Source organism: Leiobunum rupestre, chromosome 4 (genome assembly GCF_980474605.1).
Source record: "Leiobunum rupestre chromosome 4, qqLeiRupe1.1.hap1, whole genome shotgun sequence".
In the NCBI taxonomy this organism is placed as follows: Eukaryota; Metazoa; Arthropoda; class Arachnida; order Opiliones; family Sclerosomatidae; genus Leiobunum; species Leiobunum rupestre.
Genome location: NC_143387.1, coordinates 1,148,191 through 1,292,369, shown reverse-complemented (window position 1 = coordinate 1,292,369; position 144,179 = coordinate 1,148,191). Strand labels below are relative to the sequence as shown.

At 34.8% G+C, this 144,179-nt stretch overlaps 1 protein-coding gene and 2 long non-coding RNA genes across 6 annotated transcripts; 2 read left to right on the top strand and 1 right to left on the bottom strand.

Moving 5' to 3' along the window:
* Nucleotides 1-24,555: 24,555 nt before the first annotated feature.
* On the bottom strand, nt 24,556-29,028 carry LOC149945855 (uncharacterized). Its single transcript, XR_016480627.1, has 5 exons — nt 28,977-29,028; nt 28,687-28,766; nt 25,061-25,220; nt 24,768-24,983; nt 24,556-24,694 (listed from the first exon to the last, which is right to left on the bottom strand). It is a non-coding gene; the product is annotated as an uncharacterized LOC149945855 (long non-coding RNA).
* A 2,501-nt stretch (nt 29,029-31,529) lies between these two features.
* Nucleotides 31,530-95,378, top strand: LOC149945853 (uncharacterized). Of its 4 annotated transcripts, XM_090172729.1 has the most exons (11): nt 31,530-31,549; nt 31,728-31,928; nt 34,309-34,429; nt 34,487-34,622; nt 47,754-47,850; nt 59,358-59,438; nt 60,028-60,066; nt 60,139-60,175; nt 91,691-94,351; nt 94,421-94,955; nt 95,076-95,378. In XM_090172729.1, the coding sequence occupies exons 3-10, from the start codon at nt 34,363-34,365 to the stop codon at nt 94,900-94,902; spliced, it is 3,600 nt and encodes a 1,199-aa protein (XP_090028855.1). In that variant the 5' UTR covers nt 31,530-31,549; nt 31,728-31,928; nt 34,309-34,362; the 3' UTR covers nt 94,903-94,955; nt 95,076-95,378. The 4 variants fall into 4 exon arrangements, with proteins under 4 accessions (XP_090028855.1, XP_090028853.1, XP_090028854.1 ...); XM_090172727.1 differs by having other exon boundaries at nt 91,691-94,955; XM_090172728.1 differs by lacking the exons at nt 31,530-31,549; nt 31,728-31,928 and adding an exon at nt 32,107-32,225 and having other exon boundaries at nt 91,691-94,955.
* LOC149945854 (uncharacterized) lies at nt 77,219-77,623 on the top strand. Its single transcript, XR_016480285.1, has 2 exons — nt 77,219-77,446; nt 77,505-77,623. It is a non-coding gene; the product is annotated as an uncharacterized LOC149945854 (long non-coding RNA).
* Nucleotides 95,379-144,179: the final 48,801 nt, after the last annotated feature.

Here is a 144,179-nt window from a genome sequence, read left to right as displayed (position 1 = left end):
TTTTACTAAAACCAAATTTAGCTTCGAGATTAAGCAAAAAGTATCCAACAACCTTTCTTAGTTCATGTAATTGGGAGTCTAGGTTGGGTACTTTATTTTCTATAGCATGTTCCAATATTTCCCCAAAACCAACATCCATAGAATCATCAGTAACGTCATTATTGGGACCTACATTCATTTCATCAACGAATTGCTCATTAAAATTGACATTATCATGTTCAACATAACTAAGTTCTTTGTGATGCTTTAAACATTTTTTTTTTAAACAGTTATAGGTTTTTGATAAATATGGACAATATTTACGTTTTAAAATGAAGAAAGGGTCATTCTTGTGTTGTTTAGTATAATGAAAACTCAAATCACTATCACTTCTTCCTGAATAGCTACAAGATTCGCAATCATATATAGACATATTGCGCTCTAAAAGTAAAATGGAAAAGATAATGTATTTAATTATGTCCCCTAGGAGGGGTTATACCATCACCGTGTCTGTGTCTGTCTGACCTGCGAACGCGTTCGCATTTTCCGTTCAAAGCTTAATCATTGCGTACGTAGTTTCTCGAAATCTCTGCTTTCGCAGTTGCTAGGGAACGAACTCGAAGGGTTGGCAAAACCACTGTGCGACGGTGAAAGTTAGCGGGTTAATTTGCGGTTTGGTTTAAATAAAAATAATACTTTGAGATTTTAGGTGATTCGTAGGAATTAGAGGGTGAGAAACTCGAAAACAACCGAATTTTATTTTTAAAAAATAGCTTCATTAAAAATTTAAAATTTTTGAAATTTATTAACGTATGAATTCATTGTCTACATATTCTCTTTCGGCTGCAGAAACTCTATAAAATGAGCTCCTGCACGAGTGTTTACGATATTTATGAGCATGTTGTCAGAATTTATAGCTTGGTGTACCGGTAAGAAAAGAACCACACCACCGGAGGCCTATCATCAGAATGCCCTACGCCAGCGTCCACAAGCCCGGACAGGTGAAAAACCAGCATGGGTAGCAGAACCCCACTACTGACGCAAGCTACTCAACCCAACAGAAGGTGCAACAATGGGATGACCTGCCCGCCATTTCGCACACAGCAGTGGGATAGAGAACGGATGCTCTAGAAACTCCGGCCGACACCCCACCTAGAAAGGCAGGGAGCCAAGCCCTTTGGAAAGAGCTCCTAAAGGGGAACGGCAGGCACACAGCAGCCCGCATAACCCGGCACAGCTAGGGCTCGGCATTATCCGTTAATTTTGCGGCTATTTGTGGTTAACCGCAAAATATTTTAGTTTTAACCGTATTTTTACCGTTATGCTTAGGGAATGGTTATTTTTTTTTTACAAATAATCTCATTACAATGTGATTAGAAAAAATAATCGTTAATCGTATAACGCTGTTTTTTTATTTTGATATTTACCGTTTGGTTTAGAGAACAGATAATTGTTTTAATAAATAATTTCATTACAAGTTTTTTGGCAAAGATAATCGTTAAAGATATCATGGGGTTTATTATCCAAATATTTACCGTTTTATTATAGAAAACAGATAATTGGTTGTATACATAATTTCATTAACATTTGATATGACAAAAATAATCGTTAAACACAGTGCGATTTTTTATTTTTATGTTTACCACTATGCTTATCGAACAGATAATTCTTTTTATAAATAATTTAAATTATATTTTAATTTAAAAAGATAATCGTAAAACATATAATGCGGGTTTTTATCTTTATGTTTACCGTTACGCTTATCGAACAGAATTTTTTAATAAATAATTGCGTTACAATTTGATTTGGAAAAAATAATCGTAAAACATATAACGCGGTATTTTATTTTTACGTTTACCGTTACGTTTATTGAACAGATAATTTGCTATATAAATAATTGCATTACAATTTTATTAGGGAATAATTATCAGAAAATATACAATTAAGTTCTTTTATCTCTAAAATAATTTATTTGAATCTACACAACTAAAATTACATTATAAAATACCGTATTGAAATGTCACAAGAAATTAGAGTTTTAAAAATGTACGAGACACGCGTAGTTAAGCGAAATAGCAGACCAGAATGCAAGGGCATATCCAGGATTTTATTTCAGGGAGGGGATCGTGAAATAAACAATTGAAGAGGATAAGAGTGCTGACGGAGGCTCTGCATTTTTTTTATTAACTATTCCCCCTGGTCATCAACATTTCGGGAGGATTTATCCCCCAAAACGACCCTTAAATTCGCCCTTGCCAGGATGGTACTTCAACTTAGAGGTGTCAACGAACCCATCCAGCTCGCGAGTGCTCGCAACTCGACACGGCTCAAGTGGATCGAGACGAGTCGAGCTAAAAATTAACAAGTCGAGTGTTGAGTCGAGCTAAAAATTATCGAACCGAGTTCTAGAGCTCGCTCGTTAATCAGAAGAAAACGAGCCGAGCCAAAGTCACATCGAGCAAGCAATGAGTTGAGCTAGTTTCTTGACGAGCGAATCGAGCTATGAGCTAAAAAACCGAGCGCGGAAACGAACCGAGTGCGCTCGCTTGAAAATTGTTACGAATCGAGTTTTTTTGCGAGCGGTACACGAGTTGGCTCGTTATTTAATAGCTCTAAAATTTACTTTGTAAGGTTAAAGGAAAGAATATTAGAACAATTATCTAGAAATGGGAATTAGGAAATTTTATTCCATATTATATTTGAGGCATTCAGAGCCGTTCTTTTCAAGGGTGCACTAGGTGTTTAATCAGCGATAGTCATGAATGGTAATAAGATTTTTGGGCCCACCAACAATTAAACTCCATTGAAATTTTTTTTAAATCGACCGTGTTTAGTTATATTTTGGCATTTTTCAAAGGTATGGTAATAGTTTTGTATGGACTTTCCAGGATCGTGGACCTACCCGCAATGCGGGTTCTCTCTTATAGCAACCCCACTGTTGGCGAAGAATGTATGAAATATTTTTTACAGTTGGCCTTAATTTTGAACCCAGATAATAAACAGTTTGAACAAATGTGCTTTCCGGAGGACTAAATTAAATTTGTTCATTTCATTAGTACAGCTAGGACCGGACTGGGTATGTAAAGGTGCAGTGGAATGCTACCTTATGCTTGTTTTCCACTAGTGCGCGCAACGACGCGTTTCTCAGCTCTGAGACGTACAAATGTTTTTACATTATGACGCACACTTGTGGAAACTAAGGTTAAGACGGAAATTGAGTGCCTAGTTTCGAACTAGTGCGTCAAATCTGCTTCTTGAGGCACGGGTTCATGGGCGATCGGGCCCTGAGTTTAGCGGCCTTATGATTGTGAACAAAATAAAGACCTCAAACGGACGTTTATCATAACTCGATTTACATAGCACTCGTTGCCTGCTAAAGGGAAACTACGTAAGTTTTCGGTTTATTCTGTCTTTATCTGAAAGGAGACTGACTGCATAGCACATGGGTCTTAAAGCTAGCGTACTTCCAGTTCTAGACCGAGTTAACCAAAAATTCATGTGGTCGGCCTTTAAAGCTGGTTAAAATATTTAAAATTTTTAATAGAATGATCGCATTGAAACAGATTCGATTAAAAAAAATCACTAGTTGAGTGTGAAGATTAAAATTTAGACATGGACAATTCTTTTTATTTTACTTATTTAAAAATTGCCGTTAAATGTCTAATTTGAATTTTAGGTGGGTTTTTACGTTGCTTCATTGCCTTAACGTCACGCGTTAACTGCCCTTTTACTCTGTTTGCATTTGGACTGATTTGAGTTCGAGCGTTGATGGCGGTTGTTATCCATCAGTTCACTTTGATATAATCCATATTCAGTAAAGTTCGATGATACATATAATTTCTACTTTATTTTTTTGTGCCAAAGTAAAAATTATAAATAGCATTCTTGAGTAGCCGGATAATGTAGATGACCACAAAACCCCCCAGCAGCTCATACTTCCGACACAGGTGTCACACGTATCACCGCTTATGGATCCAAAGAAGCAAAATTTCTTCCTGGTGCCGTAAAGGAACCATTTCTTTAAATGAATGGGTAAAAAAATCTCAAATAAATAAAACAAATATTTGTAAGCGCTATGGTCGATAGTATGCAATGAAAAGATAACTGGACAATGTTCAAGTGCTCAATAATTTTCAAAAACTCGCTCGATACAACGAGTGATACCCGAGTCGAACCGAGTCATTTAACTCGGAAACCGTTTCGAGCGAGTTATGTTTTGAGCGAACTTAAAACGAGTCGATTCTTAAATGATCCGAGCTAAACTTGAGTCGAGCCCGACTCAAATAGAGCTCGGCGAGCTAAAACGTCACCCGAGCCGAGTCAGTTTTAATCGAGCCAAAAATGAGCTGAGCGCATATCGAGTCGAGCCTTATCCGAGCCGAGTCATTTTCGAGTCAAGCTAGAAAACTCGACTCAGCTCGCTCATTGACACCTCTACTTCGACTACTGGGCCCAAGGGGGAAGACTACTGGGCCCAAGGGGGAAGACTACTGTCGCCATTGTCTACTTTAGCACTATTTCAAGCTGAACTCTTATTTTTGTGTTTTAACTTATAAAATTAATATTTACGTGTAGAACAGCCTCTTGTTTAGTGCTTAAAGTAATTTAGTTATTACGTTTTAATTCGGTCGCCCGGCACTAAACAAGTTGGGAAAGCGCCCAAACTGCCTTTTAGTTAGGACCTTATTCTCGTCAACTATTCATATTAGAATTATCAAAAAGGGAGTATAACCGTTAGCGGTATTTAGGGGAAAAATCTTTCATTTCCCTTGGCACGAAAAAGAAAATTTTTGGAAGAATGAATAGGATTTTTCTAACTAACTATTTCCGAATAAATGCTGTTAAAGTTGATTTTTAATATAAAGCTAAGGTAGCCTAGATGGAGATACTATATTTCAGAATATAGCACCTTTATAACTTAACTATTTACAAAATTACTGAGGTACATTTATTTTACTAGTTATTATGGTTTTGTTTAAAAATATAACTGTAAAATCAGTAGGGTTTTGAACTAAGACACCGATGTTTAACCAAGCAACTACCAAACTAGAAAGGTCATACTCCCTTTAAGCACTAGAGGAAGGTTCAGTCTATTAATAGCAATATAACTCGATTGTGTAATTGTTAAAACGTTCAGCTTGAATGAAAAAGAGTTCTCTACTGTAGTTTTCTCCCTTAACGTAATCTGCGAGCTATGGTGTAACTTTAAATTATCCCTTTGTTGTATGTCTTAGTTGAGACTAAAATGATCGAAACTACTGCCATTTTATGGTTTAATATATTAACGGAAGTTTTAACAAATTTTTTGTGCGACTTCCGTGAATTGTTACAGTTTTTTAAACGTATTTATATACTACTTTCCTCTTTCCACCAAAGTTTTAAACACATCATTGCAGATATGGTTTCTGCTTGTAGGCTTGCTCTTTTTGATGTTATGAGATCCGGTCCAGCAGAAAATATTCGTTCTGCAGGAACCGAAGTAGCTGGAATGGCGAGGTAATCCCTCGCCATTTTGGCAACTGATGGATAATTTGCTTCATTTGCCTGGAATATATGTTGCATTAGCTTAAATACATCAGATGAAATGGTTTTCTTCTCTAGTATGTCCAAGAGCAACAAGATAAAATAGAAACACTTATTTACAATAATATATAAATCAAAAACATATTTTCGCATACTAGCACGGTATAATTCAAAAGGGGCGCGTGACTCGCGCAAAGAACGTCCGTGGTCCCAAAGATAACTCTGACCCCGCGAAACCCGTTTTTATACCGTGCCCGCTCAGATGAATTTACCATTCTCTAGCCCCATTGGTTGGAGAGGAAAGTTCGCAAAGGTATATTCGCTTACTTTCCGTGGTGCAATAGTAACATCATCGGCGACTTCACCCGCTCTATAACCCTTCGGGTCAAAGGTCGCCGCCTTTCGGAGAACTTCGAAAGTGGACAATGCGAGCGAGAGTGAGTCATCTTGCCCTTCCCCAGCAGCGCTCTCCCAAAACGTCGAGAGGATTCTCTGAAGCAATGGGGAAAGCTGTCAGGGACAAAGCCTACATTTGCGAATGTATAAATGCGGGCTTTACAAAACCTAAAAAGAGATAGGAAAGTGCGCACACACTTCCCGCGCCCTAACATTCTAGAACATGCACAGTGGCGTAGCAATGATTAGATGTGCCCGTGGCAAATTTTTCTTTGGGGCACCTTATACATAGCTGAAAATATGGCTTTGATTTTGTTTGAAATATGTTTCGACCAAGGCACGACGTCTCCGCCCGATGAACCTTCTCGGGACCCAAGAATCCCGAGGCCCGAGGCATTTTCCGCCCAGGCCGCCCTATTACTACGCCACTTAACACGCAATAGAGACATAAAATGGGCCAATCGTTTCCCTTTTTTAGAGCTCGGCGGAACGGATAAATCAACAGCCAAAATTTCGATTAATCGTAAATATTATGGTTAACCGTTTATCCGTGGATATCCTCGTCTAAACAACGATATAACATGCAAAAAAAATTATATTTTCGGATAATTGTAGGTTATGGATAAAAATAAAATAAGCGATTAATGTACGAGCTACGCGGACGACTAAGGTAGCTGAATCAATAAAATCGTAACGAAATATCTATGCACCATAAGTGTTTGCATTGACTTGATGCCCTTGACAATTACGGTTTGTTGTTTACTGACCTTCCACCATTCAAGTACATTAGTTTTCGGTGGCTGCAGATCGTCTTTGAAAAATTTTAGAAGCTCGGAGCCTCGTGCCAACTTAGCCGGTCGCTTAGGATAAAAAGCGAATATTCCCTCGCTGTCTTCGACGGTAGAATTACTAGTCGCAGCCAATGAACTACTTTCATACAAAGTGTTAAAAACGTTCAAAATCATAGACTTTATCGATTTAATCATTGGTTTCCCATAGTGCTTTTGAATAAAGTCCATTTTTAAAGTTGGATCTAGAGCTATATAAATAATTATTTTTTTAGACTTCATTTTTAGGCCAATGGTGAATCTAGGTGGTAGTATAGACATACTAAAGCCTACAAGCAATTTTGTTCACCGAAGAAAGCTTAGATAATTAGGAGGCAAATAAAAACTAATGACTAATCTAAAAGTCAGAATTATTGATATATTATTCCTAATGTACCGCGTTATTGAGTAAGCGCAGCCTTGAAAATTTTAATATGCAAGATATACAATTGGGGGAGGAATTTCTCGAGTCTGGGGTCCCATTTTCCGTACCACGAAAAAAATCCTGGAATTGAAACCACTGGCGTAGACAAGGGAGGGGGGTTTCCGTGACCGGACCCCCCCTTGCACCTAACTTTGACTGTACTAAATTTCCAGCCCCCTTCTCGATCCCCCCTTGACGAATTTCTGGCTACGCCACTGATTGACACTGTTCAAGTCATCCGACATACAAAAGTTTCAACAATTATCTTGTATTATGCGAGCCCTTGAACCACAAATCCAAGGTTTTTATTTGAAATTTAGAATAAGACCATAGCTATTGTAAAATAGAGCTCGTTTGAACAGATAAATCAACCATCGAAATTGCAATTAATAGTAATGATGAAAATTTATAAAATATACGTACCAATCGCTATCCAAAAAGCCTCAATATTTGAAGCTTCTTGATAGCTCTTCAACTTTTCGCTCGCACTAGCGCAGGCGTCGTCAAAAACGGGGTCATTTGGACCCTTACTCAACTTATCGAGAAGCCAGTGATAAGCTGACATTACCATTGAAATAGTAGGATATTTTGCCGAGGAAATTAGATTAGTTGCAAGATCAAACTCCTATAAAAAGATATCGTTTAGAAATTTTATAGACTTTTGCAAGAATGCATGTTAAAAACCTTCAAAAGAGTCATTAGTCCTTGTCTGTCTGTATGATTGATTCTAAAGACTAATCACTTAAGCTATTAGTTGATCTCAACAGTGGTACAGTGTGCCGAGAAACCGAATTTGTGGATATATCATATCCCCCTATAGCATATAAACATTTAATTTTGTTTTGGTGAGAGGATTTCAAAAATTAAAGTCGATAGCGCCTTCTGGTGGCTACCTCACGTATAGGTTTCGTTACATGATCGCTCTTTTGATATATAACTTTCCAAAAATTGGGATTAAAAACGTCAGAAATTGGTCATTTCAACCAGCTTTAACCTCTTAAATATTTCAAAATTGCACAGTTAAAATTTCAGTAAGTTCGAAAGTTTCAGCACGGTATATCGTAAACAAAAATTAGAATTTATTTATTGAGTTGACGAATAAAGCAACTGAAAATCACGTGGTCATACATTAAAATTTTAGTTTAATTAATGAAACTAAAATTATGTTATTAATTCGAATGATTTAAAATACGGAGTTTTTTAATTTGTTAATTTGTAACTAAATGTTATGGGTAATATCAGTGATTTTAACTTGCTTTACTCGTCAATTCAATAATTAAATTCTATTAAATTTTCCACGGTGTACCGAGCTGTATCTTTTGAGCTGACCAACTAGCGCAGAATATTTCGGTGCAATTTAGCTGCCCAATTTTGAGATATTTAGGGATAAAGCTGACGCCAAATTTCTGATGTTTTCAATTCCAATTTTTGAAAAAAATATTAAAGCTCATTTAGAATCTAACTTCGTAGAATAATAAACTTATAAAAGGGGTGTAATATATTAAAATATCGAACAGGTAGCGCAACCTGTAGACAAAAAAAACCAGCTGATGTTGTCGTCTTCAAACTAACATTAACACGAGCGAACATTTTTGCAAAGCATTGTTGGCCAACATGAGTCGAAAACTGAGTTTCTACAAGTGAATGGAGAAAAACCTTTCAACAACTTGTTGAGAAACATTACGCGTTTGTTTACGAAGTTTTGAAGAATAACCGATTTTAAGACTGAGTCTTAACGTAAAAATTACAATCTAATAATTTTAGCATACATCGTTTTGATTAAATTAAATTAAAAATATTTTGACTCGCCTTTATTACTACAAATTCACGTTTTTTTTATAGCAGTAGGGGTAATTTATGAGAATATTATCAATAATTTTCTTTGTCGGTTAACGGGTGAAATCTTGGCAACATTTCGTGGATAGTGTGAACGAAAATCCAACGTTTCGTGTCAAAAACTATGTTCATCAACAAAGTTGGGCAAAAATGTTGGGTCGTGTGAATAGGCCTTAAGAAACTTAAAAAAGGACGAATGTGTACATACTATTGGTAAATAGTGGTCTCTTAGCACACTGCGAGTGGGTTTGAATATTGAAATAACCTTCTTTAAATATATGGCTCGCGCAAGCATTGCATATGTGGAGTTCCACCTGGTTTTTACATCGAGAACAACTTTAAGATCTTCTAGATTGAATGCAATGTTAAGTTCAGATAGTTTATTTTCCCGCTGAGTTGAAAGTCGGATTTTAGTTACTATAGTCCTGATCTGGAATAACCAAGCACATTTAACTTAAATAAATTTTAAAGGGAGTATGACTTCTTTAGTTTGGTAGGGTTCACTAAGTTAACTCTAAATCCGCACGAGGCGCTACGGTCAAATATTAGAGCTGTTCGACAGCTTAAGGTATAATATTTATGATTATACTATACAGCTTTTTTAAATGACGTACCTTTGCAACCGCATTACCAACGCTGCCATAAGTACACGTATATGTATCATCGTCAGTTCTTAGGTATTGATCATCTGTGTCATGTTTCGGTTGAGACTTTAGGTGTATCAATAATTCTTGCACCACCAAATTCAAAACGTGGGCAAAACAACGAATACGAGTTTGCGAACTGTACCGTGTTCCATTATCCCTACTTGTTTTTTCTAGCTCTTGACTAAATGTCTCGTTATTGGAGGCGTTGTCCATAGTTACAGCTAGAACCTAGAAAATTTTCGTAAAAAGTTAAAAACATTTACCTATCAAACTTATAGGTAACCTTTGAATCAAACTTTTGCACTAAAGACATAAAGACATCGCAAATATTTTTTCCAGTGTGACGTACTGGGAAATGAATGAAGCCCATCAACATGTTTTTAAGAGCCCAACTTTCGTCGATCCAGTGTCCAGAAACACCCAAAAATGGGATGCGATTAGTTGACGTCCACCCGTCAATAGTAAATGAAACATGACCGGGAACAGACTAAGCAATTTATGATTTTAATAACCATTATTGCCTAATACTAAAAGGACTGTTCACAAATTAGGTAAGGCAAAATAAAGATTTCTTGGAGCCCCCCCTCCTCGTTATAAATACTAGAATTATAATAAAACCATTACCCACGAAATTGTTAAATTTCTCTCAAAATTAAACCAAATTAATGGTTTTGCACTAAAAAATTAGTCATAACCGCTAAATCTCAGCTTCGTAACTAAGGCCCTTTTCCAAAATCTTTTCAGGTGACCTTTATCTTCGGGGACCGCCCGTTATTTTCGCCACTGCTAAATAGCAAATTTAAGTTTAATTAATTGACAAAATGAAATTCCTTTGTAAAAAGGTAATATGCATCGTAACATTTTAGTTCAAACTATACAATTAATTGGGCCACTTAATTGTATCCAACTATTTGCAAGCAAGAAAGTTGTATAGTGTGAACAGAAAAAGTAGTAACAATTGTTACAATTTTTTCCGTTGACACTATACAACTATACTATACCCAATTAATTGTATAATGTGAGCTAGGCTTTACACAATACCTCCCCCCATCCTTATCGCGTTTCGCCAATTGTGAACTCCCCAAAACAATTTCAACCTACCTTAAAAATGTCTAATACTTTTTGGGCTTCAGATTCGTAACAACTCAACAGGCTAGTTTTCAATACTTTAGCAGATTATGGAATGCTTTCGGCTATAGAAGAGCTGGTTGGATTCATAAACCGTAGAAGGTTTTTGAATTTAGGGTGTTCCACAACTGTGAATGGTTGGTCTGTTTCCGCCACCCATCGTCTTAAGCAATCGTTGGCCCGTTCTACGGCAGACATTCTTTGCTGTTTAAACAACGTTTTGTTATTTACGAATCTTTCTATTATACAGGGAATTTTTTGTTGGGACAAGATTTTTATTTTAAAACCGTTATAGCTGACATCTGATATTTCCATGGTGATTAGTATATCGGAGGACACTGTAGTGAAATTTCATCGAATTCTGAAAATGGTTTCATAGTTTTTAAAAAGTATTTTTAACTACTAGGTGCTAGATCAAATTTATCAATGAGAAAGTTGTAAAGCGTCCGATGTCAAAAACCGAAGACTATTGTTGGTTCGATGGAGAAAACAAAATATTTTTACTGAAAATCGTGACTTGAAAAAAAAACCCCCGATTTCAATACTAACTTTTAAGGAGCCATTAGTATACTTATTTAACCAAAGTTAATTCAAATGAAAATTAAAATTTTATTGTGAAAAGCCTCAATCTGGGCTTTCTTTAATCAAAATTTATTAATTTAAAAAGGTGATTAAATGAGCATTCGTTAATGAAGAAAGCATTGCGGATAAATTGGGGACCGTTGCCTACAAATAATTTTGGTTAAATAAATAAGTTAGAAATAACTAAGTCATTCCTAAATGTGCAATCAATAAAAACCGAAGTTTGTTTTAGCTTGAGCAACTTGTAAATTTTTCAAGCCTAGTTTTATCGTGAAAAGTTGAGTCTTCTTCAATCGAACCAACTTTCTCGTTGACAAACTTGAACTACTGTTGTTTTTGAAAATTATGAAAACATTTACAGAATTCTACGAAATTTCACTACAACTTCACCATAAACATTTCAGATGTCTAGTTAAATGTATAATAGTTTGAAGTAAATCGCTTGCTCTAACAAAAACCACTCGGTATACACCTTTGTTACTTGTTCACTTAACATATACCTTAGGGCTATTAATCATCTCTGGGTGTTTCTTTTCCAGGTGATATTTTAAATGGCTTGTTCCCTGATGTTTTGGGTTATTTTGAATTTTGTATTTTCCCCTACACGTACGATGCAATATGATTTATGGGCTTATCAATCGATATATTATTCCTTGTTTAATTTAGTAAATCGCAAAAATTAACATTTCTAGCTATGGCCGGAATTTTTAATTGGGCCGGTTTACCATCACAGCAGCATTTCCGTAATGTTTTTTTTGTTTCAAATAATTATAGTACTATAACAATAATCAGCTAAGCTAATACCCACGTCACCACCACAGGCCTAAGCCATTTTGCGACTTGTATAGCCTTATTAAAGGTGGCCGGGTTATAAAGGTCCTCGGTATCCTATTAGTATCCTCAAATTAACTTCAAAACCGGGTGACTTTGGAAATAATTTGCGACAATTAACTTTTAACAGTAATGAATTGCCAATGGGATCCTGATTTTGGGGGGGGGGGAGTTTTCTGCGTTGGTCAAGTCTAAAAATGGCCGCCATTTCTTCTATTTTCGTGTTTATGGGAATAACTACCACGGTTGATATAATTTTTATGATGTAGACCAAATTTGTAGATCACGTCATGCGGCAACGCCATCGAGCTGCAATAAATTTAAAACTACTATGGAATTAATAAAATAGTCTATTTTACAACAATTGCCCCGCAATGGCTCGGTATAGCACGTTCTTGATATATACCTTGCTTTTTAAAATGGAATGGTATGTAACATGTTATAGTACGACAGCGCTATCCAGCGGCGATATAATTATAATTCTTCAAAATTGATTAACACATTTTAAGAAATAATAATATTACTATAAAATTATGTATAAGACTATTTTTGAACAAGCGAGTCCTAGATGGAAAATTAAAATTTTTAATAGTAGTCCATAAATTAAAAGTCCATAAACAAAAGTAATCAAATTGCTAATTTTGGTACATATATTTCTGATAATTAACAATTTTGCAAAAAGTTTTACCAATTTAAAAAAACCTTTGATAAATAACCAAAAAGGTTAGTTATATATTTATGAGGTCATCGAATTCCGTTTCATAAATCGTATGCATTTAGAGAAGAAATACTACTACATTATCCCCATATTCCCCCCCTGGGCCTACCTTTAACTGTACTAAATATCCACCCTCCTTCTCGACCCAGTCACATACTTAGAACCCCCCTCCCCCCTTGACAACTTTCTGGCTACGCCACCGGTAAGAGATATTGGATGAATTGCTCTGCAATGTGCGGATAAAGTAGAGGTATTTATTGTCTATATGCATACAAAGACGAAATGGAATCCAATGATCTTAAATATATAACCAACCCTTCTTTAGTTTTTTTTTATTTGTTAATATTTAAACAAAAAAAATTGCGTAAAGATGTATCAGAAGTATATGAATAAAAGTTAGCAATTCGATAACTTTGATTCGTGTACTATTCAAAACTATACATTTTCATTTAGTGTTCGCTTGTTCATAAATTACTTAACTATATACATATTGATGTTTAATGAACATAATATGTGTAATATGTTTCTTAAAATGTGTTCATCAATTTTGCAGAATTATAATTATATCGCCGCTTGAGGGCGGCGATGTCGTACTATAACATATATCATTCGATTTTAAATTGTAAGATATACAACATTAGTCTACATCATGAACGTGCTATAACGAGTCATTGCAAAGCAATTGTTGAAAAATAGACTTATTAATTCCGTCGTCGTTTTAAATTTATTTCCGCTAGATGGCGTTGTCGCACTACGCCCCCACTATATACCATTCGATAGGAAATGCCGTGATCTACACCTTCGGTCTTACCATAAAAATGAGATCACCAACCGTTGTAAGAGTTATTCCCAAAAACACGAAAATAGACGAAATGGCGGTCATTTTTGGACATGATCATCTCATCCCCAAAACCAGGACACCCCATTGGAAACACATTCCCGTTGACAGTTGCTTGCCGCAAATTACTTCCGATACAAATGCTATTTTGACTGCACTATATCGATTCTGCGCTTATTAACATCGAATCTAATATAGCAATAGAATTCTATTGCTATTTGCTTCGTAGATTCGTAAATATCTAATCGACGCTATTCCCAGGCCGGCCCCGTAGTCTAATATACGCGAAAATAGCAAATACCCACCCTAAGTTTCCTGACCTTAGACACATTATGATTTATATTGCCATTGGCGAAGCACATATATAGCTAAAAACATTTACGTTGATAGAACAACTGTTGTACGGGTTTTTTTCAATCCTTACCCTCTATATTGATTGGAGAATCAATGCCACATTAGCCAAGCTTGGTCATAGTTGTAACAGTTTTTCTTAATTTTGAGCATTTTCTTTACATTGGGTATGGTGGTTATAGCCCAGTCAAATTAACATAAAATTGGGCAACTCAACGGTTTTGCGGTCTAGATGGGGAACATGTCTAAAACTTACCGCCATTTTGTCTATTTTAGGGTTTTTCGCGCGGTCACGGGTAAACGATACGAGATGTACAAACACTTTTAGTATAAGTATGGCCTACGATTTGGTGTATTGTAGGTCTATATACCCCTAGCGCCACCTTGTGTAGGTAGATGGCCGCCAATTTGTCTATTTTTGATTTTCTGGGTAAACGGTATGAGGTATTCTAAAAATAAAATGGGCAATTATCTGCCTATCAGTGTGGCGTATTTCATGTCTATATATCGCCAGCGCTACCTGGTGTGCATAGATAGACCCGAGGCCCATTATGCATTTTTAGGTTTTTTTAAATTTTGGAATGAAATGAATTAATTTAGAAATTCTGGCACTATTTTCGAAAATAAAGACCGCTTTGTAGAAGTTTCCCCTCTGCTTAGAATTCAGACTGTACACGTACAAACAATACGGCCTAAGCTACAACCTCTCCACGTAGATCAAGGTAAAAAAACAAGGAATATTGAGACATTGGTCGTCGAACAATACCCTCCCGGGCAAAAATTCGGTACCGTATTTTAGATTCATCTTCGACGTTTCTAGATGGGCTCACGCGTAAAGCTACTAAGTCGAAACTTTTAAAAGAACTGGATAAATTTGAGACGCTAACTAATAAATTTCCCCAGAATGCCGAAAACCTATTCGTAGTTGACAAAGGCCATTTATTGTACAAAGTCGTACGGCACCGGTCTTCAACCTACTCAAATATCATAGAACAGTACGTTCAACACCGGAAGTAAATCTGAAAGATCTTATCGAAGCTGGGAATCATATTCTAAACTTTACAGCGCCCAGTGGAGCAAACTAAGCCCAAACATGGTCAAAATTAATATCTCAAAAACCGTTTCCTGTACTAATTTAATATTTTTGTGACACTTAACACGTGTTGGGGGACAATTAAAAATGGTTGAAAAGCATCGATGTTATCACGTCTTCCAGGTCATTGAAAAATTATCTCGAGAATCGTTATATTAGAAAATTGTTTTTCATCGTATTTTATTTCTGAATAACTTTGGCCCGAATTCTAAGGAGCCTGGAGGAGAATAAAATTGCGCGGTGGTTTATAAACAAATGTTGTAAATTAAAATAAAATTCATACGCGCCATTTATTTTTTTGACTTTTGGCCAGGTTTGGGCTCAGTTTGCCCCACTGTGCGGCGAAAATGTACCAACCAAATCACTTAACCTAATGTACAGTCCGTTAAGAAAGTTTTTGCCCGTGGCATTTGTATGCTAATTAGATTTCACGCATACGTTTTGCCCTGAGTAAATACGATAATTTATGAATAGCAGGAAGCTACTGCGCACCATTATGACAGTCCCACCCTCCTTTGAGGGGGAATATATAACTCCACGTCTAAGCAAGTCATCATCCTAACGATTTTCGGTTCGCGGACGAACAAATTCAACCAGCATGAAAATGTTCAAAATAAAGCTCTTATGACCATGCGCGTTTCTATTTAAATTTTAGGAGCTCGCGCACCCAGCCTGGTCGAGAGCTTTTTTTCATCCTCAAAGGAGGATGTGACTGTCATAATGGTGCAAAGTAGCTTCCTCCTATTCATAAATTATCTTATTTACTCAGGCCAAAACGTATGCGTGAAATATAATTAGCTTTGAGTAAACCAAGTGAGAACTTTTAATAATAAAAAAGGGGAATTCCCCCTTTATGAGCTATCCCTTTACGGGGTGGATTTTCGAAGCTCCGTAACTTTGGAATCGGTTGGTTTAGAGGCCGATCTTTCCAATGGTGTTGGTCCCATTCCCGTATCTTTTCCAAGTGTTGGCCACATTGAAGTGTTTTGCCTATTTTGGGCCTATTTTCACCACTTTCGAACTTTTTGCATTGCGATGCAAAAAGTTATAAGTTACCCAGGAACAAAACCGTATTTTACACACGTCACTTCCTTGAAGAATAAATTTGGAAAAATCGAAACAAATCCCATGAACAAAAACAGACTGTACAGTCTTGGAAATAAATTTACTAACAATCTTTTGTAGGTCTGCTCACGTTTTATTCTATTCTGCTCCAAAATAGTGTTATTATTTTGAAAAATATTTTCATTCACATTTTTAATAACCCCTCAAAATTAGCGCATTAAATCCGTGGCAGTATTTTGAAAAGTAACGTGAAATGTCGGTCAAAAATTCGCTTAACATAGGAATACAGAATTAGCTTTCTCATTTAATTAAATTATTTGTATTATTATATGAAAATAAATTTTTATTACATTTAATCATGATTATTAGTATACATCATGTACCAAAGCTATCTTCCCCTCTAGTCGATGGAGTTTAGTTGTGGAAATAATATGCCGTCTAACATTACAATAGTGCCAACTTAAACAGTAATTTGAACCTCAAAAGTTGCAGAAATGGGCTCCACCGATTTCGAATTTCTTTTCAGAATACTACCACGGATAAATATATCTTGGTGCCAATTTTTAGGGGTCATTAATTGTTGGAGCGGAATAGAATATAAAGTGATGTATTGCGTATTAATGTAGCACTATAATAGGATCGAAGATAAAAAATAAAAGTGATCGGAAACTTTCTGCCGCGACTGTACAAAAAAATTGCTTCAAAAAACTTTTGAAAAGTTAATTTGAATTGCCTTCACTTCCTTCAACGTCAGAAGTTGCAAAACATATCAAAAGAGTGTACTACCAAGTTCAAGAATGGCTCGGGGACAATTTTGAGGCCGATTTATGGGATTCGAATCAAATTGGACAGATTTTAGAATTTTTTTTTTTTTCAATTCAAAAAAACTTAAATTTCCAAAAATTAAAACCATATCGTCCTCATATCCATCTAGTGGCGTAGCTATTGGGGAGCAGAGCAATGCAGACGAGCCGTGGGGGGGGGGGGGGGCATTCACAATTAGGACCCATAGTTTACATAGTTTTTTCTAAGCAGTAAATTCCAAAAAGGCCCATGGGGTCTAGTTGCTAGCGGGCTCAAAATTTGAAGCTACGTAATAGGTTCGTCTATGCACACCAGGTGGCGCTTGCGATGGATAGACATGGAATATGCCAAATGATAGGAAGAGTTGTTCGGTAGATAATTGCCCGTGTTAGTTTAGGGATATCTCACACCGTTTACCCAGAAAATAGAAAATATACAAATTGGCGGCCTTGATTTCATCTATGTACACAAGGTGACGCAATTGGTATAAAGACATTCAATACACCGAATCATAGAAAATCGCCTATCTCGTATCGTTTACCAGTGACTGCGAAAAAACCATAAATAGAGAAAATGGCCACCATTTCTAGACACGTTCCCCTATGCAGAAAATGGTAAACGTTTTTTTCCCAATGAGTTCCCCCAAAACCATTGAGAGTTGCTTATCGTAAATTATTTACGAGTCAAATGCTACTTCGACTCGACTGGGCTATTATTAAAACATGGTTAACGTAACATTTGGTTTTAGACGCATTAGTGCAAAGACCACAATTGGTATTTACTACAAAATAAAACACCAAGGCAACCATAATGCTTATTTATAAATAAACTTAATAAAATTAGATTTACATACGTTTCGCAATATCTGCAAATTGCCATTTGTTCGTTAATTTCAAAATGTTCCCACACATAGCTTCGGTAATTTTTTTTCTTATTGACATATTCCGATAAGTCACTTGTTCCCTCCGCCATGATAATTGTACGCAACCTTCCGAACGTATGGATAACTACGGTTAAAATGTTTGCTTTGCCGTAGTTTACTTTATAAGCTCGAAAACGGTGAATTAACTGCCTTAATCTTTTAAAATAACATAAAAAATAGCTAAACCGATTATGACTGATAAGAATTGTGTAAAAATCGTAATTAATATTTTACAAAGGACACGAAGATAAAGGCGATCAAATTATTTGAGTAGCGTAAAACACTATTAATTTCGTTAAAGTTTGTTAGGAAGGAAATTCGTTTTTTTCCGATAATTGAACGGTAATAGTTTTACAATTTTTTACTGCTAGCGTGGTAAACCGTAATACTTCGCCGGAACGGTCGGATAATTACGGTTAATTCGTTGACATTGCCCGTGTTTACTTTAAAAGCTCATCAACGGTGAATTATCTAATTTAATCCGTAAAAAAATATATAAAAGTTAGTTAAGCCGATTATGTCTGATAAGAACTGTTTTACATATGAAACTAATATTTTACACAAAACATGACACTAAAGACAATCAAATTATTTGACTAGGATTAAAAAACGTTTAACGGTTAACGTTTGTCAGGAAGTAGGTTCGTTTTTTCCCATAATTAAACAGTAATAGTTTTTCATATTTTTTTTTATTCAAACACAACTATAGTAGGAAATAAAAAAGGAAATATTCTTTATCGATTAAACTTTCATGGATAAAATTGGTAAGTTTATTTAAACCAATTTGCGGAATTATATAATTAATCACTCCACAATGGAGTGCGTTTAATAGTGGATAACCGTCACCGGATCGCCGAGCCCTAGGCACAGCTGGCACCGGAGATCCCGGTGGGAGTCCAAAAGGCTTTGAGATGGGTCCACCGTGCCCTCATACGGAGGCTCGCCGCCCCACAGCAGGCTACCCAATCCGCCGAGGCGACCAGTTTGCCTGACCCTCTCCGTTAGCCTGAACCGAAGTGCAGTATCCAGCCCAAACCTGACCGAAGTCGGAGGTGGAGATAGGACCATTTGATCAGAGCTAACATCTCCCAGTGCGCCACCGCCCTTATGGGTTACAAGAGCCGGACCCCGACCCCCCGGTAAAGCCACCAGTTATTGCACACTATAACCCATTTTGGGCCAGATATTTATGAGCAGAGAAAAGAAAAGAAAAAATTTAGGGGTGGTGGTCATTTACTGGAAAATGACCAATACTGTATCTTAAAAACGGATTGACCAATCGCCGTTAAAGTTTCAAAATCGTTTTAACTGACCCAAAATAACCCTTGAACCAAATTTAAAGGTTTTCGGAAAAGGTGGGGTTCAAAGGGTTGGTTGAACTGTCGCAGAATCACCCTAAAGAAGAATTAACCAAGCTTAAAGCTAGAGACAGGATGAGAGAGCGGAGGGCGGAATCTGAATTTCGGAAAAAGGAAAATGAAAGGAGAAAATTAAAAGCAGCTCAGAAAGTAGCGAATGCGTCTAACATCCCGAATAATAATTTAAGGGCAGATGAAAATGATGGTTGGTTGTCTGGTCATAGAACCGTGAGCAATCTTCATTGACATATTGTCAATGAAGAGTTCCGACAGATGGAAGCAAATGCTATGGCAGTGAACGGCCAGGATGAAATAATTCGTGATACCGTGTTGCAAGCTGATATGAAAAGGCAATGCTTGGAAGATTGCACAGGAGCTGAAAGTGTTTGCGAAAAAGTAGCGAAGGCTTTTAAGCGTTAGAATCCTGAATACGTTGAGGGGGAACGTGCTCGGAACCGACAAGCGAAGGCTGATAAGCGTCAGAATCCTGAATACCTTGAGACGGAACGTGCTCAAAACGGACAAGCAATGGCTTCTAAGCGTCAGGACTCCGAACACGTTGAGGCGGAACGTGTTCAAAGAAAACAAGCAATGGCTTCTAAGCGTCAGAGCATTACACATAAAAAGTATTATACAATAATATAATGTAAAATAGAGGTTAAACTGTTTCATGTCAACCTTAACGCTTAGCCGTATTTTTTTAGAAATAATATCATTCGGATTTTATTTAAATTGGAATAAATAAATGTTTATTGTATTGCAATCTTATTCCGGTAGAGGTTTACGTCTACATTTATTTAATAGTGAATAGTAAATAATTGTGTAAGTTAAGCTATTTTAGTTACATTGTAGACGTTAGTGTCAAATCTCGATTCTTAGATCATCGAAAAAGTTCATTTTATCGCTCTTTTAATGTTTTCGGAAACTCTTCCCCCAGTGGCGTTAACAGGTCCCTACAACCCCGCGGCGCAGGGGAGCGGAGTTATACATAACCCTTTTTAGTTGGTTTTATAGCCTCGCTTTTGTTATAAGGGAGCCCCAAAACATTTCGTGGTGGGGGGGGGGCGAATATTTTACTTACGGCACTGTTTTCGGGGATTCTTTACTATCTGGGACAACAAAAGTAGAACTGATGAAGGCACAGTTTTATTGTTTAATCTATACTCAGTAAAAAGAGTATTGGAACATTTTGATATTACTCAGGGTATACGAAGATACAATTATTATTTGTAAACGAAACTCATGAAGTTTTTTTATTATGTTTAAAAAAAATTCAACGGATTATTCTTGTGTTTTATTTTAATTCCACCGTCTAAGCGGGACCAGGGGTAAAAGTAGGGGATTTGGGTGGGGATATTTTCCTTGATTTTAGTAATAATAATATTATTTGTACTTCATTTTTAGCGTTTGAGCACGTAGAGCACGGGATGGACCTGCAATTTTTTAGCGTTTTTTAGAATTTAGGCCAAAGTAGATAAAAATTCTGAGATATCGTAGGTCCCGTTGGTATTTGGCCTACAAAATCGATTTCAACTCTGGTGCCTTATCGTTCTGGGGCTGGTTTTGTTTATAAAAAATAAATTCCCACAGTTTCGCATCATCTCTCGGCCTTTTGGCTAGGAGTAAATGTGGTATCTGTTACGCTCTCGAGCACATTGCACTCAGCGAAAAGTGCAGTACTCACTACGTAATGCTAACAGCGAATAGAGCCTTCTATTTAAATTAAGAATATAATAGTTTCTTAATGGACAGGTTATAGTGTCTTCTCGGGTAGGTTACCGTGTCTTGGGTAGAAAATTAACTTCATATCGGGTAAATATATCCTTACTTTTGAAAAATATTATAACGCGGCTCTAATTAACTGCACCTTTTCAAGGCTAAATAAGTATGAATTTATATCGATAAAATTTTATTCCCGGGAATTTCGGTAATATAAATAACAAGTCGCTATTAACTTTATTTATAAATAATGTTTAATCACATGCAGTTAGTCCGCATTCTCGATGACGAAAAAAAAATTAATTTCGTGGTTGCAGGAAAAGAAGTTATTTTTAGAGAATTTAATTTGTTCACGTGGTAAAGATACTGAACTTGAATACCGAAAAGAAGGCAATCCGCGTTGGCGTTGTCGTAAAAGAAGTGCAGACAATCCCAATCATCACTTCTCTGAATCAATTACGAAAAATACGGTATTTGAAGATACAAAATTTGGTATTGATCGTTTGGTGGAATTTTTTTTCTTCTTTGCTGTTGGGAAAACGGATTACACATTCTCGATCCGCGAGACTTCAACGAAAGAAACAACAACGTCTGAAAAAAACATTCGTCAATGGTTGGTATTTTGCCGTGAAATTTGTTTCGTTTCTTTGGACGACATGATGGAGAAGGAACATCAAATTGGCGGAGAAGGAATTGTGGTCGAAATCGATTAGACTTAAATTGGAAAAATGAAGTACCATAGAGGACGAAAGGTGGATGGCCAGTGGATCGTTGGCATGATTGAAATACAGACGGGGGAAGCTGAAAAAAAAACGCCGTGGAGGAAGTTTTACGATTGAGATTTGTCCTGACAATCACCGTGATCAAGAAACCTTATTAGCCATTATTAAGTCAAACCGGGTACAACGATAATGACTGACTGTTGGAGAGGTTACTTCAACCTAAAGGATCATGGATATAATCATCTAACCGTGAATCATGAGGAGGCTTTCGTCGACCCGAATACCTGGGCAAACACCCAGACAATTGAGTTTCAATGGCGTCCATTAAAAAAACATTTGCAGAGAAGGAGTGCGTTCCGATGAATTGGCCATGCATTTGTGTGAATATTTGTGGCGACGAGAAGCTTTAATAAGTGAAGAAGACGTTTTCTTCCATTTTCTTCAATGTGCGGCTAAAGTATACAATCCTAACAAACATGATAGTAACGATTACGTTTAAAATTAATATTTTAATTTCCTGGAACATTTCAAAGAATAAAACAATTGCAAATGAGAGCGTCGTTGTTTATTATGAAAACCTTAAAATAATACAGAGATTTTACCTTAACCTAACTTGGTTTCCCTCCTTTACCCGCCGAGTACGTTTACCCTGTGCGCAATTTTTCAGATGATGTTTTTAATAGAAATCATAAATTAAGAATTTTGCCTCTGTAAATAGCTTACTACGTAAACAAACCTGCCCGACAAAAAGCTACTCAATATTATAGGACGGTACGTAATACGGCAGAAACCTACCAGAAAGAAACTATATCAAACCCGAAAAGACGCTAAAGTAGGCTTAATATAAAGACAAGGCTCTGTTTGCTATTAGCATTACGTAGTGCAGCGGTTACCAAATTTATTTTGCTATGGAACCCCAAATTATCCACCTAATTCTGGTGGAACCCCAACTAATTTTTTTACTTATCTTAAAAGACTCTTGACACAAACAAAGATGGCCGCGCTGCGAATTCTCGGAACCCCTGTGTTCTTTCCACGGAACCCTAGGGTTCCGCGGAACACCTTTTGGGAACCGCTGACGTAGTGAATACTACACTTTTCGCTCAGTCGAGCAGCGATCATTGTGCTCGAGAGCGTGACAGATACCGCATATACTCTTAGCCAAAAGGCCGATAGACTATGCGAAACTCCGTGGGAATTCATTTTTATAAACACAACAAAACCAGCCACAGAACGATAAGGCACCAGAGTTGAAATCGATTTTGTAGGCCAAATACCAACGAGACCTACGATATCTCCCAATATTCATCTACTTTGGCCTTAAGTTCTAAAAAATGCTAAAAACATTGCACGTCCATCACGTGCTCTACGTGCTCAAAACGCTAAAAATAAAAAAATGAAGTAGAAATAATATAATTATTACTAAAATCAAGGAAATATATCCCCACCCAAATCCCCTACTTTTACCCCTGGTCCCACTTAGATGGTGGAATTAAAAAAACACAAGAAAAATCCGTTGAAAAAATTTTAAACGCTATAATAAAAAACTCCATTAGTTTCGTCTACAAATAATAATTGTATCTTCGTTTAGCCTGAGGAATATCAAAATGTATCCATACTCTTTTTACTTAGTATAGATTAAACAATAAAACTGTGTCTTCATCAGTTTTACTTTTGTTGTCCCAGATAGTAAAGAATAGCCCTGTTTTCTCCCGTCTTTTTTAAGCAAGTGAATGCGGTTCCTTCTCGTTTGCCCCCGTTTCAAATTTGCTTTAGCTACCATCGAGGGTTCGACTTTTGGCTTTGACGTTGCATTAAGGAAAAATTTGATTTTGAGGTGGCACGATTGATTTTTGTTATGGTAGTGCGAGTCGATTTGAAACTGTTGGTTAAGGCACTATAGCTAGTTTATATAGCTGCTGTTTTATTTAAGTGTATTTTTCTTACTGACATGTTTTTGGCTGTAAGGGAATTTAACATCTACAGACGGATTATGCTGGTCCCCGGTTAAGAGTTATCATAGGCTGAAGTGGCCGTGACGTTTGCCTATTGTAATTGGCTCCGGAAATTTTAAAGGGGAAAGATTTCCCTCCGCCAATTTTGTGCTATCCCTGACGCTATTCCGGGGGAAAGAACTTTTATCTTCAAGGCGCTCTCTGCAGTCGATCGCTTAAATAAAAAGTTTTAAAAATAAGCGCGATCGAGCGATAACCCTCAAAACTAAAGTGTCAAACGGAAGTTCCAGTAAAGTTCAAGGTAAACCCGAAATATCTCCCATTCTAGATTTATTAATAACAGATATTTATCAGATACATAATATTTTATTCGAAAAAAAAACAAATACACTAAAGTAAATATTTATTCAAAATACTCTATTATAACGCTAAATTCTGAAATAGCTTATGCTGTCGCCGCCCTTGCTTTGTTTGATGCATTTGATCAAAGAGAACGTTATAGACGAATTAGAAGATGCTTTTTTTGCTTCCCGGAAGAGAATTTCTTGCTCAGAATCGTATGAGAAAGGAAGATGTTCGCATATTGTGCAATGATTTAAGACACACTCTGAAAAAGAGTATATCGACCGAAATATGTATGTCTTTTCGGTTAAAGATGAGGAACTTATCGCACTATTATTTTATGGGTCAGGCTCTTTCCAAAGGGTCATAGCTAATAACTTTGAACACGTATCGAGCCAATCAACAGTAAGTCGTGCAATTGAAAGAGTGACAAATACCACAATAACTGTGAAGCGGGAACTTCGTTTCCCAAAAAGATAAAGAGGTTGCAGCACTAAAGATAAAACAAGGAAACCCATTATAAGCTTATGAACGAAACATTTATAAAAAAAATCAGATGCCATTTTTAAATAAATGCAAACTGCCAGGTGTGCTTGGAGCTGTCGATTGTACACCGTCAACATTGAAGCACCACCTAATGCCAACAAACATATGGATAGAAAAGGGAATTATTCCATAAACGTGCAATTGGTATTAACTTTCCATACTTGGAAAAATGGTGCATGGCATTTAATGTTGTTATTGTAAGATTTGTGATAATAGCGGAAACATTGCTCGATGGTCTGGAAGCACACATGACTCTTTCATATGGCGACATTAGGGCATTTTCCAGAAGTTCACTGAAGAGCAAATGCCTCGTGGCTGCTTACTTGGTGATAATGGTTTTGGCTTGCAACCATGGCTGGTTACACCTTTTTTAAATCCTGAAACGGATAAAGAGAAATAATTCAATAAAAGACACTGTAGAAGTAACAAAAGTAGTTGTACATATTTCACCAACCTCAACTAACACATTTATCACGCAGGGAGAAATGGCATTTTGAAGTCTAGGTCTGGTGGAAATTTATGTCACGAGCCTGATAAAGTGTGCCGTATTACATTCGCTTGTTGTTTATTGCATAATTTCTGTTTGGAAAGACAAGCTCCACATCCTTTTGCTCCTGGAAATTGAAATTTTTTAATAGTAATGTCATAAGTAACATAATTAACATAAGTATGACATTTCTAATTAGTTAATGTTATTTTTTGAAATTAAATATTTTAATAATTTTTTTAAATAATAATGTTTTATTGTTAGTAATCATAAATGGGGTTGTACAAGGGGGTGTGGTGCTAGTCTATATAACATGAATAAAAAAAATGAACAAAATTACTCTTGTAAAATTGAATGCACAACTGTGATAAAAGGTAAAAAGTAAATATAAAAGACATAAATTAAATTGACAAATTTTACCTAACAAAACACAAGATAATTAATATCAAGTCGATCCCTGATGCATAACATATAATTTTAATTTACGTTTAAATATGGCCTCATTAGTATTAATATCGATTGTATGTATAGCAGTATTAAACAATTTTATGCCATTATAGAGAATAGATGTTATTTTTTACTGGTTTTACAGCGGGGGCATTGTATAAGATCGTTAGCTCGGGTAGATTTTATTTTATTAGTTTGAATAGTTTTTTTTTATCGCCATGAAGTTCTTTATATGGGAACAGAATTGTGACATATTTAAAAAGTTGGGATATATTTAAGATTTTATTTTTTTTAAACAAACATGCTGTGTGCTCTAAATAATTAGCTTTATTGACTGATCTTATTAGCTTCTGAAGGGTTGTGATTCTGTCGATATTATATTTCGATGTATTGCCCCAAATACAGAATGCATAGTTAATTTTGAGTGGAACAATGCATAGTACAATTCTTTCAAAGAGTTGTGGCTTACAATATTCTTGATCTTATGTAAGATGCCACAAGTTTGTCGGAGTGATTTACGTACTGACTCAACATGGGCCTTCCAATTTAAATTAGAATCGAAGATTACCCCTAAGTATTTGTACGATTCTACTCTTTCCAGCTTATGGCTGCCAATACTGACATCGATATTAGTATTACTTGATTTATTAATATTATGATATATCATGTAGACTGTTTTGTTTAGATTGAGATCGAGGTTATTTTTTTTAACCAACAATTAATTTGGGCTAGAGCCTTATTTGTTTTCTCTATTAATTTATTTATGGATTTACCGCCAAAAAGTAGGAGCGTGTCGTCTGCGTAAAGGGTTATTCCTGTTTTTATTAAATCGGCAATATCGTTTACAAATAAATTAAATAACAATGGCGAAATTATAGAGCCCTGGGGAATACCGTTACTTAAAACTTGAAAATCGGATAAATTACCATTAACTTTAGTGCAGCATTTTCTATTTAATAGGTAGCTACTTCAGTGTTTCCACACGGGCGACTTTATTTTCCCCTTTTTTTGGAGCGGATAAATTAATTTTTCCCGTTTTCAAAAACCGTTTTCCCCGCTTAATTCTAAAGTATGTTAAAATCGCGTGCGCCTGCAGAAATTATTTTTTTCCCAAATGTGGACTAAATGATGACGATTTTCATTCCATATTTAAGTTTAAGGAGGTCATAAATAGTATATATAATGCCCTTATCGGTTCCTTTTTTCAGTTTTAATAGATTTTAAACTACTAAACAGCCGCTCTTTTACTGCATTAGAATAAGGCAAGCACAAAAAGAATCTCAGTAGTTTTGGAAGCTGAGTGATCACAGGTTCATTGTATTTTTTTCGAAAGTAGCCCAACTGGCAGCCATGCTTCGAAATGAATAAATGATATGGCAGGTAAGTTCATAACGGCAAGAATGTATTGAAGTTACTGGGAATATTTCAGCATAGCATTAACCCCTGGTACCATCCTCACAGCTTTTGTGGAGAAAGTTCGTCTGCACTTAAGGCGCATTCAAGGTCATACCATATAGCAAACTTGAATGTGAAAGCAGACGAATTTGCCCTACAAAGGCTGCGAAGATGGGAATCAGAATCCTTTAGTCCAATATTCTAAGTATGTACAATACATTCTTGGTAACGGCAAGGATACGGGATGGTGGGGTGGCGGAGTGGTTAGCACTTACGCCGCGCAGCAAGAGGAGCCGGGTTTGATCCCAGCTTGTGGCACTGGGTGAAAATGAAAACTCGGAACCACTCCTTCTGCGTTGAGTTTGCAAGTTCTCTCCCCACTGGTTTAAGGGTTTTTCCCTCTAGCTCTTCGGTTTCCCCTCCCATAAGAACTTGTGTAGGTTAATGGTAATAGTAAGTGTAGGGAGCTGTTGGCTCGCGTGGCATGAAAGGCTTGCTACCACCCTCCTACGCATTGTAACCCGGCTACCTGTTTAAAGGCATTATAAGTCGCTAGATGACTTGGGCCTAAGGTGGTGCCTTGGGTATTAGCCTAGCTGATTATTATTATTTATTATTATTTAACCAAGGATAGGATCCTTCGGGTAACGACCCAGCTGGGCCGTAGCAGACGATTCTAATTAGAAGAAGAGCTGATTCGAGTACGCAGTGAATCTAGCGAGTTCAGAAAAGGTATAGAAATAAGCATGCACTGTATAGATTTCTCTATCGTTAACTTTTCCCGCGAAATTTCCCGTTCTGAGTGATTTTCCCCGCTTTATTCCCTTTTTCCCGCTTTCGAATATTTTGCGGCGCTCTTAGTCAGTTTTCCCCGAAAACGGGATTTATTCCCGCAATGTGGAAACACTGACAGGGTGTCTGCATTTGATCGGCCCAGCCATTTTTCTCAAAAACTATATCTTTTAGAAATATGAAATTTTCAGTATGCACTCTCTCGGTGGAGTTTGTTCTTATTTGTGATTTTCAGAAAAATTGTGAAATTTTTCACGGTTTTAGAATTTGTAGTTTTTGAACGCTAGGTGATAGACGAAAAGATATTTTTTAATTTTATTATAGTATATTTTTAAATTATATTATAGTATATTTTTTAAAACTACTTTAAATTATATTTATTTTAACTATTTTGTAGAATATTTATTTTAACTATTCTATAATATTTATTGTAATTATTCTGTAAAATATTTATTTAAATTAAAATTTAATATTACCGTAAAATAAGTTACTCAAATAGAAGTTACTCAAAAAGAAGTTACTCATAATAATTCTAAAACAAGTTACTCTAAAAGAAATATTTCCAAAATAATTAAAATAAATAAACTATTATATAATTAAAAAAACAAGGAAAATATAATTTTTTCGATATTTACAATTTTTAATATTTATCGCATATAACACCGCGAAAAAGCGAAGAGGTACATCAGTTTAATATTTTTTTAACTAAAAACACGTACCATTATTATCTATTCTACTCGCAGTTTTCAATACGTACGAAGCTAAGCTACGCAATATCAGTATGTAAAGCGTAGACTTGAGCATGCTGAAACTACGGGTGAAAGATAACGTCAAGTCACGCCTGCCGCTAAAACGCGCGTCGCCATCGGGCGAGACGAGTATGGAGTGGTCGAGGAATTATCGGCTCGTCGGTAGAAGAGGGTGAAATTCGAGGTGAAATTACAATAAAAAATACTCACGAAGTTGAAACAAAACCAAGGCTCGTTAGCCCTAAATCTATCGTAGGATAAACGCAGTCAAACAGAACGTTTGTCAGAGTCTGTCAAATTATAATATAATACTTAGGTTCATTTACTATTAACAGAAAGATTACCTCTAAAGCTTGTTTTCCACTGGCGCGCGCAACGACGCGTTTTTCAGCTTTGAAACGTTCAAACGTTTTTACGCGCGTAAAGAAAATAACATTATGACGCGCGCTAGTGGAAAACAAGCTTTACGCAACAGCCCCGGCTGGCCACTGCTTAATAACCTCCTTCCAAAAGAGAGATTGAAAGACGGGTTTTCAGTTTTACTCTCCGCCGCCATTCGTAGAATGGAGTTCGGGAATAACCGCAGGCTGTCTTATATAGAAATCGGTTTTTGAATATTATTGGAATTGGACCCAGCCGCGGAGGGAGGAAATGGAATTGTGAATGCGCGAGTGAATTGTTGCAGGTGGTAAAGGAGGCGAGGGGGAATGACTTATTGTCGGAAGAGCGATAACAAGTCTGGCGCAGAGTTGCCAGTTATGCGGTTTTCTCGCCCGATTGGACTCTGCTTCAAAGCACTTTACGGAAACAAAAGGCTTGGGCGGGAGGTGGAATTTGGGATTGTTTTTGAGGTATCGACCATTTAGCGCCTGTCCAGCGGTCTTGGGAATAAATATGCCGTAATGGGCGTATCACAAATAACGTAACGCGACAGGGGGAGGGGGTAGCGTTACGTAAAGCTAAGTGGGGGGAGGGGTTTTCACTAAAATGTTACGTCAAAAATATTATTCTTAATATGGAAAATAATGTTTTTATTACTTTCAGAAACAGTCGCGCAACATCTACAGTTTCTGCTATTTTCTCACACTCAGGATGGATAGGTGTGTGATGATTAGTCTGGATTAAACGCGATATTTCTAAGAAATAAAATTGTCTCTATTTTATTTCAGATTGATTTTTTATTGTTAACAATATTTAGTTAAAAAAAGCACACAATTTACGTCCCTCATATCTGCTTACTTAATATTATAAATTATAAACAATGAAATTATATACCTGATCTTATTTGTATTTTTTCATTGGTTCAGTGCTATTATAATAAGGGTTGGTTGATATTGGTTATGTAATTTAGGATTAATTTTCATGTACAAGCCCTAGGCTTAATGCGCAGTTTATGGTATATAAATAAATTAATAAATAGAGGGGTCGTTAAATTGGTTACAGTTCGTAACGAGGGGGAGGGTGAGTTCAAACCAGCGTTGCCAGATTTTCTGATCGAATTATTGAATAAAGGGCAAAACATTATAATACAACAATATAAATTATGGTACCATTATAAAATAGTGTAAATTACTTTAATTTAAAGTGTTGGTTGCAATACATCCAGAAAACTTTTCTCGTGTGCCGTTTCTTTATGGGGAGTGGATGTAATCAGTATCGACCATAAAAATCGGGATAAATAACTAGAAAGAGTTGTGCTAAAACTCCCGAACTCTTGAAAATATTTACCTTTAACAGTGCTAAATGCACGAACTCGGTGTACAGATTGTCTGAGACTGTCTTACCCCTCGATTTAAACTAACTGAATTGTTTAACAACAACATATTTTAGTGCTGAAACATTTATTCTTACTCTTTTAAGGTATTAAGGTTTAACTGATTACATTAGCTTGACTGAAATCTAAACATTTTCTATTTTAGATTTTCCTTACAGTCAATTGAATATATAATCAGTTCTCAAAATGAAATATAAATATAATCTCTTGAAATATGAATTTGTTATTATGAAAGTTAAAGTAACTATATGATTTAGAATTAGAGGTTCTTTAATCTAAATTTTAAAGATATAAGTATAAAAAGTTTAAATTTCCTTCCTTCTTAAGTTTATTTTTCAAGTCTCAAAAATTTCAATTAGGCTAAAAGATATTAGACTTGTAAAATTATTTTGATATTGTCAAATGTAAATTGCTTCATGATTTTGAACTATTTTTTTAAATTTACAAACGAATGGAAAAAATTACTATTTCTTATAGTCAAATGAATTTTCTCAAGCCATAAACATATAGAAGTTTCATTTGATCAATGCGAAATTTATTAATTTTTCTTCCTTTAAGTTAGAATTTAAATAAACGTTGAGATTCGTCGAAGTTAACAAGAAGTGGGACTTCAAGCAACTCGTAAACAGAAGCGGTGAAATTCTGGAAATGATCGGACGCCGTTTAAGAATCGACAGTAACTATTAATTTAAAGATTTAAAAAAATATTATAGCCCTGTGACCAAAGATAATTTAGAAATATCTACCCAAGATTCGAATATAAAGAGCTATCCGATTGATGGATTTCTAATGAATCGATTACATAAATAACAAAATAAAATAGCTTTCTTTACTATAATATAGACAAATAAGAGCTAAAGTTAAATCTGTTTTTGGGAAAAGTGGAGGTTATATTGTAAATCGTTTCTTCTCGAAATCTGCTCCACCAATTGTGGACGCTTTGTAAAATGTGGTCCCTTCAAATTAAACTGTGCTGCACCGCAGCTTTTCGGAAACGGTAAATTAGCGTATAAATAAAATACGCTTCATTTTAGCAAATGAGAAAAGGCGGAACCGAAAAAGAAACGGACGTATCAACGTACATGGCTGCGCTAGCTGCAATATCGTTATCTGGAAAAGAAAATATTGAGATGAATTTGAGTCTATGCCAGGTTAGAGTTTTAATCAGAGAAATTATCTGGCGGAAATGCGTTTTTAAAAGAAGGAAGAGACGCATCATCAGGTGCTCCTTATCGAAAGTTATCAACACGTACGTACAGCTCATCTGAAGCAACAGTTGGAATCGAGAGATAGAGCGAGGTACATCTTAAAAGGAAAAAAATAACTTTTCTTTAACAGGAAACAACGATATTATTAGCATTTTCCAAAGCACGCTATTATTTTAATATTAGTTGTTGCCAATAACTAAAATCTAGAAGAGCCTTACCTATCAATATATATATTTAGCTCATCTAAGGTCTTCTAAAACATTTTATAGGTTTCATAAAAAGAAAGCTCTAATCAAGTACTTTTCCATCGATAAGATATCTAAGGTAAATGTACTTAGTTGGAGCCATTCTACGACGCTGTTACAAGAAGAACACAGAACGGCAATACAACACAATTCTTTGAAATTAGCTCAGTGGAAAGCGCGAGTCTTCGACAGTTGAATCTCTTTGAACGTTTCAGACTTTTACGTGTAAGTAACTGTTTAAGATATTTCATACTTCGACACCAACGGATAAGAAAAGTAGTAGACAGCCCTTAATAGCAGTCGCAATCTGTGCTGGCCGAGTTCACATAGGACGGAAAAATGGCAAATCGGAGTTTGTTACGTTATCAGCTTTTGCATCGCCATGTTTTCGGTCGAGTGTTACGCCCGCCACGCTTACGTCTTCTACGGCCCTGGACGAAAATGATTTAAGCGACCATTTCAATACGCAAATTTTAAAACTAATATGGCCAAGAAATACCAATTTAAAATAATTGAAATTAGGTGGGTATAATATTTATGTTTCTAAAATATTTTTTGTGAAGTTTAAAACCAAGCTGTGGTTCGGCTGTACTTAATTGAAAAGCGACGGTTCCGCCGGTAGTTCTGACGGATAGAGCACATTCTAACGGTTTTTTAGTAGAACCGGGATATGATTGAAAAAGTGATTGGACGCCACTAGAATAACGGTAACAAGAGGGGCCCCGCCGTTCCAAAAATAACTATTTAACATGAGCGGACATTGCAAAGTATGTAACGAACCTTAATAACAATAATCGAGTCAGTGCCATATTTTACGCACTTAAAAATGTTTCTGAAAGTTTTTTTCTAGAATGACCTCGAGTTTGTAAAAATAATTTGCCCAAAATTGATTATTTTTCTTTACTACTAGCTGGGGTACCCGGTATTTTCCGGTGAAATATGTCTATTTGTATTGTAAGCTATAATAAATCTTCTTATGGATATTTTAATTTAATACAACCAACTGGTTAATGACAATATAAATCAATTATACGTTTATTACTTAACAATTTACCTTTTATTACACCGCCTACTGTGTCTTAAGAAAATGGCTTTTAAAAACAATTGCAGTAATATAAGCTTTACTCATGTGTACAATTAAGAAACTCGTCCTTTTGAATTAGAACAAAGTGTAGTACTCGTATAACGTGGATGTACCTTATTATTAAATTAATTCAATTAATTAAATATTTATATTGAGAGGTAATTTAGATTAAGGCTAGTTTGACAAGCGAGTTGGAGCTTGTGTGGGTTTATCACCGAAATTAATGTATAAATACAATTGGTCCACTCTTAAAAAGATTGTGTAAAAACGTTTCGGTTAAAAAACAATTTACCCCAATTTAGAAAATTGTGTCCCATTTTGGCTAATTATCAGTAATTTGGATAGTTCTTTTTCACCCTTGCATTTTGGTCAGTATGGAAAGAACATGTCTAGCCCAGCTTGGATAAGTATAACCCAACAAATTTGAGTGACAAAAAATTGATCGTCTGCTACAGCTTCTTCCACTTTAAATTCTGTAACACCATTAGATAATTTATCCCTCTCAAACTTATAGGATTCCTTCTATTTCTTAACATTTTACGAAAACCCAAAGCCACTAGCTACTGTGGTAGCTAGCCAGATATCTTAGTCTACTTGACTGGTTAAATTTTTTCACTTTGACATTTCTTTGTGTTCATAATAATTGACAATATACTAATGTCTTGTTAAATATTCTGTTCTGGAAATAGTCTATTAGAATAACTAGCATATAATTCATCTTTTAGCCTATAACAACCTTATGGCTTGTCCTTAATATGTTCAAAGATAATTAACACTTAAAATTAATCCAATTTCAGTTTTAAATATTCTTTTGGCAAACTTAAGGTGAGTGTAAGCATACATGTAAAATATTGTTACATAAGTATGACTCTTCCTATTCTTTTCGTGCAAAAAATTTACTCAGAGCTATTCACAAGACAAACTACATTACGGGCTTCGTCGCTGTTTTGCGTCCGCTTACTCCCACGTCACACGTAGCCTCAGTTGACGTAACTCGTGACTAGCTCTCAGTAAAATGTTTCCCAAATTGACAAACTTTTGGAACAATATTATAGACTTATGGTGTAAGGTAGCGTAACAAGATAAGTGTAATAAAAATTGAGGCTAGGAATTGACATTTCTGGAAATTTGCAAAAATATCTCAGCCGTACCTCCGTTAAAAATGAAATTGAAATCACAAAATGCCGGGATATAACTCATTTGTGTGCATCTTCTGACTATAATGTTGGCTGAAAAAATATTACTTGTTCAAAATGAAAAAAAAAAAGATATTTAACTATTTTAACATTTAAGTATTAGGAATAAAAATTTGAACATTCTGGAACCAGATGTATCGCAGATGGATAATTCTGACCTACCGTGAAAGCTCAAAGATTCAGCCAATATTATTTTAAGGTGATATAGGCATCCTTACTTTTGGTCATTTAATTACTTCGTCCAACATTAATGCAGTGTTTTGAGGTTCAGAGCCTTTTGAAGATTTTTAAGCGGAAATGTAATTAAAGTTGTCTTTTTTGTTAGGTAAACACATTTTGAAAAGTTTTACATCTGCCTCTGCGTTCAGAATTGTTTGAAATGGATCCTTTTGTTGAAGGAAAACTTAAAGCATGGTCGTTGCTGGATTTTAAAGAAAACTTTATTGGTATTTTTCCTAAATCATTATCTAAAGTGATTTATACTACTAATTCATTCATTTCAGCAAATTGTATAGATGAAGAATCCTTCTCAATGCTTACACAGGATGCTGTTAAAGAGTTAATTCCCCCTTTGGGTCCACGGGTTAAGTTTTTGAATCTTTTTAAAATATACAAAGATGAACAAGAAGATTGTAATAGGTAGGCTAACAATTTTTGTTTTCAGTACTGATACATGTAGGTTAACGTATTGTGTTAAGTTACTTTGAAACATAGGTTACATATGCTTAAAGTGTCAAAAATAAATAGGGGAAGTCCACAAAACCTGGTTTATATTTTGCTCAACGGCATTGTAACCAGACTTTTTTAAATTTTTACTCCTTAAAACGTCATTAAAGTAAAAATCAATCTGAGCTAGTGCTATTAACGAAGGAGCGGAAGACAAAAAGCAATTACATTAGCCCTCAGTTAGTTTCGATGGTGAAGTTCCAGTATAAGAAGATATTAATATGGAAGTGGATAATGAAAATTTTAGCAATAAAGCCAGCGATATTTTAGACTCAGCTATACACTTTCGGAGTTACCGAAATGGTGCAAGATATTGTTGAATTTATTAATCGCAAAATTAATTCACAATTTAATCATGTTGATTTAGATAATTGGTTTTCTAAACTTGTTAAGAGAAAAAATGCATTTAAAGGTTTTGATAACCCCTACAAGCATAACCAATATCCTAAGGAACACCAATACCGTATTAAACCCAGAGAGAATGAAGTATGCAAACTGAATAAATCGGTCCTATGTCCTCTAACAGGAAATGACTTAAGAGACTTATTATCAACTGGTGCCGTTGCGGAGAACTTTAACTTAAGTCCTTGCAACTCCAGGGGATAATGATATTTGAGAAAATTATGTTAAGGAATGTTTAATTCCCCCCCCCCTCTCGCTAGAAAACGTTTCCGAGACCTTGCGACAATTCGCACAGTGGCCATTTCAGAAAGTTTGAAAATCAGCACACTCAAAATATTATGAAACAATTGAGGCTTTAGTAGTATTTTTCCACTCAATACCAACCATTTCTGCTTTTTATGACCCATCCTCAAAGCCGCATGACATCTAGATCCCTCCACCGCCAAAACGATGGTTGAGAGGTTAATTTGAGGGGGTTGATAACACCCTGGCCAGAATGGGGCTTACTGTCTCGCTAAGTGTGTAACCTTGAAAGATAATTTTTTGGTATTCTTTGGAAGGCAGCGCCGAGCGTCATAGAACTTTGATGCATATAATTAACCATAATTACTCATAAGTGTGCCAGAAAGAAATTTTTCTCAATGAGACTTTGTTGCAAAGATATGACATAATTGACGTTACTTCAAAGTCGATGACGGTTTAATCCGCATCAAAACTAGTTCTGGTTGGAAGGGAAGGAAGATAAAACCAGTTTTACGCGACATTAGTCTGTAGTTTCTTTGTTGGCTATGAAACAAGGTCTCATTTGAATTTTTAATACAGAGATGTTAAACAGAGGCAAACTTATGAGTTAATATCTTACATATGATTTTACGTACCTCGGTTATAAACCACAACTGTTATGTAAGGGAAGCCTATGAGCAATCGCGTGGAATGTATATTTACGGTTGCAATTATTTACAATATACAGGTGTCTACATTTGATCGACCCAGGCATTTTTCTCTAAAACTATACCTTCTTGAAATGTGAAATTTTCAGTATGTACCCTCTCGGTGGCGATCGTTGTTATTAGTGAATTTCAGAAAAATCGTGAAATGTTTGACGGTTTTAGAATTTGTAGTTTTCGAACGCTAAGTGGTAGGCCAAAGGTTTCAAAAAGTAAGTTTTAGACCATACTCGAAAACCTTTAATGCAGTTGGTATGGTCAAAATCGTACATTTTTCACTGAAATAAAAGGTCATGAAAAATAACAAGTTGGTACTAACCAAATGTTTTTAAGCCTCATGTTATTGTAATGATTGTCTGTGAAAAATTAAAATGTTTTGAGCCAAATCATTGTTTTACTTTTTAAATTAAGTGTTAGAAAAAGTTAAGTTTATAAGGACTGACTTCGAAGGAGACGGCAATATGAATCACAGTTTCCGCGGACCTGGACGTCATAACACTAAAATGGAAGACACAGTCATCGCCTTCTTTGTCGCTTACCCTCGAGCAGGTATAAGAATGGCATGCTCCGATTTGGACTTATTATGTCTGGAGTGTCCTTAATCAGCAGAAATCTCACACATTTCGTGCCATGCTCTACCAAGCACGTTAGGTGGGATTTTGGTAACTGGTTCAGCACCATGGCGGATGCTGACGAAGATTTCTTCCGTTTCATCCTGGCGTTCGACGAGTGTTGCTTTGGAACGGTCCATTTAACCGCCAGAATAACCATATGCGGAGGGATTTAAATCCGCACTGGGGATTTCCACATCACAATCAAGTACAATTCCATTTAAACGTCTGGGCAGGTCTACTAGGAGATCGCGTCATTGGGACATTTTTTATTCCGAATCGGTTTAACGGGGTGAGCTACTTGGCGCTTCTACGAAATGAAGAAGCGGACGCATTGGAAGATGTCCCTTTAGTCAACCTGTCACGCCTTTGGTTCTTGCATGATGGTACACCTCCACACCAGGAACGACATGTGGTGCAATTCCTTAACACCGAGTACCCTGAGCATTGGATTGGGAAGAATGGTCCAGTGCGATGACCTCGTAGGTCCTCAGATTTGACACAGCTGGACTTATACCTGTGGGGATTCGTCAAGGAGAAAGTATTCAAGACGCCAGTCACTAGCGAAGACGACTTGCACCAGAGAATCATTGCAGCGTTCCAACTCGTTACTCCAGATATGTTCCGTGGTTCGTTCCAGCATATGCTTCATCGCGTATGGATTTGTATAGCAACGGACTGTGGCATTATTGAACCGTATTTGTTAAAAAACTTTTGTAATTCCTTATTAAAGTAATTGTACTTGTTCTAACACTTAATTTGTAAAAGTAAAACAATGATTTGGTTCAAAACATGTTCATTTTTCACAGAGAATCATTACAATAACATGAGGCGTAAAAACATTTGGGTAGTACCATCTTGTTATTTTTCATGACCTATTATTTCAGTGACAAAATGTACGATTTTGACCATACAAACTCCATTAAAGGTTTTCTAGAAAGTATGGTTTTTGAGAAAAATGTGTGGGCTGATCAAATGAAGACACCCGGTATTCTTGAGTATTTAGTCGTGTTCTCGTTTGGCGCGGTTAGGAATTTTATTTTCAAAAACATGGCTGCCATCGACGCGATCGATTTCGGTAAAATAATTATGAAGGATGATTCTGAAATTGATTCTTGCACGTGCAAAAACACTTGTTCTACAAGGAATAATAACTGCCCGATCCGGAATCACGGCAAAAAAAATTGTTTCGAAGACGAATAAATTAAATTAGAATCGAAAGGCATAGAATTATCCGGGCCATAACTGTTTATCAAAGCAGTTGGAAGGTTGATTTAAGGGGAAGTAGTTGGGATCAATGAAGGAACAGATATTGAAAATGTTTTAGAATTGAAGAGTTATTTTTGGAATTATTTTAAAAAGCAAAATATATTTCTAAAATAATTTCCATCGATTTTCATCACCTTTTACATAATTTAAAACCCTTTCCTTAAATTTGAGCCTAGAAACTGTAAAAGTAAACTGATAAAATTTTAAATTGTAAAAGAGTACGCGTGTTTAGTTCAGAATTATGTATATTCTGATGGAAATATTTTAAAACAATTTTAAATGGGAATTTCTACGTCAAAAACGCGAAAAACGCGATTTTTCATTTATTAAAATTATCGCAAAAGGAAAATTTTAGATATCAAATGTGGAACCCTGTATAGACGTCTCTATGCAGCAGCCACAGCTATCGTAACTGGATTCTGCAGTTTTGTTTAAAACTACTACTCGCAAAATGTTATAACCTTAATTAATATGCTGTTTTATATGTTAAATTAAGATTCTGTATAAATACATAAGAAATTAAACGGTTAAAGGAGTTTCCAAGGTTCTATGTGAGCTAATTCTCTTAATGAATTTATAAAACAGACATGTACTAAATTCTACCTATCCAAGTCTCACTTATTATTTTAAACTTCTGGTTTAAAGTAGAATTATACATCAGTATTTAAATTTGGCATGCATCATGAAAAACTGAAGCTCCTCACAAGTCAAGTACGCGCTGGTTGTAAAAAATGGTGACATTAGAGTTACATTAAAATTGCCACGTTTCTTTCTAGAAAGGCCTGTTACCAATTTTAAAGTGACCAGAGGGTCTCTTGAAAGTCCCTGTAATAAAAGAAAATGAATGACTTATCTTTTCTAAGCTAAAGGACAAGACACATGGCTCTCCTTGCACTTGCAGGCTCTCTCTATAGTTAGAGAGTATCATCTGTTGAATGTGAAAATAGAGGCTATAGCTGTATCCAAATTTTTTGTTAACTTTAATAACATTCTTGATTAAATTGATTGGAAATCTCTTTTATTGATGACGTTTTTACTAGTTTAGTTTCTATAATGAGTTTCAGCAATTTAAAAGCTGTAATTTTACACGTAATCTTTTACAATTTAAAATTTTCTCATTTTACTGTTACAGTTTCAAGGCTCAAATTTAAGGAAAGGGTTTTATAATATATAAAAGGTGAGGAAAATTTTTTTAGATTATTTTTTGCTTTTTAAAATAATTCCAAAAAATAACTCTTCAATTCGAAATCATTTCCAATATCTGTGCCTACATAGGTCCCAACTACTTCCCCTTAAATCAACCTTCCAACTGCTTTGATAAAAGCCATTTTTTATTTAATAGCTGTCCCTTTGCTCTGCCTCACAGGGCATATTTTGCCTAAATTTTATAATAGAAAATTAATGCCATAAGTTAGACAATAAATAGGTTTTATTTTTTATAAAACAGATCAGTTCTTTGCTGTAGGATATTGTTCTATATTATTGAATGTAATTAATGGTATTTAAAATAGTCTTAAATATATTATAGGCCTACTGAACTTATCGTATAATTGCCTTTTTATTGTCCACTAGGGTTTAGATAACAAGCTATAGGTGTTTAACGGGCTCTAGTGAGCATGTTAAATACGCTAATTTTGCCAGACAACTAGTTAAAAAAAGTTATTGGAATCTGTTGATTAGTTGATGACCAATATCAGAGGAAACTGCTCTTGATTTCCCAGTGTTAGATTTTATTGTGCGAAACTTTTTTTTTACATCCTCATTAAAAGTGACCCAGCGTTAGATAATCTGGAATGGTCAATTGTAGAATTTCACCGATTGAATCCTTGGATTTTAATTCATCTGTTATTTTTGCATAAGGTCATTCATATTGAATTTATTAAATAGACAAAATTTTGACATTTACATTTGATATTTATAGTACTTTGGTATTTGAACTCAATGTGATTATGTAATATAAAAAATGAACAAGGGAAAACGTTACAGATCAGTTTCGTTATGTAATATTGACTAAAAATAGAGAATGATACCCTTGTAAGAATGCTTATATAATAATTACCATTTATGTAAAATAGTTTATTTTGATAACAATGATGCGGCGAAAAGCTTGTATAAATAATTTATCCATGATACAAGAAGGCCAGCGAAATATTTCTTAAACCCACATCTCTACTGATCGAGTGATTATCTTTCCCATAGCCCACGAGAGATGTCATACTAATTTTTATCGTTGAGGTGCCAATTTCAAAATTCTATACGGTAAAGCTCTTAATAATGGACAATAGTTAACAATGATTAAAATAATAATAATTGATACTATATAATTAACTTACTGGGAATTTTTGATACTGCAGCTCTTACCGTGTTACATTCATGCGTGCGTAGGCATAAATTTTAAAAGTGAAATAAAATAAGGCAAAATTAAAAAGATAAAAGAATCTTAATTAGACGTGATTTCTATTATATGTATATGGCGTTGTGTCATAAAGGGTTTCAACACATTTTCGAAATATTTTGTGAATAGGTGTAGGAGGACATTTGAAAGGACTTACTAAATAATATTAGAATAATAATTACTAGATTTCTTATTCACTAATATTTGGTCTAAGTTAATTGCCCAAATATCTAATTAAGTAACCATGGAACAAATTAATAAATGAACATACATTAGCGTTGATATTGATGGTAGGGGATTTTCACAATTAATAATTTCTGACAGAGCATATAAATTTCCAAATATTATGAAATCTTCATCGCTGTCATCTGTTAAATAATATTCGGTTAGATCATTGAACAAATTAACGATAAATTGTTCGAAGGTTAGATCTATTATGCTTTCCTAAACCATTTCCAAAACAAACATAACTGATGAACTATTATTTTCTTGAAAGGGTAGTCTTTTGTTCGTTTGTCCGCCCCGACCTTTAAACTTTTTAACGGGTTAACTGGTGTGAAATTCGTAGAAGGGGAGTTATTGTGAAAGAAAGGGAATTCGTAGAAGGAGCAGTTTAGTTGGTATTGTTAGTGTGTCAGAATTTATAGCCCGGTGTACCTAGTAACAGAGACCATACCACCGGAGGTCTATCATCATAGTGCCCTACGCCAGCGTCCCCCTAGCCCAGACCGGTGACAAATCCAGCATGGGTATCAGAACCCTAATACTGATGGTCGCACCTTTGACGCAAGCCACTCAACCCAGCAGAAGGTGCAGCAATGGGTGGACCAATCCCCACTTCGCACACAGCAGTGGGATTAAGAGTTTATGCTGTGGCAACTCCAGCCGACACCCTACCTATGAAGGTTAAGAGTCAAACCCTTTCGAGAGAGCTCCTAAAGGGGAACGAAATGTCGTTTAGGACCTTTTGCTTCGCGGTTACCTTTCTTACGTATAAATTCAATTTAATTAATGAAAACTAAAACCCCGGGCGAAGCCGGTTATTAAAGCTAGTATATTTATTAATCTTTAGCGTATCAACAACAAATGTAGTTTGCATTTATTAACATTATTTCTAAAGCAGTTGATTAGAGGGAATTTGAAATTAGTCCTCTTTCCACACACCTAGATCATTCTAAATCTCTCTTAAACTTGTGAGATGTGGACCCCTATGTTTGATGACATTGTGTGTTAAAATTGGGTTTAATCACGGAAATGTTGTACAACCCAGGCCAAATGCTCATACTCTTACTCAGCGTTAATGATGAAAATATACTATTTGGAAAAAAGATGTAAAAGTGAAAATAATGCAAATTGACGTTAATCAAACTATTTGTCAAATATCTCAAAAAGCTCTACAGTTTCTGAGTACTCCTAGGTGGAATAAAGTTTATTTGTTCTCCGAAACCCTATTTTAGAAATCACAGTGACAACACTCAATCACACCATAAATTGGTACCACAGTCAAATACTGAACTTGATATGCTTCAGGTAACCATGGATGAATTTAATACGGGTTAAAAAGGCTGCAATCCAGGATAGCGAATCTATTATTTTATTCGATGATATTTCCATCAGCCAATATGATTCAGCTGTTTACGACAAAGAGTGGTTTGTGGCATTTGTTGAAGATAAAAACAATGAAGAAAATGATAAATTAATACATTTCATGAAATATGTAAAAGAAAGTTGTGATTTTACGTGGCCAAACAAAATCTAAAAATGTCACGTGCTCTTGCAAAACAGTATTTGTACATTATCCAAACCCACCTCTATAGACTCAACTGGTTAATATAACTTACCAAAGAAAGATGTATAAATGTCCCAAAATAAATTATTAATATTTTAAAGAATTCGACAAATAAATTCATGATATAAAAATACAGCTGGTGCTTTTATTATTTTATTGCTTCCTTAATATTTTACTTTATAAATTCTATGGTTTAAGATAAATTTATTTTTTAAATTTAATGCGCGTTTTAAAATTGAAATTTTAATATTTAAATAAATTTATTAAAAGTGTTATCAGTTTAAAAAAGGCAAATTTGAAGTTTTTATTAATAATCTTATAAATTCTAAGGAATATAAAAATAACATTTTTCCAGCAATATCTCAGATTTAGTTTTTCTGGCTGCCAGGGGAAAACAAAACTAATACACGAAACGTTACTTAGTAAGATTAGATCTAGAGGTAATGAAAAATGGGTTTTATAATTTTTTTTAAAAGTTTCACCACATGACGTAATACCCATTAGAATCAGCCCCCGAAATGTGTGTGTGTGTTTTTTTTTTCAGGGGTCTTGATTAATATTCTGTAACAAAATCATTTTATAAAGTTTTGCTCTAAAAATCGGCTAATGTTCCTTAAATGACGAAAGAAACAGATTTACAAAATTTCATGAAAATCACAGGACCCATGGTGGCATGATTGGCTGAAACCACATGGAATGACCCAAGTGTTTGGTGCAGAAATACGTGCTTTTGTTTAATTTATCTCTAGTATAATCTTTACTAACTTCTTTCAACCATATTAACGATTTAAAACCCATTGAAGGTTTGGTTATTGGCTTTGGAACAGGTATTTTTGAAACACTAAACATATAAGGTTTGTCAGAACACCTAGAATCACTCTTACACGTTGGATATTCACAGTTCTTATTTCTCCTCAAGATGAATAACAGTTGATTTTATAATGTTTAATTTAAATTAATCTTTATTTCCGCGTTTTATTTGTATTATAAATACCATCTCTTAAATGCGCTAAAAACACCAGCAGACGATTTTAGTTTTGAAAATCCTCTTGTGGTGCCATCTTCTCAAGCGCCTCACTTCCGCCACCTTACGAGGGAAGAAACCAAACTCCCCCGAGTTTTGAACCAGTGATATATCCAGGAACGCAGTTCATAAATACAATCATGATACCGGCAACCCTTACGATCTCTTGAGCGGTAAGCGGTTCTGATGCTGATTTGCATATTGTACCTAAATATAAGTAACATTGTAAAATGTGATTATTACTAATGTTAAATTTGCTTATTATTCCAAAATTAACGTATATAAAATTTTATTTAGTATGTTTCACAAAAATTGTGCAATTAATATTTTTTAAACAGAAATCAATAACCATTCTCTGAGGTAAGAGTTTGGTAAATATATCAGCTAAGTTATTTTAAGTAGGGACGAACTCTAATTTAAATCAACCTTTCTCTAGTTTATCTGTTACAAAACGGTGTTTTACGTCGATATGTTAGGTGCTGGATCCAGCGATGCGGATTCGCAAGTAATTAATTTTTAAATAATTGGCACTTGAATCGCGATTCGCGCGCCGTGAATGGCACAAAAGTGAACGTTCCCGCTTTGCTAGGTGTGCTGCGGCCTTACGTGAAACAAGACCATCAATACTATTTGTTTCTTGATATTGTACTTCCAGAAAAGTTTAAAAAAAAGCCTCTTGTATTAATGTATGTGGTTTAATATTTAATAAAAAGTAGCTAGTTGCCAGTATTTACAATACAGTCTGGTTTATTTGTAATTGTCTGCCTTATTCATCCAAAATGTCAACAAGAATCTCCTTAACTAGTTGGCGTAGATAGATACCCCGACGTGCGTTACAAATTATACAACCGTGATTGATTTTATCCTTTTAAATACTTCAAGACTAATATTTTATTACTCCTACTTCTAACAAGACTTTACCATAAGAGAGTTCCCTAGGAGGGGTTTTACAATTTTTTGTGATGTCTGTTGACAAAATGTATTCACCGCATTGGCAGTTTCATGAACTTTGGAAAAGGTTCATCAGGGCAAAACCGATGTAACGGCTAAACTCCTCGTTACATCTGTTATATTTTTTAACGTTAACGCCCACCGTTACGACGGTTTTGACTTACTTGTCATTGTAAACCAGCTTTTAACGTTTGTATTCGTATTCATGTTTTTGTAATGTTTTGTCTACTGTTTGTTTGTGTTCAGACATGGGTGAATGTTGTGTGTGATCTCTAACTCAATTTTTTTCTTTTGGGACGGGCCGGGTGCTTCGGGTTATGGACTTACGGTAAATTATGTTGCAACGATATTTATACAAACAACTTTGGGAAAAGTCCGTCTTCCTTTACGTTTTTATGAACTCATTAACGTCATTCATTCTATATTATTTATTTATAATCCATTATTAGCCAATATTTTCCAGTATTTTCCACTGGCCTGGACAAAATTAAAAAAGGTGGCTTTTTAGGAACACCGATATTTTACAGCTGAGCCAATGACTACCGCGTATACTAATTGCAAATAAATAATATCATAGACATACCATGGAGGACTAACAGGAAAAGTTTAAATTTGTCACGCTATTTAGTACAGTACGACAGCCGAGGAGAGGAATTTTTGATTAAAATATAAGTTACTGGATCCGCGTTGGATCCAGCTGGATTGAAAACCCTGCTGGATTGCAATCCCTAATCAGGATATTAGAGGCATTTTGATGGTGACTAGGAATGGAAGGGATATTTGCAAGGCACTAGATTTAAAAAAATCATTGCAAAATAGGAGACTCATGACTCACATCGTATGAAAGAACACGTTAATTTGTGAGAATCAACCATATTTAAAATAAGTCATAACTTCACTATAAAGTAAAATTGAAAATTTGTTTTAATCCCTCATCATTGATTTAACTCTAACTATCTAAAAGCATAATCAGAAAGTTTTCCAGATTTAATGAAAAGACCAAACTGGTCATGTTATTATGTTGAATATTTTCTACTTAGATCAGGATATACTAAAATAAGTTTATTTTTAGTTGGTATGGTTATCATTTAGAAATGGTCAGGTAGCGACTAGTTATCTTGAAGAGCTTGGGAATCTTTGGAATCGAATAAATAACATGGTGAAACCCTGTGATAGAAAAATCCAGCACTAAGTTATCTGACAACCGCAACAAATATGGAGGGTTAAGCGTCATGGTGCCGTGAACGACATCCCGAAACGCGCCATCGTATCGTCCGGAGTTCCCTCCGATCTCGAGCCGCGCGGCCTCTCTCGCGATGACGGTAAACGCCCGGACGGGATGACTAAGGTTCCATGGTCGGGTGGCAAATCGTTGGTGTGGGACTTCACCTGTACAGACCCGCTAGCGCCTTCTTATTTGGCCAATTCCTCTACAGCCCCTCTCTGGGCCGCCACCCAGGCTGAGAAGAGGAAAATAGCCAAATATTCGGGCCTCGAACACCGCTACCAATTTAAGGCCGTGGCTATCGAAACGCTGGGCTCCTTCGGTCGCGACGCCTGGGCTCTCATCCACGCCATAGGCCGTAAAATTCGAGATGCCACATCCGAACCACGCTCCGTGGAATACCTCGTCCAACGTATTGCGATAGCCGTGCAACGGGGTAACGCTGCTTCCATTTTGAGCACGTTTCCTCCGGGAGCTTCGTTGGCGATCTATATAGATAATCTATTTTAATGTCATTTTCTTTTTTTCTAAATATTGTAAAACGGATAAATAAAGAGTTTATTTTTAAACCAGATTTAATAATTTTTTCTACAAATGCTTTTCCTTTGAGTTGACGAAGAAAATGGTACGCGAAGTGAAATGTCTGTAGAAGAAATTATAGACTGGCTTAGATAAAATATTATGACATGTGCCCAAGTTAAAGAGTATATGGAATTAACTACTAAACCGTGATGAGCTTGGATGAAAGATCACTCGGATTATTCTGTGCTTAATATATTTGAGGAATATACGCGATGTCCCTAGAATTGAACGTTTCTATTTTGATTTAATTAAAACCTGTACATTTTTAAGACAGTTTATCATTTTAGATTCAGTTAGATTTCTCACTTCTATATTTGTTAAAATTAAAAAAATGTCGAGAAAAATCTTTTGATAAAATTTGGAAACACGCTCAATTGAATTTAAAAGAAGCAATTTTGAAGAAATATCGAGTTGAACCTCACGAAGACACAGAAGATGAAGATGGTAAAAGTGTTGTTTGTTTTTTATATTAGTTTTGATTTTTGGTTTTATTCAGAATCATTGGAAAATAGATGTCTTGTGGTTTCCCACGATTTCATTTAGTTTGAAGAAAAGTGTAAGACCATCACTTTGTTGAGGATGCCAAAAAACGTTCATTGCAAACATTCCGGTGAGTAAGAAAATAATTTGTTGTATGACTTATTCAGTATTTAATATTTTGCTTATTTATATTTAGGATAAAGGTGGTATAGCGGAGTATGTTTTAAATTGTGGTGTACCACAGCTGAATATTGTTACCTGTGGAGACATTTTATGTCTGTCAATTTGTTATGTGGAAGTGAAGAAAGTGTTCTTCCCCAGGAGGTCCCTTTTAAGGGCTGTTGACGCGTTCTTTAAGCTGTTTTACGTATTGGATCTTAGTTGTACATTAACGTAACGAAGTGTCTGGGAATTGTTTCAACTCTCTTTTGAAATTGGAGATAATTAAGGCTCTGGAGCGGTTTCCAATTTTGTGAAGTCCATGAAACGTCTGTTTCATCATATTCCTAAAAAGTGTTTTTGGGGATATTAAAACATATCGTGGCTCCTTAATACAGTTAATTTTAGAAAAGTCATCAAAATATTTTAGTATTCGACAAATAATGTCATGATATAATAAACAAGCTAATTTACGTGATATTAATACTAGGTCATTTACCTTTGTAGAAAAAATTTGAAAAAAAAGGACCAATATTTTAGAACGTGATTTTTCTTAACTAAAAAGGCATATTGTGATTACTTTAACTTACGATTAATTTAATTTTAAAATCAATCGTATTTTTCTTGTAAAACTTTAGATTTCTAAAATGTGGTCTCTAATTAACATATAATTTGACCTTAACCTTTTTTAACTCGTAGTAGCATCAAACGTAATGTATGTATAAACTAACACTGGTACCTTAATGATTCGATACGAAAAGTAAGTGATTTACAGCGAAAATTTGGCTCACGATTGGCTTAGCTAGACACGGCTATTAGTTGACTTGAAGCCTGGTCTCAAATCTAAGTTCCCCTACCTCCATTGCTCTTTTTTTAACTACCTGAAAAGCTATTTTAGAAAAAAGATAATTTCTACAAGAATTTTACGGCAATAACTAATCAATGTTTGGAATCGTTTTTTTGGAATTATATTTCCTGAGTGAGTGCGCTTCAATTTTTCTCACGGCGTGACTATTTAGCGAAAGCAGGCAGCCAATTAATTTCAAAAAAACGCTTGACGTCCCGGTTGGTGGCGTTTAAGCCATGCCCATTTCTTCAGCCGATTTTACAGCACGGTGGCAGTGGACCCATAAACATTCCACAACAAAAATATTTTCTGCTTGTACATATGTTTCTTAAGCGTAGTTTAAAATATTTTCCTGTTTCATAGATACCAGAAAATGAGTGAGCAAATGAAGGATGTACCCGACGTGAGCGGTGTGGATTCGGTAGCTGTCTCAGGAACGCAGGGAAGAAAAAGAATAAAAGTACGTCTTATCATAAGGGTCACGTTTTTACTTGCCAAGCATGACAGTAAAGGCTTCAATAAAAGCCAATTTTCAATTTATGGTCTTTCTTAAGGCTGTTTTACAAAAGGGTTAAAAAGCCGTGATGGTGGAAAAATTGTCTTAGGACTAAGGCCCGTCAAACAATAAATTGTTTTCCGTCTCAGCAACTGTTGCACGTAACGCCAACGCTGCTGGTACAGAAGAGGTAGTAACAAATATTGCAGATCCAAACAATCGCGCTGTTGACCTGATGCTCCGACTTACTAGCGCTGAAATCAAAACATTCCATGCACAGCAAATTTATAGAGCACTCCAAGATCCCTTAAAGATCACACATAAAGCACATTGAGATCACTCAAATCTGTAACGATTTTAGAGCACTATTCACCTGGAGATCACACAAGTTGCATGTGCTGGATATGATCTTAAAAAGAGCCTAAGTGATCCATAGGTTCACACATGAGTTCTTGTAGTATGCTTTGAGTGATCTTGCCAAGTGTTCTTAAGGGTCACACTAAGATCATTACTGTAACGATTTTAGATCACTCTTAACGGTAGATCACATTTGGCTCACTTGATATAAATAAATTAAGATCATTTGTGTATCACACATGAAATGTAAATTAGATCACACAAGTGGTCCTAAATGATATCGCCCATGGCGCATGGAAATAGTGGCATGATCAGGAGGGTTTTCAGTGGTAGACTCCAGAGGAAAATTCCTGTTGATCTAAGTAGGTTTCAGCGGTAACCGAGAGCTATATCTGATGTTCCTTAACTTATTTAGAAAAAAAAAGGTTTTCCCGATTAAACTTATAGGTATACTTCCATCCAATGACCCTGCGAAAGGAGATTTTAAGGGAAAGAGGTAACACTTTTTTAGTTACTGCAATATGGATTCCACTAACCGTAGTGAAGTCCCCGAAACTATAAAGGGGCCATACATAATTTGCCAGATCTAGATTTAAGCAACAGCAACCCCAGCAGGGCTGAAAGACCAAAATTAAGCGTGACCACTATTGATAATCCTGTTTTACAGTACACTTATAAACTTACGAATAGGATGTGCATGGGTGTGGTGTCTACTATGAAAATTTTTAACAAATATAAGCCAAAACATTTAATACACAATTGTGTTAATATAAGGTATACTACAGTATAACAAAGATTATTTTTTTCCACTATATTTTGAACTTCTGACCATGATTTCATGAGATCCACTTCAGTTTTAATAGCCCTTGAAGATTGTTTATAGTAGTTGTGCTTTAGCGCGAATTTTCCCAACAGTCCCATTCATTGAACATACTCTTTCGGGTAATCAATCTCCAGAGAATAATAGATTGATATAAGAAGTATTATTACATTGGATATTCCAATACCTTTTTCGTTAAAAAACATTTTTTGGTCTAGCCCAACAACCGCGCATTGTTGTACGTCATCCTCCTTGAAACAAACCACAGCCGTTGGTGGTCCTTTGGACAAAGTTTCAAGTTCTTGTTCAAATTGCTCAGCCTTAAATTATCAAATTTTGTAAAATTAAACATGGTATATATTAAATATAATTACTGTTATGCAAGAGAGCTTACCTTAACTTGTTGTATTATAGGAATTGATTTTTGACCTCTTGATTGGGTAACTCCCACTTTTTTTTCGTAGTAAGCCCAGGCTTCAAAATTTCGCCTTGCACCCTGTAATCATATATACAAACGTATTAAATTCCAAAAAAATCTAAATATAAGTTTCTTAAATATTGTAATATAATTACCTGGAATTTTAGTTCACGTTCAAAAAATAAACGAATGGCTTTGATAAAAATATCAATATTTTTAATGGTGGTTTCATACGTTGTAGTTCCAAACGTCATTCTCAACTCATATAAAAACTGAAAATTAAAACCAATTTTTCAAGTTTTATTCACTCAAAAAATTGCATTGGTACCAACTTACTACTCTTCAAAACATGGATATGTTTCGAAAAAAGTTATGGAAATCCACTTTCTCCAACTTGAGTAAAGACGATCGGTTTGGATAAGATTCTCGCAACAATGCTTTGATGCTTCCCCAATCTTTAGTTTTATTTTGCCATTCTTTTTTCAAACTTGCCGTTATTTCTTCATTCTTTTCTTCATCGAGCAATGTGCCTTTGAAGTTATCCCTTGAAAACCTGTTAGAAAATATATTTGCTAAATAGGTGGTCTTATAAACTCCCAATAATTGATAAGGGGTATTTATCTACTGTGTTTGGATCTTGGTGCGGTTGTTAATCCCAGTAGCTGTACTTTTGGCTGTAGATTTTCCAGTTTTGGAACCGTTTGATGTTGAAGGTTCATCCAATGCACTAACCGAAATACTAGCTAAGTTAATAAAACCTTTAGACTTCTTTGCAGAAGTGTCTTCAAACATCCTACGCTGCTTTGCTCTTTCTTTCCGGATACGCTGACTGAGACATTTCGTAAATTCACGCTAATTATGACCATACAAGAAATGTTTAGTGTTCAAATGTTTATCTGGTAAACATATGCACTACCAGAATATAATTTTATCTACTTTGACCATCTAAATTAAACATGAAAATTCAACTTGTTAACCATATGCTTGCCAAAAAATATACTTACCCAGTCTGAACTTCCTCCCATCTTTAACTTGGGGTACTTTTCTATCATAGACATTCCCAGTCTCAAATACGCTTGTTGCGAATTCATTTTTGGACAATTGACATAATGCAGTGCACACTCTCCTATGAACGTGCTCCAATAACCTTTCTGGCTAACATGTCCATTTTCAAGAGCCGATATTGTGGAACTTGAAAACTTAGGAAAATCCAATGATTCAAAATTCTAAAAATATATCAAACTTGATTGTTATTTGTTGAAGTTTCACTATTTAAAAATATTTTTTATTTATTCCGTACCATTTCAACTTCAATTGAGCCTTCTTGATATTCTGTAAATAACGAACCTTTAGAGGATTTTAACATTTTCAAATGGTATATGATGGAGTATCTTTAGTTATGCTACTGTCAAAACCATCCTTGCTCACATCAGGTGACTTTTCTCTATTTCCTAAATTTTCAAATTTGCTGTTTTCATCTGATTTTGAATAAGATGCACTTTTGTTTGTTATCTCGCTATTTGTTGTGAATATTTCCAAGTTCACAATACTCTCAGAATTATTTACATTAAAATTAGCACTATGAAGTTTGCCAGTATTAGTAGATTCGTCATTTTTGGTAGTTGCTTCAGCAATTTCATTCACTAGAATCAATCTAAAATGTTAGTATCCTCATTGGTTTTAATATTACAACTAAAAATACTAACATTTCATGTGCTTAGTTGGAGGACATCCACAATAATGGCCAAAATTACTATCATTATTTGTTGGTCTTTGGTAACTGTCACACTCCCCAATGCATTCTTTGCAACTACCTCGAGAAATACCTCTACTATCCAGCATTTCTCTGATCTCAACAACAAAACTTAAGAGATGGAAAGCAAAAACATTTCTCTTTACTTTAAAAAATTAAACGTTTTCACATTAAATTGAAAAATATACAGTAAATGCAATGTGGAATATTCAAATGTGTGGTAGAGCTAAAATAGGTTAACATCCAAATATCTGTTATTCGGTGTATGATTATGACCAGACCTAACACTTGAGCAGTTTAATTTGCGAGAGTTAAAACTTTATATGAAAAACATGCAGTGAATGGATATTTATCCTAAAATACACCTAGCTGCACGGTTTTCATATGAAATTTTAAAGGGGCTCAAAAGTTTGGTGGCAAAATGTGTGTTAAGTCAGTAAAGTGTAAAATTCACCGTTGACTCCACCAAATAAATTCTCCAAGTCTTAGTTAATTGGAAACATATTTGGATTAACATCTGTAATTCGGTGGGTAGAACTATCACCAGAAACTAAATTTTAACAGTTAGACTTCTATATGGCAGGTAAAACTTTATCAAATCGGTGGAGTTGGGTCCATTTTAGGAATATTCAGATGGTATAATCATTGGCAGAGCTTCCACTTGGACAATATAACTTCTTATACTGAAAATCATTTTACAAACTAGTAATTGGGTACACACTTTAAGAAAAATATATTAATGAAACTGATATATCAAATTTCAGAACCTCAATTGTTAAAAATTCGAAAAAATTTAGTTTTTCTATTGAAATTATAGTATAAAACAAACATTACATACATAATGGATATTAATCTTATAATATATTATTCGGTGGGTAGGATTTAGACCAGAGCTAATAATTGAATACTTTTAACTAGCAAGCAAGAGTTGAAACTTTATTCAAAAACTATGCTCTAGTCATATTCCTTAAATTTTAACTAAAATATAAAATGAAAAATTTTTAATTTAAATTTAAAAAAGGTCAGGGAAAATCTGGAAAAGTCAGGGTGTTTGAATATGAAACTTTGTGGCAACCCTGTAATATAAAAACACATGTTAGAGAGATAGATGATTAAAATTTATCTTAAAATCTATTATTCAGTGTGTAGGATTATCACCAGAGCTAACACTTGGGCAGTTCATAATGCAAGAGTTAAAACTTTCTATGAGAACAGTGCAGCTAGGTCTTATTTATGATAAATATCCGTTTTTAAAGTATTCAATTATTAGCTCTGGTCATATTCCTACCGAATAACATATTTTAAGATAAATATCCATTATGTATGTAATGTTTGTTTTTTATAATATAATTTCAATTGAAAAACTAAAATTGTTCGACTTTTTAACAATTGAAGTTCTGAAATTTGATACATCAGTTTCAGTAATATATTTTTCTTAAAGTGTGTACCCAATTATTGAAGTATGTGAAATGATTTTCACTTTAAGAAGTTATATTGTCCAAGTGGAAGCTCTGGCAATGCTTATACCATCTGAATATTCCTAAAATGGACCTAACTCCACCGATTTTATAAAGTTTTACCTGCCACGCACAAGTCAAACTGTTAAAATTTTGTTTCTGGTAATAGTTCTACCCACCAAAAAACAACTTTACATCCAAACGCTTGAAAAATTAGCATCCTTCAGTGAAAATAACAAAAAAATTCACAGTAATTTGGTACATGTATCTGAGTGTGATATACCAAATTTCAGAACCACCGTAGCTAAAAGTTGGAACATTTTGCCTTTTTTAATTTTAAATATAGTACAGGGTGGTCAGGGAAATGACACTGATTTTGGACGTAAGCTAAAATTTAAGTTTAACTACAAAATATTTGAAATTTGTAACCCTTGTAATTTCAAATATAACCTGAAGAGTCACTTTTTCACTAAATTTAATAACTAAGTAAATTTACTAACTTCTGATTAAGTGTAAAAGTGACTCTTTGGGTTATATTTTAAGCATAAATGTTGAAATTACAAGGGTTACAACTGAGTTTTTGTGCTTAAACTTAAAGTTTAACTTTTTTAGCTTACTTAAATTTCCAAACTTTCTATAAATTCTAAAAATTGCCTGACTTTTTAGCCTACGTTCAAAATTCGTGTCTTTTCCCCTACCTGTTAGCAACCCTGAACTATATTTTTACTTAAAATTCAAATTGTTCAACTTTTAGTCACGGTGGTTCTGAAATTTGGTATTGCGTAAGCTATTAACATAAGTGGTATTACACACTGACACGCATGGCCCCCATAGAACCCGTTCGAACTTGGCTACTTAAGAGTAATACCACTTATGCTATAAATAATACATCTTCTGGAATTTGGTTTTGCTCATACAAACATAGCATTTAATGAAAAGAAAAACCATTCCTGCATCACTATATCTAAAATTGCTCAAAATGTTTTAATTAATATTTTGTTTTACTGTGTACTTAAAAACTGATTTTTTTCATATAATAATTAAATGAAGGGAAAAGGTGGATTGCCAAAAAGTGAAAAGGCCTTACGTGTTACTGAAATTATGGCATATGAACTATAATTTTATATTCATGGCAAAAAACAAGTATACTTGTTTACCAAATATAAATGGTCATTATATCTTCTAAGTGAAAGAGGCCATGGATTTTCCAGGTTTTTTCTCTCAAATAAAACCATAGCATTACTTAACTGAACATAATATGCATTTAAGTGTGAAGTGTACTGTACAGTATCAGATGGTCTAATTATAAAAAAAATAAAATCTCCAATTCCTAATATTGTGTCCAAAATTCCAAAAGCAGGTAAATTTTCCTCTAAAGGAGATAATGATAGCCCTATTCCAGGCCTGTAAATATGACCATGCACACTTAGCTCTTGTAATATAAATATTTTTGCATTCGGTAATTCTTCGGGAATGTTGTAGTTATTTAATAGAAGGCCTCTATATTCTGCATCTAATTCCATAAAACTAACTTCTTTAGAAATTTTTACTTCATCACAACCGTACAGAAAATTGGGATTAGGGTCTCCAGTTGAACTACTTTGAAAATAAGAACTTCGTAGTAAATGGTATTTACACATACTAAAAGGAATATTTTTAAATGAACCCCATTTCCTGCCTTTAAAAACATTAAAATGTGCTTCAAAGCGCATACACCATTGATGACGAAGTGGCCCAAATAATCGAATTTGTTCAGGAAAGTGTACCAGATAATGAAACTTAGGTGTTAGATTTACATTTGGGTATTCCTCTAAAAATGTTTCATGGTGTACTTTCACAGCCATTGCAAGCTGCCTGGCACTGTTAGCTGTACCGTAGGGAGAAGTAGCTAGGTGTGTAATTTTGCATAAAAGACCAAAATTTAAAAATTTTTGGTTATCATTTGGGACCTTATTGGCTAATAAAAAAAGGTAAAATTTCGAGTAAAGTCAAAGAAGCAGATGCAGAAGGAGTGACTTTCCCTTTCTCAGTCAAACACAAAGCCTCGAATAAAGTTGGCTTTGATTTAATTTCTAAGTACGTGTATGAAAAAACTTCCAACTGCGAATTTAACCAGTCCAAAGAAAAATATTTTTCTTCGAGAACAAAATTTTGAAGCATTGCTTTCAATTCAGCAAATACAACACCTTCCAGCAAAACATGCATTGGATCATGAACCCCAATTTCTATAGCTATGTCATTAATCAAAAACCGGGGAGAAAGATAATTTATGCCATACTGCTTACTCCAATGTGCTCGTATTCTTTTTGGCCTTAAAGGTAGTTCTTCCAAAATTTCGCACATATCTAAGTGTTCAGAGGTGGTACGCAACTGAAAATCATTGCTTAGAAAGTTCGTAAATATTTCCGGCCTTTCTCCTAAGCACGTACGACAACATTTCTTAGCGAATGAAACTCCTTCTTTAAAGCCCCATAGCTGATTTGACGCTGGTGTGTCTGCAGGAGTATCAATAACAAAGCCAGTAAATTTGGAACCATTTCCTAAAATCTCGTAACCTTCCTTTAGGCTGTTCATACTTTCAATGAAATCGGTCAAAATGGCCTTCATTCCGTACTTTCTAACATCACTAGATTTGGCAATGGCTAAAAGTTGTTTAACATGTAGTTTTGACCTAAACTGAGGGGGTATGTTCCCTAACTCGTAAGAAAAAACTGTTAATTTGTGGATTTTCCTATGTACACCAATCGGATTTACGGTTTCAATATCATCCACGTGCAGAACAATCTCAATGCAAGGCATATGTAAATCTGGAACATGCTCCATCACACCAATCTTTCATAACAGTGCTAGTACTTCCGTGAGTGTTTTCAATCCAGAAATTAACATCAGGGGTTCTCAATAATTCTTTTAAGCAATCAAAAAATGGCACGCAATACCCATAAACATTTTGAGGAATAACTCTTCCATTTGATCGTTTCATCTTTCTACCCATAAACACAGCCATTGGCTCACGCAAATTGAAATTTTCCTTGAAACATTTCTGGCGAGCAGCATCAGAATGCATTTGATTAAGGACACTGCTATAGTCAAAAAGGGAATTATATTGGGCATTTTGAAAATCTACAACTCCATTTTCCTCTAGGGTACGTGAAATCTCATTCCTCAATACCTGATTAACCTCTTGCAAGAGGCTAATCATCTCCTCTGCTATCTTATTAATCGTGTTTTTATTTAGACCATGCTTTGCTTCAAGTTTTAGAAAAAAATACCCCAAAGATTTATTTATAGATTTTAGGTCCTCTGCTGATCTATTTTCAGGAACCTCAATATCTCCTAATAAATCACCATTGTCCTCCCAAGTACCAGTACTTGATACTGGGCTTACTGGCCTACCAACTAACTCCATGGGTTGCAATGGATAATTAACTGCATTGTCATTATGATACCGACTGCAATGAGTCTTAAAGGCCCCGTAACTGTTAGATTTGTAAGGACAAAGTGTACAAGACACACAAAACGTGCTCTCATTTTTGTGAAAACTTAAAACATGTTGTTTAAGTACAGTGGGATCAATAGTTCTGTAATTACACATAGCACACTTATTTGCATTTTCCTCCATGGTAAAATTATACAATTTTACAAATAATCTCGGCTAAGAATACTAAAGAATTCCATTTCCAACACTACTAATTTAGTAATTTATAAGGATAATCTAGTTAATAAAAAAGTTAAACCAAGCAAAGCAAAGGCTTAGACCTTTCGAAAAACTACAATATTGAGACCATAACTTACTTAATTACTTTAAGCCAGTATTCTGATTTTACTCTTTTCTAAACTAAAGCAAAGAAACAACAAAAACACCTTTCTAGGACACTTCAACAAAACTCTTGAGAATTTAACTGAATTTTAAGAAACTGTCAACGAGGAGTCTAGGACTATAGACATGCCAGCAGTGCCCCGCACTCATTCGAATATCGAAATTCCTTAACTTTTATCTGAAAACTAGTAAAAGTAGTAATCTGGTATACTACGGCCATCGCGAGATCGAAGTTGGTCATAGGTAAACGCGCCGCGCCCTCTAGTGAATGAATGAATGTTTTATTTACTTTCCAAAAACGTTTTAGCTTTTGAAACAGGCAGGAATACATTTTAAATGTCTCACAGGTACAAGCATGAGTGTGTATACATATGATACAAAACATAACACATATATAGGTATACCCTTGGAATTTCTAAGGTTCCATTGACACCATAGAAATCAGAAGGTAACTAGAACAATTTTTACAATGGCGGGAAAACATCTTGTTTAAATTGTTTAATTAAAATATATATTTTTTAAAATGTCATGACATTTTAAAAAAATACATATATTTATTAAAAACCCACAACAAGATCATACATGTGTGTTCAAGTGATCTCATTGCGCACTCTGATACGATCTAAATATAGTCTAAAATTCTTAGTGAGTGATCTACTAGTGAACCACGTTCTCGAAATGAAATCGTTCACTCGTGGATCAGTTTTGTTTTTCATAGATCACTGAGCAAACACTTTAAGATCGTTGAAATCAATCATAGATCACTGAAACAGTGCTAATAGATCACATATTGATCACTCTACTGTGATCCACGTGTGATCGTATGTGATCTAGCAGTGTCCTTCGAATTTGCAGTGTGTCTTTCTATCCAATTAGGTCTTCGTTCAAAAACCAAAATCGTAAAATAATCCTTGACTAGGGCCACTGGTTTTCAGGTGCCCCATTTAAACCTATTGATAGCAGCTTAATATTTCTGGACAACGATAAATGTCTCTCGATTTCTTGATATATAAATTTTATTGAAATAAATAAAGCGATGCGGACTTCTGAACCAAAATACATTTACCCTGCGTAGACAATCTGTTGTTTTTTTAACAATATAAGCGATTATTATTTAACTTTATCTACAGATATTATAGCTGAAATTTTGTAAATAACCGCGTGTTTTGATTGATCAAGAGGGCTTTTCATTAACCGTGGTATTGGGTGTTGTCCACTAGCATTTAACTCCAAACAGTTATTAGTCTAAATATGCTAATTTAATTATACACCAGTTTGTGTTCCTTTTAACTTTTAGTCTCCGTCATTAAAGCTTTGCTGACTACTATTTTATTAATTTTTTCATACTTATTTAATACAAATTAAAAAGTGAACGTCATTTTGAAACGGCATTTTCGAATAATGTTTTTGAATCTAATAGAAAAAATAAACCTCTAAACCAGTTAAAACTGATTAACAATGTATCACTATTAAGGTTTTGTATTATGTGTACTGATTTTTCACATTTTATATCGATAAAAAGTAATTTAAGGTTCAATTGGGACCATTTCCCTTAATCCATTGGTTCTCGAGATAACCTTTGAATGACCTTAAACCATGATTTTAAGGTCATCCGAGTTTGCAAATTCTAAAGACTTCCTTCTAGATCAGAATATGTAGCAAATTGTGATACTTAAGCATGAGTATTACTCGTGTAATTAGCCCTTCAACCTGGTCTCTGGTACATTATTTTCATCACGACCTTCCAGTTTTTGTCTTAATTCTTTTGGTTTGTTATTGATCAAATAAGGAAGGATCAAAGTTATTTACACCTACAATGTAACGGGGAACACTTTTCTAATTGAAAGCAACTTTTTATCTCTTATGGTTTTCGAGATAAAGTTTAAATGAACACGAAGACATCGTTCAAGGGCATGGAAATTTCCGTGGCCAAGTGACCCCCTGCACGTTCTATGTGTCAAAAAAGTTTAAAATTCCTAGCTAAAATACATTTTGAGTTATTGCCCGTGTATCAGTTTTTAGATAAGACTGCGGACAACTTAAATGATGCGCTATTCGCGCGTCATCAAAGTTGGCCGTGAAAGGACTGGCAGCTTCCGATGGAGGCCGATTTTTCCAAGGTCACGTGCCGAAAGTCGGTAAACGCTTCGTTTCAAAACGGTCAAATCAGAAAGCTCTCAGAATTCAAATCTACGATACCGAGCTCTATATTGTATTTCATATCTATGAAGCTATTCCTGTATGCAACGCATCGGGAGAACGCTCATTTTTGGCCTTAGAATAATAAAAACCTACTCACGAAATTCTATATTGCAGGAAAGATTTTCAAATTTAACTATTTTGCACTTCACAATGTCAAATCTCAAAGGGGAATCAAGTGCCGCCAAAAACACTTGATCTTGTTTGTACAATAAATTGACGCTTATAACACCAGGCACAGGTTTCTCTAAAATAATATTAATTTAAAATGCCTTATCTCAACGGTGAAACAATTTATGCTTCAAAAGTTTCGAAGCCTAATTCGTAGCATTTTCATATGAGGAAAAAAATACCCGTCGATTTTGAAACTAGCTAGAAAGAGGAAACAAATACCATAGGCATGACACATCCACTTTATCTGGTAGAGGTTGTAAAGTAACTCGCTGTGACCATTAGAGAGTTAGCCATCATGCATGGAATAACTTGACAATAAGCGCACCGAGCTTAATCACTTTATCCACTTGTTTCCACAAACAAACGAAGGCGCGTCGACTAGACCTGGGCTTCTATATTTTAATCATTTTTAACAAGCTAGTGTATATAATTTGTATAATTTTAATTTGTTAATTGAATTTTCCATATGGTTTTAGATTGTATCATCACACTCTCAAAATGTAGGACGGGATATCATTAGCGTGGATAATCATGGGCCGATGGTTTTCAATCAAGCGGTAATATTTAAATTAAAGATTTTTCTATCCAAAAAACTAATAAAGTGTTGAAGAAATTATCTGATCGGTAATAGATGATTTGCGATAACCAACTATTGACATTTATTAAAAATTGATATGTTTCTATTAAATCAGTTAATATTTGTTATTTTCAGCGAAAACTTTCAAATTAGCTAGTATAAATAAAATTGAGTAATTAATAAATTGACTTTTTGAATAAACATTTGTAAGAGGAGGAAAGTTTAACTTGCTGTTGCCATCTGCAATTTTCAAAACCATCAATTTTCTCAAATAAACAAATATTCAAAAACCCTAATACGTTGCAGTGTTTGTAACCAAATGACCGAAATCTCTTGGAACCGAATCTGAAACAATAATTCCTAATCAAAATTCATATAATGGAACAGCTTAAATTATGTCCTCAACCAAATGCAATATTAATTTAAATGTTTTTTTTTAAAACTTCATCCATAAACCACAATCAATATAGAAAAGGAACCCAGATATAATAAATTACATTAATATGTCGTTTCTAATGATACATATTGCCTTCATTAGTTATTTGAAGCAAAGTCTAATATATTTTCAGATACTAGGAGGTGAGATTGACACCTTAAAGTTTATCAACGTAAGTAAAGATTTAGTTTTGTATAGGCCATATATTTCGCTTGGTCTTACGGTGATTATCTTTCCATTTCAGAATAAGAAAATCTACGTCGATGACAATCAACTAAAATGTGAGCTCACCTTATTTTTATAAAAAGAAATTTCAATTCTTCTCTGGAATATACTGTACCCTGTCGTATCGTATCATGTCTACACGGTACTATAAAATGGCCAAAAACCATTGGAAGATAACTTTTAATAAAAATTAATTAGCAGGACGTATTTATTTTTAGGAAGGGGGTTTTCCCTCGACACGAGTAGGGAGGGGAAGGAAACACGTCACCGGCGTGGGCATCAATAGCGTTGGAAGACGTTAGTTTTAAAGAGACAACGAGAGAATGGGCTGAGTTAATTTTGTCTAGGGGAAGGAGCTTACTCTTCGAGCGTGTGAGAAATTAGGAGAAACGTTAAAAATCGACTCGAAAATTGTGAGAACTGCTTTAATAATGAAGCCTTTAAATCAGGATAACATTGCGTAGAAGGGAGGTGGCAAGCCCTTCATGACACGCAAGCTTACAGCTCCCTACACTAGTTAATAACTCGCGAACTCTACACAGAAGGAGTCCTTCCGAGTTTTGCTGGGATCAAATCCGCCTCCTTTTTTTGCGAAGTGCAAGTGCTTTCCACTCCGCCAAACCGTTTTGGTGTTACAAGGACCCGATGGAGTACCAAAGACCTTTGCCCAAACCCAGAAATTTTTCCAATTTAGAGTTTAAGGTTTTAATTTAGGACACAAATCATATTCCACGACAAATGAGTTAAATTTTGAAGCACACAGTGGTGACGTTTTTGCTTTCCTCCTCACACATGCCCGAGAAAAAATAAAATCCAAATTAACTAGTGGTGTTGGTCATTTAAAAGATTATGATTAGTGCTCTAGAGGTGAAACATTAATCACATATTTTTAATGAAATTTAGCTACATGTAAAGGACTTCATATTTATTCTTATTTTCCGCGGCTTTAACTGTTCATTTGGGAGAGCTATTATACCTCCTAAACTGACTCTAGAAGAAAGGTTTTTTGTTTCAATTTCTTAATTTGAAAGTAAAAGAGTTAGTGTAAAAATTAAATTATTTCCTACGTTGCAAGTTGACCCTTTTACTTGGGTGCCGATTAGAAATCTGCCTAAAAGGCGCCATGAGAACTACCAAAACACATTTTCTCCTGGTGATAAACATTTTACACAGAGGGTATGGGAATGTTTGGGGATAAGCGGGTGAGTACATATCAGCACTAGAGAGGCTGGAATATTTTTCGATGGGATTGAAAATTGATATATAACATACAAATTAGGATACAATACCGAAATTGTAAATTATAATTTAAAACAGGTTTGGAAAATCGTTCCTTGACGGGGATTTTTATATCACGCAAGGTCATCTTGACTGCTCTCTTTTTAATTTCGTATACCTATGTGTACGTAAAACAAGTTGGCAAGCCAAAATATACCTCTCCTCGGAAGAATTGTCCCTAGTGGTATTATTTTCTCGAGATGAACCTTAAAGATCTATCTCGGCAATTCTGAGTTATTTACTAAAAACGTAATCCCGGTTCAATCCCGCCCAGTATAAAAAATTAAAATAATTGTGAATAAACAACCGAGTTTAATTTATTCAGAATATTATAAATGAATTAGTTACAACAGTGAGTTAGACGTGCTAAAAAAAAACAAAAATAATCAAAAGAAAAATATAAAAGAATATTCAACCAAGAAACAAGTTAATCCAATTACTTGAAAAAAATCAAGAATAAATAAACCCAAATACCGAAATTTTTAAAAAATCACGAGAAAGGAAAAACGAAAAACACCTTACCGTTAACAATACACTGCCAATTTCAATTTCACTTTGAGATCACATAAAATTCACTTATAGATCATTAAAATCTGTCCTAATTTTAGATCACTAGTACACAGTTGGGTCACTATAGCGATCTAAAGGTGTTATGGTGTGATCCAAAAGTAATTCCCAAGTGTGCTTTATGCGTTTTAAAGCGATCAAATATGAGTGATCTGTTAGCGTTCTAAAGTGCACTTAAAGATCACTTTTGTCTCAATTTTAGATCGCTTGTGCATATAAGAACGCAACAAGAACACTCCTAAGTAAATTGGGTAGAACGTATACAGACCACTACAAGAAAACTATAGGTAAAAGATAATTTATGCAAAACAACCCAAAAAATTAACTTCAAAATACATTTATTTATTCTACTTGTTCCAATTTTACAGCTTTGGTTCCCAGTTTGCAATAACTGTGCTTTAAAACAAACTTGCCCATAAGGCCCATAGCTTGAAGAAATTGCTTCGGGTAATCAATTTCTAAAGCATTATGGTATGCTACTAAAATGTGTAAAATGTTCGCTAGGTCTAAATTTTGTTCCATGAGTGGAACAATGTTGCCCAGACCAACAATGGCGGCCTCCTTCAGATTGTCATTTTGGAAACTAATAATGGCCATTATGTCACCCTGTTTGAAAACATCTATTTCGCCTTGAAATTTTTCTGGCTATATTAAAAATACATAACATGAATATTACAAAAAATATTAATTTTTAAAGTAATTGTTAAACAAATTAGAAACGGAAAATTTTAAATTGTTAACTATAGGTATTTTATGGCACGTCATCCAGGTCAATATAAAAAATATTTTTGAAAAAATAAATACATAGTGTAAATTTTGACCTAAATGGTTTATAAAAATATGAATTTTACGAAAAGAAAAAGGGGATATTTTTTCAACACATAAGTGAATATTTTTGTTCTTAATTTTGACCAGGATGCCTTGCCATAGTATTTTCCCTTCATTAAAAAAAATTACACCATGCCAAAAAGACCGATATAAGTAAACAATTGATAAATTGGGAAACCTAAAAAAATGCTTTATATTATGGAAAAAATGAAGTTAAGACTTACAGATACTTCTTTTATTATTGGTTCTGATTTCGTCCCTTTAGTGTTAGTTATGGCTACTTTTTTTTCGAAAGTACTCCATGCTTCAAAAGGTTTTCTTTCGCACTAAAATGATTAGTAATAAATCCAAATTAAGACAGGCAAAATTATACACCTATATACAATTATATAAAATACCTTTGTTGTGATATCGGAATTTGTAACTTCAACAATAACTTTCACAAATTGTTCCACGTTTTTCAAAAAGCTATCGTAACAGTGGTGCACCTAAGGTTAATCTGAGTTCAATCACAAACTGAAAATAATATATAAAAATAATTATTCACGATTGAAAAAGGTTAGTAAGTGATATTACGTACTGCTTTTGTATGGTTGAAGCATGGGTAATATTTTAAAAATTTAATCATGTCCAGATTTTTCATGCTTTTCAGAAATATTGATCGATTCGGGAAAGTTTGACGAAGCAAAGCTCGAATGGAACCCCAATCAATTTTTGGTTTTTGATATTCCTTCTTCAATTTTAAAAGAGCTTCTTCAAATTTTTCTTCTGATAGAAGTTCTCCTTTAAAGTTGTCTCTTGAGTAACTAAATTTTATCAGTGAAATATTATCAACCCAAATTAAGACAGTTTATAAAGCATTAAAAACTTTGACACATTATATACCAGTTAATAGCAGCTCTCTTTTTAAATGGCGGTTCAGTATTTGAAGCTGATTGCCCAGGTTAAGAGTTTCCGGAAACATTGGCTAATTTCAAAAACCTTTTGGATCTTTAGAATTGTCATTTTTAAGTTTTCCTCGTTCCTTCCTGATTCTCAGACTTAAAGCAGAAGAAAAAGTAGTCTGAAAGATGATTTTTTTTTAAATTTAAGAGTTAAGATAAAAGTAAATAAATTACTTGCCCAAGCTTTAGTTCCTGGTGCTTTAATACATGGATATTTAGCTGTCATCTCCATTCCAATTTCCCCATAGGCAAAAATTTGGTACACAGACACACGTTTTTTATTTTATTTCCGAAATATTCAAGTGGTTTTCAGTGCAGTAGAACCAATGAAAAAAGTAAACCGTCTTTTTGTGTGCTTAAGGCGTTGGGGAATGCAAAGTTGCAGCAGCTTCTAAAAAAGCCAAAAAGAGGTTTTCCCCTTGATTTTTTGCCCTACTCTTGAACATGACTGTTGCCAAATAACCCTGAATAAAGCGCTTCCTCCTGCCGGCCGAGGGAATTGCTCTTTTAGCATACACACGACGACGAATATCAAGCGTTCCCCTTATTGGCGCCTGACGGCGCCGCGCACTCACTTCTATTTTTTTTTTAAATTGTTTAACCAAAATATATCAGGTTTAAGAATTTAAAATAGATTTACCCTGCAATTATTTGTTTCAGTTAGCATTTGAATATCATTTCCTAACTTTGGACTTATTGAGAGTTCAGTGTTAATAACTTTATTTTGAGGCTCATTTTCCCTTTGTTGAGAAGTGTGTTCATCAGATGGATTTTCCGTGTGAACTAGTTTATCTAGACTACTATCTTTCTGTTTTTGACAATCATCACCCTCACATTTATCCATATTTGTGACTTCTCCTGAACAATTCCCTTTAATTGGGGCGTTTCCCTTACATTTTTCATTTGGGGAAGTTGTGATATTGGAGGTCTTCCCATGTTCAGTGTTAACTGTTCATATAATTCAAAATTTAAACATTTAACGTAACAACTAATACCGTAATTTCAGTTAGAAAAACCACTCTACAAGTTTGCACATTAATTACGCACTCATGATTGTTTCTTTTATTAAAAAAGTTAGTCAATAGAAACACCACTGTGGATGACAAGCCACGATACCATTCAACTTTGAATACTTTATGAACTGTGGCGTTTTAACCAGAAAATACGGTATTAAAAATATAAACATCTTTATGCTTGGTTGGTGGGCAGCCACAATAAAAACAGTTTGAATTATCAGTTGATTTTGGCATTTCATAATCCAGACATTCTTTACACTCTCCACGATAACAGCCTCTGGTATCTAACATTTTTTAAACTGGTGCTTGTATAATGAAAATAGAATAAAATTTTAAGATATCAACAGTTTCCTAATTTCGAAAAAATAATTTTTTTGATGTTCAAAAGTTAAGAATTTTTATTTCAAATCAATCTCTATGTAAAACCCTTTAGATAAGCCGAATTGAACTAAAATTAAAACCATTTAATGAGTAATTTGCTCTTATAAAAAAATAACAATGAAGATGTAGAAAATGCAATTTCGTTTGAAACAATGGTGAAATTATGATAAAGTATTAAAGTATTAGGCCTATATGTTGGGAATGTTTGATTTGAAACCAAGTTTCTTGGGAAAAATAACTATTAAGAGAGTGAAATTTGCTCAAATCCTATTAGCAACAATATGAGGACAGCTAATTTTATCTAAATTAAAAAGGTCAGATGCAAAAATTTAAATTTTTGAAAAAAGGGAGAAATTCTGATAAAATATTAAAGCATCGCAAATGTACATCATAATGAGATTGAAATAAATTAAAAAGTAGCTGTGCAATATAAATTTTATAGCAAATAGGTAAAAATCACTCGTTAACGCATTATCACAACCTAAGAAACCAATTTGCTAGGAAAAAATTACTATTAAGAGAGTGAAATTTGCTCAAATCCTATTAGCAACAATATGAGGACAGCTAATTTAATCTAAATTCCAAAGGTGAGATGCAAAAATTTAAATTTGATTGGAAAAAAGGGAGAAATTCTGATAAAATATTAAAGCATCGCAAATGTACATCATAATGAGATTGAAATAAATTTAACAGTAGCTGTGCAATATAAATTTTAAAGCAAATAGGTAAAAATCACTCATTAACGCATTATCACAACCAAAGAAACCAATTTTCTAAGAAAAAATTACTATTAAGAGAGTGAAATTTGCTCAAATACTATTAGCAACAATATGAGGACAGCTAATTTAATCTAAATTCCAAAGGTGAGATGCAAAAATTTAAATTTTTGAAAAAAGGGAGAAATTCTGATAAAATATTAAAGCATCGCAAATGTACATCATAATGAGATTGAAATAAATTTAAAAGTAGCTGTGCAATATAAATTTTAAAGCAAATAGGTAAAAATCCCTCGTTAACGCATTATCACAACCTAAGAAACCAATTTGCTAGGAAAAAATTACTATTAAGAGAGTCAAATTTGCTCAAATCCTATTAGCAACAATATGAGGACAGCTAATTTAATCTAAATTCCAAAGGTGAGATGCAAAAATTTAAATTTGATTGGAAAAAAGGGAGAAATTCTGATAAAATATTAAAGCATCGCAAATGTACATCATAATGAGATTGAAATAAATTTAACAGTAGCTGTGCAATATAAATTTTAAAGCAAATAGGTAAAAATCACTCATTAACGCATTATCACAACCAAAGAAACCAATTTTCTAGGAAAAAATTACTATTAAGAGAGTGAAATTTGCTCAAATACTATTAGCAACAATATGAGGACAGCTAATTTAATCTAAATTAAAAAGGTCAGATGCAAAAATTTAAATTTTTGAAAAAAGGGAGAAATTCTGATAAAATATTAAAGCATCGCAAATGTACATCATAATGAGATTGAAATAAATTTAAAAGTAGCTGTGCAATATAAATTTTATAGCAAATAGGTAAAAATCACTCGTTAACGCATTATCACAACCTAAGAAACCAATTTGCTAGGAAAAAATTACTATTAAGAGAGTGAAATTTGCTCAAATCCTATTAGCAACAATATGAGGACAGCTAATTTAATCTAAATTCCAAAGGTAAGATGCAAAAATTTAAATTTGATTGGAAAAAAGGGAGAAATTCTGATAAAATATTAAAGCATCGCAAATGTACATCATAATGAGATTGAAATAAATTTAACAGTAGCTGTGCAATATAAATTTTAAAGCAAATAGGTAAAAATCACTCATTAACGCATTATCACAACCAAAGAAACCAATTTTCTAGGAAAAAATTACTATTAAGAGAGTGAAATTTGCTCAAATACTATTAGCAACAATATGAGGACAGCTAATTTAATCTAAATTCCAAAGGTGAGATGCAAAAATTTAAATTTTTGAAAAAAGGGAGAAATTCTGATAAAATATTAAAGCATCGCAAATGTACATCATAATGAGATTGAAATAAATTTAAAAGTAGCTGTGCAATATAAATTTTAAAGCAAATAGGTAAAAATCCCTCGTTAACGCATTATCACAACCTAAGAAACCAATTTGCTAGGAAAAAATTACTATTAAGAGAGTCAAATTTGCTCAAATCCTATTAGCAACAATATGAGGACAGCTAATTTAATCTAAATTCCAAAGGTGAGATGCAAAAATTTAAATTTGATTGGAAAAAAGGGAGAAATTCTGATAAAATATTAAAGCATCGCAAATGTACATCATAATGAGATTGAAATAAATTTAACAGTAGCTGTGCAATATAAATTTTAAAGCAAATAGGTAAAAATCACTCATTAACGCATTATCACAACCAAAGAAACCAATTTTCTAGGAAAAAATTACTATTAAGAGAGTGAAATTTGCTCAAATACTATTAGCAACAATATGAGGACAGCTAATTTAATCTAAATTCCAAAGGTGAGATGCAAAAATTTAAATTTTTGAAAAAAGGGAGAAATTCTGATAAAATATTAAAGCATCGCAAATGTACATCATAATGAGATTGAAATAAATTTAAAAGTAGCTGTGCAATATAATTTTTAAAGCAAATAGGTAAAAATCACTCGTTAACGCATTATCACAACCTAAGAAACCAATTTGCTAGGCAAAAATAACTATCAAGAGAGTGAAATTTGCTCAAATCCTATTAGCAACAATATGAGGACAGCTAATTTAATCTAAATTCCAAAGGTGAGATGCAAAAATTTAAATTTGATTGAAAAAAGGGAGAAATTCTAATAAAATATTAAAGCATCGCAAATGTACACCATAATGAGATTGAAATAAAATTTAACAGGAGCTGTGCAATTTAAATTGTTGTCTTATCTGTAAAATTACAGTATCTTTCTTTTGGACTTAATTAAAAGTTGCTTTTTACTAAATTCAAAGGTAACTGTGGTCAAATTATAAAATTAATTTTTACTACACTAAACTAATTTAAAAAAATGAGCATCAAGGAATTATTACATTAGCTTACAAATTATTCAATTAAGCACGAATACTTATGCACAATGAAATGTTGGTTATTTAATACTTTCATTCCTAATGGCCAAGGATTTTCTAATTGATCTCTTTGTATAACAACCTGATTGTTGCTTAATTTATTTTCATAGGCATTCAAACAAGGCACATACTCAATGATTTCTGTGGTTTTAATAAAAATAGATAATGTCTCTTAGTTGCAATTATTTCATGAATTATTCCAAACTCTGGTAACTCCCTTTTTAGTCCCTTGTTAGTGGAGAGAGACATAATGCAGCTCCTGGCTTGTAAACATGCCCATGAACCCCGAATTCTTTTATAACATAAATTAGTAAATCATAAGGTTGTAAAATAGGAGTAATTAACAATCCGAATTCTTCGCTAAGTTCTCCAGGCAATACTACCACATCTATGTTCACTTCATCAGACCCGTACAAAAAATTTCTATTACGGTGTTTTGATAAAAACAATTTCTTAATAAATGAAAGCGGCTCATGCTAAGAGCAATATTTTTAAATGAGCCCCATTTTCGACCTTTAAAAACACTAAAATGAGCTTCGAATCTCATACACCACTGGTGTATGAGAGGACCAAAAAGCCTCATTTGTTCTGGGAAATGAATTAAATAGTGGAATTTCGGTTTTAAACCGATATTGGGATATTCAACTAAAAACACTTCATGATGCACTTTTATAGCATTTTCAAGCTGTTCACTACTTTCCTGTACACAATATGGAGAAGTGCACAAAAATGTTATTTTTGCCATCAGTAAAAAATTTTTTTAGCTTTGGGTTGTCAGAATCTACTTTAGATGCCAAAATAAAAGGTAGCACTTCTAGAATAGTTAAAGCTGCAGAGGCTGAGAGAGATATATGCCCATCATCTGATAAATTTGACAATTCTATTCTCGTTGGTTTGTTTCTAATTTCTAAATAAGGATAATGATATTGATCAATTTGGGAGTTTAACCAAGAAATGTCAAAAAACTTTTTCCACATTAATGAAATAAGCAAGCATGGCTTTTAGTTCGACTAATACTATACCTTCTAAAAGCACGTGCATTGGGTCATGAACAGCTAAATCTAACGAAACATTTTCAATTGAAAAAAGAGGGGAAAGATTATTTATCCCATATTCTTTACTCCAATGCTTTCTCGCAACTTCAGATTCACATTCATCAAGAATCTCGCACATTTCTAGGTGTTCCTCCATATCTCGTTGTTGAAATTCTAACGCTCTGAATTTTTCAAATATTTCAGGCCTCTGACCCATGCAAGTTCTACAAGGCTTCTTAGCAAACGCAACCCCTTCTTTGAAACCCCATAATTGGTTTGAAGCTGGAGTATCGGCAGGAGTATCAACAATTATACCAAAATAAATAGTACCATTATTAAGAAAATCAATCCCATTACGTAAATCATTCATACTTTGAATAAAATCTAAGAGCACAGGTTTAAGACCAAACTCTTTTACATCTGCAGATTTGACAATTGCCAATACCTGCTTCGTACGCAGTTTTGACCTAAACTGAGGTGGAATATTTGCCAGTTCATAAGAAAATATTGTCAATTTGTGAGTTTTCCTATGAACCCCTATCGGATTCACAGTTTCAATATCATCTACATGAAGTACTGTTTGAAGGCAATTTGACTTAGAAAGTGCATGTTCCTTGTAATACAAACCATCGCACCAATCTTTCATGACATTAGAATCGCTTTCGTGAGATGTTTCAAGCCAAAACTTTACATCAGGAATTCTAAGCAAAGTTTTAACACTATCCAGAAAAGGAACGCAATAAGCATAAATATTTTTAGCAGTGAATCTCCCTTTAACTTTAACTCTCCTTGTACCAAGGTATACAGGCATTACATCTCCTAAATTGAATTTTTGTCTAAATATTTTCTGCCTACCAGCATCAGTTAAAATTTGGCTTACAGTATTTGAAAAATCAAAAAGCGAATCAAATCTGTGATCTTTGAAATCTACAGCTACAACTCTAGAAAGGTCGTCTCTTAAAGAAGCCAAGGATGTTTGTATAGATTTTTTCTTAATGTCAGGATTTATTTCATCGTGAACTACAGGATTTTGATTTGGACTGTTAGGGGGACTATCAACTGAACTGTCATTAGCACTGAAATCCATTTGCATTTGTTCATTTTCTGGTTCAGATTCAAAAGCTGCTTCAGCACCTAAACAACTTTGGTGGTTACGACGACAATGAACTTTAAAAGCACTATAACTGGTAGTCTTATATGGGCAAACTCTACAAGAAATACTAAACAAGCTCTCATTCTTATGAAGTTTGATAGTATGTTGGTTCAACATTTCAATACGATTAGTTTTGAAACTACACATTTCACAAGAATAATTTTGATTATTTTCTCCCATTTTGAACGTTAACGAAATAGCAAATTGCTTCACGATAATAAATTCTAGGTAAGTGAATATGGGAGATTTAAAAGTTTACTAGGCCAAGGTCCTTAAATGAATTATGATAATTTATCCAAGGTTAGAAATTTAGGCCTATTTTTGGGGAACCCAAAGGCTTACCAAATATACAAAAAGTTAGGACGGTTACGACGCTAATGGACGGTATTAAATGACCTTAGAAAATCAGCCTGAAGTTCAATTATATGTCTTAAAATTGCCTAAATTCGAAAAAACTATACTTGCCCAAATTGCAGTTAAATAAATTTAACAATTTTTAAAAGAGTTTAATTTTTCAATGCAAAAGAAATATGGCTTGCAACTATCTCTATGGCTGCTCACAGCAATACAACACGTGTGAAAAACTCTCGAGGAACTGTGGAACAGTATGGAATGTGGAAACCCCTATAGTAATAGTAGTCACTAGTCAAACCATAATTTACTAAAATTATATTATTTCTATGGCAACATTTGATAACATAGGTAAAAAAACACTAAATTACCTTGTGAATATCCCCCGTTTTCAGTGTTTCCATTTGGGTAATTTATAAACTTCTTCAGGTAAAATGTATAACTCTCCCTTTCTATATTTTAAAATTTTCCATCGAGCTAGGCAGGTCCTGTGGCGCCGATTGGCTACGCGAGCGTCGCCAGATAGGAAGTTGATAAATAATTAATCCTGCGCTGTAAGTTTTCGATTCATTATACGTTTATTATATTGAGAACTTAATGAATAAGTACAAAATTAAATGTTTTAATGTACTGGTTATATCAGTTTTATAATTAGTTATTTATTTTGTAGTAATTATATAACTAATAAATTTTATTGAAACAAACACTTATCTTTAAATAAATCTAATGATATTAAAGATAGTTTTCACTTAAGAAAAATAAAATTGAAAAATTAAATTTATTTGGTTCAAATATTTGAATAGCGAAAAATTTCAATTAAAAATTCGTGGTGATCTATATAGGTGAAAATGTGTTCAGAAGTAAGCGGTTATGTGATCTGAAAATGACTAGTAATCTACTTTCGGGTAAGATTGCATATGAACGGTTGTAGATCACTTACTCTAACATATAGATCACTATGAAAAAAATTCTGATTACCTATGAACCTCTTCAGATTACATTTAATCGGTTACGGATCACTCAAGGTACATTGCAAGTGATCTCTAAATGTTCAAAAATGATCTCGGAGTGAAATGGATATTTGCAGTGTACACGGCTTACAACGTACAATATATGACCGTAGACGGAATAGTTAGGGTTCTTTAAAAATAAAAACAAGCAAACGCAATTAATGAACTGCATTTAACATTTTAATCCGTCGGGAAAACGTTTAAAATAAATTACGAAGTAATGACGACCCAGTTAAAAACCAGGCCAACATAAATGTATAAGAGCACGATGTATACAACTCGAAATTTTCTTCATAAATGAACCAAATCACGCTTGAAAACTAAATACGCTAAAGACACAATAGATAAAAATATGCGACTGGAAAACCGAACTAAATTAAAAAACTAACTAACCATCTTATCTGCTGACGTTTAAAGTTTCATAAGTAACAAAAATTTTGATTTTAAAAACTATAATTATACTCTTCCGCTTAAGCTGAGCTTATCATTTTCATTAAACCGTATCATGTATCGGTGGTTCTGTGATAGAGCGCAGTAGCGCCTACAGCGGTAGGCACAAGTAGGCACTTGCCTACGTTGAACAATTTTGGTCTTACTTAGGGGGAAAACGTTTAAAATAAATTACGAAGTAATGACGACCCAGTTAACAACCAAGCCAACATAAATGTATAAGAGCACGATGTATACAACTCGAAATTTTCTTCATAAATGAACCAAATCACGCTTGAAAACTAAATACGCAATAGATAAAAATATACGACTGGAAAACCGAACTAAATTAAAAAACTAACTAACCATCTTATCTGCTGACGTTTAAAGTTTCATACGTAACAAAAATTTTGATTTTAAAAACTATAATTATACTCTTCCGCTTAAGCTGAGCTTATCATTTTCATTAAACCGTATCATGTATCGGTGGTTCTGTGATAGATCGCAGTAGCGCCGCCAGCGGTAGGCACAAGTAGGCACTTGCCTACGTTGAAAAATTTTGGTCTTACTTAGGGGGCCTCTATTTTAAGAACTTTAAGCCTACTTGGGGCCTCAGATTTAAGCAAAGGTGCCTAATTTAGGCCTCCAAATTACGAAAAAGGTGCCTTCTTGGCGCCTAAAATTCATTGAACAGATGACTACCAGTTTTTTTATTTCTGAACGGCCGGTAACCTTTGCTTTCCACTTTAGAAAACAAGCTCCCTCAGTGGGCCCCTTGCAGCCTAAAAATGGTAGGTTAAGCGGTTTTAACATTCCGAATTTATTTGTAAAGGGGGATCATTGTAATTCGGGGGAAAACAGCTGCTTCCGTAAGCCGCTCACGTTATCGTAAAACGTAAAGATGACCTCGGACCTTAGCTCCCCTCCACCTCGTAGAAAGTTCAAAAAGCGAAATGTATTCCCCCCACCCCCCACAAGATGCAAATCGAGAAAGGGGACCCCGCACCTGACACCGGTTCGTCCGAGAGCTACCGTGTTGTCAAGAACGTCCTTTGATGATAAGGGCAATATCGTCCTAGAAGTGGTGGGCCTCCACCTAGGGGGTAAAACTGGAAAGCTCCAGCTTATTTGGGGGTTGTGGATTGTGATTCGCCAACTGGGTCACGTGATCGAAAGGGCGGTGGTCAATCTTACCTTAAAGAAGTTGATACATTATTTTTACCAGTTTCATTTCTTTTTGTGTGCTTCTTCAAAGCAGTTCTCTACATTTAGAGTCTTTCTCAGTCAGTTAATTTAGTGTCCTTTTGTTTAAATATTTTTGGCAAGTGCCAACTTCTACCTACTAGAGGTTTGAAGAAGCCGTAGTGCGCTTGTTTTAAATTAAAAACATTTCGAGCTAGTTTATATAGTTAGTTGGCTTTTTTCAAGCTTTTAGTAGCTAGATATTTTGAACCAAACTATTTGTGGTGCCGAGTGTAGTGTTTTATGAAATAATAAAAAAAAACTACAACCATAATGCGTTCCCGAAAGTTTATGTCGAGGGCCCAAAAACGCCAAAAATGTAAGAGAGAAGGGAGCATAGTTAGTAGTCAGAAAGACGTAATGGAACGATTTCTTCAACCGTCAGCTAAAATAAATAAACTGAATGCAGGGGATACTCTAGGTTTTTCAGAGACTGAAAACATTAAAAAAAAATGTTGTTGACGTTTTACCCAATGTCGATGTTAGTCCGTCTAAGGAGGTGGTTCTAGTTCTAAATTCTGAGCTATCGGAAATTTTGGTTGAATCCTCTAATAGAGCCTCGAGTGCAAAGATAGACAATTCAAACGTAAGATGATATATTGGTCTAGATAGTTTAGATAAGGATTGTCTGCCCGTTCAACTAAACCTCACGTCTTTTCCCAAAACCCTAACGGGATTTAAAAACCGAGGCTTCAATTCTTCTTGGTATACCAAATGCTCGAATATTCTGTAGCAAACGAAATTGTTTTTGCTGTCGGCATTTTTTAGGCGGCAGAAATACGGGATTAATTAAGGGGTTTTCGGACTGGAAAAATATGGCCAAAAAGTTCGAAGAACATTTTTACTTCAACTAAATCTTTACACCAACAGTCTTTTAAAAATTATTCAGACTATTTGGAATTGAAATCTCGAGGCTCAATAGTATGCCAAGTTGATGAGCATCATAAAACAGACGTTGCTAGAAATAGAAATGTCTTGGCTGCTCACGTGCATCCAACAAGATCTCGCTCTTCGGGGGCATAGGTCGGAAGATGCAAATGGGAACAGGGGAAATTTCGTAGAACTTATAGATTTATTAAAGAGAAACTGTCCCAACTTAAAAGCCAAGTGCGAAAGTATGCTAAATACATACATAGCACTGCACCGTCCAAAATGAGCTGATTAACCTTAATGGAATTTTTGTAAGGCGAATGATGGTAAAGGAGGTTAAGGAATCAGGTGGTTTCTTTTCCGTTATTGCCGATGAGACTAGAGGTAATGCGGGAGAAGAACAGCTGAGTGTTTGCATTAGGTATACTAGAAAGGAAATTGGCGTAGTAGAGCGATATTTAGCATACACAGCTTTGCATAAATTCGACTCTGAAAGCAACGGTTTGGCTATAATTACCCCTTTGACGTAAAATGGACTGAAAATTGAAAATTGCGTTGCTCAGACTTATGATGGGGCCAGTGTAATGAGTGGGCACGTAAAAGGGGTGAGGGTTCAACTAGAGAAGGCAATGGGTGGAAATGGTCCGTACGTACATTGCCTCAATATAGCCGCGGTTAGATAATTTTTCGATCCCAACACTGCACCTTTAGCTTTAAGAAAACGAAAAATAGTCCCTTATCAAAGACTAAAGCATAGTGTGGTAACGTGTACAACAGGAAACCGAGACACTGAAGCAAATACCTTAAATGAACAGTTGAGATAAACTACCAAATAATCGATACATTTATATCAGAAATGAAAAACCGATTTTTAGAAAAAAATTACCCCGACTCGAAAAACTTTTCTCGTAGAAAATGACGTCCTAGACCACTGCCAAATATACACTTTCTTTTATTTTGACCTAGATTCATTGAAAGGTCAAATTAAAATAGCCAGAAATTTAATAAAATCGAAAAAATTTAAAAGCGTAACAGACTGTTGTCACTATCTAATGACGATGGAAGGTGGCTTTCCCGACTTAGTTAAGCACTATAAAGTTGTTCTGTGTATTCCCGTGGCCAATACTATTTCTGAAAGGAGTTTCAGTTCCTTGAATAGAATTGAACACGTCTACGGACAACAATGCGAGAGGATAGACTTTCCAACCTGGCCACATTATCCATTAATCGAGATCTATCGAATCATTTAAAAGAACATCCGATGTTAGTGGTTGATGAATTTGGGAAGAGCTCTAATCGCAGAGTGTCATTCATTGAGTAAAACGACTTTAATATTTAAAAAAGGGATTATTGAAATTGCGGATATTAGATATCTAAATGTTGGTTAAACTGGGGTACAAATGAAAAAATTAATTTAATTTTAGCTTCATATGATTTTGCAATAAGAAACACAGTGAACTCCTTCAAAACGGAGAGTTTAGTTAAAAATAAAAACGTGAAATTATCGATTGAAATTATTGCGTAGAGGGGGCCTCTAAATCATCGGTGCCTACTTGTTAAAAAATCATGGAGGCGCTACTGGTAGAGCGTCCGCCTGTCGGGTTCGAATCCCGCCCGACGCGATCGCGAATTGATACTAAGACGAATACCGTAAGTAATTGGTGGAAACCCTGCTATTTGGACGTTGAGACGTTAACCGTAACCCTCATCACGTGGTCCGTCCCAAAAGTCAATAAGAAGTGGGAGAGAAAACACCCATACGTACAAAACACAACAAACTCAACACCCATAATCGCCATAACACAAAATTTCCAATAACTCTGAGTTGTAACCGTCGCGACGGTGAGCGTTAACGAAAAAAACCCAACCAAATCGCAATTTTATCCGTTAACGCTCACCGTCACACGGTTGTTTGGCCAACCTTTAAACTGAAAACCCGGTTATTCAACTTTGCCGTGGTAACGCGTTTTGGTCTTTGCCCCGGTAATTACGTATTCTCAATAGACGTTTTCGCTGGTAGCGCGTGGAAGTGAACGGGGGTGAAAATCATAAGAGCTGCGCATGTCAAATAGTGTGTTTGGGGGCAAGCCGTTTTTTGCTTGTAGTATTTACCTGCATTTCCTTACGTGATTTCAGTACGTAATTACTTATTTAGTAAAAATAAAATGGTTTCATGTTGTATTACCGGTTGCAAAAGTAGAAGTGGGAATTCCGATTGCAAGTTTTTTAGAATTCCAGTCGCTCGACGAAAGATTTGGGGTAGAATTATTAAATTATACAATAAAAATTTCAATGCCAAGGCTTGTATGAATTTGAAAATTTGTAATCGACATTTTATATCTGGTGGGCCTGGATGGGAACGCTCTGATAAAGATTGGATACCAACTTTAAATTTCCCCAAAAAAATCAAAAACTCTCCATCCAAATTAAAATTAGCCTGTCAAAGAAACGATCGGGCAGAAAAAAGAGGAAAAGTAAAAGTAAGTAAGACAATAATAATAACTTTGAAGCCTTTGGGTTTGTAGTCAAATAATATGATAATTAAAAACTCATTTTTAACCATTTAAGGAAGAAGAATATGGAAGGTTTATGGCACGCTCAATGCTACAGAAAAGGTTGATGTGCTCTTTACAGTTTCATAGCGGTTACGCTTGCCGTGATATTAGCTTAGAGGAAACCAAGAACATTTCTTCTGAAGACATCGAAATGACACTTAATGAATCACATTTGGGTAATACAATCTCTAACCTTATGGGAGACGGTTAATAATTAAAAGATTTAAATGGAACTGTTCAAGAAATGGATATAAGTGAACGCGCACAAGTGATTGGTTCTAAGGTTGGCTGTCAAGAAAACTCTACCCTTGACGCTAATGCCAGCTGTAGCATCTCTGATACGAAAGAGGTAGCAGTGCAGGCTGGGTTTTCAAAAAAACGTTCGATCAATTGCCTGTCAGACTGAACATATGGACTTTGAACAAGAAAATAGAACCCTCCGAGAAAAATTAAAGGAATTGGAAACGCAGTTAAGGGACAAGACTTGGACTGTTGATAAAATTAAAGATAGTGATGCGATGACGAAATTTTATACTGGTCTACCAACATTTGTAGTTTTCATGTGGCTTTTTAGGTAATATTTAATTGCGGACTAAATAAACCTGTGATACTTAATGTTATTTTATTTATAGTTTTTTGTAACCAAAAGCCGAAAGAATGACGTACTGGAAAGGAAATCAATCCAAACAAATAATCACTAAGAAGAGAATTTTTAAACTTTCCTTTTTGGATCAGTTTCTAGCCGTGATGATGCGACTGAAACTTGGGCTTTTCGTTAAAGACATTGCGGACAGATTTGATATTTCACCTTCAACGTTTTCTGATATTTTTGCTACTTGGATAAAACTTATGCAACTAGAATTAGCTCAACTATTTCCTTCTCCAAGCCGAAGTTTGATAGAAAAATATATGCCAGATGCCTTTAAAAAATATCCTAATACAAGAATTGTGATAGATTGTGCAGAAATTTTTGTAGAACGTTCCAAATCTATGACAACCCAAAATTTAACTTTTTCTAATTACAAGCATCATAATACTGTAAAATGTTTAGTTGGTATAACTCCTGGTGGAGTGATTTCATTTGTATCCGAAGGGTGGGGTGGTCGTGTCTCAGATAAAGTCATTACTAGGGACTCCAATTTAATATTACTATTGGAAGAATCTGATAATGTCATGGCGGACAAGGGATTTCTAATCGAAGATCTTTTGAAAGAAAAGAATTGTGGGCTTAATTTACCTCCCTTTTTGAAGGATAGAGCGCAGTTTTCCGAGAAAGAAATAGTTGATACACGAAGAATAGCGGAATTAAGAATTAATGTAGAAAGAGCAATAGGTCGAGTTAAAACTTTCCATATTTTTGATGGCACAATGCCTATAACTATGACCAAACTCACAAGTAGCATGTTTGCGGTATGTTGTTATTTAACCAATTTATACGAACCCTTGGCATAAAAAATCTTAAGTTTTATACCAAATAAAATGTTAATAGGAACATTATACAAGACTAGTTCAATTAAATCTCATAGCACCTGTTTTAAAAAACTTATCATTTTTATAAGACTAGTTCAATCAAATTCACTTACCACCAATTTTAAACAAACTAATCATTTCTAATTTCAACTAAAAATGGAGCAATATATTTTGAGAAAAAATTAATTAACTTTGGTAGAAGTCTATTTTCCCAGAAATCTTTATCAAATAAGATTCGTTCACGGAAAAGACCACCCACAGGAGCTTCAGTGTATAAAACAAAATCAGCCCAAGATAAATTTTTGACTGCCATTTCTCCTTGAACTTGACTAAAATAGTGAGATTTTCTATCTAGCTTAATTACTCCATTTTGTGATTTGAGATAAAAGCTAGGGAAGTTTTGTACAATATCTAGAATTTTCATCTTCGTTATGTCCGTTCCTTTCACTGCGCTGGAGCATTTTATTTCTAACACTCCTTCTGTGTCTACTGTATTGTCCTTTATGATTCCATCTCCACTAGCCCCAATGAAAGAATAATTTTCCCTAAGAGACAGGCCACTAGGTTCAACATGGACTTGAAATTCCTCTTTATAGCATTTTCGCGCTTGTTCTTCCAATTTTCTTCCCCTTAATATTGCGGGGGGCAATTTGGCGTAGCTATAGAATTTTAAAATTTTAATTTCTATGTGTACTATTAAGAATTTAGAAGGATTCAAAATACTATCCACGAGTGACGAAGGGAAGGTTTTTTCTTTGCATGCCAAAATATTTCCAAAGTGGGAACTCGTTATTCTTCCCCTTCTTAAATCTTTCCATAACTGACTTGATGACTGTGTAATGGTTGCCGCCTCTATGAATTTTATCGTTTCCTGTAAAATAGTTTGATTTTTGACAAACAAATTTATAATTGACTCGTCAATTGCAACAAAAGTCAAACCTGTGGAAATAAATAATATAAAACAATATTCTAGCATAGCTGTAAGCAAAATCTCTTACGAGGTTTATAAAGTAGGAACGAAATTTCATCAGGGATGCGATTCACACTTTCATCTTGAACGCCTGTATGATCATCTAATTCCCAGAAATGGGTAGCGCCAGTTTTAGGATAAATTGTTGCAAGCGACATCACAGCTAATTTCAAACGCATTGGGTCATCCGGCTTTCTGTCATCAGGATGTCGTGGGTCAAATATATGATAACTAATGTTTTTTTTGGTTCGGAGAGGTCTTCATTGATTTTTTTTTCTTAGAAACTCTTTCACCTGATAAGAGCCTAGGCTTATTGAAACTAATTTCAGAAAGGGGTTTAGCCTCATATTTTCTTGTTTTTGGTGCAATCCTTGCACAAGGTTTAGATGTACAGGCAACCTCAAAATCTGTATCCTCTGTTTTAGCGTATTTCTCTAGGTAGAGAAGTAACGCGCCAACATGAAATCGAACTGCTATGCCCCCAAATACGTTTCAGCGCATGCGCGCGCCTAAGTGCGAAAACGTCTATTGAAAATGGATTAATCCTCCAAATGTTTGATTTAAAAACGGGATTGACTATTTTGCTGAATTTCTGAACTGTCTGAAATGCTGAATTTAGAAGGAAACCTTCTATAAATCCTATTATCTGAACTTTTTGACTATTTTGCTAATTTCTGAACTTGAAATTTCAAATCACTTCATTTTGGTTTCTGAACAGTTCCTTTTCGGTTCTGTCTGAACCTTTTGACTATTTTGCTGAATGCGGAATTTCTGAACTCGAAATTTCAACAAAGCATTTATAGCCGTCAGAACAGTTCTGTCTGAACCTTTTGACTATTTTGCTGAATGCGGAATTTCTGAACTCGAAATTTCAACAAAGCATTAATAGCTGTCAGAACAGTTCTGTCTGAACTTTTTGACTATTTTGCTGAATGCTGAATTACTTAAGTCGAAATTTCACATCTGTTAATTTCGGTTTCTGAACGGTCACTTTTCGATTCTGTCTAAACCTTTTGACAATTTTGCTGAATGCTTAATTTCTTAACTGGAAATTTCAACAAAGCATTTATAGCCGGCAGAACAGTTCTGTCTGAACTTTTTGACTATTTTGCTGAAAGCTGAATTTCTGAACTGTCTTAACTTTTTAACTATTTTGCTGAATGCTGAATATCTGAACTGTCTGAGGCTTTTGACTATTTTTCTGAATGCTGATTTTCTGAACTTTTTGACTATTTTGCTGAATGCTGAATTTCTGAACTCAAAATTTCAACAACGCATTTATAGCCGTCAGAACTGTTCTGTCTGAACTTTTTGACTATTTTGCTGAATGCTGAATTTCTGAACTCAAAATTTCAACAACGCATTTATAGCCGTCAGAACTGTTCTGTCTGAACTTTTTGACTATTTTGCTGAATGTTGAATTTCTGAACTGTTTGATTTTTTTTAATATTTTGCTGAATGCTGAATTCATTAACTCGAAATTTCAACAACGCATTTAAAGCCGTCAGAACTTTTGTGTCTGAAATTTTTGACTATTGTGCTGAATGCTGAATTTCTGAACTGTCTGAACCTTTTGACTATTTTGCTGAATGCGGAATTTCTGAACTGTCTGAACTTTTTGACTATTTTGTTGAATGCTGAATTGCTGATCTCAAAATTTAAACAACGCCTATATAGCCGTTAGAACGGTCTGGCCTGGGATAAAAATACGCATTTATGGAAAAATATAAAAATATAGCTTACATTTAAGAATTTTTTTATTTCTTATTTGTAAAGAATAAACAATTAAATACAGCTCACATGTATACAGTGTTGTTAAAGGTTCAGGGCGTAGAGAAGAAACTTGGCGGGAAAAATTTTAATATCTGACTTGCAAAGCCAAATAAGTTAAGCTTCATAAATCCATAAATATTTCGAGATGTAAAAGTTTTTAGTAGCCGCATTTCTTACAGTGTTCATTGTCTACTTTCGCGTTATTTCAAGCTGAACTCTTTTAATTTTGTATTTTAACTTATAAAATTAATATTTAAGTGTAGAACAGCCTCTTGTTTAGTGACTAAAATAATTTTGACAATTTTAAATTTAAAAGTAATTAAGTTATTACCTTTTAATTCGGACCCCCGGAGCTAAACAAGTTGGGAAAGCGCCCAAACTACCCTTTTTGTTAGGACCTTAGATCTCGTTAACTATTAAAATTAGAATTACCAAAATTATTTTAAGCACAAGAGGAAGGTTCAGCCTAAAACGAAAAATATAATTCAATTATGTAATTGTTAAAACAGAAACGTTCAGCTTGAATGAAAAAGAGGCTTTTACTGTATTCTTCTCCCTTAATAAATAAATGTTTTTAATTGATTTTTCACTTAAAATTTCCACAATTTCTTTCGATATCGTACAATAGGATTATAATTGGTTGGTGATTGGCGGGTGGCGGGAAGTTTGAATTGGGCAATTTCTTTCGATATGCTAGAATAGGATTATAATTGGCCGGTGGCGGGAAGTTTGAATTAGGCGATGTGAAACTAATATTCCAGCAGGGCTGACTTGTTAGTTTCACATCGAAAATACTTATAATTTCTTACTTTGACGACACCGGGATTCGAACCGCAATTTCTGACCGCGTAGTCTCCAAAACCGACGCCATATTAAAGTGAGCAACGCCGTCCTCTCCAGAAACGTTGTTTGAACTTTTAGCGTTATACACTTTTATAGTTTAATAGTTGGTCCAGAGATGTCACTCTTGCCCGAAAGTTTCGGCGCGTTTTTTGTTTGAATATTTCATCGAGCAGTTAGTTTGGCGGGAAGTTTGAATTACACTTATTTATCTCTTTCTTCCGCCCCCTCCGACCAACCCCCTTAAAGGGAGAGCGACCGAAAAAAACCATTGGTCTCGTTCGATAGAACTCTTTGACGCACAGCCGTTAATTTCCGCCCCCTCCGACCAACCCCCTTAAACTAATTTCCTACTTCCAATAACACAAATCGTTCGCCAGTATGGTGCTAATTAAAGTTTTTCCTCTTTGTGACCCAGATGGTGGGCGGCATCCACTCTTTAACTTAGGATGGCAATTTATATATCAAACGAAAAGAAATCACGTAGCCTCAACAGCTTTTGTATAAGTTTGCCTACCTATGTCTACTAAGGGTGTATGGGTTGGCTCACCCGAATACACCGATGTCTAACTAATATTAAGGCCTGGGCTAACTTGTTGTCTCTCGCTTAGTCGCATTTAGTACATGTTGTTTGTTAGTGGTAAAGTAGGATATACGACGTATTTAAAAAACTTTACAATACTAATTTACAAATATAGTCTTGATACTCTGGATTTCTATTTCTCTAATTTATTGTAAAGCCTGTCAGTTTTCACAAGTCGTTTTGAATATTTTTCAGTTGTATTTTTAAAAGAATTGGTTTTCTAAAATGTTAAAAGCATTACTGTCACACTTTCTAATTATGAAATAGTTAAGATTGAACGTATGAATTCAATACAAAATATATTGTATTGAAATAATTATTAAACGTAGAGTGCAATGACGTTAATAATTACGAATTTTGGTCTCTCATAATTATTTTCCCTGCTTTTCCTTAATTTTCAGGAAATGTTTCATTTTCCCTGATATTTCCCTGACTTTTATGCTTTAAATAAATTTCCCCTGATATTTCCAGGTTTTCAATGTTTGTATGCACCTTGATAAAAGCGACTGTTGCCTTCTATCTTAATGGACAAAAATGCCGTATTCGGGCGCTCACCCTTTTTTGAGATTGTGATAAAAATAATAAAAATAGCAATGAAAAATCTTTTAAGTAGTGTTTCCCCAATCCCAAGGACTAACACTGCTTTTAAATGTTTCTCCCAGGCCTTGTAGTAGGAATAGTATAGATCATAATTATACTTTCCTAATTTTCTATATTATTATTTAGAGCGTTGGAAAGAGTCATTTTTCTTAGGTATTTAATTATTTAAACGCTAAGGGTGTGCAAAATATTCGTTCAGACCAAATAATTCGATCGAATACCAAATCGAATATTCGATTCGTCGAATCAAATACACTTGGGAGAGTTCGCGAGTATAGATAGGAAAAAAGTATTTGGTTTTTTCAAATATTTTTCAAACTGGTCGAATAACAGCCGTTTTTTTTTCTAATTTGTTGAGTTTCAAGGCCATCTGAGGAGAACGCTGTGAAATATCCGAACTAGTGCTTATTTACGGCACCTCTCTATAGTCCATTATGCATACCGTGTGTATTAAAACTTCTTAGCGAAAGGCAGAAGCTGTTTATTCTGGCACCTATTGGCTAGAATATTTGCGTTTTCTTTGGTTTATAATTTTCTAGAATAGCAAAGTAAAACTAAAAGGTAAACCAAGTTCAAAACAAAACTAATAACTGGGAGACAGGTTGAAGTAAGTAATTTTTTGGATTTTTCGGTTTTTAATTTTTGAGTTTACTAAATTATTGGTTTAAAATTATTATAAATAAAATTAAATATTATTTTTATTTGTAATAAAAGATCTGCTCCTTCGTGTTTTACATATATTTAAAAACTCGAGATTTGAACGATGTCTTTGCTAAGCATGTAAAATATAGCAAATCCCTTTATTTTAATTGTAGTTAGTAGTTACTAAGGAATAAAAGTCGCTAGCTGACTTGGAGCTGGGGTAGTTAAACTTAAAAGTGTGTATTTTAAATTAAGTTAAATTTTATTTATTAAAGTTATTTATTTAGTTTATTTATTAAATAAAATAAAATATAAATTTAACATTTGGTTTAGTATTTTACTATTGCAAGTAAAATGAACAATGATTTCAATTCCATTTTTAATTTTTTTGACAAACTATTTGGTTATTTGAAAACCAAATACGTCGAATTATTTGGTATTCGAAATACTATTTGGTATTTGATCAGTTAACTGGCTATTTGATGATATAAATATTCGATTTGGTATTTGACGTGCCTTGAAAAAAAATTGATATTCGATTCGATCCCCAAAAAAATGGTATTTGCACACCTCTAATATTAAACACTGAAAACCTGAAATCGATTAGGTATATTAGTATTACCTAAACGAAAATAATATTTCGTATTGTGTCGTCATGCATCCTACTGCATCTTAATTCTATATTTTTAGAAGGATAGGAAGTGATGGCGCTTTCGCGCCGGGAAGAAAACGCGCGACTGCGCAGTAGCTCCTTCCTAAAATTACCCAGTCAAGGTCAAATATCGCTACCGTGAAGGCACCAAAGCCCATTTCGCCGTTGAACGATTTGGCCTTGGGGTGAGTAAAATGGGTAAAAATGACTTCATTATTTTGTAAAACTCCACGCTCTTCCCTTTAGGCCGTTTATACAGAGGCACCTAGTCATTTCCTTTCCTTCTAAAAATATAGAATCGTTGTTCTAAACAATTATATACGAAAAGATTTGAGCGACAATTATATACGAAAAGATTTGAGCGACAATTATATCCGAAAAAGGTTTGAGTGACATAATCAAGGGGGTCTCGAGTACGAATAAAAATGCTATTGGCTGAACCAGGTGACGTCACCGGTAACTATGAGAAGGCTAGCATTTTCCGAATACAGTGACGACGTGTACTACAGTATAAGGCTGAGTAGCAGACCTAGAATAATACGACGCATAAACCAAAACCCCCTTTTCGAGGCAACCTTTTCTAGTCTATATTTTACCAACCTTGTGACCTCGCTTGTGACATAATAAAGTTTAAGTTACAGTGTTTCCCTAGCCCCGGGCCTTCTGATTTCGAACAGATAATTGGAGTTTATGAAATGTTTTTAACGTATTATCATTTTAGGGTAAAATGAATGGTATGTTCCCATTTAACCCAATTTTACCTTCTTCAAAGTTATCAGTTCTCCCAAAAACATGGTGTCCCATTTGTCCCAATTCAATTTCTCCGAACCGGAGTTCATTTAACCCAAAAATATGTATTCCCATTTTTCCCAACGATCAAGTTTCCCAAAAATATTGATTCACATTTCTCCCAACGATCAATATTCCCAAAAATATGGATTCCCCTTTCTCCCAATCATTATTTTCCAAATATATGGTAATTGCGCGGTTAAGTTAGGTTAGGTTAGGTTTGATTAGGTTAGTAGGCATATCCTAATTGTAGTAATATAAAGAATTACTTGGACTTATTTCATGTAATATATACCAAGTGTAATTCCCAAAAATATGGATTCCCCTTTCTCCCAATCATTATTTTCCAAATATATGGTAATTGCGCGGTAAGGTTAGGTTAGATTAGGTTAGTAGGCATATCCTAATTGTAGTAATAAAAAGAATTACTTGGACTTATTTCATGTAATATATACCAAGTATAATTTTGGGACAAATGGGATTTGGGAAAACTATTTTGGGACAAATAGGATTGGGAGAAATATGATTGGGAGAAATGGGAGTGGGAGAACTATTTTGGGCGAAATGGGGGTAAACCAAATGAATGGTGTAGTAAAAATACAGAAAATAAATAGAACTTACAAACTTATAGAAGCTCAACTTTGTCTTTTCCCGCCAATTTACGTAGTTGTCAAACAGTAACATAACTAGAAAAGCCCGCATATTACGCTACTTGACATCAAATACGCTAAATCTTGCACGGTCTTTTTTTTTCAAGATTAAAAGAGATCTTGCAAAAAAGGCCGCGCAAGTTTTTGCGTATTTGATGTCAAGTAGTGTAATATGCGGTATATATTTCTTATTTGCAGTGGCGTAGCCAGAAATACGTCAAGGAGGGGGTCGAAGTATGTGAATGTTAAGAGGGGGTAGCGAAATTGGTGAAAATTTGGTACAGTTAAAGGTAGATCCAAGGAGAGGGTTTTTGACACGGAAACCCATTTGTCTACGCTACTGCTGATTTGTCAACGAATACTGCCGGAAAATTTAAGACCTTGCCCATGGTTTGATTTCACTACGTTCATGGGCTGAGACATTAGGACGTAGTGTTGGGAAGAGGACCGAGGGGTAAGACCTTCAAGAACTCAGGTGTTCATTTGCTATTGGAACTCTTATCAACTCCCCTGAACTCTAGAGAACTCCCACGAACTCTCAAGAACTCTCAATTTTTTTTTCCTTTTCTGGCGAACCCTCCTCGAACTCTTCATGAATTCTTAAGGGTAGTATTACTCTCTGTCGAACTTTATAACAGGTTAGGCAGGTCGAGCTTCGGGTCGAGCTTATGCACTCTCTCCGATTTTTAAATGAAGAAATTATTTATTTCCCTACATGCCATACTTAAAAAAACATTTCGATTAAATTTTAAAGTTCCCAGATTACATTTCATATGCTTCAGGTTCAATTTTAGAGGCCCTATATTTAAATTTTAGAAGCCCCTAATTTCACAATGTAAAGCCCTTTTGAAACTTTCAGGTAGGTCTGGTCTGGGTGAAAAATCGGAACCACTCCTTCTGGGTAGAGTTTGCAAGTTCTCTCCCCACTGGTTTAAGGGGTTTTCCCCCGAGATCTACGGTTTGCCCTTCCACTGAAAAATTGTTGAGGTAAACGGTAATAGTTAGTGTAGGGAGCTGTTGGCTCGAACGCGTGGCATGCAGGGCTTGCCATCACCCTCCTACGCATTGTAACCCGGCCACCTGAATTAATGGCTTCAAAAGTCGCATGATGACTTCGGCCTATGGTGGTGCCTTGGGTATAAGCCTAGCTGATTATTACCCTGGCCTATTGTTGGCTCGCCCTCTTGTACTAAAAGAGATGAGCGCGAGCGTGGGCTCGAACTACACACTGTGAAAGAGAAGAGCGCGAGCTCAGAAATTTGGTTTTTGGCTATCTCTGTCTAAAACTTCCACATCTAAAACTAACAGAGGTGGGCAAAAATTGTGAGCGAATTCTGAAATGAACGCTCAGACCTTTTTAATTTGAGTAATCAAGTAAGCTAGTGCTCAATACTGGCGATGCTATTTTATCTCTCTTAAACTGAACCAGCTCAGGCCGAGCGCCGTGAAATTCTCTCAGTCACTGATCGTACACGGTGCGTTGAGCGAAATCGGCTGATCGACACGCTAGCCTGCTCAATTTGAAGCACCACGTCCTCCAGCGGCGGGATAATTCGTTCACTAGAAAGCGCTGACGGCGGGCTGAGTGAGATCGCGCCGAGAGAAGCGGTAGTTTTTTAACATAGGAATTTCTTAACGCACTGAGCGACGGGATAGTCTTTTTTTCCGGAATTCGTACAAGCGACAAAAAATGTCGACGATCTGAGCGACGGATTTCGTTTACGATATTGAAAATTGTTATTCTACTCTTTCAGCTGGGCGATGTCGGTACTGGATCAGTCACTCGTTAGTACGAACGACGGAATTTTTCTCCCGGGAGGTGCTCCTACAATTTTCGTCAATCATAATGCGTTACTGAGAAATCAACTGTTTCCGGTCAGCTGGGGAAAATACGAAACATTCAGTGCTAATAATATTATCTTATAACATGGCTAATGTAAACGCTTAAAGATCGGGAAAAATATCGAACAGCCAAATGGAAATAATGGTGAACTTAATGTTATCCAGAATTTTTGTCCTCGAAACAAAGTGCAACATTTTCAAATAAAACGAAGGCTGCGTTGTGGGACATATTAGCTTTAATGCTAAATAGCGATGGCAGAATCATGGGCAGAGACTGGGAATTTGGCGTTAACATTTAAGATTTGTAAATCATTGTCGCATATCTTAATTAAATTATGAAATGAAAAATATTAGTATAACGTCTTAACAGTGCCAATTACTAGATAACTAACTATTTGCACATTTAAAGAGTGGAAACCTATGCGGTTCACAAACATGTGCTCCGAAAACTTATCATCTCTCTGAAGTGGAGCAATTATGGCAATGTGTCCCATCTACAACACCTATTGTGCCAGGAAACTCCGTCTTTTCATCAAATCTAGCAAATATAATGTATTTTATTTGGACATTTTTAACAAATGATAAATTGCTCGTAATTTACATGTTTTTCGGTCATTGGGAATTAAATAATCTCTGGCATAAATAAATCAATTACAGCCTGTGTGACGGAAGCAACACAGCTGCTAGCTTTTGGCTGGCTTACAGCTTGAACAAGGTCTTGCCGTACAGTGAGTTGGTAACTTCCAACAGCAAGAAATCTTAAAGCCACCTAAATCTTATAAGGAATAAATATCTTCCAAAATACTACTTAAACGAAGTTATAATTAACTCACTTTGGTATGGGATTGTATTGCCAGAACTTGATTACCGCTAAGCCATTACACCAAGCGTCTACACAAATTTTAAAGAATATGTTTATCTATTGTAAAAAATCGTCGAAAATGTCTTTCGTTTAATTCAAATGCCCGCGACTTATCTCTAATTACTCTCTGTTGCCGAAAATCGCACCGCGCCAATCGATCCGCAAGTTCTGCTAATTTTAATATTTCCAATCTAACAAGGTTGTCGTCCATTTTGTTTAAAATTTTGTTCCATCAGTTCCCAACTACACCCTTTAGCCATGTCGTTCATTTAACGATAACTTTTGGTAGTTACCTACGAGGATTTTCTGAGCGATTGAGTAGAATATAAATTTTCACTCCTCACAACAAACATCATTTTGAACGACTTTTTTCTGTCGTTCTAAAGTCTAACGATGAGGGTGGAATAGACCTCCAGCTTAGTCACTGCTTCGGCTGCTATTCTTAAGGTCTCTTACCCCGCTTCTTTCCCCTGAGATTTTACCGCGTCTCTAATGGACACACCAATCGAGACGTTGGATGCAATTTTAGCTCCGGTATATAAAAATGTTCGACCAAGGAATGTAGCTCCCTTTTTGAGAAAAGACATGGCCAATATATTTCCAAGACCATATCCTTTTTGCAAGGCTACTCTACGGTATACCGAAATTGATCTATATCTAATTTGATTTAAGTAATAGTTATTATAGTCGTTTACAGAAACGTGATCTAAATTACGTTGAGACTTGTTTATCATTTGACTCGCTAGCCATAAATGAACAGAAGAAAGATTTTACACATGATGTTATAGATAAGTCTATGTTCTTCGGGGACTAAAATGAAGAGTGACATGAACTTTTCCTCGTTCGAAATGTATAAGCTCACCCATTTCACTAATAATATTAATTTCAATGGTTTGACAATTGTCATTCGCAATAGGCATATAACGGGGTCTAGAAAACTCCTTCCCGACAATGTCACCCTCTTTTCCTTGAATTCTTAAAATAAGGGAAAATATGAATCTTTAACCTATCAACTTTGTATTATATCAAATAATCAGAGTATATGAACAGAGAATGTAACCCAGCGTCCATATCACAGGCAAAAAATAACGCTGGCATGGAAGTAACTACAGTTACATCTTTGCCTGGAATTCTCGTGAACCCCAATAAAATGGCGTTTTAATGCGGTATGTAAACTTAGTTCATTCCTTTAATCTCGATAAACACCCGCTGATTAGGTTTGTAATAAAACTCGACCCTCGAGTTATTTTTTGTCCATTATCATTGAGTGACTTAATCTCTAGTAATTTTTCGGTAGAGCCGTAATATCCGGAAGGTATAAGAAAGCTTATATAACGCATTGAATCTTCGATATCCCTTCCCTTTCTTAAGGCCGGGTTCTTTCGAATCCTTGCCTGGTTTTTGGTTTTTTGGCTTCTTTTGCTGTGCTTCCATTTTTGGTCCCACGAGAAAAGAGGAAAGTAAAATATATGTGTAATAAACAGAAAAAAAAACGTATTATGAAAGCGTATTTCTGTAATTTAGCATTAAAATACACGACCGACTTTCATTAGCAAATAGCACGGAACGCGCGGCGAAGACTTTTTACCACCGTAACGAAAAACTTCAGATTTAAGGTGGAAAATAGCCTTCGTCATTGGTGAGACTATTTGCCACCGAAAGTCAGGGCTTCGTTCGTGTCGGTGGAAAATAGCTTTGGTCGCGCGGTTAGACTATTTGCCACCGAAAATCAGACAACCTAGAAATTAGGTGCAAAATAGTCCCGATCGCGCGGCGCTTGCTAAATCCCACCGAAATTCCTGAGCCCCGACTTTCGGTGGCAAATAGCCGTGGCCGCGCGATCGAGCCTATTTACCATAGACTTTTGTTGGCAAAAGCATTGGCCGCATGGTGGCGTTATTTACCCCCGATTTTCGATGGTAAATAGATACAGGCTATTTACCACCGAAAATCGGGGGTAAATAGCAACGGCCCACATCACGACCGCAACGTCGTCAGTCCATCGTTGTGGGTTTGGCTACCCCTTCGATAGACCTCGTGTCATAGTAAAAATACTTAAAGGAGTACAAAGTTGGCAGATGGCACACAACTAAAGTTAAGTTTAAAATGGCAACTAAATGGGGTTTAGCTTAGTAGGTTTTATAGTAATTATAGTTTCCTTTCATTTAAGAGTGTGCATGTTTCAACCATAGCTATAGTGGTTTTTTATTCGATATTGTAACGTGTGGGACAAATGTAGTCCGCTCGTCCCTTTAATTAAACAGGGCGAGATATGTGTAACAGCCACGCCAACGGGGGGATACGAGGGGATGGAGGTGGGGACACCCGTGGCGGAAGTATTCCGACCACCCGTTGGGGGATTGGTGGTCGTCCTCACACGGCCATCCACGAACTCTGCATCCCAGACGCACGGGATTACAGGAGTACGCCACTATAGCTGTATTCATATTTTTATGTCGGGTTTTTTCATGTCACGGAAGTCTTTCACGTTTATTGTCGTTTATTTAGTACTAAATAAAATTGGTCTTTTGGTTTGGCAAAATATATTTCCTTATTTCATGCCTACCCTCAAATTCAAATAGTAGTGTTCTCAGAGCAGTCGGTTATAGTAGATATGCAGTAATAGTAAAATAATAGTAACAATTGCTAACTGGTCGGCCTATCCAGATCTAATAGATAGAAATTGTTATAACATGCTGAAAGGGACAAAGAATAGAAAAGGTCAATTTTTGCCGTTACAAATTTGTAATTTTTAGGATGGGGAATTTACTTTCGGCAAGATTTTTTTTATTAGGGGCCATTTTTAAATAATGGTTGTAAAATAAAAAAGTGTACACAACCATTAAACATTAAATATTATAATAATGAGACAAATTATTTACAAATAGTGCTATTATCACTGAAAAGTTATATTTTAGTGGGTGTGCTTAGAATATTTGTAGTTGCATAAATTGTAAACGACCAAAAAATCAAATAAGACTTCTACTATAGTTCATGAACATATTTCGTCGTCTTCCCAAAAGGGGCTTACGACCTTTTATCCTGACGCCACCACTTCACGTCCACGAAAGCCTTTGGGGTGCAAGTAATGGTAAATGAGTTTTTTCGGTTCTCTGATATAAGGTATACTCTCTATTCCAAATAGCTTCCATCCTATGGTCCGAATTGAGCGATAAGAAACAAAAGGAACTGCTGTCGAAGCCACTGGTGGTTCTACAAGAACAGGGTCAGGAAAAGATCAGCCTAGCGAGTCTTTTGCGAAATGTCAATGGAGAAGACATTGAAGGAATCATCGACGACAACGTCCTGTATAAACTCAACAAAGACATTGACGTTCACATAGGAGAAAATCTACCAGGGTTGGGAGAAACGGAGGCATATTTTACACCACGCGCCTTTCAATCTAAAAAAAACAAGGTTAAAGGTCTCGTCGAACTAATTGAAGGGATGCGACGTGGTGAAACGACCATCATTTGCGACGAAGCGGGAACAGGAAAGACCACCATTCTAATAAAATTAGCGCGAGAGATAAAAAATATGTATCCCACTCGTTGGGTTATCTTGGTCAATTTGATAAGCTTCTCCACAGTCTTCAAAAAGCATCTCAAACTAGAATTCAAACATGCCTCGAATGCTGTGGATTTCTTTACAACCGAAATTTACAGTTCCAAATGTAACGAAAATTTTTATAAAAATGTGTTGAGGTTGTGCTTGGAGAAAAGCGGAGGTGTTGTCCTGCTATTCGACGGCTTCGACGAAATCAGCCCAAAGTACGATAGCGTTGTCAAAGGGCTTTTAAAGGGTTTAAAGAAAAGTCGCGTAGACAATTTGATCTTAACCACGAGGCCTAATGCGACCGGAGATTTAGTTGAAACATTAGAGGCATCCCGCTATCAAATGAGAACGTTTAATGACGAAGAAAAACTTAGATTTATTGTTGAATATTGGCTTGAGACATCAGCCTGTCACGATAAGTTTATTCTGGAGTCTAAAGCAAAACATTTAATAGAAATATTCTCATTGTCAATTGGAGATTTTGGAAGGGAATTTATGGGAATTCCTCTTCAATGTCGTCTGCTAGCTGAAGTTTATAAAAAAAAATTAAATTCTTCCGAGAAGTGGGAGACAATGTCTTTGTACGAATTGTATCGAGAATTTACTAGCATGAAATTTGAAGAAGAAGAAACTAAGTACCAGAGCACGACGAATACGAGTGGGACGGAAAATCACGCCCTTATGAAAGATTTCGCCCAAGAGTACCATTGGGAATCAGGCTTCCGTCTATTGTACGGAGAAGATATCATTCTGAAATTAAAATTTCATCGGCCGAAGAAAGAAACAATGGAGTTTTTACTGAAGAAGATAGAGAGAGTGGGCATCATGACGGACACTGGCGAAAATCCTGTTTTTATACATCGCACATTCGCTGAGTTTTTCGTTGCGGAGTTTTTCATGGAAAGCATTAGAGACATTGAAAGAAATGAATTTTGGGAAATACTTTTGTTAGATAGAATTTGGGGGGATTTTTCTGTTCAAGTATTTTTGGGATGTGGTTTAGAAACTGAAAAGATTGACGAAGCAAAATTTCGACTTACTCGGAGCTCGATTTTGAAGGCATGGCGCCTTGATCCACAAGCCACTTTTAAATTATTTTCTCGTAAAGTCTTTACAATTACAACCGCATTGTATAGGTTTCTTTTAAACTGTTTGATAATTGACGGAAACATGCTTATCGATTTTTTCCCTCTGATAACACACTTCGCAAAACTATCAGATCCATCATCAATATTCAACGAAGTATTTTTCCATTTTCTTTCGTCGTGCCCCAAAACCATTCAAGATATTATTATAACGCAAATAAAATACCAAACACATTTTGATTGGGATAACCTTAACTTTTTTATGAAGTCAGCGTTGGAATTTCCAGGTATTAAAATGTCGAACGAATCGTTGCGTGCAAAAAAGAGTTTGTTAGATGACTTCTTAGATGCTACCACCGATGGAGACATCGAAAGCTTGGAAAAATTGCTACACGAAGCCGGTAACGACGACAACCGATTTTGGGTCCTTAACACTTACAATCTCAGTAAAAATTGGGACTCTGTTTCAGCTCTAGCTTGTGCGATAAGTAATAATAGAGAAGCGACACTGAAATTTCTTTTAGACAGAGGAGCACCAGTAAATCTACAAGTCGAATTTGGTCACTACCCTCCCCTATTTACCGCCATTAGAGCTGGTAATTTCGAGTCCTTCAAAATCCTTCTCGATAGAAAAGCCGACATAAATATCACGTACCATTATCAAACGCCATTGTCGTACGCGTGTAAATATAAAAAAACTGAACTTGCCAGAAATCTCTTAGATCTCGGGTGCGAAAGAAATGATTCAAAGGCTTGGTATGAAGCAATCAACTCCGGAAATACCGAGTTGGTACGTCTTTTATTACAAAGAGGATTCAACGTCAATCAACGTGATAGAGAAGACCAAACTCCATTACACTACGCGGCTCAACTTAATCCCAGTAGAGACAATAATTTGCGAGATAGTCAAAATATAGTCGAATTTCTCTTGTCCCATGGCGCTGACATTGACTGCGTGGATGACAATGGATGTACGGCCCTACACATTGCAACAATGGACGGAACACCTCAGACAGTCCAAACGCTACTTGACAACGGTGCAAATTTCGAGGTTGAAGATACTCATGGTGAAAAGGCTTTGCATTTTGCCGCGCAATATTTTCACACTGAATCAATTTCATTTTTGTTGGAAAAAGGTGCGAACATTGAAGCTGTTAATGAACATGGTGAGACGGCTTTGCATTGTGCCGCGTTTTATAATAAAGCTGACTCAATCTCCGTGTTGTTGGATAAAGGTGCAAATATTGAAGCTGTAAATCGTTGCAAAGAAACTGTTCTGCATAGGGCTGTAAAAGAAGGTGGAACTGAAGCCGTTTCCATCCTGGTGAGGAAAGGTGCGAATATCGAGGCGAAAGATGAGAAACATAGAACAGCATTACACTTAGCGGTTAATAAGGAAGTTGTACAGTTTTTGATGGAGCACGGGGCGGATGTAAGTGCCATGGATGAGGACGGGAAAACTCCTTTGCAGCTTGCTGTAATCAATTGGGACCGTAATTTGGAAAATGTCATTATCCCTTTAAATGAAACAGATGATGTCACTAAACAGCCAACCACTTTTAACCTTCAACAAGCGCTTTTGGTTTTAACACAACAAGAAATATGCGCAGCGCTTTCGGAAAATGTAGAGACTATTGAAGAAGAATACTGGAAATCAATAGCCAGGGACTTGTCCGATAAAATCCTGCTTCTTTTAGAGAAAGAAAAACGGATCTGAGCACAGTGCAACCATGTGAAGCTCAATTCTTCGCTGAAATCAATATTTATTAAGTAAGTTAATAAAAATAATAATAATAATAAGCTTAGCTCAATTTATTTTATATTGCTGTTTTTGCGTAAACATTCTGGGCAAAAAATACCCAAAGAGCAACAATTTGTATTTCTTTATAGGCGGACCTTAAATCGTCTTTAAAATGTCATTTTCATAACGACAGTGCTGATGGAATGCATGCATCTGAAACTCCTACAATTATCTTTTATAAATCGACACCTCGATGACTCTTAACGAACACAACCACAATCGTTGACGACTGGTGTCCACATTTAAGCAGTAAATTCAATTTCGAGTGAAAACAAAGGATTTACATTTTGAAGCTACAACTTATCCGATATTTTAGTTATTAATTCGACGCTTAACTCTGTTTGTTAAAACGAAGTTATTTAATTTCTAATTTCTCGAATCAAAGTTATATAATTGTAATATTGGGAAACTAAATTGTAATTCTTGTTTTTGAGACATCTGTTACTTTAAAACTTCTGCTTCAATTTTTCTATATTACTTTCTACCTTGAGATAAACTTATTTTTGTTAAATTGAGTTGCTGGTTTTTTGGACAGCATAGAAATATCAAAAGGTAGTCACTCCCTTGATGATTAGGTAACCCTGGTAAGATTAAAAAATGATTGCAATCCCATCTGAAGCGTTGGCGGTGTAAATATTACAAATGTTTAAAACATGATTATCTAGGACCCCTGTAACCGGTTAAAAAAAACGAGTTAACTAGGTATAATGAAAAATGAAGTTATTTGAACTTAGAGATAATGTCAATGTTTAGGCGTTTTTGGTTTCCCCTCCCCCTGGTGGGTAAATTGTGAACTTTTCCCGTCTAAGAGGAATCAAATCTTTCCGGTTTCTTATTTCTTACCTAAAACTGACGTCTTCCGAAATACAAAAATAACCAATGTTTGAACCTTAATAATTACTCAAATGTATTACTATTTCCAACAATCAAATATAACATAATTATAATGAAGAATGGCATTTTCTATCGCCCAGATGTTTACTGGCAATTTTAAAATGGCGGATCAGGTATAATTAAATTAACTCGTACATTAGTATCAACAAAAAGGCGCGAAATGCACCCAAAAACATACGGTTAAAAAGAGCAAGGGGCTGAAATCGGCCCTTGGTTGCTTCGGAATAATACTAGCTTGCTATCGAAAAGCTAGACACTTTCCCGGACCTTGTTGTGGGGCAAGGTCTATATTATATAAAGTTCAGATTTTAAACATCATTATTTATTCGTGTGGATAATGGAACTCTTCGTCTTAGGAAGCTTTCAATTTATCTTTGCATTTACACATTGTCAAAATATGTGTATTTAAATAATTACAATGCGTTGAACAGTTTTTTCACGTTCAATTAGATTTCTCACAACCAAAATGTTTATACTAGATATATTTCGATTCCAAAACATTCTTTAAAATTTTTAAGTCGCTTTTACTAAAGAATACATAAACAAAAAGAGTTAAGTTTATCTTACCATTTTAGTATTTTATAAAAATTATTTTTGCTTCATTAGAAAACAATTTGCAAGTGATAACCCTTTAAGTCAATTACATAGAAACAAAATGTTACATAAAATACCATTGAAATTTTGCCATTATGAAAATATTCTTAAAAATGTATTTCGTGGTTTCGCCGCTGTGACACCGACCATTAGCCTATTCGATAAAACTTTGGCGCATACGCAGATACAAAGCAGAACTCAGCGGATTCATTGAAGGTGTTTGGTCTCAAAAGAGACGTATAAGTGTTTATGAAAATTAATGTACCGGAATGTTACGAAGTTAAAATGCTTTAGTTAAAATGTATATAAAGTCTAAAGCCCGCCGCACACTGGACGGTTGCTCGTCCTAGCAACCGTTGCTGGCACCACCAACGTTGCTCGTATCGGCGACAATATATCGCACATTACAATAGCCTAAACTCGCGCTGACGCTGGCGACCTGCTGTTCGGACGAACGTACGTTTCGTACCGACTTCAACTTGCCTGAACATTTTGACGCTCATCTCAGCTTCGGTCTCTGACGTCACTACATTCCTACTCATTTTATCCAATAAGCATACGGGAGAAGTTGAACACTAGATTTTTCCGGCAAAAAGAGAGATTTCACCACGCCACGTAACACGTGGATATGTATCATACGTTTTATTTTTGTTGAATTTAATTATAATCAGCCGGCTTATATTGTGGCAGATGATATAATTTCAATTATTTTAGAAAATAATGAGGGGCGTGAAAATGCAATGAACGATGAAAATGACTGTGATAGTTTAAATTGGGATGAAAAATTTGTTTATTTCCATTACAAAGGCCTAAAACATTTTCGTAAAATATATTTAACCCTTTAATAACCCGGGTTTTTTTTAATGTTTATAATATACTCACACCTATTTTTATATTCTAAAATATCAAAAAAATTATTAAAATATTTAACGATAATAATGATAAATGAAACTATACTTATTCCCGCGCGACAAACACGACGGATATCAAAACAAACGACTGCGCGCGCATCCGATGGTGTTCCTTATTTCTATAGTAGCGACCTGCTAGTGGGCGATTCGCCGAAATTGAAGCCAACGTCAGCGCCAACGTTTTTTCGCGCTGACGACAAAAACGTGTTTTGAAAAAAATTAATATCCGGCGCCAGCGTCAACTTGAAGAATTTTTTTTCCAGTGTGCGGCGGGCTTTAGGAAATTGGCGCAAGAAAGATTATATCGTAACTATCGAAAAAGAAATTGCTGGTAACAGTTTTAACCGGCCCGTAGAGGATAAAACGCTTAAAGCCTTAAATAAGATTTAAATCATTAAGTTATTTTTAACATATTGGATAGGTATAAATTATTTGGGTGTAGTGTTACATCAACTCCAGTTGTTAATCCTAGAAATAGAAAGGGCAGCTATTTCTGAATAGTGGTTGGCAAAATATTTTCAGAGATAAGTTTATTGCTTTCATTTAAAAAATAATAATATTGTTGCTATATAACTTCGTTTTAGAAAACTGATTTAAACTTGGACCTGAGCTAAACAGCATTTAAAATTAGACCTTAAATCCTTATCCAACTGCTATTCCAAAAAATGTCTTTGTTGATATTTATAATTTAGTCCAAAGGAAGTTTAACATCGACAACAACAGAAAATGACATTATAAAGGATTTAATGGACGTTATAGAAAAGGAAACTATCGATCGATTTTCGAACAACCTATCAAAACGTTTAGATTTGGACGGTAAGAACCTCCACACTTGGACATATTTTAGGATGGAAGTAAAAACTGTTTCAACATCATTTAATCGTTTAATATTACATCCCTCACTATATGCGAGATTACAACTTGGTATTCTGTAAGGGGTATCTTTAAAACCAATTGTGAAAGCAAAATATGAAAATATATTAAACTTCTAAATGAAACCTAGCGGATTTTAACTCATGGCAGAATGTTCGTTTATACGAGCCAGAAGTGATGCAATCATTACAGATTCAGTTGAATCTACTCAGGGTTTATCAGAAATTAAGGTTCGGAATCAGCGAATAGAACGGAGCTACGTAAAAGGGAAATCACAGACTTCACCAAAACATTCAATTGCCCCTCCGTAAAAATAATAACATATTTAATTTAAAGCAGAGGTTAAGACGCAAAATTTAAAATAAAATGGGGGCAGGTAATCGACCACCCTTCACATCATCCTATGAACACATGGGTACCGTCATTCGATTACGTTCGGCATGCGCTCTCATGCGCACCCTTAATAATAATAATAATAATCAGCTAGGCTAATACCCAAGTCGTGCGCTGATATGGTTCAGATGCCAAATAAGAAACAAAATGGAGTGGGGGAGGGTAACGGACAGCTCCCCCACATCAGCCCATGAAGACGTTTTGATTTGATTTATTGATGCAAGTAAAAAAACGAACAATTTGATAGTAACAGAAATAACACGTCATCTCTTTACCGCATTAGACCAGACTCGTGCATGGTAAGGAGCTTTATATTATTCACAATTTTCATTCATGTACAAATATTTATAGTGAAAGATATTAATCAATTGGTAAATATATAATTTTATAAATCATATATTTTTAACGCTATACATGTATACATGGTGTTCATTTGATCAGCCCAGGCATTTTTCACAAACACTATACATTCTAGAAATGTGGAATTTCCAGTATGTACTCTTTCAGTGGAGATCGTTGTTATTTGTAAATTTCAGAAAAATCGTGAAATTGTTCCACGGTTTTAAAATTTTTAGTTTTTGAACGCTAGGTGGTAGACGAAAAGTTTCAATGAGTAAGTTGTAAAGCATACTCGAAAACCTATAATGGAGTTTGTATGGTCCAAGTCGTACATTTTGTCACTGAAATAATAGGTCATGAAAAATAACAAGTTGGTACTACTCAAATGTTTTACGCCTCATGTTATTGTAATGATTGTCTGTGAAAAATGAACAGGTTTTGAGCCAAATCATTGTTTTACCTTTACACATTAAGTGTTAGAACAAGTGCAATTTTATAAGTAATTGCAGTTGGACCCTGCACACGTTCTCTAGGGACAAAATGTTGGTGTTTTTAGTTAAACCAGAAGAAGTAGATTTAGGGTCTACAAAATGTCTAATTTATGCACTCTGAAATTCCGAAAGTTTTTTCCCCTTATGATTCGTTTTAATAAATGTGTGAATAAGCTTAACCTCCGGTGTAATGACCGATGTAAATATTTCACTGATAACTAATTTTAGGGTAGAGCATTATGCTCATGTGGCAACGGGAAGATGTTATACTTGATATGTAACAATATTAAAATACAATTTGCATAAATAAATCAATAATTAATTAAAATTAAAATCTTGGATAGCTGGGCTATAGAACCCCAAGCCACCATTATTTTTACAATTCTATTTGGATAACTTTAATTATAACCGAGTATGACCAATACCGAACAACCATGCAAAAATTCTGGATTGATACATTTTAAAGTTAAAATTTTTTAACATAATTTTCTAAGAAGTCCTACAATTTTTAACCTATGTGATACGCATACTATTGCGCAATGATTTTTAAAGATTTTGATGGTAACAAATAACCATTTTCTACAAATCTTGTATATTAAATTTTCATTTGTTCCATTGATTGCCTGCAACTTAAAATATGTAACCAGATTTCTTTAGCATGTAATTGTTTGAAAGAGATAACCTTTAATTCCTCGAAGAATTGTTAATTTACTTGTAATATTTTGACCGCTGGTCAGTGTTCGATTCCACAAGAAGCAAATGACTTGGATAGGTATTATTTTACCTTAAGCACAAACATACTATTTTCTTTTGTATTATGGCAAGGTAGTCCCAAAAAATTACGGACAAAATTTATAAATATTTTATTGATCGTATTTGGAGTCTGGGTCTTCCATTTCAATTGATCATCATATATTATCCCAAAAAATTTATTCCTGTTCACCATCTCCAGACGCGAGCAATTCACGGTTCAGTGAATACCAATATATTTAGTTTTATTCATATTTAAGGTTAGTAAATCGTCTTTGAGTTTCACACAAACTCTGTTCAAGGCTTTTGGTGCATTAGTATAAACTTCTAGCCCGCTTTTCCCCTGGAATAGCATAGTAGAGTCATCCGCAAAAGATGTAAGTTTTCCGTTAATTTCTTTATTATATAGGTCATTGATGTAGAATAGAAATAAAAAACAACCAAAAATCGTGCCTTGAGGTTCACTTAAAATATTACTGATTTTAACGACGGTATCTCTTCGATGCAGTTAGCTCCTAAACCAGTATAAAGATAGTAATAGCCCGAATAATTAGCCCGGAAATCTTCGATTAACTATTCGACTTTGAATATTTTGTCGAATAATTCGATTCGATTTGTAGATTAAAGCTATAACGAATATTCGACTTTGGTTTTATTCATTTTCGAATATAGATTCGAATCATTTTGATTCGAAGTAGTAGATTTGAAAACCGAATCCTGTTAGATTTGGGAATTTAGAATGAAGTGGATATTCGCTTCGAAAACCCGAATAATCAAAAATCGAATCGAACCGTAATGAATGTTTGATTTTACTTTGCAGCTATTACGAATTCAAACGATCGATGTGTGGTTTTTTAAAGCAAATTGTGGTTTTTTTCGGGGTTAAGGGAATATTAGTACTTGTCTGCTGTTGTCCCGTAAGGTTCTAATATTTGCAGCTTCTGCCTTTCGGTGTTAGATTTACACGGCAATACAAGCGCGCGGATTTAGTGGTTTTGTTAAGGAATTGTAGGGTCATCGTTATAAAAGTTAAATTGGTGTTAATATTACATCTATTAAAGAAATATTCGGTTTTTAATAATTTTATGTAATCGAAGCAAATAGTTTTTTTATTGTTAATATCTGATTACTGATAGTACAATAGAAAACACTGAAAAGATTTGTATTATAAAGTTAAATTTTATTCTGTAACAACAACTCTCGATTTTTTCGTGCCAAAATTAGTGTTTCAGCATTATAATTGGAAAGAGAATATCGAAGATTGGTGATAACTAACGAACCCACAGAGTTTACCCTTTGCGCTGAACAATTGGTAGCATGAATAGCCAATAATTGTCGAGCGGCTTTGGATAGTAGCCCCGGTAGCAGAAGCAATCCAATTTTCCGTCGGTTAAGGGTCGTATTGTCGGGTAAGAGTCCAAGTCGGGTTATACGCGTCACGCCAACTCAATTGCGACTTGTGCTTTGAGTTTAGTTTTTCGTAGCATTCGGGCCAACGATATTTTTAGCGGCAGTATACAAAGTTGGCCCGACAACACTTGTAGTTGGGCCAACTACAATTGAGGTTGGCCCTACCAGCCACTACCTATACAAATAAAAATATTCTAACTGACGACTTGATCATCGTTGCCGAATTTTAGCGCCTCATTTAACTTTCACCAAGCGCTTGTATATAATTAATGACCTCGTTCTAAGGTTCGTCGGTCCGAAAACAATCATAGTTGGGACATCTACGATTATGGTCGGCCCTACCAGTATTATTTACATAGTAGGAATAGGAATATTTGAATTTCTAGAAATTGGCCGTGTTACTTATTAAATTTTGAAATACGGATAAATTTTGCCTACTTGGTATGTAAAGACGGTTATATATAGGCGGAAAAGCAAAACTCCCCTCTCAATACACACCAGATTTCAGTACCAGATTAGGTGCGATGCCATTATAGGTACGATTCCATTTAGTGCAATGCCACTAGGTACTATACCATTTAGGGCGATGTCACTAGGTACTATACTATTTAGGGCGATGCCACTAGGTACGATTCTACTTAATGAGATGTCATTAGGAGGGACGCCAGTTAGGGCGTTTTCAATTGTTACTATCTTCTCTGATACCTGTCCCTTCTTAGCCCCAGTAAAATGCCCAGGGTTACCTATATATCTCCTTTTTCCTCAGCGTAGCTGAGCTTTTTCCTATCATATCTGTCCCTTCTTCTAAACTGAGAAATAAAATGAAAACGTTTCAAAAAATAATGAACATGGTTTTCATTTTAAGATGAAACATATCTCCTCATAAAAGGTTATATTTTGTAATGAGTTATTTATGTTGGTCCAAGTAACATCAAATAGCTCATGTACTGTTATATAAACTGTAATAAATTGAATTTCAAATACGTACATTAAGATAAAATTGTCATTGTTTATAAAATTACAACATAAACAGATGACAAAAGTTATATTAAGTTAAAAGCATCAAACTATGAAATATAAAACATTTAAATTGATATCTTTCATATTTATACTTATAAATCAAAACAGTTCCTGATTCAATATTGAAATATGTATATTTTTTTGATAAATTTTGTCATTCCAAAAATAAAATTACTACAATGGCACTTTTCATAGCAAATAATAAATACATTGTTGGTGAAATTATGAAGTTATTTAGAAATTTGCATATAGTTACTTATTTCTCCATTTTATATAATTATATTCTATAATTTAAAATGATTTTAAACTTAATTATAAAATGGTCTTTCGGAAAAAGATGAAAACGAATTCCTTTAGAACTAAACGTATTACTTTTGCAGTACGGTATGCAACAAGTGTTTCCTTTTAACCAGGTAACTTTTTGGCATGTTAAGGCTTAGCAAAAAACCGATGTTATGTTCGAGAAAAGTTTCCAGCTTTCTAATATTTCAACAAGCACTATATAGTAACTTGTGAGCCCTGGCTGTCGGAAATATAACTTCTTGGCAATTTCTGGGAAGATGTTTTATTTAAGCGCCTATTCTATACACCTTTTTTCTTTTGTATATCTAACTGGTGTATAGTCAACGAATATTTGGCAGTATTTGCACAGTTAATTATTAACGACTGACTAAGTTCAAATAAATCACTCTCTGCAGCCAATTGATATCAACCCACAATCCAATGAATAAGACGAATATACGCCGCTAGTCCAATGGCATCTGCTTTTCATTGTACATCCACTCCATTTATGTCGCGGTACGAAACCTTTTTCTGTCTTGGTTTTTGACAATTGTAAATAGTAGACGAATATTTGGCAGTATTTGGACAGTGAATTATCGAGAACTGACTGACTTAAAATAAACAGACTGGTCTCCAGCCACTTGATATCGTTTCCAGTTTCTTTCTTTTATATCAAAGTACGCCACTACTCCGATCAAGAGAATGTTTTTACAGGGGTTCTTATATTCTCCGGTTCCCACAGTCGTGTGGGTTACACAATTATATGACACTAGTCCAATGACAGCTGTTTTTCAATGTAAATCCAGTAATATCGCAGTAAGAAACCTCTTTCTGTCTTGATTTTGGCGAAAGTATATAGTAGACGAATATTCGGACAGTGAATTATCGAGAACTGACCGACTTGAAATAAACTGGTTTCCAGCCACTTGATATTAAAGAAGTACGCCACTACTCCGACCAAGAGAAGGTTTTTACAATAGCTCTTATATGCACTGGTCCCCACAGTCGTGTGGGTTACACAAATATATGGCACTAGACCACTGACAGCTGCTTTTCATTCGTTTTAATTGTAAATCCAGAAATGTGGCAGTACGAAACCTTTTACTTTCTTGATTGTAACAGCAGCATAGAGTAGACTAAAATTCGGCAGTATTTGTGATGTGAAAAATCTTTGTCTAGTCGAAGCAAGCCAAACGTTTGATCAGCGTCTCGCAGTCCTACAAACTAGTGGTAACCTTTTAACATAATTTCAGAAAATGTTTAAGTTTATAAAACCTAAGCTCTGCATTATAAGAAACTACAATATAGGGCTAAGGGGGCTCCTATTACATAAAAAAATTAAGTTAAAAATAATACGTGAAACATTAGCCTCTAGTACCAAACGTGTTGCGGACCCAGATAAACAGTCAACGAGGCAATGGTATAGCAATGGTGCAGAAGACCCCGCAACTGAGAGGGAGGGGGGCTTGAAGTTAGGGGGCCCTTTACTTTTCGAGTTTCATTGCTCCGACTGTGAAGCAAAGCTTGAGTGAACGAAGATTTGTACGCTTCTTTTTAATTGCCCTATCACTCATTTCACATTGGTGGCCTGATTTTTCATGAAGCACGGAGGCTCAAAATAGGACTATCTGGCAAACTTACCAACCCAGCAAACACAAATCGTCCCTGGGACGTCCCAGCATGGTCCATAGAGCCCAGCTTGGTCCCGTCCAAAATTCGTCCTACGGGACGAATAACGGATGTCCCATTTTAGTCCTAGTAGAACCAATTTCGTGACATCCGATATTCAGCCCAATCGACGTCGCATGGATCTCCACTATTCGTCCGAAATGTTTCGTCCATCAATGCTATCTAGAGGTGCGTTTATCAGCAATTAATTTTAATTTTTTTCACCTGTATTTGTATTTGAGCTGATAATGATTAATGAACCACAAAATATTAATTTTATTAAGAATATTATTATTTAAATTTACGAGTTTATTTAACGTGAATTAATAAAATTACGTGTTAAATCAAAACTACTTAATTATTTAATTAATTTTTTCTGTTCTTAATTTTTATATTTTTTTATATTATTATTTTCTTAATATTTATTTCCATTATTTTCATTTGATGAATTATTTCTAAAATCACATCCAATTACTGCGAAAAAGCTGATCTAAGTTGGCCGAGCTAAAGTCCTTTTAAAATATCTGGTAGCCCAGTTTGTAGTTTCTTTTGTACGACGCCATTACTCGATAGTTTGGAATCGGTCACCATAAAGTACCAAATGCGTTCTACACAAACGTTAAAGATTATAACATAGTAATCTCTAGTATTGCTGATAATATATCATAAGAGTAATTATTTTATTAAAAAACTGTTTGATTTTTTTAATGTGTCTTTTACAGAGGTAGGAAGAAAATAATGTTTGATCAAAGTCTATTCATTTTGGACCTGTACATGTTTCAATTTAACTTTTTAATATTATTCATTACTCTCATTCACCCGTATTCTGCGCTTAAGGTAAGTTGAACGTCATCTTGACTAAGAGCTTTCATTGGGCGGAACGCTGACGACCCCCGCGTTTCACCCCTCTTGATTAAGAGAGTTGATTAGCGGGATCTGAGTGAGTCAAAATCACATGTTACGCGTTTGCCGGAAAAAAAATTTCATTGCCATCTATTTGTGCATAACTCAAGGCTCATAATAAAGTGCCATCTATTTGAAGAAAAAACCCAAAAACAAATACTGCCATCTACACCGTGACCTCCAAACGTAATTTGACCTTGATTTGACTGCCATCTACAGCGTGACCTACAAACGTAATTTGACCTTGATTTGACTGCCATCTACAGCGTGACCTACAAACGTTATTTGACTGCCATCTATGCAAATTATCTCGAACTTTAATATTTTCCGCAAGTCTCTAACACATGAATTTTCACTTGCTGCAGCCGGCATGTGTTTAATTGCAATTTTCATAGGATTTAGAATTTACATACAATAATGGTGCTAATATTCATCCAATTACCATTAATTTAATTCAATGAAAACATAGGAATACAACTATAAAAGCATAAAATACAATAATAAAATAAAACAATGATTCTTCATTCTATTTATGGTATAATACTTTTTATTTAAAGCCGGTATGACATACAAATTTCTTCTTTAATTAGTTTTTGTGATTTAGTTGAGCTGTGATAATACAAAAATCTTGTTTTATTACTATTTCCTATGAGGCCTAAGTCCAGTACGAAAACGTACAATCATGAAGAAATTGAAGTACTTGCACCTAGAGCCGTACAGAGGGGGGGATCCTTAGGGCCCGACTGAAAAGGGCCCATGAGGTATGGAAAGGGGGCCCACAGAAAAACATCAAGGGGGTGGGGGGGAAGACCTGTGAAAATAATTTTAGAGATCTACGGAAAAAAAATCCAGGCTCGAGGGGATGCAAATCAAAGGGCCCGCTAGTATCTTTAGCCCTGGGGCTCAGCAAACCTCTGCACGACCCTGCTTGTATCGAAGATGCAGGATGATGGGTTTGCTGCATTGAGAAGCCATAATGGAGGGGCTCTGACATCCGCTTAATCTGAATTATGGGACATCATCACCAACTGTGATAATGAAGTTGGACAAAACCACAGACAGCCTGAAGAAATTAGGACAAAGCTGCTAATGTTACTGTGAAGTTGCGAGAAACAGATGGACGATCTTCATCAGATGTGCCTGAATTAATTCCAACGGAGGAGCGCATTAGGCCTTTCGTAACTAACGTCACATATAAATTAAGGGATACCAGGGAGTTACGATTCCACTCTTCCCCAAGGGACACCAGTTCCTTCTGGAAGTAACGAGTACGACAATTAAAAATCTAATATACTAATTAACAATAGGTTACCAACATGCAATTCATGCTTAGCAATACATAGTTCCAATGAAATAGCTAGCTACTTAGGTAGCCCAAAATGTAACAATGAGTACCGAAATTAAAACATATGTTAAAACCAGTAGGTTAAGTCATTGAAAAAGCCAACCAAAAACATATCAGATGTCAAAAAAACAGTGTACATGCACAATATTCCAGAATCAAAATATGATAAAATTCCAAGTAAAAATGAAATGGCATAAATTAAAGAAAATAATAAAAACATGCGAGAAATTAATATAGAAACATTTTTTTAGAACATACCCCCACAAAACCCATTCTTTCAATGAATAACGCACAGCAATGACTAGAAATATCTTTCTCCAAAAGATCTGAACACCTTGTAATATTATGATGTCTTTCAAAGGAATACCACCGTCCCTGCGCAGTTTGGGGATTTCGCAACTCCGTACGTATTAGAGTTGAAGTTTTTCCCTACACTTCGAATTGATAAAACATCTTTATCCGGGGGTAGCGATGGTTATTCAGTCACCAACTTCCTGGATTTGTTTAATGCTGTGGCCCATGACATAAGTTGCCAATTCGGGTCCAGTGAGGTTGTTCCTTCCGCTGATACGGCTTTGAACGAACAAGGTGAAGAAAGTCATTAGAGCTCCATTGCATATATTTTCTTTGGTCACGATGGAGAGACGATTCCAAGTCCTCTTCCAATCAACAAAGAAGCAGCGTCTATTAGTAAGTTGAAATCCATTAGTAACAAATATCTATTGCCATTTGTTCATGAGAACTACTTGCTAAGAGGAAACGATATTGATAACCCCTACAAGACTGATTTGAGAACACTTTTCTCAAATCAGTTTCTGGCTGCTTGGCCTTCATCAGTTGGAGGTAGGGAAACTTCCACTTGAAGCTTAACCATTTCCTACTTCCAGAGCCACCATCAAAGAAATTTCCTCTGAAACAAATGCTGGGCAGTGTGATGGACGACTTCGTGGAAGCCGAGAAGCATATTTGTCGAGATGTTGGAGAAATCTAGGATTTGCTTGCTACGATGGCATACACCTCCCTTTAATAAATGACATAAACGTTTGGGAACTATTTTGGCGAAAGTTATGGAATACCTCGCTTGTTAAATTCAACCTCGTTTGGAGTGTTAGGGTTTAGAAGGAGTCATAACCCAGGGTCGCATCACCCAGCAGATATCCCACAGGCATTCTATTATGCACGAAATCTCAGAACATACCCGAGGGACACCAAATAAATGAGTCATGGATGCAGCCTGGCCAGCCAGCAACAAGGTTGGTAATTTTCAGATGATTATCGCAGACTATTTGTACACTGATGGAATAATTGACATGTGTACAGTTCAAAGCACCTACTCAAGAATGACCTCTGAAAAGTAAAAATCAGAATTAGTGAATTATATGTTGAATAAAGTCATTTGCACGTACCTTGGTTTCTTCAGCGTACTCTGGTTGTGTGGGAAATGCACACATTCTAGCTATAATGGCTTCACTTACTCTTCCGGTTGCCATACTAACAAATGGTTGGCTCATCCCTTTTTCGTAGCTACTTCCATGCTACTTCCTACTACTCGTTGAAACAAACCAGAGCCATAAAACATCAGAGCAGCTAGAACATCCTGTTCAACATACTGCTTGTCCAATTTCGCACAAGTTACTTACATCGTCTCTCGGCACTCGATATTGTGCTAAAAACTCTCTATTCGGAAGTTCAAACGGATCTTGTCGCTGCCTCCTATAAATTTCGTTATCCGCTAAGCCTAATTCCGTAACAGCTGCATCTAGAACAGCGACAGCTCCAGCACGAGGCATTTTGGGAAATAATGAGGAAAATAGCAAAGACTAAATACATTTCAAACTTTTGAGTACTGTTGAGAGTCTATGGAAAACATGACGGAAGTTGTGAATTACGTCACTTGAACTCTATCTGATCCCGCTAATCAGGTCTCTTAATCAAGAGGGGTGAAACGCGGGGGTCGTCGGCGTTCCGCCCAATGAAAGCTCTTAGTCAAGATGACGTTCAACTTACCTTAAGCGCAGAATACGGGTCACTGAACGGTTCGCCTAAAGCTTTATTTTATACTGTGATAATTTATATAGTTAAATTGTAATTCCAAAAGTAAGATTTGCGTTGAATTCTCCGAATGTTAGGGAAGGTTCGCTGTTTTTAAAGTTCATTTTGGACCTGTACATGTTTCAATTTAACTTTTTAAGTTTATTATTCATCACTCTCACTGAGTGGTTCGCCTAAAGCTTTATTTCATTTTGTTATATTTTGTATATTGGATTTGCAATTCCAAAAGTAAGATTTGCATTGAATTCTCCAAATGTTAGGGAAGGTTCGCTGTTTTTAAAGTTCATTTTGGACCTGTACATGTTTCAATTTAACTTTTTAAGTTTATTATTCATCACTCTCACTGAGTGGTTCGCCTAAAGCTTTATTTCATTTTGTTATATTTTGTATATTGGATTTGCAATTCCAAAAGTAAGATTTGCATTGAATTCTCCGAATGTTAGGGAAGGTTCGCTGTTTTTAAAGTTCATTTTGGACCTGTACATGTTTCAATTTAACTTTTTAAGTTTATTATTCATCACTCTCACTGAGTGGTTCGCCAAAAGCTTTATTTCATTTTGTTATATTTTGTATATTGAATTTGGAATTCCAAAAGTAAGATTTGCGTGTAATTCTCCGAATGTTAGGGAAGGTTCGCTGTTTTTAAAGTTGATTTTGGACCTGTACATGTTTCAATTTAACTTTTTAAGTTTATTATTCATCACTCTCACTGAGTGGTTCGCCTAAAGCTTTATTTCATTTTGTTATATTTTGTATATTGGATTTGGAATTCCAAAAGTAAGATTTGCGTGTAATTCTCCGAATGTTAGGGAAGGTTCGCTGTTTTTAAAGTTCATTTTGGACCTGTACATGTTTCAATTTAACTTTTTAAGTTAATTATTCATTACTCTCACTGAACGGTTCGCCTAAAGCTTTTTATGCTGTGATATTTTATATAGTTAAATTTTAATTCCAAAAGTAAGATTTGTATAAATATTAAAATTAAGCTTCGAGAAACAGTAATTTCTAGAGTACATTTTTCATCCGATAGTCTTAATTTTTTTTAAGGAATAGTATTAAATGGCTTAGTTTTATTTTGCTTCTGATTTTAAAATTAATGTTATTGTTTTTTTTTTACATTTGTATAAGGAAGGTTATTTTATTTTTTAATTGTTTAGTGCGAAATTTATTTTGTTATATAAAAATTAAATAACTATAAGTTTTGTAATTTATATGTTAACTGCTAATACTTGCACAGTTCGTGTTATTACAATCAAATTGTACACTTGTTGCTGGATTTTTTCCATTACCTTGTATTTTAATGTTTTGAATAAAATTTTAATATCAAGTTTGGCTTTTTAAATTATTTGTTCAGAATACGATATCCAATGAACGTCCTAGTTTCATCCCTATTGAGCCATGATTGAACCAAATTAAAGGCCTAAAGACATCTCTAGGTTTTATAGAAAGACATCCAGGGGACGACCGCAGTAATTGCCGTTGGATGTCCGAAAACTCGTCCCCGGGACTTACTACGGCTATAGACAAACCGGACATTTGGACGTCCTTTAACGTCCAACCGACGTCAACCCCGGATTTTGGGATGTCCTACGGACGAAGGCAAGGTCCGAGTGTGACGTCTATCGGATGTCCATAGGACGTGTTTGTGTTTGCTGGGAACCTTTTTTTTGACTAAATAGTGGATTTAAGATAAAAAACCTTGTCATTTAACAGTTATAGTTTTATACCAACCATTGTGACTAGTGATTTTACTATATATCGTTGATTATGTTAATAAAGCATTTATAGATGTTCTATTCTTTGAAATACACCATATTTACGCAGACAACCTCAGCTATATTTTGAAAATCGGTTTAATGGGTAACGCTTTATAAATTACCAACAAAATAAAACTACGCACTATGGACGTGTCCTGAGTGAAAATAAATCTTTTAAAATCTCTATAAGCTAGTATATTGGAAATGTACCAAAAATCGGTTAATAGTAAACATTCGTTGTCAACTTCAAAAACCAACATCGTGAAAATTGAATAGCGCCAGCTAATTTTGAAAGTGAACTGAACTTTTGTTTTTCAATATTACAGAACTCTCGCTGCTAAAACCTCAACCACATCGAGTTCCTGTTTCTTGAATACGCTACAGAAAATCCTCATTCCGGCGTGCAAACTTTAGAATTTCTCAAAAAACAAGCAGCAACGCTCACGCCAGGCTACCGTTTGCATCTTTCTTTCTTCGTAAAAGAGCGAAGGAGCGCTGTGTCCTCATCGCACTCAATAACTATTTCCAAGTTATCAAGTTGTCCGTTAACATCGCTACTTCAGTGCGCGGGACAACACTTCTCTAACTATATCATCCCTGATTGGGCATTATTCCAACTTATCGACTATATAAAGAATCATTACTTCATGCCTTACTCAGAGCGCCAGCTAATTTTGGAAGTGAACTGAACTTTTGTTTTTCAATATTTCAGGTAAACCAATAATTTTTTTTATATAAATCAATTTGTGTACGCTGGCGCTCTCCGAACAATTTGAACTATATAAACTATTTTTGTTTATCTAACTAAGGCTACTTTTACAATGACCTCAGACATTAATATTGTCTTAATCTTAGAATAACTTAAGACTCTACGGATAGATAACAAGTTAGAATTCGATAAAATAAACGCCTCCAATAAAGTTTTATCTTCAAAATTAGATAACATTTGTAAAAAGATCAATGAGCACGAAGAACGTATCACTGTAGCCGAGGAAAATATAGAGAAGTTAGAAACCCTTAATACTAGCTTTGAGGGATTTTCAGAGGCGTCAAATTCAAAATTTGCCGAAAAATATAAAGAAATTTTGGCCCTTAAAAATCAAGTAGACTATTTAGAAATAGATAAAAGAAAGAATAATATTACAATAGTTGGTATCGCAGAAAACACCGCCGAAAATAAATCAAGCCTAGCTGGTTAGGTTCAAAATATACTACAAAAATTACTTGGTATAGATATCAGGATAAGCCCGCATAAAAGTTTTTGACGAGGCGAAAACAGACGCGTAATTGTAAAACTGAATGACACAAATAACAAAATTGACATCCTAAAACACGCATATAAACTTAAGGGGTCAAATATTTTTATCTCGCACGACTACACCATTAGCCAAGAATTTATTAGATACCAGTTCACAGTGTTTCAAAATCGACTTTTTTGTGCCAAAATTAAATTTCAACAAAATATAATGAATGTGTATATATTATTGATCACTTCTTTTTAGCTCAGTCCGAAAATATAACTTATATTCTGGTAACTGCCACAAGGGGGCCAAACGTTCCCCTTTGGGAATTTTGTGGAATTTCTTTAGTCAATGTGTGTAAAGGCTTCTGCTAAACGTAAATTTAAAATTCGGTGAAAATCGGTTGTACAGAAGTTCTGTAAAATGCGCTCAAAGGTTCAAATTTGATCAAAATATGGCATACTCAAACGGCCTTTTTCCAAAATGTTGCAAGTAGTTGCAGAAAAAATCATCATAATTTGCTAGAATAAGTTCCGCATTATAACTTGCAAAAAGTCCGAGTGCGAAGTTGCGCGAAGTTTTCAAGATATATACATTTTTATAACTCCGAAAAACATTTTTTGAAAACGCAATTTCGCCAGGTCTCTGTTCATCTTGTTTTCCTTCTTTCCACTACAAAATATTCTACGCCTGATAAACTTCTATTTCATCCTCCTGTTAGTAGGAGTTTGCTGTGCGCATGCTCTCGCAGAAATTGATTTAGATTGTCTCACATGTCTTGTTCCTATGTAATTTCATACAATTTAAAATTTTAGATACAGTCGTTTCATGAAAGCAAAACCTAAATTAAATTAAACAAAACTAAATCATTTTAATTTTTGCTTTTCCTTTGTTTAGCAACTTTAGAACAGGAACCTACAATAAATTGAAAGTACCATTTGCCGATTATTATATAAAGAATCAATATAAATGAACAAACACACATTTATTATCTTGTATTGTGCATTTTGAACAAATTACGTTGAAACAAGTAATGAAATGAATACTTCATTTTTGAAAACAAAAAATACTCGTGTAACAACAAGTAAAATTAATAATAAATAAAAATACACTTTCATTATTTGCACGAGTTAAGTTTTTAAGTGATATAAGTAAAATTAAGTAAATATTATTTAAAAATATTCCTCATTTTCCAAAATAAGACCAAGACCTTGCATATCCGCATGTAAATCAAATGAATATTCCAAATCGATGTCGAACTCTTCACCAGCATTAGCGCATGGCGGTTGCAAAAATTCTACTTGATCACTTTCTTTCAACAAAAGAATAACAGCCAAAGGTAGTAGTTTGTTTTTATTTTTCTCTTTCTTTCAACAAGCGAAAAATCGGAGATTACCGGGTCAGACGAACCTAGAGATCGGTTGAAGATGTCAAGTAGGTTATCTCTTCTGCTAGTTTTTCTAGCATGGAACTCTCTATACTGGCGATACATCTTGTTTTTTGATTCTGCAGCCTGTTCGCTGAGCAATCCCAATGGTAGAGTAGAAGACTTCATTTTGTCTTTTCCATGAACCAGAAGCTTATGCACGCTTACAGGCATGTAGTACCAGCCGTAACTTTCAAGGTATATGTGTAAAGTAAACCTCTACAATACTCTAAAAATTTATCTTCGTCTACTGGTAATTCGCATGATATTGCGACGAGAATTACGTGCAGCTGTTCTATTAGCCAGTGCTCCAATCCTAAAATGTCGGCAAATATTCGACGGTTCCTTTCGTTGAACGCTCTTCGTGCTGCGTTGCCATCATTGGAAGACCCACTTCCACCCGGTTTCGGAAAGTCAACCCTAAGTGCCAATTGGGACAACAGTTTCTCTTGAATTTCTCTTTTACGCTTCTGAAAGATTTGCTTTTTCTCGTCCCCGTCTACGCGCCAACATCTTAAACTGTCGCAGTTTCGATAGCCAAGGTGAAGGCAGATTCTAGACATCGTATCCACGCGTGAAGTGGACTTATTCCGTATTTGAGGTTTTCATGTTTAGGGGTGAACGTGTAGTTAGAAATGTTGTTGAATTGAGATGGGGTAGCTCCACAAATGGGACACGATTGTTGAGATTTCGTTCCGGTGACGATGCTCAATACTTTTCCATCAATGATAGTAAAGGCTAAATCATATTCGACCGATAACTTGTTATCTGTTTAAAAAAAATTCTAGTGGTGAAAAAGCCTTTATTTCTTCATCGACTCGGCGCTTTTCTTCTTTAATTACATCCGCCGTCTCCTTGCAGAAACTAAGTCGTAAAGGTCGACAATATCGAACAGATTGGGGCGTTTGGTTATTCCATAAGACGGGACCATTTTTAGACTTAAACTGAAGTGGAATAACGGTGGTGGCGAACAATCCCTGGTCGTAATTATTTGCGTTCTCATACGAAAACGACTGTTTGTACTGAGATTGCCCTGTACTCCCATCAAATCCCCAAGAAAGTGTAAGAGTGAATTTCTGCTCTTCCATATGTAACATATCGAAATACTGACTTAAAACTTCAGCTTGTAGGTGTACAATGCGCGTAACCGTATGGTTTAAAAGGAATTGCAATGGAATCACCGCTGTTGTGTCGGATATTTGAACAGGTTCCATGGGTCTGGACTCTTTTTTTATTTCGAGCACTTCACGGTACGCTGGGTATAAATCGATACCATGGGATATTGCACCTTCTCTCAAGCGGTTATAAGTCTTCACCGTTAAGCCCTCATCAATTATCAGAGCGAAAGCTTCTTGTGGGGTATATTTCCGAAACATATTAGGTTGTTTAATTTGACTAATAATTTTATGTGGTCGTGCAGGACTTTTTAGCACCTCTTTCAATAGAGTGGAAATGTCTTTTTCTCCATCTCGCTTAGCGGACAACTGTACAGCCTTCAAAACCTTTGGTCAGACAAGGTATTTGATAATACTGAAATGTCCCTTTTTTGTGTGCGAGGACACATCAGTGAAAAATCCTTAGTTAGCCTTCCAGTGGAACTAGTGCTGGGTTCGGTACAAATATCTTTGCTAATCGAGGTTCTTTCTAGTGTAATATTGGTGAACGTCTTACTTAACCAATCCGCATTCTTTGTCAGGAAATGGTTTTTGATGCGATGGCTGCTTTTGTACTTGTTTAGAAACTTTGTTTTTCAATTTTTTATTTTCTTAACTTGTAACTTTAATCCTGCTTCATCTAATGTTAAATGTTCTGGATCCTTGATAAGTTCTAAACAAAGGCGTAATTCTTCTGCGAAATCATTTCCCTTCAGGAAAATCTCAACTAGATCTCTATTCTTAACCACTTGTGTTTCGCAAGTAGAAACACAAACCTCATTAGTTCTTAATTCTGACATTCCAGCGTTGAATTTAATTTTAAAAATAATTTTTCAGAGCTTAGGAGGTGTTTAAAAACAAATTTATATTGGACAAACAGTTAAAGAAAGTGGCGATTTCGAAAAAGTTAAATTCAATGGGTACATGACGACCACAAAATTTAGAGTTGGAACAAAACTAGTAACCACTGCACACATCACTTACTTGGTTTGCAATATATACACTGTTTAAAAGCACGATTTGCTTTAAGTATAGTTTCTACTAACTGTGAAACGCAAAGACTCGATTGTGTCAATAACTTAAAAATAACAGACAGAAATAAATTCCATTGCAATAATATTTTGTTGACATTAGATTTGTTAGTTTAATTTTTGCCTTCATGAAACTACTGTATCTCAAATTTTAAATTGTTGGAAATTACATGCGCAAGCGCACAGCAAAATCTTACTAACAGGAGGATGAAATAGAAGTTGATCCGGCGTAGAATATTTTGTAGTGGAAAGAAGGAAAACAAGATGAACAGAGACCTGGCGAAATTGCGTTTTCAAAAAATGTTTTTCGGAGTTATAAAAATGTATATATCTTGAAAACTTCGCGCAACTTCGCACTCGGACTTTTTGCAAGTTATAATGCGGAACTTATTCTACCAAATTATGATGATTTTTTCTGCAACTACTTGCAACATTTTGGAAAAAGGCCGTTTGAATATGCCATATTTTGATCAAATTTGAAACTTTGAGCGCATTTTACAGAACTTCTGTACAGCCGATTTTCACCGAATTTTAAATTTACGTTAAGCAGAAGCCTTTACACACATTGACTAAAGAAATTCCACAAAATTCCCAAAGGGGAACGTTTGGCCCTCTGGTGGCAGTTACCCGAATATAAGTAATATTTTCGGACTGAGCTACAAACAGTGATCAATAATATATACACATTCATTATATTTTGTTGAAATTTAATTTTGGCACAAAAAAGTCGATTTTGAAACACTGTGCAGTTAAGGCAGTTTATTAAACAAGAGGGTGATAAATTTAATACTCAATTTTCTGCACAAAGGACGACCAAACCTATCTTTTCGATGGAAGTCACAATTCTGTAGGTCCTAAGAAATAACTGACTATCTACCTTGTTGTTTAAAATTAATAAGATAATCCTATAAACTGAATTAAAACTTTGACCATGAAAATTATAAGGATTATTACAATTTTGGAAAATAATTTCTTTATTTTTTGTATGTTTCCCAAAATTGTTAACCTTTTATTCAATACCATGAGTACTAATTGAAATTCCCGCTCAAAATATTAAAAGATGGAACAGTGTCACCCTATAGTATTAAAAAACTGCATATGTTAACCGCGGCGGGATAAAGTTCAATCCCTGTCATGCCAAGTTTTATTTTTTACTACTTGTTCGTTAGTCAGTATGGGGCGCCAAACAGGAAAAAACGATATATGTCGGAGAAAGTATTTATGGTTCGTGAAAAGAATTAAGACCTCCGAAAACAGAATTAAGAAGAAAAATTTGCGAGAAAATAATTAGAAAAATTTAGCGAGAAAAGAATTAGAAAAATTTAGCGAGAAAAGAATTAGAAAAATTTGCGAGAAAAGAATTAGAAAAATTTGCGAGAAAAGAATTAGAAAAATTTAGCGAGAAAAGAATTAGAAAAATTTAGCGAGAAAAGAATTAGAAAAATTTAGCGAGCAAAGAATTAGAAAAATTTAGCGAGAAAAGAATTAGAAAAATTTAGCGAGAAAAGAATTACGGACTTAGAAATTTTTCGGGCAAGCGACTGGGATCGTAGGGACTCCATAAACGCTCTGGATGTCCTATCGAACACATCGTCGAAGGGAGTTTTTAATACCCCTTAGAAAAGACTACAGATGGCGTCACGCTACGTAGCCAAAAATCCGGGAAAAAGACTAGCCAATAGGACCAAATTTGCAACGATTATTTTGAAGAAGATAGCTTGTGAGTGAAATGTATAAATTAACTTAAACTATATTTAGATTGGAGTATCTTGGAGTACGGTGAATCGGTGATTGAAATGCAATGCCATTCCGAGTAATAATTTACCATCTGTGCCTAATATTGAGTCAACTCTAATGGAAAAAAGGACAGAGGACCCAACTAAAGGTTACTAGTTTATAATATACTTGGGTGAAATAATAAAATTGTATATTAAATAAATTTCAGATTATGTTGTCGTACATTCGTAGAGTAATTCGAATTACCCTTCAGGTCTCCTCGCTGACCATTCAAGTGAGCCAGTTTTTTCAGAAAGTTCTGGCATTACTTACGCTTTCCAATTTATCAGTACTCGCTGAAAAAAAGAACTGCAAAATGCTGAGATGCATGGGCCATCTGGTACAATTTTACTTAATGGTATCCACTCAAGTACTGGTGCTTTTCGAGTTATTAAGTTATCAAAAGATAGAAACTTAGTTACCTCTGAAATAAGCCAGGACAGGTTTGGTTTAGGTTTAGGTTAAATTAAGTTTAGGCTTAGGTTATGTTAGATTAGTTTTAGGTTAAATTAAGATTAGGTTAGGTTAAGTTAGGTTCTTTTATTTTTTGCAGTTTCAATTTTCTCTCCTTTCCCTAAATGTTGCCATGGGATATATAATAAAATATTTAATTATTTAAAAAGTAACCAAGTTTTCTATTTTTTGATACCTAATTAACTCGAATAGCACCAGTAGTTTAGCGGATACCATTAAGTAAAATCCTACCGGTCATCTAATGAGGCTCTGTCAGAAGTAACAAAACAGTCAATTAGAATTCAAGTTCATTTGGACAGAACTATTATAAATTCTGGAACTTCAAGAACTGGGCTTTAGTATCGCTTACTATATGAAAGTCTGTAAATTGAGGTTTTAGGGCTTGAAAACAGCAGTGAGCTTCCCTAATTTCTTATGCCGTTAAAGGATTGTGTTTTTAATGATAAATTTGGTCTAGATTTAGTTCCTTTTTTGTGATGAAATTGTTAGTTGTTACTGTTATAAATGTATGTGCTTTAGTAAATTTGAAAACACAAATTCTATCACTAATTAAAAAGTATTAAAAGTGAAAATTTCTACCATTAAGATTCTTCGGTGTAATTCATTAACTTGCTTTACTTGGCCCATTTTTACATTTGTGTACATTATAAAGTCACAACTGGAAGTGATTTTTAAATTCCGCTAGGCTAGGCTATAGGCTTATACCCTAGGCACCACTACAGGCCTAAGTCATCTTGCGACTTGTAAGACCTTTTAAGTACGTTATAAAGTCATAACTGGAAGTGATTTTTAAATGCATTTGAAGTACGTTATAAAGTCAGAACTAGAAATGATTTTTAAATGCATTTAGTGGAATTGTTAATTTACATTTCTAATAAAAAACATAATTGGACATTGAATGTTAGTGTGTAATATTACAAATTTTATAGCAGTGGAAATCGTGAAACAAAACATTTGTACCCGAAGTAAACTATGATTTATATAAAATTGTGAAGTAGCTTGCTAGTTAAAGTGATCACTATATAAATAGTTCAGATGTAAATGAGAAATCTAAATTGGAAATAGGTTTTGTATCTAGATATATATTTCTACTAGGCGGTTGTAAAAACCGTGATTGAACAAAGAAAACACTTTAATCTAGATGGCGATAGCTGTTTCCTTTTTTTCGACTATTGAAATAAGCCATTTAAGTTATCATAGAACCTTCTAGCGGCCAACGCGAGAAGTTCGCGAAGCTACTGGATTTCCGTCTGCTAATTCGTCTACTTACATTCTAGAGTAGAGGCTAGACTGTTAGTAGACGAATTAGCAGACGGAAATCCAGTAGTTGAGCGAACTTCTCGCGTTGGCCGCTAGGAGGCTCTATACTAACCTAAATGGCTAATTCGACAACGCGCGCTCATTTCTTGAAACTCTTAAGAAATTTTGGCCTGCATGCAAAACGCGCGAGCCAATAATGTATTGAAAAATTATTTCGCTTCGGTCCCATTCGACCAAAATCACATTCGTTCGAAAACGATTTAAGATTGAGTCCCAATCGATCGAAAATAGCCCAATTGTGCGGTTTACAGCCCAATTTTGCACGTATATATTATTTTTTTTATCAACCTAAGCTAACCTAACCTACAAAGGTGCCTACGCGCCTTCGTCGCGCGTGTATTAACCTAACCTAACCTAACCTAACCTAACCTAACCTAACCTAACCTAACCTAACCTAACCTAATTAGCCTGGCCTATACTACCTCCAAGTGATATGTTGGAACGGTGGAACCCCACGGCGTCTAAGGGCCCGTTCCAGAGACGAAAAATTCTCGTTAACTAACGAAAAAGGGGGCGTGTCTTGTTAATTAACGAAACTTTTTCAAAAACGCGTTCCAGAGACATTTTAACGAGACAAAAAGTTTTGTTTTTCAACGAGAGCTAGACGAGAGCTCCGGAGCGAAAATAGTGAAAAAATGGCGGCGGAGTTTCTTCGAGCTTACATGATAAAACAAGGTGTAAACAATATCGAAACAGATGCCACGCTGAAAATAATGTATCGCGAGTGACCCAATACTATGAATTGAATATAAAAAATGGATTTTTGGCACTACCAATCAAACATTTACCTAAAACCGCGTTTATTGAGCTACAAATGGGAATGGCCAAGGCCCGAATTGAAGACACCCCATAGATTAGATTTTGCTACGCAGGTAAGAATTCGTTAATCATTATTTTTATTTAATATCAAAACGAAAAGAAGAAAGCAAGATCTTTTCGTTTTGATATATTTAAAATGTGACTCTGGGAGCAATTGTATTATAAAATAATCTTATTATAGATCATCATAATCATCTGCTGTATTTGTTTTGGAAAGACGGAAAATTGTTATCGACACAAAACTGTCAAGTTGAGTGTTTGTCGAATCATTCACAACATCAGTCAAATTAGTTTTTGTACACATTATATAAATGAAAATTATTTCAATTCTTAAAATAGAAGTATTTATTTATTATTGTAACTATCATTTAAAGAGAACGGGGAACACATCTCCCTTTTGGCCTGATGCCCAATGATAAAAACTGCCTAATATACTGAATGAAATGTTTATTGAGCCCCTAACTACTTTTATGGGTCAAAAATTACCGGAAGGTGATAACCACCTTTGAAAAATATCCAAATGAAATTCAAATCTACCGCCAAACTGATATTAAGTGAAAAAACCTGCTTGAAGATGGAGACAGCTCCGTTGGACGATGGGTCAGCTGACAACAATAAAGAAATAAGTTCCTTTGTCGTGGGAAGTGTTACATCTGAAACTAGAGAAAAGGTAATAAGTAATATTCATTAAATTAATTTAAAAGTAGTAGACATACTGCTGGTAAATGTAATTATCTTTCAGGGTTATTAATTAATTATTATTATTCGGTTATAAGGCGAGGTCACTGAAATAAAATTTTCAATTTCCTTTTCAGCCCGAACAAAAGAGTTGAGTATGGTAACCAGAATTTTATTGGTATTGTACAAATGACTGGAAAAGGAGAGAGAAAATTGCGCATTTTGTTAAGAATAATTTCCTAAAACCCATTGAATCGTTCTTGATTATTTACTACAGTAATGTAAAGTATAAAATTTCAAGTAATTGGACAAATAATTTCGGCAGTTATCGCATCATAAGTTATATTTATATCCACCATTTTTCAAAATGGCGTCGGTTTATTATTGGCAAACCCATAGGTCTAATTAACTCGGGCAGATAATGAAACGTAGAAAATTTCTGATTAATCGACGAATATTTACGGAACTTATCGCACGATGAGTTTTATTGATACTCGCCATTTTCCAAAATGGTGTCGGATTAATATAAAAATCTATTGTACGAGTTCATTCGGGCAGATAATGTAACGTAGAAAATCTTAGGTTAATCGGATACAAATTACCTAACTTATTGCACCATGATTTATATTTGTATCCGCCATTTTATAAAATGGCGTCGTTTTTCTATCGAAATCTAAAAATCTGTTTACATCGTTCAGATAATGTAATGTAGAAATTTTAAGATTTATCGGCGAAAATATATGGCAGTTATCACGGCATAAGTTTTACAAATATTTTGTATTATACCTAAAATTTTGACGTATTTACACAAATTCTCTAGAGTTCCCCCCTATTGGTCCAAAGTAATCCAAAATTGTTAAATTTACTATTTTGTTTATTTTTTTTAAATAATTTTTTTTTTATTTATTGAAGTTTTGCACAGGGGGGTTGTAATTTTCGCATGTTATTTTACATAGACTTTTTCTCATTTTATGTTGTCAAAAACATTTTTGGTTGCCAGGGCAAAACGGAAGCCCAGCGTAACTTTTCCCTTTAACGGGTTTCATGTTACATCTAGGTCTAACAATCCCCCAACTTTGAACCAAATCGGTGAGAACCACCTCGGGTCGTCTCCTTGTAAGTTAGTTAAGTACCGTCAATGTGACGGTAGGTTTCTCTTTCATTTTCAAGACTGTCCAAGCTAACCAATTGAACTTTGTGATAAATAAAAAGTACTGAAAAATTCAAATTGTTCTATTATCCTTTTTCCAAACTCGCTCTCACAACCTTGCAGTTGGGAGTCCCGAATCAAATAAATTTCGATATAACGGCGACGAGCTGAAGGTCTCGTCAATTTATCGCGCGGGGTTGATAAAGTTTGAATTAATAAAGCCAGTTCTTCCAAATTCAGCACGATTTAATTATAAAATCCTTTTTTCAAATATTGGGAGCGCCCAAGCTAATTTGGATAATTTAATTGCCAACTCTTATACAGAAAATATTGATATCTTTGCGATAAATGAGTCTTGGTTCACCAATGATGATCACCATTATGTGCAAAATTATACTTTCTCTGGTTCTGGTAATAGGCGGGGAGGGGTAGTTGGCTTATACTTAAAAAACATTTTATTATTTAACGTCAAAAATGAACTGTGCCTCTTTGACTCAAACATAGAAAGCCACTGCGTTACCCTTGAACCGTCTAATGATGTTATTCTTGTGATCTACCGTCCCCACTCATCTAAATTTCAGGAATGTTTAGCTAAATGTGAGACTTTAGTTAGTAAACTGGAGAATGATAATGTAAATAAATTATTACAGGCTATTTTAACTACGATTTTAACTTTGATTCGCTATATTCGCTATCAATCATTAATCTATTGAAAAGTGTTTGTCCCTACTAGGCCGGCGTCGGGAAAATGCGTTGATAATATTTTCTCCAATGTCACAGCAACCACTACCGTACGTACCAAACTTCAAGTTTCTGAGCACACGCCGATTATTTTTTCGTACAACTCCATTATTGATAAGACCCCTATAATATCGACTAAAGACCTTTCACATAAAAGAATTATAGAATTTTCTAATCTTGTCTCTAAAATTAATTGGGATAAATTGTTTAAAAATAATAATGTCAATGAAGCCTACAACTATTTCAGTGATACACAACAGCAGGCTTACAACCAAAGCTTCCCCATATAAAAAATTAAATTATCTCGCGAATCTTGGATTACGGGCAACATTCTGCAAGTCATTAAACTTAAACGTAAAGCATACAAACGCTACAAGCGCCATCTTTTAGAGAGTAGCAGATTGTATTCTTTAACCTTTGGGAACCATTCTAACAATATAATAAGAAATGCCAGGTCAAATTTTATGAGGAATAAATTAGAATCAGCTCACTCGATAAGGGAGATGTGACGTGTGATCAATAAGGTACTAGGTAAAGAGAAAATTTCCAACTCAATTCCGAATTCACTTAGCCCTAACGACTTGAATGTGCACTTTACCACAATAGTTATCAAAAAAAATCTCAGAGATTGTCCGTTGCCTTTAGAAAATAATTCGTCAACTTTACTTTTTATTTTACTGAAGCACGTGCAGCGAATGATTTTAAAACGAAGCTGTGTCTCTTTAAATACTAAAATGGAGTCACATTTTAAGCGACAGAGTAGTGCAAAATAAAAAAGTGGGAAATTCAGTGGGCATAAATTAGACGGTTTCGTGGACTTCTTGCAACATTCTTGCCCCAAATAAGACGCGTGAATTCTTGAATTCTAGTATGTAAATTGTATTTTCTCTAAAAAATTATTTAAAATGATTTTACTTAAAAAAACGCCCCTTTCTTTATCTTTACAAACATACGATCATTTGAAATTAACTAGGTTTATCTTTCTTTTTCATGACACGCAAACCTTTTTGGGTAGTACCAACTTGTTTTTTTCATGACGTATTATTTCAATGGGAAATTGTCCGTTTTTGACCAAACCAATTTCATTAAAGGTTTAAGAGTACGCTCTACAACTTGTTGATTGAAAGTTTTCGTCTACAACCTATCGTTCAGAAACTAAAAATTTTAAAACGGTGGAAATTTCACGAAAAGAAAAGGGTCCTCCCCGAGAAAGTATATCCTGATGATTTCACATTTCTAGTAGCTATAGCTTTTAAGAAAAAAGCTTGGGCCGATCAAATTAAAATAGCCTGTATAATCAATTTGTTGCGGGTTCTTGTAAAACGAAAAATAGGGGTTGGAAAACCTCACTAAACCCATACTGTCGGCATCGCAAGATTTTGCCAAAAACACTAAATGAATATCACTTAAGAAATAATTCTAGCTTCCTGCTTGCGTTAATCTCTTCGTGCCTAAATAACTCTTCGGGTTGATTAAACACCTTTTGGCATTTTCATCAATAGGGTGTGTGTATTACAACTTTACAGGTTGTATCATGCCTAAATTTGACAAACACAAAGATAACATTTTGTATTTCGTGTTAACAGCAAGCTAAAATACGCGAAAAAGTAGATACGTCCATAATTAAAAGGGATAATATAGCTAAATCCTAAACAAATTTGAAGAAAATTAAAAACTTACTAATAACTCGTACCGATAGGTCTTCGAGCAACGCGAAACTCGGATCAACTAGATCTTCGAGTAATAAACTAAAGTAAAAATAAATAAAATAGGTGGTTTCTTCTAACTTAACTTATCGTATATACTATTCTCCACCACACTCCCCCCTTTTCGGCTTTCCGTTGCTATACGCAACGCGTTTTGAAATTTTTAATGTTTAGGCTTAGTTTTTCTTTTAGATTTGATAGTCGCCAGCCAGATTTCCCGCACGGTACTGATGAGTTCCAAATAGAACGAAACCGGTCTACCGTTGGAATTTCTGGCTATTTTATTTATTTTTACTTTAGTTTATTACTCGAAGATCTATTTGATCCGAGTTTCGCGTTGCTCGAAGACCTATCGGTACGAGTTATTAGTAAGTTTTTAATTTTCTTCAAATTTGTTTAGGATTTAGCTATATTATCCCTTTTAATTATGGACGTATCTACTTTTTCGCGTATTTTATCATCCTTCTCACAGTCCATAGGTGGTTTCTTCTAACTTAACTTATCGTATATACTATTCTCCACCACACTCCCCCCTTTTCGGCTTTCCGTTGCTATACGCAACGCGTTTTGAAATTTTTAATGTTTAGGCTTAGTTTTTCTTTTAGATTTGATAGTCGCCAGCCAGATTTCCCGCACGGTACTGATGAGTTCCAAATAGAACGAAACCGGTCTACCGTTGGAATTTCTGGCCATTTTATTTATTTTTACTTTAGTTTATTACTCGAAGATCTATTTGATCCGAGTTTCGCGTTGCTCGAAGACCTATCGGTACGAGTTATTAGTAAGTTTTTAATTTTCTTCAAATTTGTTTAGGATTTGGCTATATTATCCCTTTTAATTATGGACGTATCTACTTTTTCGCGTATTTTATCATCCTTCTCACAGTCCATAGGTGGTTTCTTCTAACTTAACAGCAAGCTAACCTTCTTTTTTCTACATTTTTTCTTGGAGTAGCTCCCATTTGTCTTTGACTTGGAATGTTAAAATATCAAGACATAAATAAAGTAGATCATTACAAAGATTTTCAACTACGTTATGAGAACGTTGATGACATTCTCTGTATGTCCATACAAATGTAATTCTAAGCTCTTGCTTTTGTAGCACTGTAATATTGGTGTTTCTTTGAACATTTAATGTTCATTTTCCATAATTTTCGAAGTCTCCGTGACAATTTTGATTCTCACATTGTGAGAAATTCAGAAGGTTGTCACCGAGACTCTTCGAAAATTATGAAAAATAAAACTTTTCTAGTTTTAGACCATTCATTCTTTTTGGTCGGCTTCGACTACGGAGTGGACGTAGACAAGAGCGATTTTCGAATCGCACATCATAAATATTTTTCCACTCTTTAATTTTGTATATAATGTCTTAACGTTTATAGAGTTTACTCTGGATAAACTTTGCGTAAATTTTTTTGTTATGATGTTTCATAAAAACATGAATTCTAAATTTATTTTAATGTCTGTGCCTTCTTAACCGAAACACTTACAAGAATAAACATTGTTTTTTTTCTGTTCGGTCGTAGAACTGGTTTTGGTTTAATGTATGTCCCTTTTTCAGAAGGAGAAAAACGATTAAATGGAACGAAATAATATTTATTTAGGTGAAACTAAATTGGTTTCATATGAAAACACTGTTTAGAACAGCGAAGACTTAACGAAGTATATAATTTCTAGTCAAATTTAAAAATAATTCATCAAAGTCTAGTTGCAAATTGAGTAGGTGCAATAAAATAATTAGCAATTTGACCCGTATGTAATAGTAATTTTGTTATTTCTGGCTATTTTGGTCTTAATTAATCGTTAAGACTTGGATGCTTTTCTATACTTTTTGATTGTTGATAAGTGAAGATAGTGAGAAGCGAGTGGTTACTCACTAAGTAAAAATTTGTACACCTGATTTCTGATTCCTAAATATTTCTATGATTTCTACTGATTACAATATGATTACTGTGATAACCTTATTTCTATTTTGAATACCGTTGAATACCGTTGAATTCCGCTGATTTATCTTGAATACCGTTGAATACCACTGATTATCTTTGAATACCGTTGAATACCACCGATTACCGTTGAATGCAGGTGATTACCGTTGAATGCAGGTGATTACCGTTGAATGCAGGTGATTACCGTTGAATGCAGGTGATTACCGTTGAATGCAGGTGATTACCGTTGAATGCAGGTGATTACCGTTGAATGCAGGTGATTACCGTTGAATGCAGGTGATTACCGTTGAATGCAGGTGAATACCGTTGAATACAGACGAATACCGTTGATAACAGGAGAACACCCATGATTACGTGGTTGTTTTAAATACGGGTGAATCTCAAATTTAACCTTTGATTCCTTGTTTCCGAGGCGTAGGAGTGGGGGAAATGCCCTCTGAAATTACTTTTTACCAATATTGCCACAAATATTTAATATTTTAAAAATATTTAATTAAAGGTTTTCTTAGCTTTTTCAAAAGCCCCAATTTTCTCTTTTTCCCCCCTCCAAACGAAATAAAAGCATTTCTACGCCCCTGCTCTTGAATAACGGTGAATTGGGAGTTTACCTTGATTCTCTGAATGATTTAGTTCCTTATTATCCCAAATGATATTTCAATGAATTATACTCATTATAAATAAATACATTCTTGACACAGTCCGCGACTGAGCCCACCCTATAGAAAATATGAACTTGTAATAGAGTAAACAAATTTATCGCACGCAGCTTACAAAGTTATTATACTCGTTCTCTACCGCGGGTTTAACCTGTCTAATAAAATATGCGAGGAAAGATGTAAGGCTTTTATATTTGGTTAAGTTTTAATCAAAATGTTCGTAGAAAAAATATCCTGTTACCATCTCAGGCAACGCATAACACCTGTGTTTAGGGTTAAAATCTTTCCAGTGATCTCTGGCCTCGATACAGTAAAAGCATAACATTTAATATCATAAAAACCATGAGATTCCATTTCTACCGATATTAGGGAACCATCCGGGTTCCAATTGAACCAGCTGCAAAGAACACCAACGCCTTTTGAAGATTTAGGAGGTGCTTTGGTTGGTACTGATTTCAAAGAGTATTCTCTAGCTTTTCCTTTCCCTTTCAAATAAGAAAAGTTAAGGATTAAACCAACTAAATAGCCTTCACCGTCTTCTCTCTTGAAAAGTGCTCAGTCTGATATATTTAGTTCGTCTTTTTTGACACAAGCTAAATTCTGATTTCTGTTAGATTGACTCCTGGTCACGCGAGATGTTAAAATTTCAGAAAAACTAGTAGCTGCCTTATGAGTGACTCTCTGCAAACGATCGCTACTTAAGCTGTGACCCCCGGTGCTTAAAAGCCAGCACAACGAAGACTTTCGGATGGCAAATTTTCTACCGACATTGCTGGTAATAAACACAAACTTAGTACTATTAAGGGGATCTATCATGGCTTCCATGTGCTCAAGGGTATAGTCCTTTAAGTGAGAGCCACCGGTGGATATCAGTATACTGAGATCTTCATTAAAATCTTCTCCTTGATCACAATTAAAGTCTGCAAGCGCATTAGACATATTTAGTAAATCAAGTTATCCCGAGTCAGAGTCCGAACCCGCTAAGTCTGTAGATTTATCTTGAACGTTTAATAACTCTACCGGACTTAATTGGCAGTCAAATATTCTAGGGGACGTGCTGGAAATATTGAATGAGATACAATCAGCCAGCGCCTCTTCTTTAGCTCTTGAAATTACGCTATTGATTTCGTTGTAGGTTGGTAAAAAGTGAATGATTTTTTCCGCAACAGCACCTGTAGGCTTTGTTCTAGGAAAGTAGCACTGATATTTACTATTGGGTGCACTGCATTGTCCTACAATGTCACTTTGTAGTTGAATTCGTTTCGTTCGATGTAGAATGTCCAGCAGGCTGAAGTTAACTACAGTAGAGAAAGTGGAAGTCATTGACCTTGTACTTCTAAAAAAACTTTCGCACGTCTGACTGCTAAAGAGCCAAGGCAAAAATAGTTCTTCATTTTCGTTATCTCTGAGTTTTTCAATGATAGTTAAGAGGGAATGAGCGTTCAATTCTAGGCACACGTAGGTGTTGTATGTTAAGAAATTGTCTTTCAAATTATAACTAGGGTGATCCAAAATCCATAACCTCCATTGCCTAAGGAAGAAGACCACATACCAAATAGAATATAGTCTTTCTATCGGAGATATATCTTTTCTAAGGAACGGTGTTAACGACATCCGTATGAGTTTAAGAAACTGCATTGTACCTTCGCTTTCAGGAATATTTTTAAGCAAGTCGTGTACTTTTTCGTCACAAAGTTTTTCCACCGACCGGAAATTCATTTTATCCTTTGGTTCTAAGTCTGTTTTGGTTAGTCCGTGTTCATCCTTAGGCTATTGATCTAATAACATAAACAGGTGGCTTGAGTTAACTAGTTTCTTTCCAAAAGGCACAAAGTTAGATTTTTTTAATAGTTTAGTTCGAAGTTTGGTTCCAATATGTACGGTATGATGAGGCTTGACACCATTTCCGTTTCTTATCGACTGGTGCCTTTGGAATATTTTAAATATGTCTCATAGCTTTTAATAATCGACTGTCACCATCAGACGAAACCCCAAGTACTTCTATTCCCAAACTTTCTAAGCTTTCTAAAATTGATTTCCATCTAGCAATTACTTGCTCTGCTGTAAATTTGTTATCAGTTCCGTAAATTGTTAAGCAAAAAGCTGGTGATCTCTCCTGAAGTGGCTGTGCCATAATTACGTATGCCAAAGAAGCAGTTTTGTTTTTATAAATATGGCTTTCTATTTCTTTGGCAGTGATAGCTGGATACGATAAAACCACGGGTAAGCCCGTAATGGGGCTGGTTGGAAGTATGAGTCCTACAATTTGGTTCGAATTTGGGTCAAATTCCACCTTTCCGGTTATCCTGGTTGCGTCTTCGCTAAGCCAAATTTTTAACGGTAGGTTCTTTTCTAAAAAGAAATGTTTTTAATTCGTTCACACGTAATTGGTCTTCCTCAATATCCGGACCATTTTCAGATAGATATATGCAGACAGTTGCGATTGACGGTAAAGGTATGTTGGCATGCAAGGTTTCATACAACAAGCGGCCGCCAACCAGGAACAAATACGTTGAAAACATTTTAACTGTCTCCTCATAGCGTTTTCCTGGCTTTGACCTTTTGCAGTTGTCCTTAGCTGTCTTCATGAGGCATGAAATAAATGTACCTGTATTTTCGTCGGTTAACAACGAAGAAGCTGGTTCCGATGATGGTATGGTGGAATTTATTATTATTTTAGGTGTTGAGTTAAATTACTGTTCTTTTTAAGCAGTTGTTGTACCTCATTTAAAATGGGGAAAGAAGATGTAATTAGAGGCTGATTACTAAGAATTAACGTCGAAATTAAATTCCTCTTATTTCTTTCTGATCGACTGTATTTGGGTTGTTTCCATTTACTCATTTGAGATGGGAATTTATTTTCTATGACACGATAATCCCCTACATCGAGCCATAGACCCCTTCCCCCGACTTTAACTGTTCCTTTTCAATATGACGTCTTTTAACATCAGAATTTAAGCCGTTCTCTGGGCCCCGGTCCAGATGGTCGTCACTATTTGTTCGTTTACGTTTTTGCTGTAGGTCTTTTGTAGCTTTATTTGAGTCAATTTCATCACAATTGATAATTTCTGGGGCTTTCGTGTGGCTATTGCTTACGCTGATGGTCGATGAGCTTGAAGAACTTTTCAGTTTATTCGCAATATTGAAGAGTGACACTACGTTACTGTTCCTTGGAAATTTTGCTGTTGATGTGATGTGTGATCTTAGATGTCTCACGTAGTTTGAGATAACTCGTTTCAATTTACCAGTAGGTGTAACCGAATATGACAATTTAACATTTTTATCACAGATAGAACATTTTACTGTTGCAGAAATGTTTGTTGCATCTTTGCAAATGGTACTACCATCAATCAAAACTAACACTTGAAAATCCGTCTCGTTTACTCTAGCTAATATCTCCGCGATACTTTTATCGCTACAGTTCTTTACAAACTGAACTAATAGATTTTTCTGAATTTTTTCCTCATTAATAGAGTTGTGTTACGATATCTGATTGATTCTGTGGAAACGTTTTGCAGATACTTAAATCTGGGATAATTGACTTTCTTTCACTTTTGGGTGCATTATGATTGGTTGGATTGAAAAATAACTGGTCATATTTAACGAAGTAATCCACAGGCTTCCTGTTGATACATTCTTTAACTCCTAGTAGTAAACGCTTATGACCGAGTACAATAGAAAAATTATCTGGCATTTCATGAAAAATTCCAAAGAAGTCTTCCATGTTGTCGGTCTTCTTTATAAACATTTTCATTGTATCACCTTTCGCGAATGTTTCCATGCTTGTAATATCGTCTTCCGTTAATGTCTTTAATGATATAGCATTATCAAACCCCATGAGTTTTGTAATGTTTTTGATGTATGCTGGTATTTCTACTCCTATTCCATTTGCAATAATGGTCCAGAATTTTTTTGTCTATACAAATAATACAATTATTTTAAACACGCTCGGAACTACCTTACGAAAAGGAGGCATACATTTTATTGAATACGAAAATTAGACAGATCAAAAAGGGATCAATTTTATTTTTTTATCAAAATTTGATCAAATATAGTTGGACAAGAATATTTTGGATAAAAGTATTAATTATATTGGATCAAAATCCGATTGATCCAAATTTAATATTAGAAATAAAAATTCGATCAAATCTTACATTAGGATCAAATTTTTATGTAATTTTTTCATAAAAATTTTATCCGGAAATAAAATCCTATAATTTAATTTATATCAAAATTTTATCCGGAAATTAAATACTATAATATAATTTATATAAAACTTTTATCCGGAAATTAAATCCTATAAAATAATTTATATCAAATTTAATCCGAAAATAAAATTTATATCAAATTTGATCCTCGAATTTAATCCGAAAATAAATTTTTTATTAAAATATGATCCAAAAATAAAACAAATATAAAAATTTGGTCTGCGATATAAAATTAAAAAATATAATCCGAAAAAAATGATATAAATATTTGGAAAATAAAATTATTCATAAATTTTGCCGGTAAAAAACAATATAAAAACGCTGGTGTGGCACTTTAATTTTGTATAAAAATTTGATACGAAAATATTTGGTCCCGTTTGGTCCTTTCCCCAACCTTTCTGGAAATGTGTGTTTTCAATGTTAAGAGTAGTATCGGCTTATTTATGTTTGGTACAACCGTTGGTACCACTTAAAATTACACTTACTTTATCTTGGTTTGATGAACTCGATTGCAGAGCGGGTTCATCCATTCTCCTTTGAAAAGTAGTCCGAATAATATTTTTTTATTTTGCGGCACAATTAGCATTAATTCATTAAAACATCAACCTAAACGCTTGCCTAAACGTGCGCGACTGAAAAACCACCCGAATTTACAAAAGAGCGATAGATACCTCGCAATTCTAAAGGCACACTTCCAGGAATTCAAAATTTTCCCGTATGAAAGAAAAGCTGCAGGTTCATCTACTCGGCTAGACAAAACCAGCTTTAAATGTTCCTATTCTTAAAAAAATAGCGCCCACAAGGCGGCCATGGCCAAAACTACGAAGGGATGGTTTGGCCATTTTCTGGGAATAACCCGACCTCGCTTGAGGCCCCACTTCAAAATGATTCCCCGTCGGGTTGTACGAAAACCGGTGAATTCCAAAGATTTCCTTTGAATTCTGGAAAGATTTTCGAATATTATTGATTACCGATTATTTTCTTGGATTATTTTGATTCCGTCATCATCTTAACGATTACTATTGATTACTGAATTCAAATAATCGATTACTCAGTCATTTGTACACCTGATTACTGGAGTAAGTAACCCCTCGGTGACGAGGCCAGTGTAATGGTGAAGGAAGCGCAATAAAACCCAACGGGCGTGAGTTCGAATCTCGTTCCGCAAATGTTTTTTATAAAACAAATTTCATCTTAATTTTACCTTCAATTCGAACATTTTCTCTGCTTTTTGTATCAAATAATTTATATTACTTAAATTCCTCGAATTCATTATCTTGTCATTTTAATTTATTGGGCTCCCAACGCCATCTCGTTACAAAAAATTACTAATAATTTTGGAATTGCTGTATTTGTTCTCTCTGCTGTGCCCCGGCTCCTTTCCCGTCTCGTATTCCCTCTCTTTCCCTTCTCTGAGAATGGACCGCCTACGTTTTCCCCCTTTACCCCGTTGCCGCTCCCCAAGTAGCCGGTACCGCGAAACGGGAATTTGCTAAGAGCGTCGCCAAAAAATCGAATTTAAATTAATGATTAAGCACTTATTAAAAACCCAATTAAATCGAAACATATAAAAGGCACAGGTTTCCGACGTCAGGAATCCAATGTGGCATTAGATTTCGCCTAGTACAAATAGTTTTAGAGGTATAAAAATAACATGCAATGCATGTTAGAAAAGGATCTCTGTCGAAATTTTTCGGCTTACGGTTTCAGCATAGACCAAAGCCAGGCGATCCGGAACAGATTGCGTTGTAGAACGGAGGGCTTGTAGAAGGTAGGAGTCGAGGGTAAGAATAAACAGTAAACGTATCGGTTTACTTCAATAAAAAAATGAAAACTAAGTCCTGTAAATATGGTTTTATATATTGTTATAAACGTAAGCACGATATTGGGCTCTCTAGCTTTACAATTAAAATAAAATAACACAAAATAAAAAAAATTCAAAATATTAAGATTTCTTTCCTAGTTTTAATAAAATCAGCTATATACGGCAACACTGTAAAATTCCGCCAAAAAAAGCTACCGCATTTAATCTTCCTAGGAGGATCAACCCCGCCCACATTCGCCATTTATTCGTGAAAAGTTGTAGAAACTGGTTTAATAGGACAAAGTAAGGGATATTGGGGGTTTGGTTTTATTGAACGGCAGCATTGTATGAGTGAATTTTTCGTCATTCGTAAATTCTTGCTATTTTCTCTCAAGCTTAAACTCGCCCCGTAGTCTTTATTATGATAATTTAAACAAATCAACGTGTTTCGATATGAAAATGGGCTTCATTACGTGTATTGTGTGTAGGAGGAAGCAAAAGGATATTTAATTTGAATACGGGTTCTGATGGGGAACATTCTACGTTTAAAATTTAAATCCAGTGATATAAATTACAAAGACTTGGACAACAAGATATTTCAGTAAAGTAACTTCAATATTTAAACTTAGATAGGATTGAAATAAATTTTCATAGATGTTTATTTATTTTTTCTCCTTAAAGCTATTTTTATAATTACAAGCTTATTGTTTAATCCTTAAAGATGAGATGTCGAAAAATAATTTAGCATTTTTCTTGCCTTACTTTGTAAACCAAATGTGCCTCCAATGAAGTTCTTAAAAAAATCTATATTACTCATTTTAGTTAACAACCTTTCGCGCTCCAGGGAGATTACTTGAAGATTAAACTAATTTTTAATTTAAAATCTCAGTTAGAGCGGTGAAAAAATAGTTCATACAGTATTTTTTTAAGTAAACTGAAATGCCTATTCATTATTTTCTTTTGGTAGTCATACGATGAAGAGTTTACTACTGATATTGACATAGATAAAGATACAATTATAAGAGATAAATTGATTATAAAAGTCGTGGTAAGTTGAAAATAAATAATCGTTTTATTAAATGGTGTGTTTTAAAACGAGTAACTTTTTAGTTACTCCCCTACCGGAAAAATATTGGTCCTCCAAAGTTTTTCGAAAAAAATGGTACACTAATAAAGAGTCCCAAAAAACGAATTTCGTGGGCAGACTCGGAGACCAACATTTTTCCACTTAAGAGGAAAATTTTTAGGTGGCGTAGAATGTATTTGGGCGTTGCGAGGGGAGATATCTTCTCATAAAGGTTCGCGTATATCTTCAGCAGTTTGGGGGTAATATCCCCCATGCCCCTTGGAGCCGCACCTGCAGTATGGACAACTTGGGCAAAATTGAATAAAAATAAACAAAAATATGCTTTTTTAGATGCTCTTAAAATTCGATAAAATTAAAAAATTAAAATTGGCCAAAAACTGCGGGCATCTTTGGAAGAATTTGCTGACACCAACTAGTGTTAAGGATAAAAAAATAACATTGTTTCTGAGATAAACTCTGATACGAACCAATATCAGAGAAAAAGTAAATACATAATTAAATTATATGCCTTAACTGTACTTAATGATTTTTTTAATTTCAGCCAAGTTAATCGAAGGAAATCGAAGCTGCTTTTCTTCTGAAACCTGCACTTGTTTTTACACCCTTTAAGTCCACAGTTCACAGTTAAAGATGTAAAATTACTCCTTTCCAAGTGTGTTTGTCCAATCAGTGTCGAACAAAATCCCTTCTAGAGGTGTTAAAAAACCTCCTTTTTTAAGAGTGAACATCTTTAGTTATTAAAAAGCAAATAAAACAGAGAAACACTACGCTTTTGGTTACCTTAATATATCAACAGTAGTATTTTTGAAATTTGTAACGATTATCAATGAAGTTTTTAACACCAGATTTCAAAACCTACCTAATATGACAAATGTTAGAGGCCACTTAGAAAGATTTCTAACGCTAAGTAATAACAAAAAGTTGTTTGTCCCTCCAGACGATTCATCATACGCGACTAAATTTTAATCCACGAGAGGTTTCTGGCTTCATTGAATTTGTTATTCATAGCGCCCTGAAAAAGGTATCGACCATGAATACGCTTTATCTCGGGAAAGATTAGATAGAAATCTCTGGAAAGATTAGATAGAAATCTCCGGAAAGATTAGATATAAATCTCTGGAAATATTAGATAGAAATCTCCGGAAAGATTAGATATAAATCTCTGGAATTATTAGATAGAAATCTCTGGAAAGATTAGATAGAAATCTCTGGAAAGATTAGATAGAAATCTCCGGAAAGATTAGATATAAATCTCTGGAAAGATTAGATATAAATCTCTGAAAAGATTAGATAGAAATCTCTGGGAATATTAGATAGAAATCTCCGGAAAGATTAGATATAAATCTCTGGAAAGATTAGATATAAATCTCTGGAAATATTAGATAGAAATCTCCGGAAAGATTAGATATAAATCTCTGGAAATATTAGATAGAAATCTCTGGAAAGATTAGATATAAATCTCTGGAAATATTAGATAGAAATCTCCGGAAAGATTAGATAGAAATCTCCGGAAAGATTAGATAGAAAGCCGATGAAAATTCAACACTAAATACATACCGAGCAATTTCCGGGAAAACCGTTTTTCAAATAATTTTATTCTCATCCATACTTTCATAATTCTTTTAATCTTATCAAATTAGGCCTGGGTAATTTTTACAGTTTTCTAGGAAATTTTTATTTATTAAAAATTAGTGGTTGACATATTAAAATATAAAACAATTGTTAACTTTCTTGTCCTCACTTATGATATTTTCCATGAACTTACTTTTTAATAATAAAATTGATCACCGGAAATATTATAAAAAAACATTTTCCGAATCCTTCCATAGTAATGATAGTGTGAACGTTTTCACTAGCGCCATCGCGTTTTGGGGAACTGAACTATCTCCCATGAAACGAGCCCTTCAAAAATATCTTACAAATTTTAACATTACCGGAATAGGAAGAGACGCCTTTCATAGCGAAGCGACTTTACCCTCTCTGATACAGCGGTTATTTCAATAAATAAATAAATAAATATTTTCCGCGTAGAATTTCGGCAACTTCTACTAGTGTTAGTTATCCCTTTAATGCCTTTCGTAGTTAACTTATTAACATCGTCACTGGAAAGAGGTTTACTGCGTATTATCAGGAGTAAATAAGGTGAGTGGGCATCATTGATGTTTTTGAGAGACGGCACTTTTCAAACATTTCCCGCCTTTTCTCTCTCTCCTTTCTGGAGTTTTTACTGGAATGAAAAAAAAATATTTTTTTTTTTTCATTTTGATAAAGTAGCCAATTCGGTGAGTTATCGAACCTGGCGTTATTTAGTTACCTCAGTGACCAACTGGCGGCGTTGCTCCGTTAGCCAAGCGCACCAAGCGACCATTTCTAAAGTGCATTTTTTGCTAAGGTTTTTCACGATAATTATATCTTTTGCTCTATTCCATTAAGCTTTCAAACCTTTCAAAACCTACTAGCTGGACGCTGGGAAGCTCAGCTAGTGTTATTTTATAATTTAAGCTACACCATTTGAGTATCTGTTATTCTTAAAAGTTTTCTCTTGTACCACTTTAATAGACCCGCCAGTGCACCTGGCTAAGGGACTTAATATTTTTCAAAACATCTCGTGATTTACATCGTTTAAATGACCAAATCATCATATTAAACATTAAAACTGTTCATTTTTTTTTTCAAAATGGCTTACAGCGTTACAATATACAACACATAAAGTAATAACGCCTTTAACGAATTTGGAACTGAGAAAGCACTTTTCTTTAATGATACATTTGTGACCAAAACAAATAACACACTTTTCGTCTGAAAATAAAAATGTTTTAAAAACTAAGTATATACAACCTAATTTCATAAAGCTTTAAGCGTATTTCGGAGCATAGTATTTCAATAAATAAGACATTTGTGAAACAATATTTAAATATTCGTATATATAAACCGGATAGATTATCTACGTTAAATAGATAGATTGGATTTGGCTCAATTATACGTGGTTATATTTTAGAGAATTAGCTGAACGACTATCCTTTTTAGCGTGTTAATGATCAAATGAACTTATGTTAATAACATCATAGATAATAACAATGTTTTGAGGATAAATTTGTGAAGACCACAAATAAGCGAGTACTCTCTACAAGAACACCAGACTTAAACTTGTCTCCGAAAACTAGTACTATTATCGGCCGTCATACGACTTTCCCTCAACAAAGTGCTCCTCGATTCATATCTATATACTTCGGTAAAAAAAACAAAACTAAAGAATACTTACTCACATCAAAAAATTACTCCGATTAGAGTCTATAAATACAACTACATTCGGCGCTTGAAGTTCATAACTCAGCCAGAGGTCAGGGCAACCGTCACGTCACTATCTAATTACTTTGTCGTTAATAATAGGTGAGACTGATTTCTTTAAACTTTATGTAGCTCTACCTGGAATTCAAAATATTTTATAATATGCCAACATGCTTACATAAACTCGACAACAATCTACTACCAGACTTGATATGATAATGGCCGAAATAAAGAATATACAAATTACTCAAATATACCAAACAAAAACGATAAACGAGATTAATACTAGAATTAACAATATAAATACATTTGAAGATAAAGTAGAAGTTAAAATAGTAAAATATGATATAGGTAGTTTAGAAGCCAAAACAGATAAAAGATTTAAATATAATGAAGAAAAACGAAAAAAGCAAAGATTAAGATGATAAAACTTGGACTTCACGATAAAACGCAACAACCTGATTTTAAAGGGACATTAAATAACGAAACTGAAACCAACGAAAATTGGAACCTTATTCTATGGAATACTAGAAGTAAGACTAGACATAAAGCAAAGTCAAGTGTATAGAAAAGGCCCCTTTAAACAAAACAAATCAAGAGTTGTGTTATACAAAGCGGAAAGTTATCATAATAAATTAAACCTCCTATCCAAAAGTACAAAACTAAAGAGCACTTATATAAGCCACGAATTCAAAACGGAGCAACAAACGGCTAGCTACCACTTGAGACTGTTTATGAAATCTAGACTTATAATTATCTAAAATAATAGGTGCAACTAAAATAATAACAGGCAATGAAATATTTAAATACGATTTTCAAAAAGAAAAAGGTCTGAAGGAAAAAAATTAAGAGTTGTATAATTTTATGTAAAACCATTTTTTATGTTAAAAATTCCCGTTTTTTTATGAAAAATGTGGTTGTTAACTTGTCTTAACTGTCATCGAACTGCCGAGCTTATCTTCCAGTCGAAATAGATATATTGGCATTAGTTGAGACTTGGTATAAAAATGATACCGAGTTTATCTTGAAAATGATATTTTTACTGGTAGAGGACGCGATACTAAGCGCGGCGGAAGAGTCGGGTTTATGCCAAACGAAATCTATCTTTCGAGGTTATAGATAGATAATTAAAAAATAATCTTGGCCACATAAAGTGACAAAAAATTATAATAGGTGACTGTATTAAAAACATTTTAAATAAAAACTCTTATACATAATGGGAGTCCGGGGCTCAAGCAATCACTGGGCACCCTCCTAATCTCAAACAGGAGTTAATGACGAATTGTCTTTGGAAATGCAAAGGGTCAGTGCTTTCACCAATTATTTTTAATTTGAATCTGAATGATATGCTTAGCAAACCTATACAATAACATTTTCTTTTACATGCTGTATAGTACAAATCTGAATAAAATAATAAATACTTTTAATTTAAAATTTAAAGATATCTTTGACTGACTTGCTAATAACGACTAAATGTCGATAAATCTGTTTACATGATGTTTTCAAACACAAAAATAGAAATAAAATATAAAGAAATTCCTATGATAAACAATATAAAGTTAGAAAGAGTAAAAAGTTACATATATTCTATTAAATGATTAATGACAATGTATTATAAGTTTGACGCGACTCTGGTTTTCTTCTGTCTAGTTTTGAGTAGTAAGTATCGATTTGTACGTGCGCGTTATTTAACGTTTTCGAGAGGTATACTTGAATCCCAGATTCCGTTATGCCATTATTGCTTTAGATAAAACATTGTTAGATTTTGAGTGATCCCAAGACTGAAACGAGAGTTTTGAAATTGTTTCATGAGCAAACATAAAATATTTTTCTGAATGCTTCAAACACTTACGCATAATATCCAGATCCCCCAAAAGGAGACAACTGAAAGGGAAATGAGTCACCAGGATTTGGTGTGGAACATTAACACTTATATGCTGTAGGGGTACGTGGGAAGGAGTCAAGGTTTGACCACTGAGTTCAGTGAGTTTAAGCCGGATGAAAGAATAGTATTCACCAAATGATCAATATCTAAAACTCTTTATTTAACCAACCGAATTATTCAATACATGACAATGACCGCGATAATCACCAACGATAATAACCCTCCGTCTCTGCAGCACGTTCCTTATAAAGCATCAGAAAGCCCACTGTTGTCGACCCTTGAACTCCAGATAAGGCTGACCGCCGCCGGACTGGTGGCACCATCTCTCCACTCCCGAGGGTACTATAAACGTAAACAAACACACCGAAGCTTCCCGATACGGCTCCCCGTTACAATGCTATGGCTTTTGATATTTCGAGCGCTGGTTATTTAATTATTAAAGATTTGTGGGGTAGACATATTAATATTGCTTTGAATCATACTAAATAACATTTTCCCTTTTAGACGTTTTGGAAATTCAACTTCTTATGAACGATAACTCGAACAACGAAACGGCCGTTATTAATTTCAGTTTACAGAATGTAAGTTTGCTATAAGTTATTTTGTTATCAATTTTGTAGATAGAAATATTTTGTTTTTAAGAACGGGATTTACTATGACCAATTGTTGTGTACTCTTAAATTGTTTTAAAAATTCCATAATTTGGCGAAATATTTCCAAAATCAATATTTATTAGTTTTGTCGGTTTGACGCGTCATGTATTATTCAAATCATTATAAAATGGCCACGGCAACGTGAAAAATATCAGCTCTGGGAAAAAGTCTAAGCAAACGATTAACAACTAGGTTAAAAATTTAAAAATAATAAGTATAATATCAAATATAAAAAGGCTTAAAGTGTTGGTTGCACGAAAAGTGCATTGTAATAAAATTGAACGAATGAGGGCTTGTTTGGAAGCACTGGAATTTCTCTTTCCAAAAATGGTATTGTCAAAACCAATTTCTAAGCCTAAATGTACTAATTGTGGGTCTGAAACTGACCTTTTTCGCTCACCAAAATCCAGAAATTTTGCGCAAATGTTTTACCTCCGTAGCACGAGCAAATCAAAGTTGTAGTTTTATTTCTAATGCAGATAGAACTTGTTTGGAGGGATTCTGTTAACTTGTAGAAGTTTTCAAACCCGAGATTTTTAATCATTATATTAGGCCAAAGAATATTAAGTGACAGTAATGGAAAGTGTAGGCTTAACAGTGGTTTTTTTGGGTATCTCGTTTCTATAGGCAAACTGTCCTTCGTTTCCAGTTTTCTCATTTCATCTGATTGGATGATTTTTAGGTGGTATTTAACTGATTTTAGTTTTAGCGAGCAAGTTTGTTGATATTTGATTCTTGACTTTTGAATTATATGGACATAAACACAAGGTAAGTATTTATATTAAAATTGTTATTATTTTTAAATATATATACGGTATATATGTAAATATATTTAATATAATTCCCATTCAGTAGAAATAAATTCAGAAGCTGCAATGGGGAAAAATTGCATTTATGGTCCAATTGATGCTATTGCATTTGATAGAGACCTCCAGTGGCGAAATTTGGAATCACCGAGTGAGAGGTACAGTCATGGTAAAAAGAAATATTTTCCCATAGCGTTACGCGATTTTCGAGGCGTCTTAAAAGGGTTCTTAACCTAATTAAATATAGTTATTATTTATAAATAATAAATATTTTACTTTATTTTCTAAGTAAAAAAGAGGAAAAATATGAAAGTTTTTTAAGCGTCGGCGAGTTGGCGAATATATTTTTTGCGTCCTGCATCAGGTGGTAGCTTACAGCTGTGATTAGAAGCATTGGTAAAAGTAAACAAAATATATTGTACATTTTATCTCAAAATGGACAACTCTCAAGCTTTGGCTAGTTTATCGGAAGATAATTCCAATGTTTCAGAGTAAGTTTATTAAATATTATTCGTATTTTACCGGTAAAATATTTACTAATATTTATTATATCTTTTCAGTGTTATTTCAGTTGTGTCTTCTCAATTGAGAGCTTCAGTTTCCAATGAAATTCTCAACATGTCTTCATATTGTACCTGTAAAGTATTTACTAATATTTATCAATCTCTTGTATAGTGCCGCTTGTAAGAACCTTGATTTTACCAATGCTTTTAATCGCAGCTATAAGCTACCAGCTGATGCAGGACGCGAAATATATATTCGCCGACTCGCAGAGGCTTAAAAAACTATGTCATATTTTTCCCCTTTTTTACTCAGAAAATAAAGTTCCAGTGTATCTCAAAACGCTAATAGATTATGTTTCGAGCCTTTCTGAAGCCGTTTCGCCAATATTTATTATTTATTAACTATATTTAATTAGGTTAAAAACCATTTTAAGACGCTTCGAAAATCGCGTAACGCTATGGGAAATTTCCTTTACAAAAAACTAATCCTTAGAGATGTAACAAATGGAAATTGGACTGTTGTACGAGAGATTATTATCATAAAAAATTCAGTTCATCGAGCCAAATTTGGCCAAAGCATTTTCAAGGCTTCCAAGGGCCAACCCCTGAACACGCCGATCCAATTCCGCTCTTTAATGTTTTAACTCCAAAAATGTTTGTAACACCAACTTTGTGGAACATTAACTCTTGTGAAACGCCAACATCGTCAAACCAATGTGATACCGACAAGCTCTCAGAATGATGTAAGTTGACTAATGAATCACCCAAGACATAATCTGCACCATTTAGATGAAAAGAACTATTCATCGAACGTAAGAACAATAACACTAGGACTGAGAGATCAGATGTAAGTAGTTAGTTTACCCACGTCCCCAAGCTCACGCTCCTTCCAAGCAGAGTACCAACAGAAGGAGCTTGAGCAGGGAATAGCCTTAGACCACGAAACACAGGGACGTCTCGCTCATAGCATACCCAATGCTTTATTTTTCGGCGGGGCTTTGTTGCGGCTGCGGTAGGGAGAAGGGGGGTTAGGTGACACAGATAGTCAATTGAGAGATAAAAATAACGTTTTTTAAAGAACTTGAAAAAAATAATCAGCTAAGAGTTACATATTTTTAAATTATTTTATATTTTTTAATATTTTCGGGACACAAATATTAAAAAACATACCAGAAATTTCGTTTTTTGGAGCCACGCTGTTGCAGGCCACGTTCTGACAGATTGTAGGGCTGCGCACGTGACTCAAATAGCCAATAAAATTTGACTCGCCTTCGCTACTAGCGACATAGAGCGAGATAAATAGGAAATAGGCAGCCGCAACGAAGCTTCGGGCGCGAAATATCTACCGTGCGACGTCCCTGTGTTTCTTGGTCTAAGGAATAGCCAACGTGCCTTTCCTACGTTTGTCATTTAACCATTTTTGGAATCGTCTATCAACACAATTGTCTATGGCAATATTCGAGCGAAATGTAACAATTTCCAAACATTAAAATTATGTTAAAGTGATCGAGTGCATATTTGATTTTGATCCAAACGTACGTGAAAATATCCGGTGACCCTTTTCCTCATAGAAATATTTCACAAAATGTTGATATAAAATGTAATAACGACATTACGAAGCTTTTAAGTACGGTTTACGAATTGCAATTGTGCCATTGGAATATCGATCAAGATTGGATAAACTTGTTTAATAGAAATTTTCCAGATAGTAAAATTGGCAGAAAGAAGGTCTTTTGCAACAAAAGACTGAAATCTATTCACAGCATTAGGTGCATCCGTTTCTTCAAACTGAAAAAACCGTTGCTCTGAATGTTATAAATACGGAGGTACGTCCCGGAAAATGAGGCATCGGAATGTGGCTAAAAAGCTGAAAGCAACAAAAGTTTTGAAGCGTTCAACAACGAAAGTATTAGAAGAAGAAAAAACTAAAGGACAACAGAGACGTTTGATAGAAAACATCTGCAAAGCGAAACTTCAAGGGGAGTATGAGAATTCGTTTACGTCTTTCATTTTGAAACAAAAATCAAGGCTATGACAACTTTCAAACCTGGTATAAGGTGGGATCTTCCATTTTTAATGCACATATATGGAAAACGAATCAAAATCATCGTATTAAATTTTAAGGAAAACCTAAATTTTACCTGTGCCATCAACCAGGACGTTTTACAATCACAGTCACACTTTAGATAATTCCAGTGGCTTTAATAATGATAAATTTATTCAAATGGTTCGATGAGCTTGACGTTAAACCTGATTTGGTATGTATTAAGAATACCGGATAACTGACTGGTTTCAAAGATATTTCACACGAGCAATTGGTGGAAATACAAAAATTGTTTTGTAACAGTAGATTTTATTTTAGTGTTTTCATGTTTTGAAATCATCAGATCATTAACATGTACTGTGTAAATAAGTCAGCGTCGGGATCTCCGTTTAAAAAGTTAAAATCTTCATTATTTGTACTAGAAAGTGGTTAACTTAATCCGTGACTCAACGGCCTTAAAATAGATGGTTCCGTTTAAGGGGGCTTTATATTCTTGGTCTCAGAGCCTTTAAGAACACACTGGCCTCTAAGTGGCGGCCCTTATTGGGTCATCGTGTGCAATAACTGGTGGCTTTACCGGGGAGTCGGGGTCCGGCTCTTGTAACCCAGAAGGGTGGTGGTGCACTTGTAGATGTTAGCACTGATTAAATGGCCCTATCTCTACCTCTGACTTCGGTCCTGTTTCCCGGTATTTAGGAGCAACACCGGGTGTCCGGTGCCAGCTTTGCCGGGTAACGTGGACCCATGAGTGTCCGTTATTACCCTTAAGGAGCTGTTTCTGAAGGAATTGGCTCTCTACCTACGTAGGTGGGGTGTCGGTTGGATCTGCTATATCATTGAATATCTATCCCACAGCTGTACGCGAAGTGGAAGCTGGTCGAACCTTTTGTCGGAATGAGTGGCTAGCGTCGAGGGTGAGACCATCAGCAGTAGGGTACTACAACTCATGCTGGATTTGTCACCTGTCAGGGCTTGTGGACGCCAGCGTATGGCATTTTGATGAGACAACCGGTGTAGTAGGCTGTTGATAATCCGGCACCTAAATTTCTGACGACACATGACCTCTAAGTGGCAATAGCTTTCCAAATAATTTTCAATGTGGCCTAGTGTTTTTTA

Excerpts from the sequence above, each read along its gene's own strand:
- LOC149945853 (XM_090172727.1), top strand. The coding sequence starts at position 34,363 with ATGGATCCTTTTGTTGAAGGAAAACTTAAAGCATGGTCGTTGCTGGAT. Across the intron at positions 59,439-60,027 it reads CGATGGTTTTCAATCAAGCG|ATACTAGGAGGTGAGATTGA; the intron begins GTAATATTTAAA and ends ATATATTTTCAG. Across the intron at positions 60,067-60,138 it reads ACACCTTAAAGTTTATCAAC|AATAAGAAAATCTACGTCGA; the intron begins GTAAGTAAAGAT and ends TTTCCATTTCAG.